General features: G+C 36.4%; 1 protein-coding gene across 1 annotated transcript; it reads left to right on the forward strand.

Moving 5' to 3' along the window:
• Positions 1 to 38,545: 38,545 nt before the first annotated feature.
• rgs18.S (regulator of G-protein signaling 18 S homeolog) lies at positions 38,546 to 72,811 on the forward strand. The gene is made up of 5 exons (XM_041561594.1): positions 38,546 to 38,841; positions 41,299 to 41,397; positions 60,414 to 60,475; positions 69,700 to 69,866; positions 72,181 to 72,811. The coding sequence occupies exons 1-5, from the start codon at positions 38,723 to 38,725 to the stop codon at positions 72,442 to 72,444; spliced, it is 711 nt and encodes a 236-aa protein (XP_041417528.1). The 5' UTR covers positions 38,546 to 38,722; the 3' UTR covers positions 72,445 to 72,811.
• Positions 72,812 to 144,179: the final 71,368 nt, after the last annotated feature.

The raw sequence follows: 144,179 nt of genomic DNA on the forward strand, positions 1-144,179 counted from the left end.
TCTATTACAACTCAACATTTTTAGTAAATATATTAGGATACCCAAATTCAGACAAATTTTTGTCTAGCAGTATGTAAATAAAAATAACTTTGAGAGAATGATTTGAAATATATCTTTTTGGATTTTGACTCATGGTTATCCTTCCCAACCCTATGCACTTTATCTGTAGCCATGTATTTGAGCTGTGTAGGGGCCCAAGCTGATTGACCATTGGGAAAGCTAAATGCTGGTGTGTGACTTTGTTTCAGGTCCTCTCTGCCATCCCTGGCCCTTTTAGGCGATCTGTCGGGTGAAGCATGATCTGAGTCCGTGCCACCATCTTGGATCTTCCAGAGCCTCTTAGATGTCGCTGATTTATGTAGGAACGGCGTTAGGGTGCCTGTCGGCTCACGGGTTCTCTTTTTCCCCATACTGGCGGGCTGCAGCTGTGGAAACCCCTGATCATAAGTTTGCGGAATAAGGCTAAAATTCAGGGGTTTATGGCCTCCGACTGCGGAGCAACAGATATGTGCATCCTCACTCAATTATGTTGCGCATGGACCCCCGGATTAAAAGTTTTTAAGGTATTTCATATTGCTTTTTTATGTTGTTTTCATGTCTTTTGTGCACACTGGGTATAAGTTGGGTATGAAGTACTCTTAAATTGTTATTATTATTGTTGTGCTAAAAAAGATAAATGGTTCTTCATAATTTTTTTAGCTGCTTCTAGATTATTACTAATAATTTGTAACATCACTTTACTACAACTCAAAGAATATTTGGAACCATACTGTATGTCACCTTGTAAAATTGCCTTTTTAAAATTACATGATTTTAGTTGTGGGTCATCAAGTGGGGTCATGTTGTGATAGTTGCTTCACTTATGTCTAGTGATGGATGAATACATTTGCCAGACACTAATTGCTGAAAATTTCCGCGTTTTGGCGCAAGAAAAACTGCAGCAAGAATTCACCGCAGAAAAATCTGCTGCATCAAAAAAAAGCATAAAATTTGTTGCTCAACAAAATGATTCAGACGCCCATTGACTTTAATGTATTTGGACCAAATACTTGCACGTATAAAAATTGACGTTTACGTCAAAATTGACGCGCGTCAAAATTATTTTGATGCCCATTGACTTTAATGTTATTTATATATTTATCTATGTTGTTGTTTGAAATATATTAACTAACATATATGAATGATCTTGGCCACCTCTCCAATAGTGGGTGTTTATTAATTCTTTTATTAATTAAGCACATAAGAGGCACCGAAAAAAACAATAAATCCATTGAATATCCATTTAATCAGTCAGAAGGTTATAGCAAATTCTTTAAAACAGATAAACACAATGACTGGATGAAAGTTTTTAGAATCATGCATATGTATAAATACTAGAAAAATACAGCCTGTTGAGAATGTCTGTTGAATTCATGAGCACATTATACAATACGAACCAAACACAATTTAAAAAAGGCATTTTTTTATGACTAAAACCATTGCACCCCATATGAGTTTTACTTTGTTCAAGAGTTATTCCTTCAAAAGCGTGTTACCATTTTATGAAAAAATGGCCAGTGGAGGTCACCATTTTCACAGAGATTTTGAATCAAGGTTTATCAAATTAAATCAGTTATGAGCTTATGGTACCCATATGTTTTATCACAATAAAGTATATTATTATTATTATTATTAATGTGTGTGACCGAAAATGGAAGCAATTATTCAAGTCTATTTACATGTGGATGAGATGTCTGATTGTAGAGACATATCTGTTTGCTATTTCTCTGAGCATTTTGAATGCATTGATAGGGATAACATGGCTCATTTACAAAGCAAGTTCCAAAGTGCTATATTGGGCACTATTTACTACTGGCCCCTATAGGCTCCATCAAACTTGCTTGTATCAGTAATACAACAGTTCAACCTGCTCTGAGGACATTGCAAGGTGCAAACATGGTGGCTCTGAAAGGAGCAGTGGAGAGATCAGGAGAGTGCAGGGAAAAAAGTGAGGGGATGTAGTGAAGAGTGTTAGCAGGAGAAGATGCTATACTTTGCTGAACAGGCAATCAAGCTAAAGATATTACCATGATTCAACATGGTAGTGGGAGAGGTGGGAGTCTAGGAGACCAGATACGATGAGGTTGCAGTAGTCGCGAGTGGGAGAGGTTATGTCATGTTGCACTGAGTTCAATGCACCACTAGAGCCTTCTCTTTGATATTTCTTCAATCATTTACAGTGAATGTACAAATACAAATGTTTATAGCAGAGTTTAATTTTGCTCCATTCAATGCATACCATGGATCTTACCCCAAAAGCACAAAGACAGCCCTTGTGCAGTAACAAGTGATGAGCAAATGAAAAAATGTTTGCGCACATAAAAAAAATTTGCATGTAAAAACATTTTTTGACTCCCATTGACTTCCATGCGTTTCCCTAAATTCTCGCTATTTCGTGAATTTTTTTCAGAGTTTTGTGAATTTTTCAGTTAAGTGAAACGGGACAGATTCACTCATCACTAGCAGTAAACCATAGTGATCAGTAAGATGTTTGTTTAAAAACAAAGCTAACCAATAACTTATACCTGCTGATTGGTTGCTGTAGGTGAATAACCCACATAATTTTTGAAACCAATATATAAAATAAGATAAATCATTTATTACAGTGTATTTTTGTGAAAACAAAGAGCCTGGGTCAAACTGGCTATTGTCATCTCCATCTATGTGTTAAATGTCCTAGTATAAAGACTATTGCAGAATGCAGGGATCAACTACAACAATTCAGAAACACCATTATAAATAATTTATGTTCCTTAGAGCATTCTCATGAGACTTTTCTTCCCACACTATAACATTTTGTTTTAACAAAGGATGGAAAATATAGATGCATTTAATCTGGACTAAGCATAGAATTAATTTATCAATATTGTTAACGTTCATTTCTAGGCTGAGCATCTAATTTTTAACTGTAGATGGATAGCTGTTTCTTTTTTTCCCCAGATATTGTTATTCTGAAAATCTGAGATCAGAGAACTTTTCAGTCAAAGAGAATTTTATCCAGGTTCCAAAGAAATCAAAAGTTTCATCTGATTTTACCCACTTTTGAAGGCACACAAGAATGCTAATGCACTCACAGTTTTTTTTAAATGGGTATTAGTGTGCTATTTTATATTTAAGAGCATTTGCAGGAGATGGAAAAACTTCCTATAATGTACTGTAGATCCTTCACTGCTTTTTCTCTGCTTAAATTGAAGGACATTTCCATATTGATTCTGGTAAACAAGCAGGGGTTCTTGGCACCAGCAATCCATCATGAAAAATTCACTGCAGCACTTTTTCAGCATGTTTGTTTTTACATTATATTGTTACAGTGACATTTTTAAGAAAGCTTACTATTTCTTCTGATATGAACTGCCATTCACAATGTTGTAGATCAAAAGAATGATAGCATGTTTTGTGATAAAAAATAAACGTTTTTCACGCCTTTGTAGTAAGCTACCAGGTGTAATTAGCAAAAAACATTTTTTTTAAAACTTTATGATATAAGACACTGAATAATATGATCTCTACATTTAGACCATTTTAAAGTGACAATACATTTTTTTTATAAACTCCCCATGAAGCCTGTCTTGTTTTATAGAATGATCACACCAAAAGAATAGAATCTTGGCAAATAAAGCACCAACAAAGTATCAATTATTAAAAAAGGGGTCATAGAAATTCTATGTAATGGAGAAGGCGTGGTCGAAATCAGGCGAAAGCTTCAAGGCGGGCGGCAGAAAACCAGGAATCCAATATCACAAACAACAGTTTTGCAGGATCAGAAAAACTGGAACCAGTTTGGACAAAGGGGGAAGCAGGAAGCAGCTATTTAAAGGCATAAAGACCAATGGGAGCAGGGAAGCAAGACAGGCAGCAGCGGGAACCAATGGTGAGGGGGATCAATCAGCGTCCAATTTGGACGCAGTCATTTGTTTAATGTTGCACATGCATCAACTGTGGAGGCTGTGAGAGAAGATTCACCTGGCACGCATGCGCAGAAGACAGACGGGTTACATTCTAATGTCATGTCATTGGTGTGTCTTGCTGTGTTCTCTGGTTTTCTGGTCAAGCATTTTTTCCAAAATTTGATAAAATTCAGTGTTCATGTGTTTAGACACAAAACTATAAAAGACTAAGGGGGTTATTCAAAAAGCTCCGAATTCATCTCAGTATTTCTACAATAAAAATCAACTCCGAATTCCTGAATGGACCTTATTTATCATTCAAAAATTAGGTTCGGGCAAAAACCCAAAAACTTCGGAACTTTGGCCAAAAAGTCTGAAGTTCAGATTTTCCACAAAAAACACAAATTTATCTGAGTTGTCGGACTTTTTGGCCCAAAATCCCCTGAAATCATTGGATATCAGTATTGGCAGCAGCCCATACACTGGGACCTTCCCCATTGACTAATACAGGACCCCAAGAGCTTTCAGATGCCGGGATTTTGGATTCAGAGTTTTCATACCATTCAGATTTTTTTTAAGGTCTGAAAAATCAGATTTTTTCGGATTTTGGGTATTTGGAGCTTAATAAATAACCCCCTATGTTTGCTCATCCCTTGTATCATCTGTATTTACAGATAAATAGTTATGGGCAAATTTATTTGGCAGGCGCAAATTCACGGCGAATTTGCCGGTTTCGTCCCAGTGAATAAATTTCCGAATTTTCCACAAAAATTCGCTGCCAAAAATCTGATGCGTCAATTTTGACGCCAACAAATTGTCGCAGGCGTCAAAAGCGCTGTTTCGCAAATTTTTCGCCAGCCAGAAATTTGCGAGATTCGTGGTGAAGCGAAATAGGACAAATTTTCCCATCACTATAGATAAACCATGTTAAAGCTATTTTATTTAAAAATCTCTCACATACTAAACCTGATGATATATTTGATTACCAGAATCCCAATTCTTAAGGCCTTCTGCTTTTTCTCACCCCCAGTTTCTTTGTAACTTTTTATTTGGTTTTGACAGTTATATTTCCAGACATTACAACTTATTTCAAAGAACAAGTATATAAAGTTAAATATAATCAAATATAATTAAAGTTAAATATAATATAGTTGCAATTTTATAGAATAGTCTTGTAATGGAATTGTGAAAGCTTAAACACGCAACATTAAGAGGCAGATTTATCAAAGTTCAAGGTGAATTTTCAAATAAAAAAAATTGAATTTCAAGCTATTTTCTGTGTACTTCACTAGGGAATAGTTCAAATTTAATTTGAAAAAAATTTGAATATCCAAATTTATTATGTACTATCTCTTTAAAAAATTGACTTTGACCATTCGCCATCTAAAACCTGCCGAATTGCTGTTTTAGCCTAAGGGGGGACCTCCTAGAACCTATTTGGAGTCAACTGGTGGATTTTGAAAAATCAAAGTTTTTTTGGGAAAAAACGTTGAATCGAATTCGAACGAATGCTCTATTCATTCGATTCGTACAATTCAAATTTGGTCTAATACAGGCCTATTAGATCAAAAACTGACCAATTCGACCAAAAAAACCTTTGACTTAATTTTGATTGGTCTTTTTGAATTCGAATTTCGAAGTTTTTTGAATTTGAAATTCGACCCTTGATAACTATGCCCCTAACAGTACTAGTATCACACAGAAAAATAAAGAATAGGGTGGTCAAAGAAATAACAGGGAGAAGTTGTCCCCTCAACTGGAATTGTCTACTGGTCTGCTTAGATTGTTCTGAGATAAAAAGTAGTCCCACTTTGACCATATTTTCTCGTGTTAAAGTACAGACCCTTTATGTTTTGCTGTCATCTCCTCCATTAGTTTCATGTCCCGGATGCAAGTGATAGTCTCACCTACTGTTGAGGCGTTGGGTGCTTTCTAATTGAAGATAATTGACAGTCTAGCTGCTGTATAGATAAAGCTTAGGAGTTTCTGTTCAGAGGGGGGGGAATATCTGTATGGGGTAGGCCTAGGAGGGCATTAGAAGCATGAAAAGGCATTTCCCAAAATAAGATCTTAGTGATCAAAGCCCTGTTGCCCATATTGCCAAGGTATTTCAACTAAACTTTACCGGTGTACAATACCGGAAAAATATTGTCTTATAAATGCTTTCTTTCTGCCTCACATATATAACACTCCTCCAAGCATTATCCCAGATATCGTCCCATTGTTCTAGAGTGAGGGCAATTGAGAGCTCCCTCTCCCATTTTAACATATATTTATGTTTAGGGAACGGTTCCTCTGTTTCTGTATTCAGGATAGAATAAGTGCCAGATATTAACGCTTTTTGGGGGAAGCCACACATGCTCTTTTTTTCAAAAGAGGTTAGGGAGCCAGAAGGGGGGTCGTCCTCTGTATATACCTTGGATAAAATGTGAAATTTGGACATATTTTTAGTGCCAACTCTGGGGAATTTGATGATTCTCTTCCCACCAGTTTCAAACACATGAAACCAAAAAGAGCTGTCATATCCTAATACAGATCACAAAGGATTACCCAAACCACTTTAATAATACTACTCCAGGCAATCCTATTCCAGTAGGGTCCATTTCCAACAGCAGCTGCAAGTGTGTTCACCCAAAATTGGATGTAATCATAAGTGTATTGATTTTTCAAAGGTACTTGTCTCTAAACAAACTCATTGCACTTGCTTCACAGTTATTATTTTTTAACTGTATACCATCTATAAATTATGTTTCTCTCCCCTCTTTAATCTCACAAGATAGTAAATAGACACCTATAAAATGCAAAAATCATAGATTTAAGCAGAGTCTTAACTTTAACTTATTTTTTACTGTCCGTTATGTTCAAGTTAGACTCTTGAAATTATTTCTGAATCCAAGAAACCCCATTGGAACAATGGAATTGATATTCCTTGAAAAAGCATTTTCTTTAAGTACTTTATGATTCAATGCTTATATGGGGCATGTACAACATAACATGCTATCACAGATAAGGCTTGCTTTATAATTGAAAGCAATAAACAATCTCCACAGTGTAGGTGCAATAAACATTAACGATGGATGCACTACAGTTGCATTCCATTGAGAGTTATGCTGACTTGTATAGCTAAATGTGACAGTGGGTTCATTTGGAAATATCTGGAAATCTAAAAATGAAGATTATTGTCAACCTACTAACGTACTTGTAATAAAACGGTAAAGAAGTTATATATCATCTTACTGTCAACTTACTGTTAAATCATCTGGTGAGGATAGTTATAAACAAACACATACAAATAAAAACTCTCTTATTCTGAGTAATAGCAATGTTATTGTCATGCTGTTCCAACAACCTTCAGAATTTAGTTCCTGGTGGCTTCAGTTTGGTGATGAGCAAAACTAGCCTGCTAATAATTTTGAGATATGGTGAAATTTCACCACAATGGAGTTGAATAGTATTTTTTTCCAAAAAACTCCCACATTTTCTGACAAAACATATGGATAAATTCTAATAATGCTATTTACATTTTTTACCACCTGGAAAAAAAACCTCTTACAAAAAGTGTCCCAGCAAACAAAATACATGGAAATTTTTTAATGCAACTGGTGTTTTACCCATTTTTTACTGCACAAAAAACAAAAATTCCTCACTGAAACAAAATGCCTGGAGAAAATGTAATGATGTCATTTGTGTATCTTCCTGCATTTTTTTTTTTGGTGTCAAAACAAATACAATAGGATTTATATATCTCTCAGAAGTGAAGCACTAAGAAGCCACTTGCACCAGTCTGTTACTTCTGTTACTGACTCAGAAGTTTAGTCACACTAAAAGGCTATTTAATGAATCATATAAAGGAAGTTCATATTTTAATACCCTTTTAGTATGTTATGCAGTAGATGAGTCTGTAAGACACAGATAGTAGCAAGGCTTGGAGGAGGAGCTGCATGATTCTGCTCTGCCTCTGGGTACGCCTCATGGTAGGGTAGTTTGGGGAAAGGGTTTGGATTGGAGGGTGGAGTTGGGGCCATTTTAGTGTGAGGTTATGAGGAGCTGGTCACCGTTTAAAGTGGTCAGTGCAAAATTAAAGTTCACTCCCACCCTCCCTTTGAACGGGGTGAGGTTTGCTTTGTTTTAGTTTGTTGTCACTTATGTTGCCTTAACAGGTTGGGGTACGCTAGTTTTATTTAGCTAGATGAGATTGAGGAGATTCATTTAAACAGAAAGGTTATGGTTCTCATCACAGCTTCAAGCAGGTCCTTGTCAGTCTGCCAAGGTAATCTTTGGTGCCATGAGAAGGTATGAGTTGGATTAATGGTTTAATCACTAAGGTGGGTGGCCAAAGTTTGTTGGATTGGGGATTACCTATCCATGATATTTGTTTAGAGTTTGGACCCTTGCAAATTAAAGGCGGCTGGTGGAGTCACAGGTTTAATTGGCGGGTCCTCTGAGCTAGGAGGCTTGCTGCTAGAGGCTTAGCCGGGTACTGTGTAAAAGGGCAGACTGACAGAGGCTCTCCACTTCATACTAGGTCCATGTTTAACAACTTGCTGTTATGTGAATATTAATATTGTAAAGTTTACTGAATGTATTTGTTTATATACATGTTTTTTCTTATGTGCTGAATATTAAATTGATTGTACTGTTTATGTTGAATAAAGCTGTGGCAACATCTGCAAAGATTATGACTTATTACATAAATGTCAGTTCATCTTATGTCACATTGTAGCTTGTGTGTTTTTCACAAGCTACAGAAAGAGAAGTGAAAGTGGGATTTCCTTACATAGTTACATAGTTAAATCGGGTTGAAAAAAGACAAAGTCCATCAAGTCCAACCCCTCCAAATAAAAACCCAGCATCCATACACACACCCCTCCCTACTTTCACACAAATTCTATATACCCAAACCTATACTAACTATAGAGTTTATTACCACAATAGCCTTTGATATTCTGTCTGTCCAAAAAATCATCCAAGCCATTCTTAAAGGCATTAACTGAATCAGCCATCACAACATCACCCGGCAGTGCATTCCACAACCTCACTGTCCTGACTGTGAAGAATCCCCTACGTTGCTTCAAATGAAAGTTCTTTTATTCTAGTCTAAAGGGGTGGCCTCTGGTACGGTGATCCACTTTATGGGTAAAAAGGTCCCCTGCTATTTGTCTATAATGTCCTCTAATGTACTTGTACCTAATGATAAAATTAAGACGCCTAATGCTATGCAGCTCTGTTGTGCCTCAAAGAATCGATTTACAAAATGTTACAAAAATGTACAAAGGTTTCATATTGTCCACTCAATTACTGATGAGCGAATCTGTGCAAATTCATGAAATGCATTGGGCGTCAAAATAATTTTGATGTGCGTCAATTTTTATACACGATTATTTTGTCCAAATGCATTAAAACTAATAGGTGTCTGAATAATTTTGAGACTTGTAAATTGTTATGCACGCATCAATTTTGGTGCGCTACAATTGTTTTTGACATTTCATGAATTTATTCGCTGCCAGCGAAACATGAAAATTTGCAGTGAATTTGTGCCTGGTGAATATATTCGACCCTTCACATTATTTTATGGTTGCAAAAGAAATTCCTGCATGATATCAGGCAATAAAGGGTTAGTTTGCACAGAGAGACTGTGTTTGCAATGTTTAAAAATAGAATTCTTCGTTTTTTTTCCTCTGTCGTTTCTGAAGGGATTGTACTTTATCTATAAAGAAACTGGACCCAGGCAAGAAGCTAGTGACATCATTTATTTTTACCGATCTATAACCAACTATCACTAAATCAATGATGTTTATCTTTTATTAGGATGACTTTGTTCTTTCATGTTCTGGGAAGCAAATGAGATCATGATATCTTGAAATTTGCTTATTGCCTTTACATTCGTTTACAAAAAGTACACGGAAGAGCACTAGTCATTCAAATAATTAAAACATATATTATTGATGATTGTCCTTTCAAAGGTCTTCTGTATTTTACAGTAAATTGTGTTGCTCAATTAGCTCTGCTATTAAGGGTACTAATCCAATTACTGTGTTGTTGTGGAAACATTTATTACTGGGAAAATCTGTAGTTTCTCCCCTATAACTGATTTATCTGCCTACAAAAATATAAGTCCATAAACAGGAATGCATTAAGATAAAAAAAATGTACAGTTATATTAAAGGGAACATATATACCTCCTATTTTGACATGAGTGCATTCAGTTGTACTTACATAGACAAGTGCATAAACACTATCTGAACTTCCAAAAATAAATATATTATAAATAAAAGATAAATATTTTTACACCAACATACCTTATTCTGCAAAAGAAACCAATGAAATTGCCTATGATTGTTTGCTTGTGCCCCCCCTCCCCACACAAGTCTCACTGTAACCCCTCCCTCACCTTGTTCCATTGTAAAGTGTTGGATTCTGGAATTTGAAGCCGCTCTGCTTCCAAAGAATCTGTGCACCCCTACTATGGTAAGTAGAAGGATTTCATGTTACAATAGAACAAAGTTAGGAGGGTTGCATTACACTCTCAGGGAAGGGGTTGCATTACATTCTCATAAATGAAACTGGAAATAGCATGTTGGAGTTATCATGGTTTCCTTCAATTTGTGGAATCAGATATGTGTATGTAAAAAATACATTTCTATATATAGTTGGAACTTCAGATGTGTATGTAATTCTTCTACACAAGTGTATGTGGGTGTAACTTAAGGGATATCAACTAGAACATAATGTATGCTTCATTTGACCTTGAATGACTGAACCCATGACAATTAGCCATGGTGTTACTTGTTTACTGTTTGGTTGAACTGACAACAATAGACAGTAATACATGACAAGGGGACTCCTTAATTTGACCCGTTGCCTTGAGCCATCCCACTAAACCCCGTTATTATGAACCTTACTGAAACCAGGAGACAGAGATGGGTGTAAAATGGCCACAGCATTTATTCACATTTTATCAAATAAATAGAACCTTGCCAGCTTAACCCAAGGCAATATTCTAAAGCCAAAATTTAACAAGAGATCGCTACTATGCTCTGCCGCCAACACGAGAGAAGTTCAGCAGCCCTGCTGCTGGACCTGAATCTGAAGTATCTCGATGATAGGAAATCCAAGCAGACTGCCACCTACAGTAGCACTAGCAGTAGTAGCATCTGTATCAATCAATCCACTGTGCAGTCACAGGAGAGAACCTCTTTTCTTCCTCTTCTAAACATACCTGTACAGTACTCTGGCAAGGTTCTACTGCTGCTGTGACAAATAAAACTTAAAATGTAATATCATATGTGCACTGTTTTGATCCAGTGGAAGGCAAAAAAAGACAGCCTGAAGCCAGTGCCAATTATTCTTTAAGATATGCAATGGATACATAGGTTGGATACGATCTGGCCAAGGGGCTTAAATAAAGAATACACTCCAGCGATGTTTATATACCAGTAGGGAGACAGACAATATGATATTGATTTTACTGCTGTGAAACCAACATAAACAATTTATACTAATTTGTTTCCTTTTTTTTCAAGGTTACTAAAGAATGCTTATGTATCGGAACATTCTGAGTGCTGAAATTTACCTTCTGCATAAACCGAGTGGTTACAGAACTGAACCAAGAATGCAGTATGAGTAAGGTAATATGTAAGCGTCTCAGATCCTCTGATTTATGAAGATACACTCAGTTTCCCTTTTGAGAAAAAGATATACTTAGTTTCTTTTTTTGAGTACATTTTCACTTGTGTTTTTGATTTAAAAAAAAAAAAGAAACACTGTATATAATTGAGATTCTTGGACACATTTCAAGTGTGGTGTAAGGAAGCAATGATGTAAACCATTTGGATACAAAAAGATGATTTTTTTTTGGACACTAGGAATCCAGAGGCACTATGCAAATGGACAAATTGATGAAAAAGAATTGGAGTGATTGGGACATAGGATTTATCCAAAACGAAATGGATTGAAGTGGAATTGGGACATTTATAAAACAAATATAACTTACTAATGGACACAGCTGTTCATTTAGCACTTTCCAATTTTCCCCACCCACAAATTTTCCCCACCCACATTTTACCCTATTTAACACAGAACAGCAGTTTGTCTCACGGGCTTGATCAAGGGTCCTGCGAGGCCTGAAACGTTGCCATTTTGTTGTCTGCTCAAAATTGTGAGCCAATAAATTCACTTATCTAAACAATCATTTATTTTACAGTGTGCTGCAGTGTATTGGACTATTGGATATTACAATTATGCTTTAAGAGGGGGAAAAAAGGGAGAAATATTCCCTGTATCAAGCATTTGACATTCATTTAACATAAATTAAAACAATGCAGACTCCCACAATTATACTGTATAAAGATACAGAAACCACAACGTAACAGCACATTCAGAAAAAAATGTCCATATTCAGTTGTTAATAGATAATATGAAAATGTAAAGAAGAAAACTCCTGACATTTTACAAAATGGGCAAAATGGGGGACAGTGGCTGGGATGTTTCCACCTGCTCAGACAATAAGAAATAAAAATGCTTCTTCCCCTGACATCACACACCTCTCTGACTCTGCCCCTGGGCCCAGCCATATCCTGCTTTAATTAATTCCTTCTCGTCTAAACACAGCTACATGTGATTCTGCCCATATCTAACCTAGACCAATGTTATCTGGCTGCTGGTTATTTGGATCCTTTGTTATGCAGTCCCTGCGCTTATAGCTCCAGGGCTTTCTATTTTACTAACTCCCCTCATTAATATTACAAATACATGTTATGGTCACTAGTACAAAAAGATTGTGTCATTGCTCATCCTTAACTGAGATGATTATAGTTGCCTTTAATGCTGTCTGCAGACCCTAATTACTTAAATGGTGTAGGCAAGTAAAATAGTGTTGATTATATTTTAAATATATTGTGATTGTGAAAACATATATTGGCAGAAGAGAGAGACTGAAGAACATTGCAAGGCCTTCAGTGCGGGTGGCTTAAAGAAGTTGGACGATATGTCCATGGCTGGTGAACTTAACTGTTAAATGAACTAAATAGCCACAGGTTGGGCTCCACAGTAGTGTTGGAGAAGTTCATAACACAAATTAAATCTCTAGTGTGGGGCAGGTTTATTTTGATAAGAGGACCTCAGCTGTATTTTGATACCAATTGAATGTTTGTACAGTTATTCTGACTACAATTGCTGTGATAGTTGCTGAGTTTTCCCTGAGACTCTTCTGCCTGGCCTATTTAAAGCTGGTACATCCACTGTGGGCAATCTTTGGCAGATAGCTGAACTCAACAGACACTTGGAATCCACTAAGCTTCTTTATTTGGGGTGGAAGGACAAATGTTGGAGTGGATTTACTAATGCTGGAAGTCTGGAGAAGCTCCTCACACATGGAAGGCAGGAAAAGAAAAACATGATGGGATGAACTGACATCACAAATAAGGAAAGGGAATAGGAGGGTTTTGCAAATAGGGGAATCAATTTGGAGCTTGTCATATAGCTTTGGTCATTAGGTGGCAGTGTAACAATGGGTATGCATATAAACATGAGCAATTAAACATACATTTTAAAAATAATAAATCTGTTATGCCTCCAGCATTGTGTTATTGTTTTTGTTGCATCACCTAGTCATTTAGTTGTATGGTTTCTGCATTGTTATAAAAATGTCCTTTCTAGGCTACCATACCCTTACCATATGACCCTGTGTAATACCAGGAAATGATCACTCTAGCTCAGTGATCCCCAACCAGTAGCTCGCGGGCAACATGTTGCTCTTAGACCCCTTGGATGTTGCTCTCAGTGTCCTCAAAGCAGGTGATTATTTTTGAATTTCTGGCTTGGAGGCAAGTTTTAATTGCATAAAGACTATGTATAGTGCCAAGTATAGCCTCCTGTAGGCTTCCAGTCCACATAGGGGCTACCAAATAGCCAATCACAGCCTTTATTTGGCTTTTACATGCTTGTGTTGCTCCCCAACTGTTTTTACATTTGCATGTGGCTAACGGGTAAAAAAGGTTGGGACCCCTGGAGTCTAGCTGTTCACAGCTAGCACATCACCATCCACAGTAATCCTACCCTATCCATCCTCGTGGTAGCATCATTAGTAAGTATTACTTGAACCCCAATTCTGGTCTATGAATGCAGATCATTATCTATCTGTTTTTATCTTTATGCAAGTTTTATAACATGTTATGCGCAGTCACCTCATGGCACTGTTATACAGTATATGTTGTTTCCCACAGTGTTTATGTACGTTCTATGCTCTGCTATATTGTACAGCCTTACTAAGCACTGTCATTTAGTCTTTCCCTAGTTATACACCTTCTCCTTTGTTAATAAAACTGTCAGTGGATTAATGAAGGAAGGAGTTTAGCTACATGTCAAGCTACACACTACCCCAGGGTAACACGTAGTGAGGACAGAACAATTAACTGCTGGGGCAGCACAACAGTTACATATTTTAACTTAACGGAGAAATAATTCTATATGTAATAAGTTCCATAGGTTAAAAACAGAAGATGGATTTACAAAGTACATGATCTGACCTCAAACTTGTAAATGTTGCACCTGTTCTATACTTGTATGTATAAGCTGCCATTGTAACTTGGTAATATAATATATTACAAAGTTTGTATCAAGTGCCAAACTGAAAATATCAACTTTTACACAGTCCACCCAATTTTAACAAGAACATTGCCAATACATTCTTGCAATATAATTCATCAGTTCGTTGTGATTTATATTATTTGTAGACAATTTCATTTAGCTGTGAATTATTGATTCAGCACCTGTGTGTTATTAAAATTACTCTGAAATTGGCTTTGTCTGTAATTTGTTTTGTAGAAAATATAAAAAATCACAAGGAGACCTATAAAGGTGGATATGGAAGCACTGGGGGTTTCCATATACATAAAAGTATATTATTTTATAGATTACAATCTATATTATAATTTTTTTGAAGGGGTAGTTTAATAAGTTAACTTTTAGTATGTTATCAAATGTTTTATTCTTAGCAAAGTTTCAAGTGGTCTTTATGATTTTATTTCTTATAGTTTAAGAATAACCTACCTTTTTCTTTGTCTCCTCCAGTAAATGGGGGGGGGGGGTTACTGGCACCACCGCCATAAAACTTTTGTTACATGAAGCTACAATTGTAATGTTAATATTACTGTTTATTACTTATCTTAGGTCTAATGTTTTAAAAAATCCCAGTCTCTCTTTTGAACCACAGCCTTATTTATTGAGGAAATTGGGCCGTAGCAACCAGATAACTGCTGGCCATAGGTTACATCATACTAAAAGTTAATTTAAGGGTAGACTACACCTTTAAACATATGGACGAGTTATTTTGCACTGTATTTATTCATGATACACCTTTATACATATCACTACAAAAAGAAGACCCTAAATTATGAATAATGAATAAATATGAATAATGGATAACGGTAAGATTAACTGTAACTAATGCTGTTACTCTAAGAAGTGTTATAATGCTGCTCTTAAAAAATTATATTTTGGTAGGCATAGTATAAACATTACCATGTGTTATGATGTCTCCTGTTAATTGTGTTTTTTTGTTTTAGCAGGTATGAGTCCACTTCCTACACCAAGGCACATTTTAGTCACTCCATTTGGACTTTTCCGCCTCACTTATTGTTTATTTATGGACTAATCCTTTCTTTTGAAACTTGCTGCAATAGTTTGGACAATTTGAATACTAATTACTTGAGAAAGGGTATGTTACTCTTGAGAAAGGGCAACAAAGGGCCGGAAATATGTTGTGGCTAGCGGTCTCCAATAAACACTAATCACAGCAGTTAATCAGCTTTTCTTAGTGCTCTCCTCTTTCTCAGTTTTTTTTACATATATCTGGGCTAAAAGGCTAAAATTGGTGCAGATATACATAGCAGTCATTGAGATATTTGCTTTATTCTTTAACTAGCAGTAGACTGCTGAAAACAAAAGTATTATTGGTTGCTATGGACATATGCATTTCTATTTATCACTTACTGTATGTTTGAAAATTATTCCTACCTGATTACAAAAATACTGAAAGGTTTGTGTCAAACTAGCGTGCCAGGGGCCCTCTAGAAAACTTAAACTTAAAGTTAAACTCCTTCTTGCTTTCTCCTCTTTGTTCTCACATAGAAATGGGGAATGGCCACGGTATAGGCATAAGAGGTGAATGGCTGGATGAGCAGGATGGCCCATTGACACCTTGGCCCACTGAGAGCATTGCTGGAACCCCAGTAGGCCAGTACAACACTGGGCAAGGTGCAATGTCTAAATGTCCCATTATCTGTAATTTGCACTTTGGCCAATCCAAATTTTGTACAATTGTCTTATGTGCTACAAGGAAGTACCAAGCATTGAACCTCACTCTAAATGTAGTGCTGCCAGTGTTGGTAAACTCTTCATATGGTCATCCCTGAATTGCTCCTATCTTGCATGTTGTTTTGTTGTTTTGGGACAGATATCGTTTAGAAAAATGGCAATTAGCAAGGATAGCATTTTTGCCATTTATGAAAAATGATGGGTGAATACATCTATGCCCCATACTAAACATTATTGTGTGTAAACAAGCATGTTTTGTACTTTATTTTGTTTTAAGAAGGAAATAAACCGAGAAACATTTCCTCTTTCATCTCTAAAAATAAAGATGTACAAAATGTTTTTATATATTGTTCCGCTGATCAAAACTTTGTAAAGCTGAATTACTGCATTCCCTTCTGGACCCCATGAAAGAAGCAATGTTTTATGGTCATTAGGATGCCGTAGTATAGAATAATAGATTAATAGAAGCCAGAAAGAGTCTTCTCTCCATCTCTGAACACATTTTGTAGTGGACAGTAGCAGATAGTGAAGAGACATTCACTACAAAGAGTAGCTCAGTCCCTTTTATCTGCTACATGTAGAAATTACAAGACAAGATGTGGTTCACATTCTTTACCTCATCCTACTTTTGCTACATTATTGTTTATACAACATGACTATAACTCTAATTTGGTTCTGTATCTTTAAATAGCAATTAACACTTGGCAATCCAGGGCCCTGAGTCCCTTTTGCATATGAAAAGTACTGGGAACTGGGATTTACAGCGCAGTGCCTCCACCTAGGGAACACTGAGAAGCACATCTCAGGGGATTTCCACTAGGAAAAATAAAACACACAGAGTTTGCAATATAACATATATACACTTTATGTAAAACTGTATTTAGTAACTGTAAATGCAATAAACACAATATCACTTTACTCTGGGGAACCTCTGGCACAGTCTCTCAATGAGTAGTAGCTGCTCCCACATGGCAGATACACGAGCAAGACCTGTCCTCACCCTGAGGAAACACACAATGGCCAAAGTAGGCAGGAGTTAGAAAATGGCTCTCCCTGATGCTCAAATACTTTCTCAAGCAGAGCAAAATGCAGCCCTTCCTTTTCATTCTTCCTGGAAACTCATTTCAAGTAGCATAGTCACACTCCACAGATCTAAATCTCTCTGGCTGGTGCAGCAAGGATCCCTTTATAAACTCTGTAGGAAACCCTGTACATTTGGCTCCAAAGTCAGGCAGTCCCTCTCTCCCAAGGATGCACTGGAGCGCCCAGTCAATCTAATGGCTCCCCAGCCTCTAACTGGTTTGGATGATAATACAGACAGAAAAACAGGGGAAAGATTTGTCTGATCCCCTACATTACCATGCAGGGTATATGAGTAGGGAGGTGTAAAATATGGTACCTACATTTTTAAAATATGTAAGGATATGGACAGATTGCTGAATCAGCTGTGAACTTTGTAAAATTCACAAGCAATGAATTATAAGGAATGACCTGTGGGGTTGATAGACAAGAAGATGTACCTTTCAATTACAACCAACAAAAAATTATTAAAAGGGTATCTCCACCCCTAACAATTTTTTGCAGGATAAAATAAAAATGTAATAAGCAAATGCTTACTATTTCATTCCAAATTTTCAATAATTTTAAAGTTATTTGTAAATGTTGTTGCTATTGATCAGTGTTCCACAATATGTTGGCACTCTAAACATACATGGTAGTAATAATAATAATAATAATAATAATAATAATAGAAAGCAATACAATAAACCAAATGACACTGACAAGATGCTGCTTTCCATAGCAATTAAATTTACATTTAATTGTATTTTGGAAAATTGCTCAAATTATGTTTCCTTTCATTATGTACAAAAACTGTTTTGGGAGGAGACCCCACAGCAGCACTGGGGAAATATTAACTAGCATAAAAACAACATTGTAAACATTGGTAGCTCAATAGTCCTTCTACTTAATGGAATAATAACTCATTCTACTCTTTTACCCAAATAACCACCACATCCCACTATAGCTATTATGTTTGAGTGTTTGTACAATTATGTTAAACTATCTTGGCTAGAAAAGATTTTGGGGCAAATTCACAAAAGTGCAAATTTTTGCCTTTTGACTTTGTGCCACTTCATCAGGAGCAAATTCGCTACTACTTTGATAATTCACTAATATGTAGGGATGTAGCGAACTGCCGATTTGGTGTTCGCGAACTTCGAACACCCGCTAAAATCGTTCGATTCGAACGATCAAAGGATTTTAATCATTCGATCGAAGGATTTTCATTCGAATCGAACGATCGAAGCCATTCGATCGAATGCTTTTCATTGAATCGAATGCTTACAATCGTTCGAACGAATGGAAATCGTTCGATTTTAGCGGTCGAAGGAATTCGAATGGTCGAATGGTCGAACGACTTGTATTCGAATCGAACGCGAACTCAAAGTGCGAACGTTCCCAAACGTTCGCGAACATTCGGCGGACGCGAACGGTCGAAGTTCGCGCGAACTAGTTCGCAGCAGAACAGTTCGCTACATCCCTACTAATATGCATAGTTACCTCTCTGCAGCCGAATGCTGGTGTAAATTTGTCAGTGCGAGCATTTCATAGCAAACTTTCGATAACATTAGTTTCTGCCTAGCAAAACTTTGTTAGTACACTTGTACTTAGGTCAATTTGAATAGTGTGGGTACATATAGATTGTATATACAGTATGTCTTTATTAGAGATGTTAGTGCGAATGCTTGAAGTAGCTACTGTCCAAGGAAGCAAAATAAAGACAAAAGAGATCCTCCTATGCCCTAGACATGAGCCAACCCTAAAACAAATGTGGCATGCCCCTGAAATGGTTTAAAACTTTTTTTAATAGTTACAACTTTTAAAGACAATCCCGCTTTAAAATATAAAAAAAATGCCAGCGGAGAATGTAGCTTCATCTGATCAGTTTGCCAGGTCTAAGCTGGTAAAGGAAACTGGTGAAAGAGGTAACGTTCTGTAAAATTCCCACTTTAGTGAATTTGCTGCAGAGTGATCGTTCGTCTGAGCAAAAATTCAACTGGCCATAGGGCATGAAAATTCTAGTGACGACCACTTCGCCCTTTAGTAAATTTGCCCCTTTGTCCAGCTAGTTAAAAGAACAATAATACAAACATGTTTTTTTAAAGGAAAGCCAATATAATGTAGTGGTGCCCTGCACTGGCAAAATTGGTGTGTTTACTTCTCAAAAACAAACATTATTTGTGGTGTTACTGTTCCTTTAAGATAGATCACAGGTTTCATTGGGCTATCTCACCCAGAATGGGCATTTGCTAAGTGGAAGAGTGAATTGAGGGTGTTGTAAAACTACACCTCTCTTGCTGTTGTATAAAATAAAATAGAGGATGCCACCGTTTTTTTGCAAACAAAAGAGAACAGGCTTTATTGTCAAAGAGCCACAGGGTTATGCTCACAGTACTTGAAGTAGATAATAATGGATGTCAGTTACATTCAAAACAGATACAGGATCTGTGACACTGCTGTGGAGACCACTTGGTAGGTTTAATGCTCACCTTCTAGGATTTCTGTCCAGTGTGGTCTGGACTCCATACAGCAGAAAAGGATCAGGGAGAATAATATAGCCTATATTCCTCTTTAGTACTGCCATATCATTTGCTTAGGCTAGCAGAGCCAAGGGAAGAGCTACCTCCAGCAATCAATCCTTGATGGACCACAGGTTGCTCTTTCTAGTTATTCTTGACTAATGCACATTTCTAGAAAGTGCTGTAACAGTAACTAGTTTTGTATCTGACTAAACCTCATTCACGTGGTATCTGTTGCCCAACTTTCACTAGAAGGGTTGTCCCTCTAGGACATAACGGCTTTACTGGGCCTTGCTGATCCCAGGTTTCAAAATATATCCACTCAGTTCCACAGGATTCAGGAAGACAGTGGTCTGTCTGGAGTCTTGGGTTCTTATTGGCTGCCTGGCAGATTGCATAGTAGAGGAATTCCGACTTGAATTTAGAGCTTTTAAAGTAAGTTATGAGTGTTTATTTTCCCTGTCTCAGTGGATTCAGGATAGTACTGGAATGGACAGCAGCACATGCCTCCTTTGTTGCTTGCTTGCTGTCTGCAGCCAAATTTACTGTGAAAAGGTAGTGAGCTGCTGGCCATAAATCTTCTTTGGCTGTGCACACCGCTGACACTGCTGTCCATCGACTGGCTTGTAAGTGCATATATCATTTACCTGTTCACACACTGCTAAGTATTATTGATTGCATGGGCATGGATCTGAAACAGATATATTTTAGTTACAGAGCAAAAACAGTTTACACCTTGTGCAAATATGTCACACTGAATGCGCAAATACAAAGGGATTCCACCCCTAAAAATTACAGAAAAGTCAGATTTGAATGCGCTTCCTTTTTAAATAAATTGCACCAACTTTGCGTTTCCCTTGATATCCCAAGGGGCACGATTAACTCTAGGTTAAGTAGGGATCCAGGGTATATCTATCTGTTTTTTGCAAAAAAAAAAAAAAAAAAAAAAAAACAATATATTGGGAGAACAAGTAGGAAACTGAAATTAAGAATAGCAGAACATATAAGGAACATTAAGAAAGGTCTAAAAACACATGGAGGCCCATTTACTAAGGGTCGAATATCGAGGGTTAATTAACCCTCGATATTCGACCATCAAAGTAAAATCCATTCGACTTTGAATATCGAAGTCGAAGGATTTACCGCAAATACTTAGATCGAACGATCAAAGGAACGATTCGAAGGATTTTAATCCATCGATCGAATGATTTTCCTTCGATCAAAAAAAGCTTAGAAAGCTTATGGGGAAGGTCCCCATAGGCTAACGTTGGTGCTCGGTAGGTTTAAAGTGCCGAAGTAGGTAGTCAAAGTTTTTTTTAAAAAAAAACAGTACTTCGACTATCGAATGGTCGAATAGTCGAACGATTTTTAGTTTGAATAGTTTGATTCAAAGCCGAAGTCATAGTTGAAGGTCGAAGTAGCCTATTCGATGGTTGAAGTACCCAAAAAAAACCTTTGAAATTCGAACTTTTTTCAGTTCGACTCCTTCACTCAAGCTTAGTAAATGTGCCCCATAGTGTCTCAGAACACTTCTCCTTGTACCATAATAGTGACCCAAGTGGGTTCAAATTCGTTGGAATTTCACATAAAATAAAGAAATGGAGAGATGGCAATAGTTTCTTAGGAAGAGACCCGATGGATAATATTCTTAAAAACGATGCAACCAATGGGTCTAAATATGGATTTAGATATAAACTGTTTTATCTAATTTATAAAAAATGTATATATATAAAATTAATCATGTGCAATGAATTTCTGTATATTCTGGTTCAACTGTAATTTCAAGTTTTTCTTTTTAGTATTTTTATATTGGTTTTTTAAATTATTCCGACTGTTGAACATTTATGTTCATTCTGTTGCCAATTGAGATCATTGATCTAATTATGCCAATTAGGCTAATTATAAAGAAAGGAAGTCAGTGATGTGGACTGATTAAGTGAATTTCTTCACAAAACGCGTTAGGCAGAGTATTCCAATCGTAAGTGTAAGTGCATACTATTTTAAATAATAAAGCTATCCAATTATTTGAATTTTCCCTCTGTTGCACGCATGATTTCCCAGCTGCAGTGTCTCCATCATACTGACTGACCTCGAGTGAATTCAGCACGGACAAGCCAGGAAGTAAACTGAAAGACGCTGAAGCTGTGGAACACGAGGCAATGAATTAAACCACAAGCAGGACCATAAGGAGAGCGGGGGCTGTGTATGCAGAGGAGACTGCCTGCTACATTGCGATCCAATCCAGGAGATCCTGTAAGTACAATCTAAGAAGGGATTGGGTGCTGTAGTCATAATAGCGCACGTTGGTGTGCCTTTTTTTCTTGTCTTCCAAGTTAGGAGACAGCAGTTGGAATTAAGGATCAGCGCACAGATAGATATACCTTGGATCCCTACTTAACCTAGAGTTAATCGTGCCGCTTGGGATATCAAGGGAAACGCAAAGTTGGTGTAATATATTTTAGCTACACTAAGTTGGCTTTACAGTTGAGGTGCACAAAAAAAGAAGAGAAAACCCAGTGAGCCCTCTAGAAGTAGCCTAAATAGAATGTATTAGGGACGAAATGTGCTGTCCCTGCCAAACTGTATTTGTGTGAAAAAAGTCAATGAGTAGTAAACTTCAACACACAGTATGTTTGAGGTGACCTCAAGCTGTTCAAGAGGAAGTTCTATGAGTTACTTTTCAACAACCACATTGCCTTTGCATCGTACTCTAATGCTTGCTGTTTATTTACCCCACCCCAACTTTACTAATATTAATCTCTTCCTCTGCCTTACTGAATATGCAAGAGAAATACATTGTCAATAATAGAGAAATATTCTAACATGGTAAGTGCTGTATAAAATGTGTAAGGGTCTTATAGAGAGTGTTCTTTGTGTGTGCCTCACATTGCCCTTTTTTCCATGTTTAGGTCAGGAGGTTTGTTTTAGAAAATTAGAACTTCTGTTGCTCAGCTTTGTGTATTGAATGCAAATTCATACAACTTTACAAAGGGAACACATCCAATCTGTTATCCTGCCAACTAAAGAGACTAATAGAACCACTGAAAACCAATGAAAACACGTTTAAGGATAAATATTCCAAATGCATATTATTATAATCACTTTATAAAAAAAAGTTTTCTATTTGTAATTGTTCCCCTTTGATAATTAAAACCATGTTCAGTTACCATAAATTCATTGATTGTCAGTGATTCAGACTGGGAAAGTGTCACGGTCGGCACCCAACACCAGAACAAATGCCAAGCACCCTGGTCTCGGCTCGTGCTTCACCTGTAGTGTGACCACCTTTGGCCTCGGGAGGAGCCCTCAGCTACTTGGATGCCACCAAGACATAAACGAGAGGTGCAAGGCTAGAGGTTCTGGATAGGCAGAGGGGCACGACTGTTAGCGAGAGTCTTTGAGCAGAAGGTCGTAGTACAGCCGGGTCGGAGCAGGCAGAGAATAAACGTAGGCAGGCAAGGGTCAAAGCAGGAAGTCAATCAGAAGGGTTAAGCAGAAGAGGTAGTCTGTAGGCAGGGGTCAGGATCCAGAAGTCAAAAGCCAGGCAGGGGTCAAAACAGGAATCAAAACAGGTTCAAAAACAGGATAGCAAATGCACAGAAGCACCAGGAACAAACTCCTATCACGGGCAAGGTCCTGTGGCTTTAATAGGCTTTTTATACTTTTCAAATTTCGCACCAGACACGGAGCGGCACCACTGGACCACCATGGTAAGGATTCACTACAGAAAATTTTTAGTATTCCTAGCTGACTATAGAGATAAAGATTACACTATTTTATTTTATCTGTATTATATTCCCCACATTACTGGAAATATAAACCAGCAGTTTAATAGTTATTGCCTGAAAATGTCTTGAGTAAAGAATAAAGTGTAAAAATAAAGTTCATGAATGATGGAAAATTCTGTATAGATCCCAAGGTAAGGTGAAATGTAGACAAATGAAATTACTTACTGAAGTATGAAGAGGTTATAATTGCAGAAGAGGTTGCAGCAGTCAAGTTGACAGATGACAACAACTTGTGTTTAAATTATAACCATAGAATGGATGAATTAAATTACGCAGACAATTTTTCTCCCAAGATCTGACATGTTTTAGTAGACTTTTGGATTAGGGAAATGCATTCAAATATGGCATCTTAGAGTTACATTATATATATATATATAATAATATGTATGATACGAATGGATATCTACCATGCATGCAAACCCCGTTATAATATAGAGTGAATGTAGCCAATAACCAATATGGCGTGAGTCACTTCAATGGGTGGACGCTTGTGTGCTCGCTTCTGTGACGCACTGACGCTGTGGCGTCTTTGCGTCGGAGTGACCGGGCACGCAGCCTCCGCTACATCAATGGTGACGACCGACTTCCGGGTCTTTCTCTTATTCCATGCGAGATACTATGGGGACACGCTTGAGAAAGGGGGCAGGGGACCCCTGAAACGTCGCGTGATGTCTCCCATGTAGATGAGTATATCTCTATTGAACATGTTTTTATGATGGAACAATAAATGCTACGTTTTAACATTTTTGGAGTGCGACTCTGCTGGAACATATATATGTTATACATGGATTCACTCACCATGATCTAGGACGCACCCTACATGCTAAGGGAGTGCATTACGAGATGGTTGGACTACTTGTATATATATATATATATATATATATATATATATATATATATATATATATATATATATATATATATATATATATATATATATATATATATATATATATATATCTCAAAAGAATGCTTAGAGTAACATCTATAGGTATGAACCACTATGTGGGAAAATAAAATTCAGGTATGGGATCCTTTATGTAGAAAGCTCAGAATAGAGTTAAAAGGCCATCTCTGGTAGACTCCATTTTAATTATATACAGTATTTCAAATGTTTAAAAACAATTTCCTTTTCCCCTATAATAAGAAGATACCTGTAGTACCTTGTACTTGATCCAAACACAGATATAATTAATCCTTAAGAGAGTCAAAAAACCCAGGTCCCAGGCAGTATAATTTTGCAGTAACCACAAATTACGTTTGACCCTGTAGATGCTATGTCTAATAATGCTATACCTATCATCTTTATGTTCAACTTAATTAAAGTAATAGAGTAAATTAGCTGTGGCTAAACAAGACAACCCTGTACAGTTATTTTTAAGGCTCTTGCCCCTCAGACCAGACAAACTTGTTATGACGAAAAATGAATTTCTTGTAACACAGCAGTTGACAAAATCAAATGAAATTGTAGTAGACATGTTTATTGATAGGGCACAGTAAATTGCAAATCAATTTTGTTTTTGCAACTTAAACAATGTTTAGTTTTATATATGTTTCCTGATAATTTTTATGTCAACAAAATCAAAAAAATTGAAGTGCATGCAACTGTCTATACCGGGAAGGAGAAGAAATTCATACAAACAGCTGCCAAAAGCAAACAGTTTAGGCACATGCCTTTCTTGTGGGGAGAAGTACTTGTCTTATTTAGTTTCCCACCATGGTTCTTAGTTTGGTGTTATCCAGGTGTGCTAAGAAATGATGATCAGTTACACACCTGTCAGATATTCAGAAAACTCAAGGGAACCCCGTTGGCATAAGGTTTTTTTCTGCTAATCTGAATTTGTCATCCTGTATTTGAGACAGAACCAAAGGGGTAATTTACCAAATGGAAGGTAGTGTGCAAAATACACTTGACGCACTGCCTTCCTTCTCTAAGGTATTGCTGCAGTTCTCTATCAAGTATTGCTGCACTCTATGGTGGAGACCTACAGACACCCCCATTAATACAGGACTGTCTGCATTTGGCAGCAATGTATTTAGGAGGGGCAGTTGGGAGGCATGTTGGTGTCTCAAGATCCCAGTGGGGCCCTGTCCTTCCTATGGAAACTCTATACTCTGAACTCAATTTTCTAACTAGTGCAAGGTGCAGAGCACAGCCAGACCCTGGGCATAAGTGCACAAAGGGGTATGCTCTAATGCACAAAACCCCATATATAATAAATGGCACTAATTTTTCCCAGTAGCAGTAACAGTAGAAACCAATAAGGTGTTTGCTTTTAAACAGGTGGCCAGTACACGCAGCCTGCTGATTGGTAGCTATGGGTTACTGCTCCTGGGCAAACTAAGTGCCTTTTATTACATAGCCCCAAAAGTGCTCTTGCACTTGTATCCAGGGTCTACGTAAATAATGCTTCAAGTCCTTTCTAGCTTGTATAGTAAGTATAGACAAAAAACTTTATAGGATATGGCTTTCTCATAATTTGGAGCTTTCTGGACATTGGGTTTCCAGGTAACAGATCCCATCCCTTTATTATATTGTATCTTTCTGTATTGTGATTTGAAAGTAAGATAACGTTTTAACATGTGAATAAAAGAGTTTACCATTTGACAACTAATAATTTAATTTAATTACATGTTTCTGGACTTTAAGCTCATTCTGTAGGCACTAAAACTAATACAGTCACTGGTAACATCCTAGATCTGTCATCTAGCAGAGAACTGGAATATATGTTTGCTTATTGCCAGCAATACTATGTATAGATATTTGCAGCTTGTTAACTGTAAAGAGTATCCTCATTATGTATACTGCAATGCAAAGTTAGGCTGCTGGTTATTAATATTTGTCATAAGCATCTTATGTATTCTACCTGATTAATTGAATACAACTGATTAGGTCTTCATGAAAATGCTGCTGTCTGGAAAGTTACTCTTTAGAATGAAGCATCAGCCCTGAAGTCCAGGAGTAGGTAGACTTTATTCGTGAACTAATCAGACTCTGAGACTCGTTAGTTAATGAGGTGCGGCATGTACCGGAAAACCATGACTGCTACATTTTTGTAGTTTTGTGGGTAGGTTAATAATGCAAAGTCAATTAAGACCTCTTGTTTCTCACTTTATTTTCCTGTACTTGTGTGATCTGCCTTTGCACCTTTGCAAAACTGTAAACAGTGCAGACAGCAGCAGCACCTCCTTAATATGCCATGATACTGTAACCTCTGCTGTTCTATGTAAAAACAGCACCATGTGGAATCAACTATTTATGAGTTATTTTCATTAATTAATTTTTATATTGATACAGGAGATTATATTGTATAAAGTTTTGCAAAATGTTTTGACAAACAAGCGTAAACTCAAAAACTCCCTGTCATTATTAGGTATCACTGTAATAAAAACAACCTTAAAAGTTAGCCTAGCCATTTAATCATTTCAGGCCATTAAGAAGTCTTTATTACTTTTCTGCTTTTACTAAGTAATGATGTGTGAATTCAAATAAACACAGAACTGATGGTGCATGAGAACACAGGAAATATTACAAAGTCAGCAGCAAAAGATCATCTGTCACAAGGAGGCAAATTCAGATCATAATTTTCAACAGTGGCTAAATGGCAACAGCAAACACTTTGGACTCTGGCACAGAAGACGCAAGGAAACATTTAATATGAGTGACGAAAGGTCAGAAGTTACTCAATATAAGAAAAGAAACACTCATTTCAAGTCTTGTTTCTTTTGCTGCTGATATTTTGTTTGTTTTGTTTTTTTAACATTTCCTTCTCTTTTTTGATTGCATGATTGCAACACTTTTTATAAGGGAGAAGCCTGTAGTACATCATTCTAATGCTGCCCTCATCCCAGCCTCATAAGCTCTTAGTTCCATTACCCCAGTAAGAGTATTTTGGGACACAGTTCTATTCTTTTATACATTTTTTTATACATTTTTGATAGATTTTTATATGTTTATTGAGGCGGCGTTTACCACTTTAATGGCATAGTGGAATACAAGCAGCAAAGCCTTTGATAAAAAAGAGTCCCTAGGTAGAAAAAGGTGCCTAAGAAGGGAGAAAATACCCAAATACCAGTATACAGATGAAGCCACTTGGATTTGTGAGATAAATGCGTCATGACTCATGGTTAATTGAAGAAACTGCGTTATCTAAAGTCATCTTAACTCATTTAATGCATTTAACCTTTCCATTAGCATACCAAAGCACCATTGTGAACAATGGTGAATGCTTTAATTAGATGGGATGTTGTGACGCAGTTTAGGGAAGGTTTAGAGGAGAGTTCATTGTGATAGATAATTGTTAAATAAGTCATTCTGTAAGCTGCTACTATAAGAACCATCTTTATGTACCATACAAGCACTATTTTTGTTTCCAGACAATCAAAACAAATGTTTGTAGGCCTCATGTACAAAGAAGCTCTGTCACTGATCTGTTAATACTGTACTTGTACAGTAGATTTCACTCTAAAATTTATAATAATAAATAATAATAGGGAAATAGACCCAGTCTTTTTGAAATGGCAATGTAACTAATGACATTGCATTACTTAGCATGCATCTTAACTCTGCTACCTCTCTCTTTTACCATGGAAAAGCTGCCAGATCTTGGTCAAGTTTGCTATATTATATCTGTCGGGTTTCTCCTGTTATGGACCTTTGCCCGTCCTTAATTACGATTCTGGCTGCCTGCCCTTTGGCCTGACATCAACTACAATTTTGTCTCATCCTTTTTTGTTACCCACTAGCAGTTGTCTGATATCAAAAGTGAAGGGTATTCATGGGATAGGTAAAACTGCAGCTAGTGGTTTACCTGGTTTTAGCTTTCTACAGAATCGTGTCAAATATGTTGCCAAGACAAACATAGTTTATGGTATAACTATAATATTAAACATTTAAGTAAACAGTGTAAAAAACTGTATCATATAAATGAAATTTCATGACATGTGCCACTGGAGTTCCAATGAGTCACTGTGCCAGGATTGTCACCTATTCATTTTTGACCTGGACACCTGGCTTTTGGAAGTCCTGTCCAGGTAAAAACTGGTTTTGAGGAAAACCGAGCAGGATTCTCTTAGATTGGCAATTGGTAATTGCAGATCACCTCATCCCAGCCCTGTCTATGGCATTGACTGGTCCACCCCACCACTACAGCGCATCCCCCATTATGTCACCAGCATGCCCACTGCCAAGTCCGCACAGAACCAAAAAGGTGGCAACCATATACTGTGCTCACACACAGGTGGGTCTGTTTTTCTTCATGGTACAGTCAGAAGATGCAATATTTCCTAAAATATATCAGGTGATCAGTGAGTGACACACATAACTTGCCAAAATGATGGATCAAGGTAACATATGTAATAGGGGAACATGTATTTATTTGCATGTCATTGATAGGATTTATTTATAGATTACCAATTGGGATTTAAATTATCTGTTGGTAAAGTTTTGATTCAGAATGTATAGTTTCTAGATGGAGAACTGAAAATCAGACTATAGTCTGTATAATTATAAAGTAAAGTGAATGTATTCTTTTATTTTGGAATCTTAAACCTTAACTCTACTTTATGAACAAAAAAAAAGGAAATGTTTAAAGTCAGTTGTGCTGTAGCTTTTCAGCTATTTGATAAAAACATTGACAGATATGTTTGGTGACTATTCTTAAAAACATATATAACCATAACTTGGTTACTGTCTCTTTAAATAGCAATTAACCCGTGACAATCCAGGACCCTGAGTCCCTTTTGCGTATGAAAATTACTGAGAACTGGGATTTACAGTGCAGTGCCTCCACCTAGGGAACACTGAGGAGCACACCTCAGGGGATTTCCACTAGGAAAAATAAAACACACACAGTTTGCAATAAAACAAATATAAACTTTATGTAAACTGTACTTAGTAACTGTAAATGCTAATCACACAATATCACTTTACTCTGGGGAATCTGTGTGGACCATCAACCCCTGGCACAGTCTCTCAATGCCACAGTCCCACACTCCACATAGGGTGGATAAATGTAGAATAAATCCGGTCAGTTCAATGTCCCTTCCCCAAGAGCTCGTATGTCCCCAGGTAGCACTACCTGCTGCAAGGTACCTTTCCCTTTGAAAGTAGTAGCTGCTCCCACGTGGCAGGTACACGAGCAAGACCTGTCCTCACCCTGGGGAAACACACAGTGGCCAAATTATCCACAGGCAGGAGTTAAAAACTGTCTCTCCCCGAATATTTTCTCAAGCACAGCAAAATACAGCCTTTCCTTAAATCTCTGCAGCTGCCCAATTTGAAATATTTTCTTAGGACACTGATTTGTTTTTTACAGTTGGATTAATCCTTTAAATTAAGGACATACCAACTACAGGATGGCATTTATATTTGCACTGGCACGAGCAAATTGGCTTTGTGTTTAATATACAGTATTCTTCACTTTATTATATAAACTGTGTTTACTGTAACATTCTTCAAAGTGAAAAATATTCCTCCTTGCAATATCATTTATAGTCCCAAAGTGATATAGCATTCAGCATTGTGCATCCATAGCCCTAGAGTTTTTGCCAGACATGTTTAAATTGTAACCTTAGTTACAGCCTGCTGCATGTCGGAACTGCTGACTTGCTTGCTAGCGAATCTATCACTGCTTGTATTTCTGTGATGGGGTGTAAAGGCTATATTAGTCCTGCAGCAAGTGATATGCCTGATAGCTGATGATATTAACAGACAAACAAAGTAATTTAGAACTTTAAAAATGCAACAGATGTCTTTCTTTAGGGGTTATTAAGGTGTATCTTACAAGACTGTGTGATGCCTACCATGCTCTCTAAAGAACTTGCTCACTTCCAATTTAGTTTTTATTATTTGATGAATTTGCTTGATGATGTTTAGTTATCTGCGCCAATAACATCAGATTTATCACTAGGGTGCTGATTACTCATTACACAACTACAAATGTAAAAGTATCAAGATATTTGGTTCAAATGGCTCAGCATATTCCACCACACCACATAAATAGTCAGAAAAAATATTTTTTCCATTGAAAATAGTGTGTTGTATCATTTTGTGCTTTGTGAGCCATATGATAACAAGCACATGTTTCTCCATTGGTATGTGCTGTAGGTTGAACTGCAAATTATTGCGTTCAAAATATTTATTTTTTCCATGTTTTTATTTCTTTATATCAGAAAGCTTACATAGTGATTGCACCCTCAGAAAAAGTATAATAAAGAAAAACAAACTAGTTTAAACATCTATGCTGATCTGTTAGCTTTAAAAGGAGAGAGATGGTCTGAAAGATATTTATGCAGGCCAATAAGCTGGAATTTAACAGATAAATAGATTAAATTGGGAAAGGGCAATTGCAGCACAGACTTAAAAAGGTTGATCTTTGGTCTTATCTCAGGCCAAGGAAAACTTGGAAAAAGGCAGAGCAAAGAGGCCTATTTACTGAGGGGTTTATTTACTAAAATCTGAATTTTCCTCATTATTTTATTAAAACAACTTCAGCCAAACTCCCATCCACAATTTTACCAATAACTTTATTAATAAATTAACTAAAATAAAATCTGGTGCAGGACACAATATCATGTAAAAACTTGCCATTGACTTCTACATGACCTCTGCAGTTTTGATATGGAGTAATTCTGATTCAGACTTTTAGCAGCCTCGGGTGTTTTCTCAGATAAAAAAAAATTTGGCCAAACTCCTAAACCAGAATCCCCTTAACATGTTGCTCACCATCCCCTTGAAAATTGCTCCCAGTGGCCTCCAAGCAGTTTCTTATTTTTGAATTCCTGGTTTAGAGACACAGTTTGGTTGCATAAAAAAACATATGTACTGCCAAACAGAGCCTCCTGTAGGCTGCCAGTATACATAGGGACTACCAAATCGGCCACCAGCACTTATTTTGCACCACGAGAAACATTTGTCATGCTTGTGTTGCTCCCCAACTCTTTTTAGACCTGAATGTTGCTCACCGGTAAAAAAAAGTTGGGGACCCATGGTATAAAGGATGGGTGTGCCTTACCCTCTTCCCTGCTGGATTCATGGAGTGCTGGTGGAGCTGCCCACTCACCCTCCCATATGTCCTGGTTGTCAATATTCAATATGTTAATTTGTATGTATGTATTTTAAAAAAAAATATATATAAAATATATATATATATATATTTTCACGGTCTGTTCATACGTGGTTTTGCATTGCCACAGCTGGCGGGGTAAAAAACTGTGTTCTTGCCATCTGTTATAGATGCTGTATTGACTTAACCTACATGCCCACTGCAGCCACGGTTGCTGGCATTTGGATAACTGATGTTTGGTGATGTAATGGCAAGTTTTGTTATGGTTAACAGGAAGAATAATAACATGTTCAAAATAAAAGCTGTGGCCGACACTCTTTGTCTCTGTGTGGTTCTTTATGCTATAGAATGGTTAAGAGTAGTAGGTTGCCGTGCATGACTCCTCATGTCTTCCTATAAGGGTGTTGTGACTGTTGCAAGAAATGGTTTGAAAAATGCTTCATTATGGCACACTGCACTAGATTCATAAATCCAACCTTTTGTCTGTTTTTCTGAAGAGCTTACCACTTTGATTTTATTTTTTATTCATTTTTATTTTAATACCACTACAGAATCATAATTCTATTTTAGACTGTAAGCAAGTGATCGGCAAATTTGCTAATCACATTGAAGTCAATGGGCGTCAAAATGATTTTGACGCTCATCAATTTTGACACCCTTGACAAATGTTATAGGCATGATTATTTTGGCCAAATGCACTAAAGTCAATAATCCTGAATATTTTTGATGCGCAACAATGTTTATGTGTGCAACTATTCTGATGTATTTTTTTAAAAACGTAATAACTTGCATAAAATGAAGATGGCCGTTCCGTAATTCGGAACTTTCTGGATAACAGGTTTGAGGATAATGGATCCCATACCTGTTCTACTATTTATTGCTTTTAAAACCATATGTACATACAGAAGTGTTACTTTAAAATATACATATATATTTATATTTTTTTCTTCAGTTTATGGTGGTACTGGCTTTAGTTTATAGGTTTATGATGTAACTAGATTCTGCCATGCAGAAAATCTTGGAATAACTTTTTGTTTTTGTGCAACACATCTTTTGAATAATATAATATTGTTTGTCGGAAATTAAACCTTTTACAAACATTTTACATACTGAGTTATGTCACATGCACTAATGTGATTTACCTAACTAGTAAGAATCAGAATTGCTTAGTCCACTGGAATATATTAGCCAAATATTCGAAGTCCAACAAATGTTTGTAGTTTCAATGAATACACATATAGTAACCCTTTAAGAAACAACTAATAATAAGTAAGGCTAAAAAAATTGCAGATGAGCTTACACTACTACATTGTTACGGCCATCTCCCATAGACTCCATTTTATGTTTATTCCTTGTACTTGATTGAAGATATAATTAATTATTATTGGAGGAAAAAAACTATTGTTTTTTTTTAATGTTTAAATATTTTTTTTAGCAGATAAAGTATAGAATCCCATATTATGGATAGAAAGTCCCAAGCATTCTGGATAACAGGTCCCATACCAAATCCAGGGGATAAATACATTAGCAAGGCACTGTTGCTACTTATTTTGTTCTATTTTTTTATCTATAAATTTCCTCTGGGACACATGGGTGTAAAAAGGTACTTGAGCATTTGATACAGCAAGTCATCAGAGATTCACAATTTGAAGAGTCTGACCCAATGTCTTAATGAAGAAAAGAAAGTAGAGATAGATGGTGCTCATTCAGCACATAAATGTACTTTATTCATGATAAAATGCGGGATCACAAAAATAGTGCAAAAATGACATTACATGGCAGCCCCTCTTAAATAAAGCAAAACTCGAAATTCTCAAAGGCATATGCATTAAAGGCATAAGTATTAGAGGTACTGTATAAGTGTCAAGGGCATGTGTATTAAGAACATTACTGTTACACGTACATGTTGAAATAATGTGTAAATGGTTTTAGGAAACAGATTGCTCACTGGTTCTTTGTACTGTTCTAAACCAAGCTGGCTTTTAAGCAGTAGGAACTCCCTGCAATTCACAGTAGGCACATATTACATGTGACTCTACACACTCCGGAGGGCCCTCGAGTAACTATTGGAGGAATGGTTAACCATAAGGCATATTCCAAATTCTTAAAATAAACTTAGCACCAGTGGTTCTTTTAAAACAAGTGAGTTCTTTATTAACAGATGGTACACTTTAGCAATGATGGGCACTGACTTGAGATTGCAAAATCAATCAGTTACTTTCAACAATAACCATCTTGAATTTTTCTAGTGCATATTTTCACAACACCCCAGAGGTTTTATTTTCTGGATTGGTGCACAATGCCCATTTTAGGTAACTCTAACAGTGGTCCCACACTCCCAGAACCTCTTGAGTCCCTAACCTGGCAGCCTTGTCATCCCAGGCCTTATGGAGCAATTCTAAGGGGGCCACTACCACTCCCAACTGTCATTAGTACACAACCTAGCTGGCTAAAACAAGTCTGAACACTGCTGGCTCTTTCCATCTCACAGACATGATCAATCCCCCTCAGTGGTTGCACTGCAGCACTAATTAGGACAAAATGAATAATGTGTTGCTAATGATTACTACACTGGTGAAATTTAGTTTACATATAAGTACATATAAGTCACTGCTACATCCTTGGTATTATTTCATTTTAATGTTTTTTTCTTTATTCACTTGATATTGGCACTGCCATATACTGTATGCTATCTTGCCCTAGTAGTGAACACAATACCTACCACAAAAGCTAAGGTAAACATTTTGTGGTATGGTGATAAAAAGGTCCCCAGTTTCTTGGGGAAAAGTGATTGATAACGTTGGGCCACGGATTCTCAGGCTTTTTTATTGAGGTGAGACCAGTAGTGTTGTTAACAGAGAAACATTTTGGGGCAAATTCACTAAGATGGAAAGTTGCGCCAGGCGCAACTTCGCCGCACTTCGCCAGGCGTAGTTTCGCCAGCGCTCCGCAAATTCACTAAAATCCGAAGTTGCGCTCAGGGGTAGCGTAAGGTTGCGAAGTTGCGCTAGCGTTGATTCGCTATGTAAAGCGAATCATTCGCTATGTAATTTGCATACGGCGCAAAATTCAATTTTCAATGGAGGAATACGTATTAGCACTACAAATGCCTAGAAAACCTTCAAATCAACAAATAAAAATTGTATTTTGCCTTACACATGTGCCCACTGTCTACGTAAGTTGCCATGAGTCAGGAAATTTAGGGGGAAAGGAGGGGAGCCCCAAAAAAAATTTCGATCTTTTTCAGCCTATCACCCATAATGTAGAAAACACGCCAGCGTTTTTTGGGACTTTTTTAGACTTTTTAGACTTTTTTTGAAACAATCCCTATCTACTCTATTGCGCTTCGCCAGGTCTGAGGTGGCGAAGGAAGTCTAGCGTAAAAGGTAGCGTTCAGTACACTGCGCAAGTTAGTGAATTTGCGTAGTTACGTCGCTAGCGAAAATTCGCCTGGCGTAAGGGTGCGAAGTAACACTAGCGAAACTACGCCAGCGTTCGTTAGTGAATTTGCGCAGTAACGAAAATGCCAAACGCTAGCGAATTAACGCTAGCGTTTGGCGCTTCGGCGCTTAGTGAATTTGCCCCTGATTCTCTCTGCGGGTTTTTTGTAATTAGTGATCTGTAGGGTGGGACGGATTACCAAATCCATAGAACAGGTTTTCAGGAGGCCCTAGGCCTATTTAGTAGACCTGATGCTGAGCAGCAGGTGTTGTTGTGTTTTGAATGAGACAGACTGCTGGAGTGTTCAGTGTCAGAAGGAAAAAAAAGCATTTATTTTGCATTAGCCAGGATGCTGAATTTTTCTGTTGAACTGTTATTTCTTCTTCGATTACATTCCCCCTGCGAGGGGAAATTCTGCAGCCGCTGGAATAAATACAGGCAGGAAGCCCTAAAACCGATCCTGGTGTGTGGAGTCACCTCATTTGCCGCCTACCATCAAGTGAAACCCTACAATTTGTAAATACATCTCTTAATATATGAACATTTTCTATCTTGGCAAGTCAAGAAGTAACAACAAAGAAAAGAGAAAAAATAACATTTCATGCATTTATCATCAACACTTGAGAAAGTAAAAAAACAGCGATTTAGCAATCCAGTTACTAAGATAGATGGAAGAGAGCCAAGACACAGATGGAGAACATTTGATAAACCATCTAAATAGAAATAACTTGTGACCTTTTTCCTTCCTAACTGGTCGCATGTTGAGCTGACTGTTTTGCAACAGTGTACTGATTTTATTTATCTTGCATTTGAACCCAGTGAGTGAGACCTAGTTAGTTGCCTCACATTTTCTCCTATTTTCTATGTAATTACATTTACATTAACATTAACTGCTCCTTAATTCAAAAAGTCAATTCAGTGTTGTTAGCCACTAGTATGTTGTTTTAACCATGCACATTCACTGCTGTCTCTGGCCTTAAACTTACCTTACAGTTTTCTGGAATTCTTTGCTTAATAGAATTTAGCTCCTACCTTTTGGAGCTCTAAAACATATGTTGTCTAGTCCAGTCCAGTCCAGTTCAGGCACTTATGGGCCAGTGCCTGTGTACACTTTTCCCTTCCATTTGTGTCTGTATGTTATCCACCCACTTATAGTATAATCTCTAAGGGGCAGGACATCCTACTACTTATTACTATGCTTGTTACTTAGTGATCAGTCTTTGATGTGGGATTTCATGCTAGAGACCCTGGTTCAGTTCCCTATGGCAACTCTTTGTGAACTTGGACAAGTCAAAAATCTCCTCGTGTCCCAGCTACTTAGTGTGCTATAATGGCTGCCTTCCTTGCTATAAAAGCACTTTGAGTCCCATAGGAGAAAAGCATTAAATAAAAATGATTGATCCATTTCACCTATTATGTTTGTCCTCCCTGTGTGTACTTTTCTACTTTGTAAAATTGTACCGTGCTGTGTATTAACACATGCATGATGCACTACCAAAGTTATGTTTTATTCCATCATAACTGATCTTAATGTTATTCAATGTGGATTTCAGATATTTTTGAGTAAGCTTATTACAGACAGTGATGCTTAACTGTTGGGTAAAGACAGTTTTCCTTTAACAAAATTACATGGATAAAAAGCTGAAGAAAATTACAAGAAATATCAGAATTATGTCAGTTCATGATACAATATTTCTATTTGAATCTTTGTAGTGTAGAGAAAGAACGAAATCACCATTTTGTGGTGCTCACCAATAGGTCAAGGGAACAGGGTCTTGGCAAAGTTAAGAAAGACCTAGTAAAGTTTTCTGAGATTCTGAGAAATTTTGTTAGCTTTTTTCGATTCTGTACCGCATTACTGATTGGTTTGACCAAGGCCTGTTTATCCTGACTTAATATTGGGTTCCTGATTTTGTCCCTGATTTCTGTTTGGCATTAACTTCGTCCTGTGACCCCGACTACACTTCTGGTCCCTGACTTTGCACCTCTCGGCCTCTCTGGTACCGACCTGGCCTGTTCCATTACTATGCTTCCTGTTCCCCGTCCTTCAAATACACATTGGGTTTCCTTGTCTGCCGTGAACTCTCCCTCTCACTTTAAGACCTGTGGCATCTCTAGAAGCAAAAGGCAGAAGCATAAGCCATGACTGGGTCAGATAGCCTCTCCTGTATTTTTCACAAGCAGCAGTGTCTGGGATGTAAAGAAGATAATACTAGTAGTGACAGAAGTATTAGGAGCGGCATAAGTAAAATCATCGAAAAGAAGTTCAGGATCTGGGTTGACTTATAGTATAGTATGCAGGACCAAATAGTCAGGCAAAGATCAATGTCCAGTTGGGCAGGGGTCATGACAAGCACAACATGGAGTACCCCTCATCCAACCACACACTCAATCCAATAGTTTACTACTACGGTCACCACAATTGGGTAGTAAAGGCTGCGTTTGCTTAACCATAAAGAACCATAACTTATTTTAACAGAAACATTCCTACTACAAATATTAACAGCAGTAAAACAATGACATATCATTCAAGAAGATCTGGAACTGTCTCCTATTCCATCAATGTCTGTCAACCTCCCCCCAAGGATTACAGGCCTAACCAGGCAGTTACTATCTTTCTTAACCAACTACAAATTTAAATCACCCCTGGAGCTCAAGCCTCCGCCTCCAAACATCACCTCCTACACTTCAATGCAGGGAGGTCAGGACAATGCTCCACTCCTGGTAGCCCTGTCTATTGGGAAAGGAGTGGTTAGCCAGCTTCTGGGCCTGCCCCTAGATTTGTTAACTTAGGAACTCCTAACCAATTACATCTGAAAGAAAGGAAGGTGGGGTTCTGTCCTACTAGCCATGTCATTCCCTTCCACCACTAGACATGGTGGAATTGGTCTATCAGGACCAGCATCCCAGAAGGCAAACAAGCAATCAGACCAGGTCAGCAAACAGGATGTGTTAGTGTACACAGATCAAGTACAAAAAAACTACAATGTACTACCCAGCCCTAGACATGCCCCCTCTCCTGCCAAACTGGCATATGCACAATACAAATAAAGAAGTGTCTAAAAAGGGTTAATGTGGGGGATGCCACAATAATAGCAGTTATCTGTGCCATTTTGTGTCATTTATTTATGTAATGATCACGTGCATTTGGAAACACAGAGCTCAGAGCACTAATTCTAACTTGTATTAAAGTGTTTAACTTTTAATATGTTTGGAAGAAAATGTGAGTTTTATAATACATATAATTTACTTTAACTTAAACTTCAATAGACAGAAGCACCCACTATAAGCCTCAAAGTGGTCTGCTTATCATCATCATCAACAACATGCTGGAAATGACTTTCAGAAAAAAGCATCTCAACTTCCCCAAATATTTAAATAAGAGCTGTGTCTCACATCCTCTTTGTGAAATAGAAAAAGTGCCTCTCAGCTCACAGCTCACAGCGTCACTGTGGCTTTTTTCAACCAAGCTTTTGATGTAAAAAAAAATACAGTTTCTAAAGCGTTGCATTCTACCACAGCTCCAGTTAAGACTCTCACTAAACAAGAGCGTTATGTTGAGTTTTCGCAAGGATTAGTGAAGAAATCACATTGTTCAACTCAATATGGAAAACGTTCTGCATTTATTTCCACAATTTAGTGTTACGGCTTCGTCTGGTGAGTCGCACTTCAAGGTGTTCAAAGAGTTTCAAAAACATCGGGCAAAAAAAGATTCAAGAAATGGGTATGTGACCAGCACAACAGTGTCAAATCTGTCCTGGCTTCTGTCAGTGATATATTCAGATGTTTTTTTTATTTATTTAAAGTAAAGTAAATAGGGTAAGAATTCAAATACTATAAACTGGTATAAACGCTTTATACTTAAACATATAAAAAAAACCTTCACTATGATCTGTGAGGGAATTAAAGGCAAACACATGAGGTAAACACAAAATCTATGTCTAAATAGGAGAAGAAGAAATGGTATTGTCATATATCAGAGCTCTATGAATAATATGTTACTGGCTAACAGATCCTATAAACTGAATATATTGTCTGCTCAGTAACATTTCCTGGCCCTTTTTTGTTTAAGGAAGGTTTTATAATACAGATGTGTAGATAGTTATGCATATTTTTTGACCTCTGCTTATCTTCATTGTGTTCTAATTTGCCTATCTATTATCTGCTATGCAAAGTGATACCAACATCCTTTTTTAATGTATATGAACCCGGTTTATTTTCTGGTGCTACTGTTAACCTACGTGTATATTGGATATTTAGTATGGCACACAATACATGTATCACAGAATGTACTGCTTTAGTAATCTGAATAATTATGTCTATAATTTCTTGCTCTTTTATAGCATGAAAATGTTATAAGTGTGTAGATTATGTTATCAATAAAACTTTAGCAAACCTGACTCCAATTTTCCAGCAGAATTCTGAATAATACAGAGCAGTTGTCCCTGCTATAAAGAAGACTATTAATGATTCTCATTGGCCAAGTCAATAGTTATACTATGATCCCCTTACTGATCCCCCATCTTGCTTCTTAGGATTCATGGTGATGAGCCTTAGGCCAGTGGCTCATGGTGGGTCTCCTCTGCATCTACATCAATACGTCAGCAGAGAAAATCGATATTCTGCCATCCTTTCCATGTTTTTAAATGCATTGATAGCCATGACATCAGCACACACAGGGACAGAAACCCAAAAATATGCAGTTTCCCCCAAAATTAGGCTAGCTAAGGCTGCCCAACTTAGCACTGTGAAGCCAATGTAGCCAGATGGGGGAGTTCATTGAGTAGTATTGAAATTAAAAAACAGTAATCACCTCTTTGTATTTATATTGGAGTAACATAAATTAATATCAGATACTCTGGCCATTTAACAGCAAGTTATACTTTAGAAAACAATACATTTTTTAAAGGTCATCCATCCTGGGTAAAACAGAAATGTGCATGCTTGTGATGAAAAGCTAAGTTTGTTTTTTATTTATTTATTTCAATGTTCAACTACATAGATATAGGTTTCCTCGGCTTCTTGTGCAGAATATATTTTGCCAATCTGTTTGACTTATCATTTGTTGAAAATATTAAGAATGCACATATTACATACAAATAGTTTATTATTTTCATGTTAAAGGTGTCACTGTAATATTAATTTGCTATGTTCATTAAACGAAGAGGTATAAAATACAGGATTAACATTACCAAGCTTTATTTTACTTCGGTCTAATAACAATACCTTCATTATAGTTCAAAGACTACAAATGAAGCAGACTTTATTGATATCCAGTACATGGTTTATATAGGGGAATGCCATTATTTTAACCTGGAATAATAATGTAGCTACATGGGTCTGGGACTTCAGTAATGGTAAACCTGCAGTGCTGTTCAAACAGGAAATTTGGGAACCTTTGAGTATTTTTTCTTTCAAATATTTTTATTTGTTTTTTAAAACATATGACAATATTTAAATATTTTAAATGTACTTGCCGGGTATAAGTTATTTTGGTACAATCGTTGTCCATACACAAATAACAACAAGTGAATCAGTATTGTGCTTAAGTAAAGTTCTTTGAGTATTTTTTAAGGTCAAATTAATAACTGGATGCATTACAGTTTTTCTTACTCTTCAATTTTGATGCACTTACGTCTGCTGATCATTTGCATCAGTTTCTGCTGCCTACGAAGTCTCTCCTTATGCTAATACGCTCACACATACAACATATTTTGGCTGTGAGATACAATAATACTGATAGAAAACCCCGCACATACAAGGGTATATCATTCAAACATCACACATACAATATATGAATGTTGACAGAATCAACTCGGTACTGAAAGGCAACAGTGCTAACCACTGCACTACCATTGCCTCACATAAAATCCTGCATACCATACAGATGTGGTGCTTGCACTGAGTAATAGTGTACCATGTTTCATAGAATGGTACACTATTACTCAGGTGGCCAACAAAAGGATTTCACATTGTGCATGTGAAACCAAAAAAAAAACAATTTCTACTACAAACTCATTATATACATATGCATCTAGGTTTTCCACAAATAAGAATGCTTAGGCTTCCTTGAAGGTCACAGTAGAGTCCTATATAATGCACTCTGATGATGCTGCCAAAATATTCTGATCTGTCTGTGCATTGTAATGAAAATATTCATTCGAAATCCAATGTCTTTCAGCCTGACAGACAGAAGAAATAGAGATAGTCGCCTTCAAAAAGCAGAATCTCATGAAAATATCTTTTCAGATAAATCTGAGAATTTCACCTGTATTACAAGGTAAGTGCTTTATAAATCAATTCTAGAGGTGTGTTCTTTTCTTTCTTCTTAGCAGTAGTGCATACAAAGGAGAATTCTTCGTTTTATCTGTAATATGATAGTTTCTTTTGTCCAACAAATTGATGGCCAAACCTGTTTATCTTGAAATAACAGTGTTATAAATGTGTGTGAACCGTAAAAATAGTCTTTCTGCAAGCGCCAAGATCCAGTGGACAGAAGTGTAAACTCAAAAAAGTCTGTTTATTTCAGAAGTGATTGCACTTTATCCAGTGTCATTGAAAACAAAAAAATTCAGTTTTATATAATATAATCTAATGTTTTTACTTTGTCCTTGTAATCTACAGTATAACGAAAGAGTAATAAGGCCATGTTATATTATCATATACTGAGACAGTGACAGACTAGGATGCCAGGGGCCCACCAGAAAAACTTAGACCACTTTCCAAACTATTATTCCTCCTTTTCTCACTGAACCTCTGTATTCTCCTAGTCTTTTATATCTACTACCTATATTCTTCCATTATTATGGATTTTTTTCCCATAACGAAATAGGGAATGACCATAAAATAGGCTTTTCTGGTATCTCGGTGGGCCAGTCCTACACTGCAGTCTTCAGGACTCACTGGCTCCTGTGAAAAGAAAACTGTTGATGCAAAAAAGACTTTAAAGAAATACTGGATAGATGGTGGTCTCTGAAGTCATTAACAACAAATTATTATCACCCATAATAATATGAGTAGATCTCTATAACAAACACCATGTATCACACCAGATGAGATAACCGGTTATTTGTATTGTGTTGAGGTCAATAATTAAAAATTAATGCTAAAAACTGATGACTAGTGATGGGCGAATTTGTTCAGTTTCAGTTCGCCAAAAAATGTGAGAATTTCCCATGAAATCCGCGAAATGGCAAAAAAAATTTACAAAACGCTAATTTTGACGCCCGCGTCCAAATTATTTTGAAATGCAAGTTTTTATGCATGCGACTGTTTTGACGCGCGTCCAATTTTTTTTTTGACACGCCAAATCTTCACCCTCGAATATTTGCCAAAAGTTTTGGAAATGTATTTACCGGTGTCGAAATGCAGAAATTTGCCGTGAATTTGCACCTGCCCTATTTATTCGCCCATCACTACTGATGACAACCATCAGGATGAGAGAAGAAATATGGCAGAAGTACAAAGGTAAAGGTAATGCAGTTGCTGCACCCTTCATGCCACTTTGTTTCCTCAGTGCTTTCTACATAGTAAACATGGTAAAAGCAAGTTAAAGACCTTGTTTACCCTTGCAGCTGCTAACTGGCATTGCTTGCTACATCCAAGTTAATTTTTAAGATAGTGTTAAGTAGATATTAGGGATTTGTTCAAGCTGTTTGTGGCAGTCCAAAGGAAACATGGACACCAAATTGCAGTTTAAAGCTGTTAACAGCAGAGCAAGTCAAACAGAAATGTATGTATGAAAGAACTATTTCGCCAAAATCTCTGGATAAATGGATCAAGGGCCCTTACTCCTCTGGGACTACATGGGTTTCTCCTACTTAACAAAATAAGGCACAGTACATTAGAGCCTTATTACTTTGTTTTCAGAAAAATACAAACATGGGATACACAGCAACAGAGATATTGAGTTTTACGTGGATACTGTCATGACAATTCTATCTTGACAGTTGCATAGTAGGAAAAATGACAATTAATGGTCAACATGCACAATATATAAAAGTGATCACCTAAGTTATCATCTAGGAATTTTCTACTGAAAAGATGCAAAAAACATTCTTATATATAATAAACATAATACAAGTATCACTAACTTCTGCCCCACGTTTCATTCCACCATCTCGTCTTAGCTTATAAACTCTTGAATAGAACCCTGTTTACCTTTTGTCTTGGTTATCAGTTGTATTTTATATGAAATTTTCATGTTTCATATAAGAACATTAATTTAAATCAAGTATTTAGGAGAAACCCACACAACACATGTGTGAATACTGTCGTAGACCCTGAAGAACAATATAGTAATGCAAGTATTAGGCAGTCTCCCACATGAAATGCCTCTAATGAAGCCTCTGATAATACAAAATCCATTGGGAGGAAAAGCAAATGTGAACTGGAAGCACTGTCCTTTTGGTCCGGTTAATTTTATTTTGAATACATTTATGATTGTGTAGGGACCCATAGGGTTAATGTGTCCCTATGGCTTTAAATCCATACACTTCCTGATCTCCATAGTTGCTGGGCAGATGCCCATGTAGCTAGTTGTAATTTGCATAGTTGTGCTATTGGCTGAGAGGTGTTATGTCACACTTTGGTATAGTGAGTGAGAAGGGGTGGATGTTCCTCTTTAGCTTCTGGTTGCTGATCTAGCTGGATGTTTCCAGAGAGCCTGGGTGCACCAAGGCTTAATAAAGCCAAGATGCCCTAGAGGGATCTGAAACCTCTAGAGTGGAAGTCGCGGAGCAGGTACCCCATGAATGAGGCTAGTCAGTGGCAGGAATATAATTGTTATAGACTCTCTAGGAGAGTAAGATAGTTAGGGAAGATAGAAGGGGAAGCTTTGTGACTAGAGTGAAGGGACCACAGTGGATAGGGTGTCAGGCTTTAAGTTCTCCTCCCTGATCACTCCCCTGGGTTAGATCCACACCATGTGTGAGGTATTTCTGCCTAGAGGGAAGTTGTACTGCCTTGACTACATCTTCAGAGAATGTCCCCACATCTACCTCTGATATACTGTCTAAGCTGCGTACCTATATATTCTGCAAATACCTCTTTACTGATGTACATTAACCTATGGGTCATTTTTCTCTGACAAATAAAATTTTGTTTTGTTTGACTTCAAGAACCTGCTGGCACCCATTTCTTTATTTGTTTATACACAGTAGCCTGTGGGAGTTGTAGTTGCACTTCATCACACCTTCAATACTTCCTTTTGCGAAGGCCCTGCCTTAAGTGTTAGAGTCCAGTGTAACCCATGCTCTAGTATAATAGCTGGATGTTAATCCTGTTGGCCTGGATAGTCCAAAAACGTGTTACAATTGTTTTGTGCATCAAATAAACATTTCATGTGAGAGAATGCCTACTACTTGTGTTACTATATAATCTGTTTACACCCATCTATTGTACAGTTCTACAGAATATGTTGGTGCTTTATAAATGTGTTATTATTATTAGTAGTAGTAGTGGTAGTAGTAGTAGTAATAATAATAATAAGAATATTCTTTTTACTTTGTAATTAAAATATCCTTTAAATAGGATAGCAAAAAAGTTCCTTATTATTTGTCTGCCTAAAGGTGTTAGTATATGTTGCACCTTATTGAATTTATTGTATTTTGTAACTCTGGGTTGTTTTCCTAAATGAACAGCTTCATATATGTACTCCTAATTAAAATTTAGATGGTGATAAGCTTTGTGAATGTCAGATGGGATATTTTAATAGTAAAGAAATCTATTTTTTTTTTTTTTACAAAAATCTGTATAGCTTAAGATAAGAATTATTTTGTGAGAAAGATATACTATAGATGTGTAATAAAAGTAAATTGTGTTTTAGGCTATTTACACCTTATACAGAAGCATTCACTCTGTTAAACTGATGTATATATGGTATTATCAGGCATGCCTGAGCTGATACTAACATAAATGAATGTCTTTATGTTTGAGCATTGAACAAATATTATACAAAGGAGCCTTATGTTATGGGACACGTCTGTGAAAATTACTTTCTGCTCAGAGCAAGCCCATACAGAGAATACTTTAAACAGTTCATTATTTCTGCATACAATTCAATCATTTATTTTGTCAAATTTCATACAGAAATGCTGGACTTTGTGATAATGGATAATTAGAGCAATGCTGACTGTTTATTTTATAACACATTATTACCCTCTTCTGGGCTAAAACCTTTAACAAATAGGCCCCATAGTGTCATTTAGAAATAAGCTTATCATCCTCAGTTACACACTGTATATTTTCACTTTGCATAGACAAACTGGAGAACTGAAAAGCAAACTTGCAAACGTTCAGCGTGGATGAATGCAAAGTTATGTACTTATAATTGTATTGAGGAATTATGCAGTTATTATGAGGACCTCCTTGAATAAGAAAGACTTAGAGATTAATGTGGGTAAATGAAATTGCAAATTTCAATATGAAAAAATAAGATAAATTATATTTTGTCTCCAAAGTTTTGTTGCCATTGTGGGAATCACTGCAGAAGAAGTATTCAAATTGAATAAGCATGCACAAATAAGTACAGCCAGCAGAAAACAAGCAGGGAACAGAAAGGCAGCAGCATCTCTTCCACCCGACCAGTGAATTTTGTGTTGCTGGATGAGCTGTTTTGTCAAATGTGAAACATTTTGTGTGGCATAGCACAATTTAAAATGAAGGAAGCATAAACAAGATAATATTTTAGAATTGAACAGTAGATTATTTCCTAGAAACAGTGCTCTTAAAAGTGTATTTGAATAATTAAATGCATTCAGTAAGAAACAAATGAATCAGGAAACCATATGTACTTGTAACAAACTTCAGGCCAGATATAAATCAGTTAGAAAGCATTATTTTATTCTATTTACCGTACAAATATGGGAAATTCAGTTTGAATCAAAAAAAACCTTTTTTTCCTAATTCAGTTCCTCTATAGGAAAATCTTGAATTGAATTAGAAGATAAGCTTTTCTGATGGCATTGCAAGAAGCCTATTGTTACTAATAAAGTGTGGAGACAGCTTTCTCATTCTATAAGTGTTTCTGTACATCATATAGAACATACAGAAGAAATGACAATAAAATAACATTGTCATCATATCATTTATTCTTCCATGGTAGGTAAGCTTTTATATAATTTCCAATATTATGTCAATGTGAAAAAGAGGGTGTGTGAGTGAACACAACAATATCCAAAAGCACTAAAAGAGAGTGTCTCATAGGAGGCAAACCGCAGTATTTACATATTAGCAATTGAAAGACTTTAAACCCCTCCGGGCCCTTTATCAAGGCTTGATAAAGGGCCTGGAGGGTTCTAAAATGTTGCCTTTTTTGTGATGTATATATGGGCTTAAATAAATGGGCTTAAATAAATCACTTTTGAACACAACTTCAACAAACAGTAGTGCATCTGAATTTTTTGCTAATACAGATGAATTTTGTGCAAATTGCGCTGAATTGTAGAATGATGTACAGATACACCATCTGCAGCAATATGTTCTTGCAGGTCTTTGGGATGATCTTTGGGTTGTCTGTAACATTTCTCAAAATCCACCACATATGCCGCTCCTGTATTTTTGGCCTGCCAGACCTGGGTTTTAACCTTTTTGTAGCCCCTAAAACATGATTTGTTTTAGGTTGTTTTGAGGATCCCATGTGTCCATTACTCATGATTGGACACACCTGCCTGAAGTTCAAGTCTTAATCTAATACAACCAGTCTGGTGTTGCCAGTAATCAGTATTGAACAGTTACATGCATTCAAATGAACAAAACTACAAGGGTAGTACAACTGAATACTGCTTCACTAAAAATCTTTGTTCAGAAAACACCCCAGTACTCAGATGTTCCTAGGAAATTAAAGACTTGCCACTGTTATCTTTTTTTGTTGAAAGTGGAATAAATTATTATGCAGTCTGAGAGGGGTTCCCAAACTTTTTAATATGACTTGTATATAAGAACCTGTTGTTCTTTACCATGAACAATATATTTATTGAACATCAAATTCAGAATAAGAAGTGTCATTTTTCCTGTGCAACCTCATTCTTTTATTCTTAAAATGTGACACAGTGATTGATGAAAGATGGTTATCATTATTATAATTTCATATTCATAAATCTGTTTTCCCTACTGAAACAATTAGGTTACCCTGGTAGGGCACACTAGTAGAGCACTGTGCTGAAAACTTGTGAAACTAAGGAAATTCACAAAACAGCTGAAGTTTGCAGAAATGGGAAGGTGAAATTTCATTGCAGTTAAGGGATATTAATTCTGAAAAAGCCTATGCATTGTCCTACCTTGTTAAACTAATTTGAGTTGAGGTGCAGTGCTGCGTCCGCCGTATGGAGGCCCTTCTGGACGGCAGTCTAGCGTGCTAAGTGGAGGACTGTGGCAGAGATGCCGTGCGGCTAATTCAATTCACTGTTGCAACCACCTGCGAGCGCTACCCAATATACGGTCGGTATAAATCTTATTCCATTTGACTGTTGCATGTCCGCTATAGATAGCGGCGTTGAGGATACATCACTTGCAAACCGGCTGTAACTAATTGGAAGCATATGTTGCGATAGCTATATCGCCAATGGAGATTATTTGGACTGTTTAGTCATTATTGTTAGCGATGGGCGAATTTGCGCCGTTTCCCTGAAAAATTCAAAAATTTCGCGAAATGGTGAAAAATTTGCGAAACGGCGCCGGTGTCTCGTTTTTGACGCCAGCACCCGTTTTTTTTACACCAGCGCCCGTTTTTTTTTGGACACCGGCGAATTTTACGGGCGTTTCACGAATTTATTTGCTGGCGGCAAATCGCGCAAATTCGCCGCGAATTTGCGCCAGGCGAATAAATTCGCCCATCACTAATTATTGTGCATCGCAGGTGCAGCCAGCGCACTCTTAGCACTATACAGACTCCAGCTCGCATAGAAAGCAATAATCCTCAATATTGGAGCTATCTTTGAACTGAATATCGGCCCGTGGGCATTTTGCAACCCCTTCATCTTCACATTATATGATATTGGGGAATGTATACATGCTGTTTTGTTTCTAAGTTTTGGAATTTTTCTATCAGGACCAACATGGATTCACTCAATTGAACATAATTAACCTAAGGAATCTATAACTACAATTTTGTATCTATTGTTCCAAAGCCTTTTTATCCTGTAACACTAACGGATTACTAAATTTCTTACACAATAGCATGCCAATTTTCCCATATCTGATTAATACAATCAGCCTTTGGGGTTATGTCCTTAGAGAAAAGATCCCTTCAGCTTCATATGCAACGCTACTTAGTTTTTAAGTGGTTTTAACTCTATGTGATAAAAAGGCATGGTGGTGAATAATTATTCTAATGTGTATTTACTTGCATTATCTCTAGATCGATTCTGACACTTGCATTGTGGAGTTAAAAGTCCCTTGTGGTTTTTCGTTTTTATAATTTACATTATGTTACAAATTATTATGTTACAAATGCTCCCATATTGACAATTTCTTCCAAACTTGGCACCAATTCCATTGGTTGATATGGAAGACAACAGGCAGATAATGATGATGCCTACATTTATTTCTTTTGGCACAAGTGCATTACTAAGAATGATATTTTAATTACTTTAAAACACTTATATTTTGGTGTAATTGTTCCTTTAAGTCTTCCCCATATAATTCAACATAGTAAAGGGTTCAGAAGACTGAAGAGACAGCATGTACTTTTATATCTAAAAGAGTAATAAATCAAGTGGACCATATTGTTGCAATGTAGAACGATAATCATGCAAAAGTTGAATGAGTGCAAAATATTCTTTAGAAAAAGCTCTGACTGATCTTTTTGAGATATGGACTGATAAAAATACATAATCATATCCTTGTCTTCTTTTTTTAATGTGGAGTGTGTATAAAAAGACATGACTTGGGGGTGACAGATCATTATTTTTCAATACACTGATTAATGTTTAATAAATTCTCCAATCCTAAAATGTGCACATGCTAATTTGATATTGTCTATAAGAAACTCGGCTGATAAAGCATAGCCACTGAATACCTTTCATACTAATGTGAAAGATTTTTTCCTTTACATCTTTTCATATAGACAAGTAAGTGATCTATTACCCAGAAAAACATACTCCAGAAATCTCCAAAATATGGCAGTTACATCTCCAGTAGGGTCATATTTAAACAATTCTTTGGTTGATTTGCTTTTCCTTTTCCATCTTATGATGCTGTAATTTTTTGTCATCTTTAAATGTTTTTGTTGCCTCATGACTTGGTGCTCCTTATTATTTCTAATGTAGAAAAAACCCAAGCCTAGCCAATCATTCCTGATAATAGAGTTAATACCAGAATATGAAGACTGTGAAAGAGAGAAGACATAATTGTCCATTGTAGAGAAGTCAACATGAAAATCAAAGAGTGGAGAAATCTCCTGTGAATAATGCTGTTACACTGGAAAGGGTCATGTACAGTAAGTTTCTGGGACCGATCTTTGTAGAGAACTCTTTAATTAGATGGGATGCTGCGACACAATTTTCCATGTTAAATGGGATAAGTTAAATGTGTTATTCTGTGTTAAACATATGAACCAAAGTGGCCTCATCTGTATATGCTGAGTCATTTTTCATGTAGACCATTACCCAGTTGGCTGAACCACTGACATAGCAGCAAATAATTATTCCCAGTTCCCAGCTCTGTCTTAAGATATATCCCATAGGTTGCTTTATATATTGTAAATTGAGAGACAAGCTTGTTAACAAGATATATATACTGCACTGACATACTGAAATCATAAAAGAAAAATGTTTTGGCAGCTTTATGGTTAAAGTTTATTTCTACAATGAGCACAGGTGCATAGTTATATAGTTACATAGTTAAATTGGGTTGAAAAAAGACAAAGTCCATCAAGTTAAACCCCTCCAAATGAAAACCCAGCATCCATACATACACCCCTCCCTACTTTTAATTAAATTCTATATACCCATACCTATACTAACTATAGAGCTTAGTATCACAATAGCCTTTGAAATTATGTCTGTCCAAAAAATCATCCAAGCCATTCTTAAAGGCATTAACTGAATCAGCCATCACAACATCACCCGGCAGTGCATTCCACAACCTCACTGTCCTGACTGTGAAGAACCCTCTACGTTGCTTCAAATGAAAGTTCTTTTCTTCTAGTCTAAAGGGGTGGCCTCTGGTACGGTGATCCACTTTATGGGAAAAAGGTCCCCTGCTATTTATAATGTCCTCTAATGTACTTGTAAAGTGTAATCATGTCCCCCCGCAAGCGCCTTTTTTCCAGTGAAAACAACCCCAACCTTGACAGTCTACCCTCATAATTTAAGTCTTCCGTCCTTCTAACCAATTTAGTTGCACGTCTCTGCACTCTCTCCAGCTCATTTATATCCCTCTTAAGGACTGGAGTCCAAAACTGCACTGCATACTCCAGATGAGGCCTTACCAGGGACCTATAAAGAGGCATAATTATGTTTTCATCCCTTGAGTTAATGCCCTTTTTTATGCAAGACAGAACTTTATTTGCTTTAGTAGCCAAGAATGACACTGCCCAGAATTAGACAACGTGTTATCTACAAAGACCCCTAGATCCTTCTCATTTAAGGAAACTCCCAACACACTGCCATTTAGTGTATAACTTGCATTTATATTATTTTTGCCAAAGTGCATAACCTTGCATTTATCAACATTGAACCTCATTTTCCAGTTTGCTGCCCAGTTTTCCAGTTTAGACAAATCACTCTGCAAAGTGGCAGCATCCTTGGAACCTATAGTTCTGCACAATTTAGTATCATCTGCAAAAATAGAAACAGTACTTTCAATGCACACCTACAGGTCATTAATAAACAAGTTGAAAAGCAAGGGACCTAGTACAGAGCCCTGCGGTACTCCACTAACAACACTGGTCCAATTAGAAAATGTTCCATTTACCACCACTCTTTGTAGTCTATCTTTTAGCCAGTTCTCTATCCAGGTACAAATACTATGTTCCAGGCCAACATTCCTTAATTTAACCAGTAACCTTTTGTGTGGCACTGTATCAAATGCTTTAGCAAAGTCTAAGTAAATCACATCCACTGCCATCCCAGAATCGAGGTCTCTACTTACATTCTCATAAAAAGAAATTAAGTTAGTCTGGCAAGATCTATTACGCATAAAACCATGCTGGCACAAACTCATAGTATTATGATTTGCTATGAAGTCCAGTATCTTATCCTTTATTAACCCTTCGAAAAGCTTTCCTACCACTGACGTCAGACTAACTGGCTTATAGTTTTGAGGCTGAGAACGGGATCCTTTTTTGAATAGAGGCACCACATTAGCAATTCGCCAGTCTCTCTGCACTATGCCAGATCTCAATGAATCCTGAAAAATTAAGTAAAGAGGTTTGGCAATAACAGAGCTAAGCTTGCTAATTACCCTGGGACGAATACCATCTGTCCCTGGACCTTTGTTAATCATAACATGTTCTAGTCTCTTTTGAATTTCTTCATGTGTGAACCATGCATCATTAGTTGTATTACTAGAATTGGGACTGTTAAGAAGGAAACCTTCACTTACTGGTTCCTCATTTGTGTAGACAGATGAAAAATATGAGTTCAGAATCTGCGCTTTTATTTTGTTTTCATCAACCAGCTGACCCCCCTCTGATAGCATGCTCTGTGATACTATTTTTCCAAACTGTATAATGAACAACTCTTAAGCATATGGATGGAATATTAAAGCATTTTATAGCATAACCATGATAACCATTTGTTTAATGTATTTACAGTCATTTTTGCACAGAATTGTTTGTTGCTATGGGCTCTACATTATAATGGGTCAAACAATTCGACATCAGAAAGTGTTACAAGCCAGCAAAGACATTGTTTGATAATCGTGTTTATTTACTGCATGCTATTAGACATGAATAAGGATGAGAATCTGGTTTTCTGGAAAGAATATTAATTTTTATATGCCAGCAAAGCAAATTATCTTCCAAACAGTTTAAGGATAATTTGTATGTTACAGAATCATTGAAAGTGATATACCACAGTCACAAGTCAGACTGCTGATACTGTACCCTCTCATATTCAACAGCTATTCACGACTATTTCATCCTATTAATTAAATTCTGAGGCCTCAGGGATGAAAGAGTGGTCTTACATCCTTTCCCCCACCTTGGTCACTGGCATTTATGTTGATCCCCCAATATGCTAGGAAATCGCTTCAACAATGAAGTGTAGCATATTACTTTACTTTGTAGCATATTAACCTCAATGTAATTTCGCCTTTCCATTGACTCCAATGCATTTCGGTCAGTTTTCACAGTTTTGCTATTTTTTTCACAGCTTCACAAATTTTTCAGGGAGGCAAAATGCCTGAAATTAGCTCATCAATACAAACTAGTTTAACCCTTTACTCTCTTAAACCTAATTACTCATTGTGCTGTATGTAGGGTTTATATATATTTATATATCATTTATAAAATAAGAAAACCAAGTAGCTGATTATAAATTGCAGACTTCACCTTTTTTACAATATACCTTATATTTGATTTGTGCTTATGTTGGCTGTTCAAATCATGACTCAAATTTAGCATTTTCACAGTCAACAACTAGTAAATAATATGCATGATTGCTTACAACATTTGTTATGTTCTATGTTGCCTTCAGATTCACTGTTTAAATTAGAATTAGTAAACAGATCCTCATATAAAATGTTGTAATCATCTCTCTAATGACGAAAACTAATGTTTCTGTGTATCTGGTGTATGGGCTTGAAAATTAAACACTTGACTGCTAACAGTGTTGGATAAATTATATTGTAAATAGTAGATAGCACTCTGGAGAACCAATTTGTTGCTATCTACTTTTTGTGAATATTTGGAAGGCCTGGAGGTGCCTTACTCTGAAGGTGAACCCACTGAACGATTCAGGATCAATTCATCCACAAAGTGTGCATAAATTATATTGTATCACATAAATGGCTAAAGTTATTTAACTATTGCATTTTTGTTCTGTTTTTGTTTCGATATAAACAATATTATTTGTTTTAACCAGAGCATTGTTTTCTGCTAGATTTAATACTCTTATTTAGAATGGTTAGCAGTTCATTACCCATGTTAATTACTTTTAGGATATAGCAAAGATTAAATGCAGTAACATTAATAATAGCAACACTAACAATAAAGATGAAAAAGAAAAAAACTGCATTTATTTAAAATGTTGTTTCAGATCATCTCACTGCTAAAATGTCATACAATGATGTTATTTATGGAAAAACTCTTTTCACACAAGTGACCAGTAAGTCCCCACTGCATTTGCATTGTACTCCTACCCAGGTGCAGTAACTAGTGATGAGAGAATTGTTTTGCCAGGGATGGATTCTTGGCAAATTCAGCATAAGTAAAAACGCCCATTGACTTTAATGCATTTTGATTGAAAAACAAGCCATATTCGTAAAAAAATTGTCTTCTATTGACTTCAATGTGTTTTGAAAATTTTCCAGGCAAAGCTAAATGGGACAGATACACTTATCACTAGCAGTAACCTATAGCAACCAGAGAGTTTTTTGCTTTTAAAGGGATGACTGGTAAAAGATACCTGCTGATTGTTGACTATATGTAATAAGACATGCTACTGTAGCAAAATTAGATGCATCTGATTAACAAAGTTTTACCTTACTGCATTTTTTTTAAATTTTGCAAACTAATTTAATTGCGTCATAGAATGTAAATGTAAGAGACAGAGCTTTCCGTATACTAATTAGAGTACCATCCCTTTTAAGTGCAATACAGCTGAATGTAAAACCACATGAAAAATAAATATTTTTATAGACGCTATTTATAAATAAATGTTAATGTTTGTTATAAAGTAGAAACAACCTAAATTGGCAACATTAAAATTCAAGGTTTTGATTTTACAATAACTTGAGAAAATCACAGTCAAAAAATGTGAATCTCGAATATATTCAAGTTTACATTTTTTTAAAAATGAAACTCATCAGATTTATTAAAATTAAAGATTTTAAGAAGTCAAACTAAAAACCATCCAGGACTCTATAGCAGTAAATGTCACCAGCATTCCATTTGCATTCTAACAGATAGAACAATGCAATTTTAATTTGCAACTTTTTTCAGTGACTTTACATAATCATTAATAACTCAATGAAATATCATAGTGATCGGACAGAAAGCAGGATTGTAGAAAAACAAATTTGAATCAAATAATTACATTTTTTAAAAACTATTTCCTTTTTCTCTATAACAATGATACCTTGTACTTAATATCAACTAGGATATCATTAATTGGAGGCAAAACAATCTTGGGGTTATTTCATATTTAAATGTTTATTTTTTAGTAGACTTTAGATATGAAGATCCAGGACCCAAGCATTCTGGATAACAGGTCCCAGGACTGTATTTGTATTATTACTTCCAGTACAGCATATCCTTAAATAAGTTTTTTAATAATAACCAGTAGCAAATATCTGTATGTCATATTTAACTGGAAAGAGAGCAAGACTAACACTTCTCCGAAATTGTAAAAAAACATTTTTCAAGGAAGATACTTTATGGGCCTTATTTATTAAAGTCTGATTTTTTTCTGGATGGACTTTTAAGGGGGATATAACCATTTTTTCATAGAAAAAAATAAAAGCTCATGCTCTCATAGACGTCTGGAGGGTAGAACACTCTACTTTACTACGAGAGAGCAAATTGCTCACATACATTACTAGCAAGAAGTCTATGCCAATGAAAGACAATTAACACACCTAGGGTGCTCCATACTCCTACAGGCCTCACCTCCAACCCTCATAGAATCATGGAGGAGTTCTCCAAATATTATTACAATCTATATAACTTAGACTTGACAGGCCCGCAGGAGGCTCACCACATTAACAAGATTCAACCCTATCTGCAAGACATACACCTACCGATAATATCAAAGGCGGACGTAAACACCCTTAATTCAGACATAACAGAGGATAAATTACAAGAGGTGCTGAGGCAATGCACACCTCAAAGACCCCAGGCCCAAATGGTCTTCCATATACAGTAGTTACGATAGGGCCTATAACCAAATTTTTTCCCCACCTATGCTACATATGTTCAATGGTTTTCTGGAAGGAGAACTGATCCCCACCACGTTTAAAGAATTTTATATCACACTCATACCTAAGGAATTCAAGGATTTGACCAGATGTAGTAATTACCGCCCAATCTCCTTGCTTAACTTGGACTATACAAATTTTAACAAAGATCTTAAAACAACAGCCAAATCTCCCCCTACCTATACATCCAACTGAGGCACTATGCACTAACCATATACCCAAAGGCATGTCTCCCACAGAATCACCCTCTCATCGACCTGTGCAAACAAACCCTCACACAACTGGGTATGACTTTGAGGTGGTACAAAACCATTAATGAGATTGATGTTACAAACCATCGCCATAAGTATATGGTCTATTGGGAGGGTAAAAAGATTCAAACTCCCGCATGGGAGAGGATTCGGGGGATAGTAAGGACAACATCTATATGTGTGACCATTAAAGAGAATATATATATATAAGGTCATAATGGGATGGTACCACACAGCCCAACTCTTACATACATTTTTTCCAGATACTGCAGACTCCTGGTGCTGAGGATGTGGAGAACAGAAGGGATCACTTTTGCATATGTTCTGAAGCTGCTACAAATTGAAAAGGTTCTGGGAAATGGTTAAAAGGTGGATAGAGAGGGTGACCATGATTACGATAAATCTAGACCCATTGGTATATGTGTTAGCTAATAGGATCCCCAAACTAAAAAACCCTACACAAAAAATGGTTAATTGTACATTCACAGCGGCAAGGGGGTTAATAGCAAAGAACTGGAAAGCATTGACCCCCCTCCCCCCCCCCCATAGAAAAGGAACTATTGGAGAGAATTAGATATTTACGTAGAATGGACTATTTAAAAGTGCTTAAAAATGATAAGGTAGACCTGTTTGACAAGATCTGGGGTAACTGAGATGCAGTGGAAGCCATGATACATACCTAAAACATAATGGTGCAATGGGGAGTCAGATTATATGGGCATATATAACATACAGAAGGAATATAGGTAAAAGACTTATTGAAGGTCTCCGATATAGCTTACTTATACCATGAGGGGGCATAGATATTGTGACTGGCCAGTACCAGAGAAGAGAACCAATGAAAAGTAAATCCTGATGTCATGCATAAGTTCAGTTCATATAGTAGCGGAGTAGTTTTCAGAAAATAGTGAAAACTTTCCATTTCAGACATGATGACCGTAGACAATGTATTTCCATTGTAAACCAAAGCCATTGTATGCATTTGAAATAGGTCTGCGAAAGGTTGTACATGAGTTGTATTTTATGGCCAATGTGTGGCCAAAGCTTAATAATTTTCTTGGGCAAGCATAAAACAGAGTGTAGTCACGGAAAAACAATGTTTAACTACAATGGATCCCCTTGACTATATTTCTTTTTTAAATTAAGTTTAAAAAGTTTGCTTTGCCATTTAGTACAGCTTTTAAATTTGGTAGTATTTCACTTGGCCATTTAATGAACTTTATGTGTTGCTTGGAATTGCTAATGCTTATATTTTTGCTAAAGGGAAACTAATCCTGAACAATTAATTATCTTATGCTGTAGTGTTTCAGCACCAGAGGGTAACTACTAATTTAGTGCTAAATGCTATTAGGCATTTTAAGAGATCAAGAACTGATAGTCTTATGCTCTCAATGCTCCTGGGAGCTCCAAATTCTAATTTATGTTTTATGAAGACAGATGGCAAAACTTCAGCATTAGAAATGTATTAACTTTTCCAGGAAGTTAGTTTAATCTATCGGAAGGAAGATATACACTATTATTCTCTCATAAAGCAACACTGAAGCCAAGAAAGTTGTATATAAATTCTTACCTAATAGGTACCTTCTATTTTTTAAATATGGTAATAACTTGATTTATATCCCGTTGTTTTCCTTTTGGGTACAAAATTCCACTTAACAATCTTATTTCCTTGAAGCCAGATATATCATTCATAGTATACCTTTTGTAATTAGTTGTTAAAAATACATCATTCTTTGTCTCAAGAATAAACATTATACTTACAAAGGCTTGTTTTTTTTTAAAAAAAAATCAGATTTGCTTTTTTTTATGTATAGAGTGTCTTGGAATAGGTCCATACATGGCCCAATAAGCTGTCAACTTCATCTGGCAGGACCAAGTAGGCAGGGTTTATTGGCATGTTTATTTCCAGCTTTAAATCTTTCAGAAAAATAGAATTCCAAAATATATTCTAATCTAATAAATCAGTTAAGTCAAACATGCAGTAGTATACTTGAGTAGCTACCACTTTTGTAGCATTTTGAAAATGGAAATAGTCAAGGTTTATTAAAGTAAAGCAAAGGTAACTTAAATAATCTAATTTTGGTTTTCTAGAAAATCAAGAGATACTGAGGCTCATTTATAAACTTGCATGGTTACATTTATAAAGCTGAATAAGAGCGTGCAAACAGAATTGCAATTTTTTTTTACAATGTGACTGTCTACAGAGCTTTTTAAATATGTTAAAAATTTCAAATTGCGAACACTCAGGGGCCAATTCACCAAGCTCGAGTGAAGGATTCAAAGTAAAAAAACTTTGAATTTCGAAGTGTTTTTTGGGCTACTTCGACCATCGAATGGGCTACTTCGACCTTCAACTACGACTTCGAAACGAAGGATTCAAACTAAAAATCGTTCGACTATTCGATAGTCAAAGTACTGTCTCTTTAAGAAAAAACTTCGACCCCCTAGTTCGCCATCTAAAAGCTACCAAACTCAATGTTAGCCTATGGGGAAGGTCCCCATAGGCTTTCCTAAGTTTTTTTGGTCGATATTCGAAGTCGAAGGACTTTAATTCCCAGTCGAATATCGAGGGTTAATTAACCCTCGATATTCGACCCTTGGTGAATCGGCCCCTCAGCGTTTGAATTACCCCATAACTTTGGTGGCGGAAAAAATATTCACAAAACAGTTTTGCAAATTGTGAATTTAAGTTACTGTCAACGATATTTTTGCACACAACAACCTCGCACCATGGACGCACTCACGCAAACACCCGTCTCATTTGCGAGACATTTGCGCTAATGTATTCACAATGAAAATTCACAAAAACAGATAGACGGGCAGAGCAGTGCAATATATTAGATTCAGGAAAAAACATGGGCAATACAACCATTTGTGAATAAATATGAGATGCGCAAACTTTTTAAATGAACCCCACTATCTTGCACCACATGAATTGGACTCTTATGTTGTTATTGCCATTAATGCTGCACCCAAAGTCCTACCATATCAAAACGATGTGTGTGTGTGGGGGGGGGGGGGTAAATATGTGCCTCAACTTGATTGACCATGATTTACTAAAAACAGGCACTACCTGAGCTGGGCTCTCTGTACATATTGTATAGGTTATATTTTTGTATGTAATCTTTATGTTTAGTGTATAGTCTCAAAATATGTAGGTGCTTTAAAAAGATGTGTTAATATTAAGAATGATAATTTGTGTCCATATTGTCACATGCAAGTTGAGTTGGAGGCAATTTAGCATGCACTAGTAATTATGCAAGAATTCTGAAGAAGAAAATTCTGTACTGTTTGTATGACAATTTGCATCAGAATGATGCATTTTGCACCTTGAGAATTTTCATTGAATTTGTATGTTTTTATATTCCTTCAGGAGAGGACTGACTACCATCTCTCTTGGACATTTTACAAACTATGATTTTAAATTATTTCTGGTCCTGAGCTGTCTACTGATTGGCTTGTCTGCCCCCTGCATTAAAATGCCCCAGGGTTGTTTTTTAGCTAAAAATGAAAATTGCATGCACACAATTGTTACTTTTCACAAATATATATATATACAGTATTCTGAAAATACAGTAAATAGATTTTGGTATTTGGAAAAAAACATACTTTTAGGGGCAGATATATTAAGGGGCCCATTCATTAAGTTCGAGTGAAGGAATAGAAGAAAAAATGCTTCGAAATCCGAAGTGTTTTTTTGGCTACTTCAACCATCGAATGGGCTACTTCGACCTTCGACTACGACTTCGACTTTGAATCGAATGATTCGAACTGAAAATCGTTCGACTATTCGACCATTCAATAGTCGAAGTACTGTCTCTTTAAGAAAAAACTTCGACCCCCTAGTTCGCCACCTAAAAGCTACCGAACTTAATGTTAGCCTATGGGGAAGGTCCCCATAGGCTTGGCTAACTTTTTTTGGTCGTAGGATAATCCTTTGATCGTTGGATTAAAATCCTTCGAATCGTTCGATACAAAGTATTTGCGCAAAATCCTTCGACTGCGATATTCAAAGTCGAAGGATTTTCATTCCCCAGTCGAATATCGAGGGTTGATTAACCCTTGATATTCGACCCTTGATGCATCTGCCCCATGAGTTGAATTGAAAATTCAAATTCGAATTTTTGAATTTTTTTATGGTCAAAAAAAAATGTCAGGTTCGACTAGGGAATTATCCAAACTCGATTAGAGTTTTTTTTTTTTTTTTAATTGTATTAGATTTTCGAGATTTATCATAATTTGGCCCTTTAAGAACTCAAATTTGACTATTTGCCACATAAAACCTGCCACATTGCTGTATACGTCCATGAGTGAGGTCCAGCGAGCAATTTGGAGATGTTTGCAGCCTTCTTGACATTCAAGTTTTTTTCAGAGAAAAAACTCTAATTGAGTTTAATCTAATTTGATTTGAATTTGATTCAAGTTTTCGACTAAGTAAAATTAGTCAGAGATTAAGATATATAATTTTTATAATAAATAATGGAATATTTGATTTTCAAGTAACATCTTATCTAAACTTAGAGCCATTACATTATTATATATGAAGTATTTAAACTTCATAAAACTTCAGTTCTTGCATAAAACATGTTATCGATCCTTAGTGGAAGAATTTGTATGACAAAATGCCTCTCATATGCAAGCTACTTAACATGAACAAAACCTTATTTCTTCGAGCATTTGTCAGCAATCAAGGATTGATGTGGACACTGGGACAAGAGTGAATTATAGTTATTCTCCAAAGTCCCTAGCTTAGGGAGCTTTGCACTGGCCAATGAAGCAAATGTCTGAAATGATGAAAAAATGTGATTTTGAAGATTCGAGTGATAGAAAAGAAATCTGCTATAACATAATCTAATTAGACATATTGTGAAATATGGTTGAAGCTGAACACAGGTAACATATGTTCCATCATTCTCAAAAATACACCAGACACTTTATCATAGAACATCTTTTGTTTCTTGTACAGCGTGTCCCCTGAAGAGGCAGTGAAATGGGGCGAATCCTTTGACAAACTGCTTTCTCATAAAGGTTAGTAGTACTTTCCTTTCCCCATGGACCATTTTAACTTAATACAAAATGACAAAATGGAGCCCTGCAATTAAGCAGCCATGACTAATTTCAACATGATGGGTCCCTTTCAAGTGTATGGGTTTCTCCTGAAGCTAAGGGCAGTAAAGCAGTTCTGCACTGTCACGTATTGAAAATGAAGAATTGATTTGTAACTTTCAGGCTTATGCTTTCATAGTTTAAAAGTAATGTGGTGGCAGCAGCTAGTGTGAAGCATTCTTCTAATAACCACTGAAAAAGGTGACATATGGTAATTGGAGGATAGTTTTAGAAATGAAAAATGAGTTGTTACTCTGTAGAAAGGCAAAGCAATGAATAATAGCAGGGAAAGAGCATACTCTTCAACTGTTGAATAAATGTTATTTTATATAGGTATAGGTACATTTTACAAATATATATATATATATATATATATATATATATATATATATATATCTATATATATATATATATATATATATATATATATATATATATATATATTGATATATATATCCCAAATAAAGCATGCATTCACAAGCCTTATCCAAGTGAAAAAATGGTGTTTATGCAGCAAAAAACTGCTAATGTTTCAGCTAGCCCTCTAGCCTTTCTCAAAGTGCATATCATAAGCAAAAACCAACATTTAAACACAGTGTTGTTGTAGGTTAGAGTGTTAATAAAGTTGCAACTTTATTAACACTCTAACCTACAACGACACTCTATGATGTCATGACCTTCATTTTCACGCCATTTTGTGTTTAAATGTTGGTTTTTGATTGTGATATGCACTTGAGAAATATATACAAATTTATATATATATATATATATATATATATACACACACACACACGAGGTCCTCTGCATTCAGTCTGAATTCTATTACTTTATTATACATATATATATATATATATATATATATATATATATATATATATATATATATATATATATATACAGTACATAACAAACTGTATATATATATATATATATATATATATATATATATATATATATATATATATATATATATATATATATATATATATATATATATATATATATATAATAGATATAATAGATAGATAGATAAATAGATTCTATGCAGTTTATGCCATCTGCATGAGTGAATGTGTTAATAACTGAAATAGTAAGTGATGTCATAGAATAGTAAATGGATTTGAAATTGGTGTCTTGTCTCATAGCTCATTTTAGCATTAATACAATGAATAGGGCATTTGTTAAATACATCTTTTTTTCTATTGTTACAATGAGGAAATACAGTATGTATGTATTGTTTTAGGGGTTTTTTTTGTAATTAACAAGGCAAAGATGAAAGTGAAGTCACATTCTTTTTCCTACTCCCTATAAATTCAATCTAAACAAATTCCCATTCCCAAACATATTAAAGTGGACCTGTCATCCAGACATTAAAAGTTCTTGTCAAATTAAACATGAAACCCAAATTCATTATTTTATTAAAGCATCCATTCCTGTTATAAATGCATTTAAAATTTTCAGCTGACAATCATTTATTGCTTGTTCCAACTCTATGCCACATTCCCACTCCTTCCTTACCATCTAACTTTGTAACCAGCAAATGTGCAGCAGGTCCCCCATTCTGGCACATAAACAAGATTTTGGTATAATGAGAAGCTTGCCTTAATAACAGTTTACAAAATGGCACCTGCCTTGTTTAAAAAAGGCACCTGCTTGCTGTGATTGTTCATTTCCAGACTAAAGGGAAAAAGACTGAAATTATTTATGTAGCTCAAGTAAACGTTATCTTGCTTGACTAAAATGATAATAGAGGATTTGGAATTATTCTTAGGGTGACCGGACCCCTTTAACTTAGCAGGAAAAAGACAGAGTCCATTGAGTTCAACCATTTATTTCTATATAGAGCTTGCCTAACTGTTTGTTGATACAGAGAAAAGCAAAAGGCAGACCCCAATCTTTAGCCTCCTTAACTTGCCTCAGAGAAAACTCCAAGATAGCAATTAGACCTGTCCCTGGACCAACTTTGTACTAAGAGCTACAGTATTTTCAATAACTCTGTACTTTCTCACTTGCTAAATAGCCATCAGATATGATAAATATGATAAGATAAACAATTCGTTTCAGAGGTTTCATTTGGTCCAGCCCATTGGGGTAATGGGGATTCACCCCTGGTTTTGGCACACCTCTGTTGCCATATCTTTTGCAAAGGGATATTTAGTTGGAGCCTGAGGCTTATAGCCTCCCTTTTTCTTTTTCCCATAAGCTGGGATATACTTTTCTTTTATGGAGTATTTTAAGTTCAGAGCCCATTGCCTCTTTCCAAAGTAATTCCCAGGGTTGAGGTAATTTTTTTTAAAAAAGCCCCTTTTTTCCTTTAATCTGCTAGCTCAGAGAGAGTTCTCAAACTTGGTGTGTAAACTTGATTTCCAGGGTATCTTAATTCTTAATATGAATTGGTTAGTTTGGTTATCCAGTAAGCAGGACAGTTTCATTGCTTTCTGTATATTCTTTGAGTAGTGCAGCTTCAATGTTGTCTGTGAGCAGTGCAAGTTCAACACTGGTCTATGCAGACACCAGCTGTAGGTAATCAGAAAATTACTCTGGATGGCAGTATTCAGGTGTAGGTAATGAATAGGTAAGTTCCCTCCCACACTGTAGCAGCTCACAGGGAACTCTCTGTGCTCATGTTAGATGCCTATATGTCTGCCTATAGGTTTGTGCATGGTGATATATATAGTAGAGGTCTGTTCCCTTATAACAATAGGTGGGTATCTTGTATTCCTACCTAAATTTAACATTTTCAGTTATCTTGAATGCTTGTTAAAGAATAATCTTTATCTAGTGGATAGTATCTGCTGATCAGAGCTGGAGCCTGAAGTCAATTTGTAATTTTCCTGTAGTTTATTGTCAGAATTTAATCTTTAGTAGTTTGGTATAAATTAGTTTTACTACTCGATGTCAGTGTTTTACTGCCAGTTTGGTGGACTCAATTTTGGAATCTGGTTCTTGGCTGAATCTGTATTGTATGAAACTTCATTCTGACAGGTCATGTCCTCATAGGTTCAAGAGGACTGAATTCCTTAGAATGCTAGGTGTGACACAATGAAGTTAAGTTACCCATACCAAATGGCATTCAAATCCCTTAAATCCCCAAACTATTTTTGGCTGGGGAACCAGTTGCAGTACTGAAACTTGTTTAAGCTGCTTGTACTGCTGGATGCTTTGCAGGGCAATAATTGTAGGCTTGCAGTGGCTGCAGACTCTCTCTGTGAGATGCCTGAACCATTCATTGATGGTGAATATCTGACTGGGTGAATATCTGACTGGGCACCTTGCAGCTTTTGTGTGCTGGGCACCATTTTGGGATTAGCATGAGCATATAGGAATCACTGGCTGTATGGTTGGTCCAGATGTTATACTCCATTGGTCTGTACCAGTTGTCCTGGTGTCTATTTCAGGTTATTGCCAAGTAGGTCCTTTAATTCGGATTCCAAACCATGCTGTTTGGAGGTCCAGCAAGGGTTTCCTCTATGTGGTTAATCTTAAATTTCTCTGAGGTTTTCTTGTTTAGACTCCTGAGTTGGAGGTATTTGTGAATTATGTTCTGTTGTTTCCCTTCTCAGCTAGGGGTAGGGTTGCCACCTTTTCTAGAAAAAAATATGGGCCTTCCTATTTATTTATGCTTTTTTTCCTATTAATAACATTGGGATCAACCATAATTTTTACCGGCCAGGCCGGTAAAATACCAGTCAGGTGGCAACCCTAGCTAGGGGTGCAAGGATTATGGTACAGGATAAGTGCAGGTTCGTTGGGTGTTCTGTAGACTTTCAAAGACATTTATCTATCCTAGGGTGATCAATATGTGTATGCATATGGGAGTAAGAGGACTAGCAGCAATACCTTGTACTAACAGTTGGTAACATTCTATGTGTTTTCTTTCCCAGCTAAGTCTTCTCTTGCAGATGTGTCTCTATTTTTAGTTGTGCTCTTTTGGTGGACACACATTTAATACATGTATGCTGGTATGTAGTGGGAGTGAGAAGTGTATTCTCTGTTTTACTATCTTCTTTTCTTTTGTTAGAAGTTATTTGTTCTAAACCCTTCAGATGAGAGTGGTTTTCATTCTGGGTTACTTTGGAGTGAGATTTGCCTCTAATAAGGCCTATTTCATTTTCTGAATTTGCCACTTTTTCTTTCTTCTTCAGGCTTCCCTTATATCTTCACCTGTGGAGGTTTTATTTTCTTGGGATTATATAGAATTCTGGTTCTATTCTATTTTATAAACTGTAGTGATGGGTGAAATGCGAAAAAAAACGTGAAATGGCAAAAAATAGTGAAACGCATTGAAGTCAATGGGCAACAAAATAATTTTTTCTCAATCAAATTTTCGCAACAGTTTCTCAAAACAATTTGCAGGTGGCGAAATGCAAAATTCACCACAATACCTGGCACATACATTCGCCCATAATTAATGAACTGTTACCCTCCCATCTGGGATTGTTAGCTTGCTATGTCCCAGTATGTTTATGATATGGGGTTGGTCAGGGAAAGTTATATCATACTTACCATAATGTTTCTTTCCTGGATACTCCATGTCATAGTTTCCCATTCCTTTTTCAATAGTTGCTAGAAGCTTGGGATGAGATACAATATTGGGGGTGGGGTTGTGCTCTTCAAGCTTTGGGGAGGGTCTTTCTGATGGGAGCAGTGAGGCAGGGCTATACCCAGTACGTTTATGACATGGAGGTGTCCAGGAAAAGAAAATCACTGTAAGAATGATACAATTTTCCCTTTACACAGTATGATAAATAGACCCCCTAATAAATTGGCCAGTATAACTGATACAGGGAGAGAATTCCAAAAATTAATCTCTCTTGCTAAAAATCCCTTTCTGAATATTAAGATGGAGTCTCCTCTCTTCTACCAGAAATGGATGTCCTTATGTCTGCTGTAAAGACATACAGTACATGTAAACAAAGCATTGCACTGTATTATATCTTAAATAAAGTTTTTTTTTAAGAAACTGGACTTCGTTTAAGGGTTAATAGGGAGGATAACAGTTCTATAAAAATACTTTTCTCCATTACTGGGGCCTATAGTCCATTTGCTCCCAGCAGCATCCAACCCAGGGGATTTCTAGAACATAGCAAAATTAACCCTATGGACCCCTGCAGCAATTTAAAGTCTGACTTGCTTTAACTCATGGTTTTGAAAAACAGTCTGGACCACAGTCAATAATTGCTGCTCAACAATGTATTATTTTTATTTAAATTATTTTAATACATTTTTGAGCAGCAATTATTGATTGTGGTCCAGTCTGTGCCAGCCTGTCCCTGCAAGTTCCTGAGCTAAAGTCTATTTTAAACTATCCTAGTTCCTCTTTCCTCAAGTTGTGTGGGTAAGAGTGAAGTTAAATATTGCTGCATACAATATGTTTAGCATATAAGCAGCATGTGTATGGATGTGGGCTCCAGGGAATGCAAAGCAACTTGCTAGAAGAAACACTGGAATTGTTTTCAAATAATAATCTCAAGATACATATTCTATTTAGTTTCAATAACCATTTGAATGTACAGCTTAAAAATAAGCTAAAAACACTAATTAGGGCTGGTTTTGGTCCTATAACATTATACAAAGCTAGTGAAATTATATTCTAAAACTGTAAAGTGTTGTGAGGATTGGCTATCGTAATGCTTGACAGCCTTAAAGTAGAACAAAGCTTAACTAAAGAAGTAGCAAAAATGTTGTACATTACGTTTTGTGCTTCTGTGCCAGCCCAGGCAACCACAGGCCTTTACCAGGGAAGATCTGTGTCTCTGAATATGCCCCAGTAGCTCCCCATCTTCTTTTCTGCTGATTCACTGCACATGCTCTGTGCTGCTGTCACTTACTGAGCTTAGGGACCCACTCACAATATACAGTACACATAGAATAGAAATTTCTGATTAGTAATTAATACAGATAATAACTACATGACAGCTCAGAAACCAGTACAACTAGCATCAGAATTTAATAATCAGCCCTATAGCATTAGCTTATATTACAGACAAACCTCATTTTCTGCTTGATAATTTGCTTGACCCCTAAGATTAGTTGTTCACAAGTTACCGATCGTTTGCAAAGTTGCGCTAGCGATGTTACGATCAGCGGTTCAAAGTTACGCTAGTGATCAGAAATTTGCATGCGGCGTGCAGTTAAAGTACAATGGCCATATATGCAGCAGAATATGTATTCTAATGCCCTACACCCATAGTTTAGGTGCCATATGTTATCAAATGTTGGGGGGAAGGAGGGTACCCTAAAAAAATGTTTTGCTCTTTTTCAGCCTATCCCCCTATAAAAATTAAAAGATGCCAGTGTTTTTTTGGGACTTAGAAAAAATGTTAACTTTTTTTGAACCATCCCTATCTACTCTATTGCAATTAGCCTGGTCTGAGGAGGCGAAGTAAAGTCTGGCGCAAGAGGTAACGTTCATGAAAATCCGCAAGTTAGTGAATTAGTGTAGTTACGTCCCTTCACCATAGCACAACTTCGCCTGGCGTAAGGGTACAAAGTAGCACTTGAGTAGGTCCACTTTGTAGCGAATTTATGCCAGCAACCGTTAGTAAATCGGTGAAGTAACAAAATGAGGTCACGCTGGCGAATTTTCACAAGCGTTAGCCACTTCGCCCTTTAGAAAATTTGCCCCAAAGGGTCTGTAGGATTACCAGTAGTTCAAAATCTTTTATATTAATTCAGGGCCTGTCTGGGGTGTCTGCCCCCCCCCCCTGGGGCTGCCCTTTAAGGGCCTTCCTTGTTAACTCAATAAGCTCACGAAGGCCGGGTCCAGCGAGTTTTTTCCCACATGTCACTGGCCCAGTCTGAAAATGCATCTACACTTTTTTGACTGTCAATAAAGATTTAATATATTGATATACCTGTAGTTATAAGAGTGGATGAACATATTCATTCAACAGAATGTGTTTGACTGAGCTGAGCAGTTGAACAACATTTTGTTCTGCAAGATACTAGAGGTCAGTGGCAGCCTCTAACATTCCTCCAAATCTTTAATACAAGATACAGTTTAATGGGGGATTAACTAATCATTCCAGTTCAGAGTAGAACTTATTGTATTTCAAAGCATTTATATTTATTTTAGTTTAGCTGTAATCATCCTTATCACATTGTAAAAATACACAAATTGTTTATTAACCAACTCCAGTGCATTCAAACCCTGGTTCTAAGCAGAGATCAGAAATGCAATTTAATTTGCCTCTTCATTCAGATATGTTAAAGGGATTCTCACCCACCCTTGTTTTCATGATGAAAGAAAATATTGTCATTTGCAGTTTATCAACATGCATTTATGAACTATTTTGAATAGTATATATATAATTGCTATAGAAACACCATTTGTTTATTCCTTCTGTTGTCAGGGTCTGACTATTTAAGCAATAGTAGTGAGATCTGCTCTTGGTGTTATAATCAGCTGGATTTCAACATTGTTTTAAATCCGCAGTGACGAAAAAAATGTCACGTGTCAGAATAGTCACGCGCATAAATATTGTCATGCTCGAAATTATTCGGACTCCCATTTACTTTAATGCATTTGGACAAAATATTCGTGCATATTAAAATTGTCCCTCGCGTCAAAATTGTCACGCATCAAATAATGTGTTTCACAAATTTTTTGGTACATTCCCAAATTTAATATCAATGTTATTAGCAGGGAAGAAATATAAGGATACTGTATGCAAAAGGCTGGTATTTTTTTCCTCTCTACCTGCTCATCCTTCCAGCACTTCCTCCGCAGGCCTTGCTTCCTGGCAGCTCACAGAGGTGGGGACTCCTCCCCTTCTTGTACAGAAACAGAGCAGAGAAATGCTCCAGTGCTGAGTGACAAAGAATGGGCTATGTATCCTCTGCTCCCTACACCTATGAATTAACACCATCCATTGCACTTGAAGAAAGGGCAGTATTTATAAATATGTGTTTTCTTAACTTGTGTGAGATAACCCATTGAAGATAATGTGGCATTTAAGCATGAAAAGTAGTGTTGGACAAATCGGAAAATGCATTGAAGTCAATGGTCGTCAAAGTAATTTTGATGCGTGCCAATTTTCGCAGGTGAGCTCTGACAGTAGTTCTGCGAAAACATTTGCGGGCGGCAAAGCGCGGAAATTCATCATGAATCAATGCCTGGCCCATCACTACTGAAAACTAGTGTAAAAGGCTGTGTAAATGTTTGAACAGGACAGCGTCAAGGCATGCAGTTGTCAAGATTCCCTTTACTGAACCATCACCACTTACCTTTCCCTGTACTCCCCAAGAAACTACACACAACAGTTCAGGATGGATGTGAAATATCCACAGCTTTATTAACACTGTAAACAAGCTAAACCGGTTACATAAAAATTGAATAAACAGCATTACCACACAGGAATGCTTGCCTACTCCACTAGAGGGAACAGGCCCCCTGCCATTCTGGCCACTGTGCTAAGGTGGGCAAGTGAAGTCATAAGTAGGCCTCACTCCGAGCCCATTCCAACTCTGGCACTCATTCCCCTGCCAAACCCCTACGCTGTGACTTAACCAGAACCCTATCATGAGAAGCCGAAGTTTTCAGACATCACCAAATTCCTTAAACTATCCTTTAAACCAAATAATTTTACGGTGAGTAGGTTGGATGTTGCTCACTACTGACCATGTGGACTGGTGTTATCATGCTGCGGTCTCCTGGTAACCAAGGTACTCATTCCCTCCTCCTCACCCTATGACATTAGTCTGACCCTTCCACCTCCCTGCCATCCTAGCCCTATCAAGGCTCCCCTCCTTACCCTAAGGACAGTAACCCTTTTTATACATCATATCAGATTTTCTAAACCTGGTAGGATTCCGTCTCCCAGACTAGCATATCTAGACTCCTATGGCATTCCAAAAGACCTGATGTGTTAGTCACTGTGGAGGACCCATTAGTTTAGTTGTAGGGGGCTTTCTGGTGCTTTGAGATTGGATTTTGGGCACTGTGGTCTGAATTTCTTTCATTATGATAACTAGAATCTAAGGTTTAAATTAGAACTGTTTTGTACTAGAAAGGAAGGAGTTTGATTGCATCTCTTTGTTTGCCATGGAAGTGAGTGGCCATTATACTTTTTTTTATTAATTTGATGATTGTGTTTATGATTCCTATTAAACTGTAACATATGTTAATTATATTTACAATTTAGATGGGATAGAAGCATTTAAAAAGTTCCTGAAAATGGAGTTTAGTGATGAAAACCTAGAGTTTTGGTTGGAATGTGAGGAATACAAAAAAATCCAAACAAGTAGACCGATGAATGACAAAGCAAAGTGTCTTTATGAAAAATACATTCAAATGGACTCGCCTAGAGAGGTAAGGAAAAAAATATGGATGAAGTGTATTCTCCAACATGTTTAAGGTAAAAAAACTAATCATGTAACCATCTGGGCTATTTTTTAAAAAAGATTTCTCTCTATATAAAAGGGAACTAAACTCAAACCAAAATGAATGTAAACTTATTCAGAATGTTTTTCCAAGTTTTAATTTTAGTGGTCTCAGAGATGTTAACAGATAGGAGACTGTGACCCTAACTGTCAGGTTTCCCTAAAGGTAATAAAAAGCAAACCTCACGTTAGTCCTGCTTCTTTTGGTTTTCTCACTTGCTGGAGGAAGTGAGGTGTGCTCCAGAGGGCCTGGGTGGTAGTAGCAGATACGAGTGCCAGGTCAGATAATGTAATCGCTCTGTTTTGAATTGAAAGATAAGTTCAAGAGGAGTTAGTGAGCAGCCCGGAGCTCCACTAAGGAGATTAGTATGGGTTAGTATAGTATGGGTCAATGCTGCCAATATAGGGGCTCAAGAGGCTAGGTTCAGGATAAGGTAGATTTCTAGAGTAATACACCTCTGTGAGCTTTGCTTAGTGATGGAGATTGGTCACCAAGGGGCAGTCTTTACTATCTCAGGGTTTGCATTGGCTATGTGAAATTTGTGTAAAACCAACAAGCACTTGCTGTTACATTCTGCAGTATGGTAAAGGAACCCCATTAGTCATATATATAATGGCAAAAAGCACAGTACATATTTCAACATAAAGAACTGTGCTTCTGAAGTGTTGTGAAGTCTCCATGTATGGCTCACGAGCACAACATAGCCAACCACACACCATCTTTAGCTGAAATGTCCCCTGTGCCTATGACCACGAGGCACTTTTAAAAATATTCCTTGCTATTTGCTAACATGTATAACTTAAAGTACATAGTGAAGCTTTATATGTAATGATGTACAGTATATTCACTCCCACGGTCTGTCCAACTTTCTCCCAACCTGCTTTCAAAAGATCTCCTAAAATACACTTCTTTAGAGAAGTCTATCCTCACTCTGCTTAACTACCAATTGCAATACCCATACAGAACGACATCGCTCAATACCTTAATTCTGATCTTGCCCACTCCCACGCCTTGAGTCTTATTCCCTTCCCTTTAGATTGTAAGCTCTTTTGCACAGTGCCTTCCTCACCTTTTGTACAGTATTGGTTGTGATGTATGTAACTCCATATGTGATTTAGTTGTATAAACACATTTACTTTTCTTCGCTGCAAAATATGCTGGCACTATATAAATAAATCACAAACAAAAATATAGTTCACTTGTAATTAATGTTCACTCACTTGTATTACCCAATTTCAGGCTGTGTAGAGGTATATAAACCAGAATAGGGATACTAAAAACAAGAAAAAACAGTAAAACCCCACACTACCTTACTAAAATTAATTGAGATCTAATTATATAAGTGCTTAGTGCTATTATAATCATATGCTTAGTTTTCAGTCAATTTAGCACCAACATACAATTAATGGTATTTCAATCTATTATGTTATATATAAATAATTAAAATGATTAAAGTGCTCAAGTGCTATAAGTCAGGTGATTTGATCCTCAATAAAATGTATCTACACACAATTGATGAATAATCTAAAAGTTCATGGTTCTTATATGAATTCAATAAGGTGCCAGTGCTGTAGTTATAATTCTAAAATTATAAAATTCATGCGTGAGCAATTCATGAATAAAAGTTTGAAATTAGAAAATAGTATAGAGGTGGAGTTGTCCCGAAGAAACTAGCTGCGTTGTTCTAAGCCCTGGGACACCACAAGTGGGAGAAAGGCAGAACACTGAGGACTGTGGTTTCGTTACTATGTTTAACTGTCTTGTAAGGAGAGCTAACTTTGCTATAAAACCAACAAATCCTCAGTGCCTTAAGGATAAAAGAGAATAAAAGGAATGAATGCTGTGCTAGTGGTGCTACAATTCCATTAAATTTCTCTAGATCTGAGATTCCATTTAAGTTTAAAAAGGTAAGATTTCAATAATAAGCTTTTTTTTAAAAAAAAAAAGGTTTGAAGGCTCACCGACGCACGTTTTGCTTACGCTTTATCAAGGCAAATGGTATATGCTATATAAATAAGTGTTAATAATAATAATATTAAAAATAATAATAATAATAATAATAATAATAATGTATTTGATTCTAATTCTTAGTCAGTGAAATCAATTTTTTTCATCTCCATGTTTAAAGTAGGGGACATAAGCAGAATACATTTCCAAGTAACCAAGTAATTACCCGAATTTTCTGTCTAATTCAATCTTTTAGTTTGTGTCACCTACTCATAAAAATATTTTTTTTCCTTAGGTCAATCTTGACTTTGCCACAAAGGAAATGACCAAGAAGAGTATAGAACAGCCAGCACACACCAGCTTTGATCTTGCACAGAATAAAATTTATACTCTTATGGAGAAGGACAGTTATCCAAGGTTCCTGAAATCAAATATCTACTCTGATATACTAAATGGGAAACAACTTCTTGCTTCATTTCCTGCTGTGCGTAGGCGATCTCGATCTTTTACAGTTAATGACTTCCAACAATTTGATTCTGACTCTAGTATATGGTTGTGAATCCTCATTCAATTTACACGTATTAAGTCGGTGTTCCTGTATTATAATTTATATCTTGACGAGCTTATGTCTATTTTAGTCTAAATTTAGTCTAGATTACTAATGCTTTGTATGAGTATAGAACAAACAGCTTACTAGCTAGTTAGAGTTTTAACAACACTAACTGGAAGTGTGAAACTTGTTCCAGTATGATTTTTTGCTGTTACTGACATTTTCCATTAAAATATGAAAGTTAACCTAGTTCTGTAAATAATCGCTAATGAATGTTTATAGATTTCAAACCATTGTTTCTAAAGCTATGTAAATTTTTCACATCTGCATTGAGGAAATAGAGGATGCAATTAAAAAATAATTTTTTTAATTATGATTAATGGTGCCCATTCCAAAGTTCACAAGCATTGAAGGCACGGCACAGAGTTGATGATGCCTTCCAATTATTCTTGTCCTTTTTCTTATTACTATATGGTCTTATGTCATTTTAGGTAAACAACAGATAAAATATTATAGCAGCTTACTGATGAAAACTATAGAGAACAGAAATGTGATGAAACAAGCATTTGGAATAAATATTTGACTAATATGTAAACATTTTGGTAATGCATGACATATATATATATATATATATATATATATATATATATATATATATATATATATATATATATATATATATATATATATATATATATATATATATATATATATATACAGCAATCAAGATGCCGGCACTCAGGAAAATTCGGTCCAAGTGCCTGGGTGCAGGGTCTGCCAACTTTCAAAATAACTCGATAAAGATCTGCACTCACAGGTCTTTTATAAAAGTATAAAGAATTTTTATTACAAACACAAACTGGCATTTTCGGCTTTGGAAAGGCTGAAACATCAGTTTGTGTTTGCAATAAAAATTCTTTATACGTTTTATAAAAGACCTTTGAGTGCGGATCTCTATTGAGTATATATATATATATATATATATATATATATATATATATATATATATATATATATATATATATATATATATATAGATATATAGATATATAGATATATAGATAGATAGATAGATATATAGATATATAGATACATACATATATATATATATATATATATATATATATATATATATATAAAACCAACCTAGAAATAAATGCACACACAGGCCTTGTGAGTTGTGCAACTCACAATATATATATATATATATATGTGTGTGTATACATACTAGTTTGCATTTAAGTAATTACTTTTTTAATCATCTAAACTGATTTCAGAACCCATGCACAATAAGGGGCAAATTTACTTAAGGTCGAATATCGAGGGTTAATTAACCCTCGATATTCGACTGCCGAATTGAAATCCTTCAACTTCGAATATCGATTTTAATCCATCGATCGAACGATTTTTCTTCGACCAAAAAAAGATAGCAAAGCCTATGGGGACCTTCCCCATAGGCTAACATTGACTTTGGTAGGTATTAGGTGGCGAACTAGGTGGTCGAAGTTTTTTTTTAAAGAGACAGTACTTCGACTATCGAATGGTCGAATAGTCGAACGATTTTTAGTTCGAATCGTTCGATTCAAAGTCGTAGTCGTAGGTCGAAGTAGCCCATTCGATGGTCGAAGTAGCCAAAAAACCATTCGAAATTCGAAGTTTTTTTTCCTCTATTCCTTCACTTAAGTAAATGGGCCCCTAAATGTTCGCCCACCTGTGATACTATAGAATACTATTTATTATTATTTTCTGATCTCACCCAGACATGGCGGTTGTAGATAAAATGCTTCTCAGTTTAACAGATAAAATGTGTGAACTGAAATGGGATTTTCTGTAAATAAACCGTGTTGAAAACACCTATAAGAAAATATTCATAAATATGTAATTAGCTAGCAGCAGTCTCTGGCTGTATTATACAACTAATAATAATAATAAAAAATATAGATAAATACACAAATAAAAAGTTGAAGAGTGACTTTCTCTTGAGATACTGATTCTAGAGGGTGTAAGATGTTCAATTGTCAATACCTTATTTTGGGCACAGCAAAAAGCAGGAAGATACAAGCCCCAAGTGGTGGTAGCCAAAAAGCATTTTCCAATAGATAAAGGGGTATTTGTTGACTGTTGTAAAGCAAAATCTTAAATTTGAGTTTTGGTTTATCAATCAAAAAAAACCCACTATGAATGAAAATTGTCAGAATTTAAACTCGGCAAGGTGTATTTTCAATGTCCAAGATATTTTTGTATTTTTTTAACTTTTAAATTGTAAACTCGTATAAACTACAAACTTGAATGGAACAATTTGCTTTGCATTTTTTCTGGTTCAAGTTTTTTTGAACATATACTAGCAATCAAGTGAAAAAAATGATGATTGTGGACTTAACTGATAAATAGGCCTCCCCAATTTACGCTGCACCTTTATCAATATGTCACTTTTTATTTTGTAGGAGGATTATGCAAAGGAAATTTAGAAGGCAAGTTAATTCCAGCTGTAAAGATGTTTTGTGTGTTTGCTGCCATTTTTTTTGACACATGATAAATAGAACACTATAGCAAACTATTTAACACCAGATGCTAAACTTTTTAGGAAGGTAGACTAATTTACACAGCTTTATAAATACAGCAATATTTGTCAATGCTTTCATGGCACTTTTATCTTTTGGGCAACAGATGACACAAAGAAAAATGTTTGTTAAAGATTTAAATGGAATAAACTGGTGGCATGTGGTTAAGCCACATGACCCAGATGTCTCATGGGGTCATATAAAATGACCCATGCAGTGTGCAAAAATGGCATCTATTGGATTTTATTTGCACTTTGGCCACTGACCTATGCAGTTTGTCTTGAATCGCTCACTGCCTGCATTAGGCATCACTGGATTTTAGAGATGTGGGCAGAAGTAAACACTCCCCTCCAGCCCCCCTACCTTGCACATCATTCAGGTGCAAGGTACAGAGTGGCTGGAGGTGCAGCCAACATTTGCTCTAGGCAGGTTGAAGGACAGGCCTGGGAGCACCTCCTAATGCTGCTCTTTGCATGGAGCACCTAATATTTGATCCAGTCCTCCATGCAAAGAGCAGCAACATATGTGAACAGAAGTTTTATTAAATAATTATAACTCCAGTGTTATGAAGTCCTTGAACAATCGGTTACGAATGGCACCCTAAACCCCGAACTAAAATCAAGCTCCCAGGCTAGGCTCACTCTCACGCTTTTATCAGCCACCTTTGGCTTTGGGAGGAGCCCTCAGCTACTCAGATACCGCCAGGACATGAGAGGAACAGGAAAGAAGTTCTGAGCAAACAAAGGGGCTGATCATAGCGGATTTGGAACTTTGGGAAAACACTATAAAGTTCAATGGCAACTTCAAAAGAAGGGTGGTCAGAACAATCGGGGATTGGTTATACAGGCAAAGATCAGTCCATGCAGAGTTCAGGCAAAGTCGTTTATGCAAGCAAGGGCCAGTCCAGGCAGAGTTCAGGCAATAGTCGGTAAGGAAACAGGAATCAGGACAGAAAATGCACCCAGATACTCTGTAACATTGACCTAATAAAAGGTAATGAGTTTTGCCCTGATGCCCCTTTAAATATTTAAACTTGATGATGTCATACGAAGGGCGCGTCAAACCAAGAATTGTGCGCAAGAGAAGGACTAGGGATTCGGGCATCCCCACCAGCCTCTAGTCCCCACTAGACCACCAGGGTGAGTCTTTACACAACTGCCCTTTATGTCTATTATTGCCTCAGCTACTGTGAATCAAGAATATGTTTGCATGCTCACTTTGTTCTTAGCTGCTCATGAGCTTTACACTGTTTTAACTAAAATAACCCAAATCAAAATGCATGGGAAATATTTTGTTTTCAGGGCTCGCACTACTTCTAGCTTTACCCACTATGGAGCCATTTACTTGGGGCAAATTAAATCTTGGAGGGATGATACTTTGGCTACACCAAGCTTGACACAACCATGGTGGGAGACTTCAGATTACTTTTAGCAGCTGACTTTGGAGCACAATCAATGCAAAAAATTATTCATCATCATTGACACAACACTTGCAAACAATATTATTTGCTATGTCTTGAAAGAGACTGTAATTATTCTCCAGCAATATCCACAGTTATGCCCTTTATCAGTGGCAAAACTACGGGGGGTGTGATCACACCTGGACCCACACCCCCTTAGGGCCTGCTGAACACTTTCACCAATGTGAATCCAGTTTAAAAAATGCATCTTGGGGGCCCGCTCAACGGCCCATTCACCTGGGCCCCGAGATGGCTAGTTATGTTTCTGCCATTTATTCATAAGTCAAACAGAAATTTTTTCACCACTAGTGCCTGCTGTCACTGTCAGAACAGCATGTAATTTTTATGTACATCTCAACATTATTTTGCTGGAATTCTGTTTGCCGACAAAGAATCACCATTGCTGGTAGGGGTTACATTTGCAGAAATCTGTAAATTCACCATAGAAAATGACCCTTGAGACCAGTTAAACAATAAAATATGGCTAATAATTTGAAATCTTACATTTACCAGCCATGCTCTATAATTTCCATTTGTGTAAAAAAAGGAGAAGATGCATGCAGCCTTAGTAAACTGAGATAAATTGAGGGCCCAAAACAGAAAAAACCCATGATACTAACAGTAGCCTGACTGTTTAACCTCAATTAAGCAACTGTGTCAGCACTCGGCTGCAAAGGAAAGATTCAGCAACTGGTTCAGTAATGGAAATAAAATAGGTAATCTCAGTATCTGTTTCAAAAGAACAAATAATAATCAAAAATAAAATGTTCAGCCACGATTGAATCAAAATGGTGATTTGTCAGCACCTAAAATAGGCACAGCATGTGGTAAGTGCTAGGAAGAAGAATATATTATAAGTAAGACAAGGCATCCACAATCTGTAACAATATACGAACACTGTAGAGGAATGATGCTTTATTACAAGAAGGAATAAACAAATACATGCTAGCAGCATTGTTTCCCTTCCTAAAAAGCTGAATTACTGTACAGGTATGGGATATGTTATCTAGAATGCATGGGTTTTCTGGATAAGGGATCTTTCCATAATTTGGAGCTTCATACCTTAAGTTTACTAGAAAATAATGTAAACATTAAAAAAAAAACAACAGGCTGGTTTTGCTTCCATTAAGGATTGTCTTATTATTATTAGGATATCTTGGTTCGGATCAAGTTCAAATAACTGTTTTATTATTACAGAGAAAAAGAAAATAGTTTTTTTTAAAATGTGGTACAAAATGGGTCCATGAGAAATGGCCTTTCCTATTAGAAGTTTTCTCGATAATGAGTTTCTGGATAACGGATTTCTGTATAATATATGCCATACCTGTACATTAAACAGACTAGTAAATTGGTTATGGGGATGTACACACTTCTGTGAATCCTGCCTCGATGCAGCATAGGAATAAAGCAGGGGGATGTGGGGATGCAAAGACTGTGATTATTGCTAAATAGAAATGCACTGGTAAAATTGAAAACATTAAAAGGATTCTCTCATGATGTTTATGATGTAGCTTTTATTTTGTAAATGACACTATTTACATTAAAAATAATTCACTCTACCATATAAAATCTTATTATTGAATCGATAAATGTTTTTTTAGTTGTAATTTTGGTGTTTTGGCAGCCACTAAGGTCTGATCCTCTACTTTCAGAAAGAGCCAGAACTTCACTATGGAACGTCTTTTAGATAAACTATAGTTTCTCCTACTCAATGTAACTGGAGTTGCTGCAGTGAGACTTGGATTTCTATTGAGTGCTATTCCACCTTCTACCACTAGGTAGAGCATAGGATAATGTAGGTGTCAGGGAGCTGTTATCTTGTTACTTCTCATTGTTCAATCATCAATGCAGCAGTAAAGAGTCACTGAAGATTATCAGAGCACAAGTCACATCACTGAGGGCACCTAAGAAACTAACAACATATCTAGTCCTATGTCAGATTTCAAAATTAAATATAAAAAATCTGTTTGCTCTTTTGAAAAATGGATTTCTGCTGGAGAAGTTTTGAAAAAAAAATAAATACATTTTCCTGTTTCAGAATCCCTTTAAAATATACAGCCTTAAAAAATTACATTGTTCTTCCTGATTAGCCTAACAGAATCAAAACTATGGAAATAACTAAAATGAAAAAATAAAGTAGAAAGTGTTGCTGAAAGTGTTATAAATACATTTTATATATTTAAATACAATATAAAGAATAAGGGTTGTTATACAAACCAGTTATGGACAGGGAACAATTTGTGTTTTGTAGAAGTATTCAATTTCTGTAAAAAAAGAACAGAAAGTGTTCTGGCTCTCTTCTTGGAATATACACCAATATGATTTACAGAAAATACTGTATATAGGAAAATTAATAGAATCTAACCATTTTATAGAAGATGGGTAGTTTTCCCTTTAATTAATGATGGTTTTTATTTTTACAGACAAGTTTTTTATTCACCTAAAAGCCATGATCTATACAAAAAGTAAAGAAAAAAGCCTTAGCCAACAAAACTGGAGAAGGACAGTTAACTGCACTAAAATTATGTTAAAAGATTAAGAAATATGATTTACCCTACCGGTGGAAAGAAAATGCTAGGAGCTGCATGATTTGACACAAGTTGACTAAATGAAGACGACAACAAAGATAATAAATCAATTTCCAAAAAACCCCTGGGAAATAGAAAACTTGGCTATAATTCCAAATTGGACCTAAACTAAATCTAAAAAGAGTTCTTATAAGGTTTGCAGAGTTTAAAATTTAGTGCCTTTATGAAATATGCTAATGGTATATAATTGTATTTTGTTTGAAAGTATTTCTCTAATTCTGAAGAGAAGGAATTAGAAGAGCTCAGTACACCGCAGCGTGTTCCCTATTTGTATTACTTTGTACCTGGTTTATGTTTATAACACAAGGATTATGAGGTACACAAAACGGGACACTAGATACCATTAAGCATCTATGTTGTCTTCACTTTCAAAACTTTATGATTTTCTTCTTTTGTTTTCACTTTTTTTTTTATGTATAAATGAAAACTATGTTATGAAAATAAAGAACATATTAAAAATAAAATTAAAATTGCTCAGGATTCTTTTCTAGGCACTTTTGCAATTTACATGAATTATTATTTCAGTTTCAGTGCTATCTAAGATTTTATAATCTGCCAATATCATGAATTTTGTAAAAACATTCCCACCTGTTGGCCAGTTCATGTAACTGTACAGTCAGAGAGATATACCTTCAGAAAACAGAGAAGTATTCAGATGTTGCTCTGCTTAGGTAGGATATGGGAAAGGACAGCTGAGGCTTCTGTTATCTTTCTTGAGCAGAGCAAAAGATATATGTTTCCTTCTGAAGGTATATCTCACTGACAGTACAGTTATAGGAACTGACCAAGGGGTGGCAATGTTCTTACATAAATTATTATATTAGCAGTTAATAAAAACATAAATAGCTCCAAAACTTTAAAAACATGATAAATGTAAACTGCAAAAGTGCTTATAGAAGCAGGGAAATATTAGAGAGAGGCATTAATGTCGGAGCTCACCCGCACACAGAGCCCCACCTCGTCCGTCGCAGCTATCGCGGGATGTCGGTAACTTCGTCAGATACTTTGTGTGCACAGAAATATTACCCCCTCGCAGTTGTCACAGTCGGCACCCTACACCAGAACAGATGCCAAGCACCCTGGTCTCGGCTCAACTTCACCAGTTAAGTGACCGCCTTTGGCCTCGGGAGGAGCCCTCGGCGTACTCAGATGCCACCTGGACTTAACGAGAGGTGCAGGGCATAAGTTCTGGCAGGCAATGGGGCACGACTGTTTTACAAGGATGCTGGAAGACAGCAGGAACAGGCAGGCCGGGCCAGCCCAAGCAGTTAGAATAGTCAGACAGGCCAGAATCAGGATTAGAGATCGTAGAATAGTCGAAGAACAGGCAAGGTTTCAGGATTGGAGAGAACAACGTAGTTTCAGGCAGGCAAGGTCAGGATTGGAGAGGTCAGAATAGTAGCAGGCAGGCAAGGGTCAAACACAGTAGATCTAGTCAGGAATCACAATAAACACCCAGGAACAAGCTCATTGAACCTAACAACGGGCAAGGTCCTGTTATCTAAATGGGCTTTAAATACCTTTGAATTTCGCGGCAATTGCATGCTGGCATGATGACGCCAGCGCGACTGCGCCTATAAATAACGAGCGTGCGCGCGGCGCGTGCCCTAAAGGAAGCTGGCACAGGAGAAGGAGGCAGCACAGCGGGCGTCCACGCCGAGGACGCGGCGTGGACCCCGCTGCTGCTAGACCACCAGGGTAAGTTCCTTATAGCAGTGCTGACAGCAGTAACGGAACTAGGTGGGGCCGGGTCCTGGTGCGGGCCGTGCAGCCGGGCCCACCCCCACCCTCGTCCGTGTGATTTTTCTCTGCCGCTGCAGCCGACTCCAGCCGGCTGCAGTACATGCGATCTGCCGGGGGGCTTTGCGGGGGTGCGGACCCTGGCCCAGTTGCACCCCCTGCTCTCCCGGTAGTTATGCCCCTGGCTGACAGACTTATCCACGGGAGGCCAATGTGATGATATCAAACTTCGGCTTTATTGAAACAATACACGGTGGTGAAGTTGTGATGGGTGTCCAGCAAACTAGCGCGCCTGTCAGCACTGCGAGCAGGTAACATTTCTGTGCTTATAGAAGCACCCTGAACATTATTGCATTCGATTTTTTTTATGGTGAACTTATTTTAAGCATATCGATGTACGTATATATTAGGAATGTTTACAGCACAATCACCAACTTAGTTTACAATACAGCATGGCATATTGTGCAATAAACATAAGGTAGCAATATGCTCAAACTAAGAAACTAACAAAAAATAAAAAATTGTAAATAATTACAATTACTTACAGGACACAGAAATATTTCCATTGGAATATACAGTAATTGCACACACACACACAATTAATTTCATTGAAAAGAAAAATTGCTCTGGAATGTAAAAATGGTCACATTAGAAATGCTTCCATATAGGCAGAGAATAAAAAAAATCTAAGAAGAATTTACCATATATATATATATATATTTTTTTTTTTTTCTTTATATATACTGGAGAACTTATGCTCATATACTGTATATATGTACCAATATACAATATGTACCTGCATATTATTATTATACCTGTATATTATAATATAAGATATGCAACACACTGAGACAAAAAAAAATGGTACACCCAAAGGATCCAACACCAAAAGAAAAACGAAGCAATGTGGAGTACACTATCCGGTGTAGTGAGGAGTGCACAGATCTATACATTGGGGAGACAAAATTGCTCACCAAGCGAATGGCTCAGCATAGGAGGGTGAACTATACAGGGCAAGACTGTCTTTCTACACCTAAAAGACAAGGCACACTCCTTTGAAGATAACAATGTCCAAATCTTGGAGAAAGAAGATCACTGGTTTGAATGAGGCGATTCATGTCAAGGTGGAGAAACCATCCCTGAACAGGGGCCTTCAACACCACCTGTCTGCTACATACAATGCTGTTCGCATATCTGTATCTGGGCAGTTTCAGAACACTTCACACATCCATTCATGCAACTCTCACAAGTAAAACCTGTTTCTAGGAGTTGCATGATACCTTGGTAATCCTATCACAGTAACCCCACAGAATCACAGCTCTGTGAGTTTCAGATGTCACCTCTCTGAAGAGTAAAACTTGCCACTGTGATTGGATTAGTTGAAGAGTTTATATGCCAAGAATTTCCCACACCAGTTGGTTGAACTGAAGAAGCTGCTTGGATGAGAAGTGATTCAATCAATGATTACACAGTAAGTCCAGTTGTTTTAGAATTACTTTTTCTAGATAATCCATGACCTGGATGAAAGAAAATCTTCATAGTCATGCATGCCCTACTTATTTGCTCAAATGTGTTCGCTGCCTTTAATGAACAAACTTGCCCTTATGTACTGTACTAGATTCTGTACTAAGTATGTACTTAGATTCAAATTCCACATTGATATTGCTACAATACACTTTTTCAGATGAACCAACATAAAATGTTTCCACTAGATTGTTTCTATTAATTGTTTCATAAAAAATACTTTTAATTATTAATAGTTTGTATAGTTGGCCATGCACATAAAAGGTCTTTTTTGTACCATGAAAAATATTTTAAAATTGTTTAAACATGAAACAGTGGGTCCAAATGCATATGCCCAAGACCTTCAGCTAGAGGAAACATTAATGGATCTTTTTGGGGGAAATCAGACTGGCACAACAAAAAAATGCTGCTTAAAAATCTTTATTTAAACAATTTTGACATCTTTTTCATGGTGCAAAAGGACTTTTTGTGCAATAACCTAAAGGTCATTATACTAATTCATAACTATTTTTATTATACTTATCCTTAACTATTTTTATCTAATTATATTCTTCAACTTAAAGACCTGGATATTTCAGTATAATGGGCAGCTGCTAACATCTTTTAGTCCATCTCCAGCCAATTAAATACTGCATTTTCGTTAATAAATGTTGTATAAAGCCTGCTGCATACAATACAGAGTTGAAAATATACAGATGTGTGTTCTGTGTGTATCCTAGTAGTGTTTAAGCTATATAACCTGTGGCTGTGGTGTAATTTTTGACCTCTAGCCACAGATAAAAAACAGCAGTCTTCTAATATTGAATGGCAGAACTCCCGATGAGGATTAAGCCAGTGTCTCTATAGTGGATGCATTTTCTGAGAAATGAGAAAAATTGGAAAGTTTGCTTTTATACAAGACTTTCATTTAATCATTTTTCGCACCATGAAAAAATATGTAAAAATTCTTTCAATAAAAAATTTTTAAGCAGCATTTTTGACTCTGGTTTGTGCCAGTCTGTTTTCTCCCAACAAGATCCATTCATTTCTCCTTTAGCTGAAGTTCTGGGACATATGCACCTGGACCCACCATTCCTTGTTTCAAAATTTTAACATATTTTTCATGGTACAAAGATTTATAGAAAATTAAAAATTCAAAAATACAATTATATACTGTGATTTTGACATCACTAAGCATAATTTATAACAATATAATATTTAATTATATAATTTAAATATTTATTGCTCGCGCTCTCTCTCTCAAGCAGATCCATAAAATGTGTGGGCATTCTTGAGGACAACTGTAGCTCCATGACGAAAATTGAGAGAGTTTAATATATTTGCCTTTGAACAAAAACTTTCAAGCCTAGGGTTTTTTTTATATCCAAATCCTATTTTTTCTGATGTTTTAAACAAAAAAAATCTGACCAAACTAGAATTCACTATTTACCCTTTTTTATCATAAAAAAAGAACATGAAAAAAATCTGATCAGGAAAAAATGCGACTTTTTCAGATTGTCGTGAAAAATCAGATTTCTCTGTATTTGACGCCCAAAAGTCTGAATTTTGGGTGAAATCCATAAACATCTAGAACTTAAAGACTACATCTCAGCTGAGCCTTTTCTTGGACTGTACAAATTCATTGCTAAAGGTTTAGTAAATACCATTTCTCTATAACAAACTAGTGCTTGTGTCAGTATTCATCTTTTTAAAGTGCTGCTTTTTAAAATAGCCTTATAAGCATTCTGTGCATTAAGCATCCTGTGCATTATAAGCTTTATTTCCCTACTGAAATTCTAATATCATTAGGGTACAAAACTGTACAGGAAAAAAATGAAAACTTTCATTGTTATTCCACAACATCAGCAGAAACAATATACCTGTTTTATTTTTTAAGATTTATTTATGTATTTGTGTGGCTATGTCAAACAAGTTTTTACAGGTACCTTTTTCCCATTATTAGCGCCTCATTAGAGCCTCTACAGGAAGACACCACTGACCTTAGAACGTTGTGAAGCCTTATAATGGCATGGTATGCTTGTCATTGCTGGATGTGCTTTTTCATTACTGGAATATTGTTAAGAAACAGCAGCCTGATCATATTCTCATTCAGCTACAAAGTCAGACTGCTGCAAAAAGAAATTAGATGAAACCATGGCTCTGAAATGCAAAGGCAATAAAAAGATACCATAGAACAAACAGGGAAAATGCTGGGTCCCCAACCCTCCCCATGCCACCCAGACTGTTGTAACTGGCTCCTACAAATATCCTATCCTAATCATTATTGGGCGTTTTTTTTTTATCAAAAATAGAATTTGTGAGTTTTTTCTATTTTGAATAAACTCACAATTTAAAAAAAATTGAATGTTTGCTTATTTACGAAAGAATTTGAATGTAAAAAACTTTCAATTTTTATTTTTAAAAAATGGCTCACCAGCTTTTAGATGCCAATTCTAGTTTTCTATATTTTTTTATTGCTTAATAAATACCAGACATTCAAGATTTGGAAAAACAATTCAAACTTGTGAGGTTTTTATGCAAAATTTTTTTTGAAATGTTGCAAAAAGTCAAATTCAAATCGTAACAATTCACCCCCTATATGTCAAAGAAGCCCAGGCAATCAATAATACCAACTCAAAGAATAATACCAAAAGTAAAACAAAAGCTAATGTTGGGCATCACTTATTTTTATTTGAGTGACGTTTGCTTCAAAACATTTAAAGGGGCACATTTACTAAGGGTCGAATATCGAGGGTTAATTAACCCTCGATATTCGACCAGGAACTAAAATCGTTCGACTTCGAATATCGAAGTCGAACGATTTAGCGCTAATACTTCGATCGAACGATTAAATCCTTCGAATCGAACGAATATCCTTCGATCCAAAAAACATAGGCAAGCCTATGGGGACCTTCCCCATAGGCTAACATTGAGTTCGGTAGCTTTTAGCTGCCGAACTAGGGGGTCGAAGTTTTTCTTAAAGAGACAGTACTTAGATTATCGAACGATCGAATAGTCGAACGATTTTTAGTTCGAATCGTTCGATTCGAAGTCGAAGTCATAGTCGAAGGTCGAACTAGCCCATTCGATGGTCGAAGTAGCCAAAAAAACACTTCGAAATTCGAAGTTTTTTTTATTCGAATCCTTCACTCGAGCTTTGTAAATGTGCCCCTAAGTTATTGTTATGGAATGCTATATCTTCATTTGTTGCATTTATGAATAAAACAGACAAGGTTACGAATTCAGAACTGATTTTATATTCAGGGGGATGAAACAGAAGAGAAGTAATCTACTAGCGCTAGAGCACTTATGGGCACACAATGCAACCCTTATTTTGCCAGTACTTTCATCAGGAGCATTGCTACACTCTGCAAGGTGCTCAGCACATAACTTTTATGACTTAATTATAAAAAGCGTGTAGAGGCAGATATTTTAGTCCATAAGAAGCAGGTACTGGCAGATATTTTAATCCATAAGAAGAAAGGTTTTCCAATATCATATAGCAAAACAAAATTATCTACTCACTGCTATGTGTATATTCCAGATGTGCATCATAAACTCAAAACCCAGCAAACTTATTCTGTACATAAAGTAACTATAGTTGTTGAGCAGAAGAGAAAGAACTGTAATGATATTAATCTTTAATTAAAACAAAAACTTATTTAAAATTGGATAGAGCTGGATACTTACCCATTATGATTTTCTTTAAAGCACAAATTTTGGCCACCCCCTAGAAAACAGAAAGTGATTAATTGCCACATATCAGAATATGGGGAGGATGTGGCTCATTCTACGTGAAATAGTATGCCACATGTTAAGAGGATTTATTGTCCCTAAAGGAAGTACTAATTGCAGATCTAAGAGCATCTATGTCATTTGTTGATGATATTCATTTATCCATGTGGGACAGTCCATGGGGAGATGTAATTAAACAGATAACAGAAGAAGTTGTTCAAGTGATATATGACTTAACCTTGATTCTTATTCCTGTTTGCAATGTAAGAAGCTGTCACTGTGGGACATGTACCTACATGATATACTGTGTGGGCACTGAAAATATGCCTTGGCACACAAATTTTACACTAATTCATAATGAAAAACATCATAGGTCAAAATAAACTGAGGCATCATTAATGGTTTGGCAGCTGCTCTGGGGTCCTAGGTTTGATTCCAGCCAGGTCACTATATAAAGAAGTTTTGGTTTCAGTATACAAACTGGGTAAATAGATAGGCTGTGCAAAATAAAAAATGTTTTCAATATAGTTAGTTAGCCAGAAATGTCATCTATGAAGACTTCAGTGAACAGATGTCTAACATAATAGTCAGAACACTACTACTACTCTCTAGGTTTCTTGAAGACAGGCCACATGGGTCATAACTGTTGCTTTTAAATCTAAGTTGCATGCTGAGGATCGATTGCAAACTCACTGAATAGTTATGTCCCATGTGGCCCCTCTTAAAGTTGGTGACTAACTCACAGTTAGAGAGCTGAAAAGAAGAAAGTAGTGTTCTGGCTATTATGTTAGACATCCAGTAACTAGCGATGGGCGAATTTATTCGCCAGGCGCGAATTCGCGGCGAATTTGCGCGTTTCGCCATAAATTCGCGAAACGCCCGTGAAAATTCGCTGCAAAAATTCGGTGCGAATTTTTCGCCGTTTCGCGAATTTCGCTAATTTTACGGCGAAGCGAAACAGCCCAAATTCGCCCATCACTACCAGTAACTCCAGCCTTTATACAGTAGATTACATTTTTAGCTAATTAACTATATCAGAAACATTCTTTTTATTTTGCACAGCCTATATATTTACCCAGTTTTTATTTTTATACCTAACCTTTTCTTTAAATCTCCGCATGTGCCTTTTCATTCGAGAAAGGAAAAGTGTTCTAAGAAAATGGCAGCCTTTAATTAGTGGATGTTTCATTACAAATTTGGAACATTTTAATGGTGCAGCTACAGAGCTTTTTTGCCATGAGTTTGTTTAAACAACATTTGCAGACACATTTATCAAGGGTTGAATTTGAAATTTTTATGCATTTTTTTAAAACTCCCATAAACTCCCATGAATTTAAAATTGGACCATCATCTATTTATGGAGATGTAACAGATGCACAGTGTACCTTTTGTTATTTGTCACAGATTGTAAAATTTGGGTTCATTTTTGTATCCTTTGCATTATGTTCTTGAGGTATGTTTTGTCTTATGCTGTCATGTATTGTGATTTAAAACCAATAAAAAAATATGGTTAAAAAAAAAAAAATTGGACCATCAAAATGTATTAATAAAATAGAATTTTCTCAGCTTTGGCGAATTGAATCAACCCGAAAACTCCAATCTAATTTTATTAAAATTAGAAAAACTCGATTCAAGTTTTTTTCTCTGAAAAAACTTGAAAATCAAGAAGGCTGCAAACATCACCAAACTGATCCTTGGACCTCTCACATTGAGTTATATAGCAATTTGATTTACGGCGGTGAACAGTCAAATTTGCGTTCTTAAAAGGCCAGAGTATAATAAATCTAGAAATTCGAATTAAATCTGTAAACAAGTTTGGATAATTCAACTTTCGATTTTGAGAGTTTTGACCAAAAAAAAGCAAAAATTTAAATTTGAATTTTCACTTTGACCCTTGTAGTTACACATAACAGCAACAGAATTTGATCTGTTCTATTCATAAATTTATTTGTTTTTCATTGAATGAATAATGTGACACCTTTTGGGTTTGTTTCTGCTTATTTTTGCTATACTTCACTGTATGACAGCTAATTCTAATTAGTACGTAGCTCTAGCCCACCGGAACTGAACGAAGGCAAATAAAATTAATTATGTACAAAGTTACTATTTTTTGGCAGTAGTGGTAAATAACATTTATAAATAACTCTGTGAGCACTAAACATAAAATCATCGCATCTAGCACTGTGACTTTTAGTGGTTTGTTTCCAAGGAAATATGCAAATGATACATTTCACTGCAGATTAACATTCAGAGAAGTGGACGTAGAAGGGTCAAGTTTGAGTTTTTCATTTATTCATGAGAAACCCTCATGTTCAAAATGATGGACATACAGCATTCATTCTTGTTATTTGTAGTATTTCCTAAATGATATCTCTTTGTCGTGTTAATCAGTGTTTTTGCCTACATTAATATTATTACAATCAATAACAAGTCCAAAAGCTAAGCTTGGGAGAGAGGGTAATGGAGATAATAGGGTTAAAATGTAACACTAATCATATATCAGCTCAGCTCATTCTAGATAGAATCTGAATATATTGTTTTATTAAGAGATCCATCTCATATATAGGCTCTGTTAAACAGGAAACTGAACATTGTCTTTCTATTTTATTAAATGTGGCCATTTTAAAGCTCTCATGTAGGTTGAAGAAAGGATGCATAACCAGATGATTGTTGTTACATCTAAAGCACATGATGCAGCATTTACTAGCAAAATATGTTTTAGATGAAATGATGGCTATTTGCACATAAACTGATGGTGCCAACCCAGTCACCTCCCCACCCCCAAATAAAAATCTTGTTGCTCCCACATCTGCCCCTTTTCTCTACAAATACAGGTTATCTGTATCCACACACCCATTATACAGAAAGCTCTGAATTATGGGAAGGCCATTACCCATAAACTCAATTTTAAACAAATAATTCAGATTTGTTTTAAAAAATATACTGTAATTCTCTTTTTTCTCTGTAACAATATAACAATACATTGTACTAATGTGTAACTAAGATAGAATTAATCATTATTGGAGGCTACACAATTCTTTTAAGTTTATTTAGTGCTTTCATTACTTTTTTAGATTAAGTGATTTATTTTATGTCTGATTTTAGTGGTTTTAGAGGATTTTATAGCCATTACTAAACTCACAAACCCTAAAACCCTGAATTTAAAAAAGCTCTTTACTATGTGCTAAAAAATAAAAAAAAACCTCCATAAAAGTTTTTCAGACAATTCCTACCAAAGAAAAATCCAAAAACATCTAAAAGTCCAAATGGACTAAAAGTGGTCCAATAAGGTCAGTGAAGTTTCCATTTACTTCTGTAGCACCTTGACAACTTTTACTTGGCAAAGTTTTGTCCTTATTTATCAAAATCTGAATTTTTCTGACGATTTTATTTAAAAAAGTCAGAGCAAACTAGAATCTATGATTTGACCTTATTTATTATTAAAAAAGCATGGTTTAATTGGATTGGAGGGAAAACTCAATACAATTGAGCAAAAATCTGAATCTAAGAATTTTTTTGAATTTTTTTTCCTGAATCTCTTTACTTTATCGCATTTTTGCCTGAAAAGTCAGAAACAGTCAGATTTTTGGGCTAACTCTAGCACAGACCACACAAACTTCCATATAGGCTGGGAACCTCTCCCATTGGTTTTTATACAACCTTGACAGGTCTGATATGCTGGATTCTGACTTTTTACATCCTCAGGGTATAATTAAAAAAATTGTTTTTCCACTAAAAATTCGGATTTTATAGTAAAAAACATTTTTTTCAGTTTTTGACATCTGAACTTTAATAAATAACCCCCTTAATGAATTTTCAATTTTTAGAGCTTTTTAGAAATATTGGAAAACCACAAGTTTTGTTATGTGTAACAGGGAAATGTTATACATAACAAAGCCAGTTTTTGGCGCATTTTTAAATGGTGCATTCTTAAATGAGTCCATGACAGGGGCAGCGTCAATTTTGAGGGGCCCCTCCCAACAACACCAAGCTCCTCCCATCTTCCTTACGATAAATACCAGGCCAAATGAGATATTTTGGGTGAAAAAGGCCACAGCTTGTTTATGAACACATTCACATAAATAAAGACTAACATGTATCAACATCAGCTAAGTGTAGGGCAATCTAAAAATTTAAATGTGTATATTAATTAATCATTAACTTTCTTATGACCTCTGACATCTACTGATTTCAAGCAATTGTACCCAAGAATGAGGGGCCCGCCTGTTGTCCCTCCTAGACATGCCTTTCCTACTTAATTCACACCCCTTCCACTGGGCAACTTCCATTACTTTTGCCACAGGCCTAACCCCAGTTACACCCTACACTCCCTAGGCTTGATACGACGATCACCAACTCCCCTTCCCCAAGGGTGCCCCTCTTGCTGAGACAATACAGTTGTATTGTTGCCCTACACCGATACCCCCTTTGCTCTGGGGAGGGAAGATGCTGTTTAATGTAAAAAATAATGACCCTTAATTTCCTTCCTCCTTTAATTCTTCGTGTCATCACCCATCCTTACAGCAACCCATCTAACACCTTCCTCTGGTTCCCTACTTCCTAGCCCTATCATGGCCCTGTCATTCCCAGTTCTTGGCTCATTCCCCAAGGACATTCTTTAATGCTCTATTTTTCCCCTCCTTGTCACTCCTGCCCCTTCCCAGTTGTGACTGGGCATGCACCTGAATGGCTTGTCCCAGCACTGGATAATTCAAATATATTTGGAAATATAGAAATTGTATCATATCTGGCAGTGTTTCCTTAATTTACTCTGTATTCCATGTTGCTTTAAGGTAGATATAAAACATTTAAATAATATTACCACTATGTTTGTTAACCAGAAAGTTTCAATATTTACACAAAACCAAAGCAGCTGGAAATAGTTTTTGGAATAGAAGCCTTTGGACCAGTAATGCATTAATTAACGTGCCATGTAATATTTTATAATGAATTTGTTTTGCCCAAAATACCTTCTGCTTTTTACACTCTCTGTGCTGCAGAAATAATTTAGCAATAACCAGAACACAGCTTTAAAATACTATTGAAGTCAGAACTAAGAACTGTATATGGTGAGACTAGATTAGAAAATATTCATTTTAAGTGAATAACAGAAGACAACCAGTGAGATTTGTAAAATACATCAGTTCACATTTAATAAGAAAAAAAGAGATCCCAGGTAGGTTATTTCCATTGAATAATTAGTTGGCACTGGTATATTATATTTCTACTGAAGTCTTTGATAATTAAAGAGGATATTTCTATCTTTCTCTTTGAATTTTATTTCCGCAGGTGTTAATCTAGGAAAAGCAAAAGACGGAAAGAACCTACATCTCCCTCAGAGGCTCATAACAGTATATTTTCTGAAAAATGATGATGACAGAACAGGACCATTGTGTTCTAAAAAAGTCAACCACTCTGTTATCATATTTGTCTGTTAATGCTGAAGAACTGTTAACACCAATGGCCTGGATGTTAGATATCCGTTCATGAAAGGTGCATCTTAATATTTCTACCAGATGATACCATTAAGATAAAAAATAATTTTTTAGCAAAATATGTGCAAGAAATTTGGAAGTTATTGAAATTCTCCACTGAAACAAAAGCCTCTGGCTTTGCTTTTCCCAAAACATAAAAGACTCAACCCTTGTACCAATGGGGTTTTCACATTGTGCAGAGCCTTCATTTAACATGCATACAGAGAACACATGAATAGTGATGTTCTACTCCAGGCTAACAACTAAAGGCTCATGCTGTGTTTGGAAAAGAATATCAACAGTATTAGAAGCAGAGACAGTAATGGTAGGATTAGCTATAGCGGCTAAATCAGAATCTTCCATATTCTCTGGGGTCTCTATTAGAAAATAGTAAATCTTGAAGAAAAGTGCATCTCTTGATTTTACTTTTGAAAAGTGTGTGTTGGTTTCCCTCAAAGTTTTAGTATACAAATAAATATTAGGAATATAGGAAAATTTTATTAAACCTTTACTTCCAAGAAGTGTTTATATAATAATGTATTTTGACTTCAGAACATTAGGTGTTTGGAATCAAGGCCTAGAGCAACAGGTTTTAAACCCAAATACCTATTTATCCTACTAGGTCTGAAGCAGGGTGTAACAATCTTGTAAATAGGAACCTTGTGTAACAGTACCTTTGGATGCACAGAAGAACCCTGTGGTTCCGGTGTTCACCGACCCCCTTTTGGGGCCCCAGGCTTTCTGCTGTGGAAGCCAACTGTGTAGTGAACAGTACCTTTGGATGCACAGAAGAACCCTGTGGTTCCGGTGTTCACCGACCCCCTTTTGGGGCCCCGGGCTTTCTGCTGTGGAAGCCAACAAGGAAGTGTGTAGCCAAAAACGTAAACGAGGTACCGGCAGGGATCAAGAGGAAGCGTAGTCAGAGTCAGGCAAAAAGTTCAAGTCAGGCGGCAGAAATCATAGCCAAAAGATAAGGCAAAGGTCAAAACCAAAGATATCAAAGGACAGAATAACGCTTTAGCAGGAACAGATAAACTGAAGTCAGCTTGGGCACTTCTAAAATGGTGGACTCGGCGCTCCTTGGTGACAAGGACTCTCTGTTTCACTAGGGCTAGGAACCCAGAAGTGCACGCCTACGCACCGACATTCGAGGAGAGATGCGCCGGGATGTAAGAGACATCAGTAGTGATGGGCGAATTTGCGCCGTTTCGCTTCGCCGAAAAATTCGCGAATTTCGCACGAAATTCGCGAAATGGCGAAAAATTCGCGAAACGGCGCCGGCGTCTCGTTTTTGACGCCGGCGCCCGTTTTTTCGACGCCGGCGCCCGTTTTTGACGCCGGCGTCCGTTTTTTTCGGCGAATTTTCGCGGGCGTTTCGCGAATTAATTCGCTGGACGCGAATCGCGCAAATTCGCCGCGAATTCGCGCCTGGCGAATAAATTCGCCCATCACTAGACATCAGCAATCTCCTGGCGCATCTTACACAGGGGATAGCCTGAGGATGCTCCCCTTACTTAGTTTTTTTGCAGATGAGGGGGCTGAGGGAGGATACATCACTAGTGCAGAGAGCAACTTTTTGCCATTTGTGTTGGTCTATGTGCCTTTAACCAGTGAAAGAGGCTCAATGTAATACAGGGGTGCCATGTTTGAGCTATTATACAGTGGCATTATGTTGCAGGCCCTCTCTATTTTTTCTGATCTTTTACTTTTGTTTTATATCAACTGCCTATAACAATAAAACAAAATATAAAAATGGTTTGTAACATCTGAGGGTCAATTAAACAAAATGATTATTTTGAGTGAAAATTTTCAAAACGTGCCACATTTTTTAAACTCTTCAACAATATGTGTACTATCCATTATAGTCTGGGTATTTCTTCTTGGAGAAACAAGGCAAAATATTTACTCATTCCTAAAAATGATATCTAACTGAACTAAAACGGAAATGACATGGAGTGACAAACTCTCATTAACCTTGTGTGACTACCAGAACATTTACAGTAATATAATTTTTCCCCTTAGGCCAGGGGTCCCAAACCATTTTTACCCGTGAGCCACATTCAAATGTAAAAAATTCCTTGGGTGCCAAATAAGGGGCCGTAATGGGTTATTTGATAGCCCCTATGTGGACTAGCAGCCTACAGGAGGCTCTACTTGCCACTATACTTAGTTTTTATGTAAATAAAACTTGCTGCCAAGCCTGGAATTCAAAAATAAGTACCTGCTTTGAAGACACTGAGTGCAACATTCAAGGGGTTGAAGAGTGACATGTTGCTCAAGAGCTACTGGTTGGGGATCACTGCCTTAAGCTATATAATGATTTTAATTTCTCTTGGATTCTTTGAGTATCCCAAGTCTCCAGCTGTATTTATTCTGTATTTATTTAACTCGTTATTAATCTCTGAAATTAGGACCCGATTTGGAATTAAGATGCCAGTAAGGTTCTTTATTGTTAGGAAGAGCCTCCTTTTGTAGCAATAACAACTTAAAGCCTTTCAGAGTATACTGTATTTACCAGCTGTTCACGTTGCATCAGGAAGGTTTTCAATCTATTTTTTCGAGGCAGATTGACACTAGGTAATTCAGGTTCATCTGATGGCTGTTTTACACTTTACCGCACAAGCTTGTGCTTCTCACAGTTGGACTGAGATCATGTTTAGATTGGGTCATTATAGGGCATTCAACGCTTTGTTCTTGAGCCACTCCAGTGTTACTTTGCCCCTATGGCTTAAATCATTGTCATGAACTTTCATTGCAAAAAATAAATAAAATCACCATAAGAGAATCTAATTAGATTAGTTAGCTGAGTCATATTTCCCATTTAATAATGGCAGAGTATGAATTGGTTCACTACTATTGACTGACTGAAATAACTTTTAAATCTTCAGACTTGTTCAACAAAGAAAGAAGTTTGCTGAAGCTAGCAGGGAACACATTTAAACTGATATATAAAACATTTTCATTTTCAAATATTGGATTTGCTATGCTTGGGCCTCCAGCCTCAGAGAGGAATGCTGGACTTAATACTTCACTGTGTAACGGATGCTAGATATTGCTTGTCTTTTTATCAGACAGCACGTCTGCTGTACATGACCTAATGTATGACTTATAGAGTCTTTTTTCCTGTGTTGAAGATCCAAGACTTCTGCCTTACCTCAAATATGATCATGTTAGTCAAAATATTATGCAAATTAGTTTGACATTTTTCTTTTTTAGAATGCAGAATGAGAATTGAAAATTTTTACTTTTAACTTCTCAATAACCTGAAGGCACAGGGATCAGAGAGGGTTAGTTATTACAGACCTACAAGTCAGCCGTTGCTGCGGTACCAGGCCACAAACAATATATGTCAATCAATAAATAATAAAAACAAGATCATCAAATAAATGCAGCAAGCCATGAAATCTGTCAGTTGTGTAGATTTATTTTGGACAAAACTGTAAGCAAGACAAGTAGAGCACACAAGTGAATTAATAACGCAGGTCAGTTACATTCCTATATATTTATTATTAATAACTACAGGTATGGGATCTGTTATCTGTAAACTCATTATCCAGAAAGCTCGGCATTATGGAAAGGCCATCTCCCATAGACTATATTATAATCAAAGAATCCACATTTTATATATATATATATATATATATATATATATATATATATATATATATATATATACATATATATATGTGTTCCAGCAGAGTCGCACTCCAATAGGTTAAAACATAACGTTTATTGTCCCATCATAAAAGCATGATACAAAGAGATATACTCATCTATATGGAGACATCACGCGACGTTTCGGGGGTCCCCTGCCCCCTTTCTCAAGCGTGTCCCCAATGTGTATCGCATTGAATCAGTGAAAGGACCCGGAAGTCCGTCGCTACCATTGAAATAGCGGAGGCTGCGTGTCCGATCATTCTGACGCAACCACGTCAGAGCGTGGGTGCGTCACAAGAGCGAACACACGCCCATCCGCCCATTGAGTTTAACCACGCCATATTTGTAATTGGCAGCAATCCAACTGTAGCAATCGGGGATACAAATACATGGTAACATTCATTGATAGTATACAAGATAATAAAATATAATTCTCCTTACAGTGCATGCATATTTGCCCTTACACCTGGCCAATGAATGCTCCAGTCTCTATCATATATTAACTCAACAAATCAAGGTTATGACCATTAAATAAAGAGATGTAAGTCAAAATCCCTATTTAACCCATTAGGGCTTAGTGATTTTAGTCGGTGAATCCATTGTACCTCTATCCTTTTTAACAACATAATTCTGTCGCCCCCTCTCCTGGGTTGTGGTACATGTTGTATCACCCTAAACTTCAGATCATCTGCACTATGCCCCTTCTCCAAGCAATGTTTGGAGACAGGGAGAATGGAATTTTTGGTATTCACAGTAGATCTATGTTGGGAAAATCTATCCCTAATTTTCTGAATGGTTTCCCCTATATAGATTAAATTACAGGGACAAACCAACATATAAACGACATAATTTGTGTCGCATGAATAATGTCCCCTAATATTATAGCTCCTGTTCGTAACTGGACTAAAAAATGAGTTACCTGTAAGGACAAACCGGCACTGAGCGCAACCTTTACAACGAAACATGCCCTCTTTGGGGGGGCCCAAAAATGTAAATTGTCTAGGTGGAGGTCGCATATCAGCGCGTACCAACCTCCTCCATATAGTGGAACCTTTTTTAAAAGACATCATAGGTGGTTGTTTTGAATTCAGTTACTGTCGGATATGCATCTTTTAACAGATGCCAATGTTTACATAGGATCTGTCTAAACTTTTCACTACGGGAATGATATTGTCCCACAAAGGTAAGTCTTTTGTCTCTATTGTCAACCTTCTGTCTATTGTGTATATATATATATATATATATATATATATATACAATAAATCCTTGAGAAAGGTCCCTGATGGGTCCAAAACGTCACGTCAGCTGTACATGCACCTTTTAATACAGTTGTCTTGAATAAGAAAACCCGGTGTTGCTGGTCTAATTTATTGCATATGGAATGATTTTACCTTGCACCCGGGGATACACAAGAAGAAGCGGTGTGCTGCCCTACTGAAAAAAAGATATATATATATATATATATATATATATATATATATATATATATATATAAATAATTTCCCTTTTCTCTATAACAATAAAACAGCACCTTGTACTTGATCCAAACTAAGATATACATTGGAAGCAAAACCAACTTATTGGGTTTATTTAATGATTACATGATTTTCTAGTTGAATTAAGGTATCCAGAAAACCCCAGGTCATTGGATAACTGGTCCAATGACTCTACAACACAGTTATTTCCAATATTATTGCCTTTTAAAGAATAACTAATGTCTATAAAACATGCCTATTATAGTGCATTTTATGTATAGAACCTACTGTATTAGCCCAGAGGCCCGGCATCCTCATAATAATAATGATGTGTGCCTCCAGAGTTGTCAGCAGCTCCCCATGTTCCAATCTTGTTAGGCCATGTTTTGCGTGTCAGTGGCACTGCACATGCTCATTGTGCACTGGGATGTTACTAAGAAGCTAAGCTTAGGAGTCCTCATAAATTATTAAAATTTTAGGAGTCAGTAAGGTTACAGCTGTCATAGAGGGTTATCCTACAGGGCTGATTATTATTCAATTTTAATTCAGAATGCACTAGTTTCTATACTACCATGTAATATGAAATTGAATGAATTACTAATCAGACCTGTAGCTATCAATTTATTGAAATACACGATGTACAGTATGTTATTTTGTCCATAGAGTATGTGCTGTGAATCAGTAGAAAAGAAGATGGAGACCTACTGGGAGAATCTTATAATGTACTGATCTTCATTTCTAAAAATCTGTCATAGTCACTGCTATAACTTTTGTTGGTACAAAAGCTAAAAATGGGTCATCTACAAAGATCGATAAGGGGCACTAGACCATGCCCTTAATTGTTCATTCAGAAAGCACTTCTGACCTGGACTAGCTGTGCTCTGCACCCTGTGCCTGATTTTGCACTTTGCACTCTGCCTCAAAGCTAATAAATTACCCCTAAAGTGCTGCAGCCTTCCCAGAAGAAAAAAAATGTAAGCTCCTGGGACATTTTGGAAGCATGACTATTTGTTTAGAAAACTGAATTGTAGGATTACATTGCTGTAATATATTTAAATAACAAGGCTCTGGTACTAGCATGAAAGTTTTGTACTTGCTAAATGAAAGGCGTCAGCAGAATAACCCAATTATTTGAATAAGACCTTTCCATTTTAACTATGTAAAAATTGTCAAAATTGTAAATATTCAAACAAACAGATGACAGTGCTTTTTGTGAGTTTATTCAAAGATGGACTTGTACCAGCAGAATTGCAACAATTATTTATGGAGCTCTGCAATCCGTTCTTCAGGCATAAGGAAAATTAGAAATTCATATTGTTTATAAATTGCAAAAAATGTATATAATTTTTATGGTAACATACATTCTTACATACAGTAGTTCAAAGCAAAGAATTCATAAAACTTATATGGCTCTTCATATTGGGATATGAAGTGACCCCAATAGCAGGATGACCAATAAAATCTGTACAGTTAGGAAAGAGCATGAAACCAAGCTCTAGGCTGAAGTGAGGCAGAAGAAGGCTGCAAGCAAGGAAAATGGAGGCTAAAGTTCAGCCTGAACTGACCCACGGACTGAAAACGTACTGCGGGCCTGCACATCACTAGATCCCACTTCTTCAATACCGCATCAGGGTGAAGGTACCTATGATAGTTTAATCCTGTTATTTGAGGGAATATGTATTTCACCTAAATATAAGATATAAGCATATGTCTCACATCTTCAGACTTCAGAAACTGTCACAGAGGGAATAGGGACATGGCAGCTTGTGTTCAACTATGTAAATACTGTAAATGTAAATTTAGTAAACAGGCTGTAGTAAAAAAAAAGAATGCTAGATATATATGTAGTTAATTAAATTTTAAATGTTTGAAAAAAAAAAACAATTCTATATAAATTGTTGGCTAGAACATACTTGTCTGCAAAACATCATGGACAAAACTAAAAGACAAATAACAGTAACAGGCAAATCAATACATGAATTAACCTATAAAGACAGTATAGACCACTAATGCTTGGTTTATGGATCTGAGGTTACTTTACGTACAGTAGTTGTGGATCCCACTTACATACTCTTTCCTATTTATTTATATGTTGGGGCAGATATTTACATGTGCCTTAGTATTATGAGGATGCACAAAAACAAGTATAAAATAATTTATTAAATGGATGTTTTAGCGATAGAATTGTGTATGGTAGAATTTAATCAATAATAAATGTGAGGTTCTCAGTAAGGTGCTGCAACTCACTTTTCATATACAGCTAGAACACCAGAGTTATTCATCAAAGCCCAAGGGTTTTCATCTAGATATACTTATTATCATGATCGAGTACTTTTGGAGCTGGCAGAGTAAGGTGATATGTTACCGTATACATACAAGTCTATTTCAGCTCCGTGAGTCTAGAATCAAGCCTTTTTATAGGTCAATCACTTTCTTCCTTTGGAACTACACGTCCTTCACAAACATGCAGTGCACTTTTCTTGTATTTCCCAGGGGTTTGATGCATACCATCCTGCTAAAAAAGACTTCCACAGCAATATGACGTTTATTTGTCTTTAAATACCAGTCCAAGGTTTTAGCGGATAAGGTACTCCCTGTAATTCCTGGAAGAATACAATAAACATAAATCAGAGCCTTATGATTTATTTTTCAGAGTTTGTTAGTGTTGGTCCATAGCAACATTGAGTGAGCTAAACATTGTGCAGGCTTGATCAGAGAGGTGCAAAATACCATCAGTCAATAAAACATTAAATTAACGGTCTAATCTTTATTTACCAATAGACAAGGAGAACAAGAGGTACAGATCAGAAGGATCATGAATGGTTTGAGCAAGATAATTTTAGTAAAAAATATAAGAATGACTGAACTGCACTGAGGCTATGTGCACGGACAAAGCTGTTTTTCAAGAAAGCTTTCATTTTTGGGAAAAAGAGAAATCCAAGTACAATTAAATGTACATTAATAGATAGGATTCTAGCTGTTTCCCTTTCGTTATGTGTACTTACAGGGTTGCAGTGCCATCTACTGAAAAGGCAGGTGATTTAACTCCTTGTATAGCAAGCCATAAATCCTGCTGGGCTTTCAGAAAGCAGGCCTATCAAGCAGTTTTTACATACTGTATAAGGCAGATAGTAAAATTGACTGCTGTCTGGATGTAATGAGTGTTTGCTATTTTATAGTATATTTTCATTGCTCTGTTAGATTGCAAGTCGGTCAGAATATTGAGTCCAGGTATGGCTTCTTTTTCATTGATTTCATTGATATTTCAAGAGCTTTAGGAAAAGGATTTATAAGAATTTGGAAACTGCTACGAATGCTACGAATGTATTAAATGAATAGGCAAGTACCAGCTTATTTCTGTCAATAAATTGGTTGCTTGCACAATCTCTTTCAGAGATCCCATGTGTTTAGAAGGCAGGAATTCCAAACATAACACCAAAAATAACTTCTCAAACTACTCATATTCAAAGCTTTGTTTTAGCAACCCTTAAGAAACCCATAGCACATATTTTTTTGCTAACCCTTCACAAGTATTTAGATACATAAATATGGATTCACAGAAATCAGTGGAGCCTGCAGCACGCATAGAAATTGATTATTCCCACCTCACAATGCTTAAGGATGCTTTTAAAATAATAATGTCATCCTTACTCAAAATTGAATATTCTATCATCTTAATAATGCTAATACAGGTGTGCAATATATTATTCAGAAAAGCAGTTAGTGGCCGATATAAACAGCCTGTTCCCAAATTTTTTTTATAGATTATCTTTTCCTCTGTAATATTTAGACAGTACCTTGTGATGGTAATTAAGGCAGCATCAATCCATACTAATTGATATTCGATCCCATACCTGCAAAAATCCAGCTATACAAATACAGATATGATCATTTTCAGATGCAATTATTCGTGCAAACATATACACATAAGAGGTCATTTACAAACACAGTCACAAAGTGCAAAGTGCAATTTTAGATTTAAATTGACAGGATATTTACAGCTTTTCCAGTGAAATTAAGGCCATGCATAGATTGCACCAATGTGCTAAAAAGTCCATTTGTGGTTGGGAATTTCTTTGAATATGATGCAACTGTGCACAGCAGTGCATGAGTGCTCTGCATTAAAATTGCATTTGTACAGTATGCGAAGCTTAAGGCACAAATCTGCTTTGCCTACTTATACAGCATGCAGTGGGACATTGGGATTGCTGCCATGTTCAGGGTGGCAGTAGCCCTAGTATTCTCTGGTGTCAATAGGTGCATTGGTGCTTGATATATTAGAACAGTTGCAAAGTGCATTATTCAACTATTAGGAAGTGCAAGGAGTGTGTTTAAGCACAAGTTCCTTTAATGAGTGTATACAGGTGCACTGATTGTGTCCTTTTTTCATACTAGCACACTGGCACGACTGTGATTGTTATGTGCCCTGTATATGTGTTATGTGCCCTGTATATGTGTTTTGTGCCCTGTATATTTGTTTCATAAAGGCTAAAACTTGCTGGGCAAGTTCTTAAGTGGGTTCACTGTAACTTATTTGCTTTTTCTACTTTTTTTTTGCTTACACACACACATGTTTTTCCCCAAATTTCAAGATAAAACTGCCCATGAACATTAGGATCTGTACTAGTAATGCAAAACATTGTAACTAATAGAGATAAGGGAATTGACTGCTTATTGATCTACATCTCTTTGCCATTTCAAATTACACAAGTTGGATGTATTCCCATCTGAAATAAAATGCGCAAATTGTTTCTATGCATGCAAAGTGATTCATGCATTGCTAGTAATTGCTACATAAATAGTTCACATATGAAATATGTCTCTATTCTAACAGATTTTTCTTTAAGGAAAAGTAAGACCAAAACTGTGGTGAAGATTCTTTATATACATTATAGATTATTTTTCCCTCTCCTACCACTGCAAGGAAAATATTTCATGGCTAGTGGTGGGCGAATTTGTCCTGAAAAATTTGTAAACCACATTGAAGCCAATGGCCGTCCAAATAATTTTGACATGCAGCAACTTTTATGTGCGCGACTACATTTACATTAATTACTCAGCACTGTGCTACAATTATGTATTATACAAATAGGGGTAGCACCTTCCATTGGATGTAATACAGAAAAACAAGGTAGTGGTATGCAGGGTCAAGAGACAGTAATTCAAAGCCAAATGGAGAGAAAGCATAACCCATAAGGTTGCACCACCCCAAAGTAAATGTCAAAGGTTCCCACCAAGCAACGTAGGGGGTTCTTCACAGTCAGGACAGTGAGGTTGTGGAATGCACTGCCGGGTGATGTTGTGATGGCTGATTCAGTTAATGCCTTTAAGAATGGCTTGGATGATTTTTTGGACAGACATAATATCAAAGGCTATTGTGATACTAAGCTCTATAGTTAGTATAGGTATGGGTATATAGAATTTAATTAAAAGTAGGGAGGGGTGTGTGTATGGATGCTGGGTTTTCATTTGGAGGGGTTGAACTTGATGGACTTTGTCTTTTTTTCAACCCAAGTTAACTATGTAACTATGTAACCATATGCGTGTAGTTAAAACTTAACCTTTAATACATTATAGTAAAATGTATGCCCAGAGATTGCCAAAGTTAAAATAAAATTAGGAGCGGAAGCTAAATCGACTCAAGGCCACTAGCTCATGGATGGAATGCAGAGGATTAAATAGATAAATGACTTAATCAATTTCCCCTTTAAATAATGTTTGGTGAACGGAAGGGTTAAGGGATGTTGCTGAAATAGGATCACAGTATTTTGTATGCTTTTTAATAAGGCCTATGACAATGTACACACTGTGATCATGGGAGCAAGTGACACACAAAAAAAGTGTTGGAAGGGTTATTAGTGTACTTTTAATTTTGGCTGTAAGGTAGCTTTGCATGTGTTTTTTTACATGTATTTATACAAACATAATAAGTACTAATGAGCAAAACTTTCCTGTTTCGCCGAAAAATTCACGAAGCGGCAAAAAAATTGCACAATTTTTTTTCTCATTCCAAATGCATAATAATAGTGACATCAGTGTTTTTTTCCAGGTAAAAGAGAACTTTCCAGGTAAAAGAGAACTTTTTATCTGCAAAACAAAACACATAAAATTCTAGCATGGAATCATGAATATTTTTGCTGCTGGCAAAAACCACCATAAAACTGTAAAGGGCTTAAATGTTTTATTTTAGTTTCTCATTGTTTTCTCAAAGATACACTCAGTAGAGTATTTAGTGTTACAGTGTGACTTTTATAAACTGGTACCAAAATAAATACATGTTGTTTTTACCTTAAAATTGTATTATTACATTCTTTTAAGTTTGCCTAGCTATTAGCTATAAAGCACGATTCTGCCAGATATTTTTTGGAATATATTCTTATTATGATTTCAGAAGAAAAGTATTTAAAGCTGTATAAAAAAGACAAAACATTCTCAGAAATATTCAGCTTTATATTTTTGTATAGGTTAGTCAGAAATAGGATGATGGGATGCATCATCCTATTTCTGTTAAATGGTTCCAGGTTTAGAGGTACTTGCACCCAAGGCAAGTTCCCCCATCTGGCTGCTCGCCTCTCTCCACAACAGCTCCCACCTTTTTGCTTAAGTGCTCCTTCTCGTCCTAAGTCAAGACTAGAGCAGAAGCGAAGTATTTGGTCATTTTTTTAATTGCACTCCCACCCGCAATTGCTTTCTTTACTGCTCCCTCTTCTGCCAACCCTTAGTTCCCGCAAGCCCTGGCTTAAGGGACAATTTTAAAATACTTATTTGAATGACTATATATCTATTAATAAACTGTTCAGCAAAATAAAGATAATACAAATAAAATTGGAGGAAGCAGAGGGGCAGAACTATGCTGCAAACTTCATTTAATTAGTAATGCACCAACACTACATGTTTTGGGCCAGCATGCCCTTTGTCAAGTGTACATCACATTCCCCAAACCAGTGTTTAAATATTTATAAATTAGGCATTTAGTCCATGCCACATATCCCAGTGAGTTCATTGGTAGTGATGGGCGAATCTCTCCCATTTTGCTTTGCCGATAATTTGTGAATTTCCCGGAAAATTTGCGAAAATTTGTGAAATTCGGCCGTTTTCACGAAAAAATCATAAAATTCGGATTCGTGAAATTTGAACGTTTTTACACAAAATCAAGCAATTCGAACCATTTCACGAAAAAATCGAGCATTTTGAAAGTTATCACGAAAAAATCGTGAAAATAGGAAATTGCTGCGAATTTTCGAATGGGAATTCACCGCAAATTCGTGCCTGGCGAATTTATTCGCCCATCACTATTCATTGGTCCAATTATATCAGTCCAGTTCGTTTGAATTCCAAACACTAACCAACAGCACCCCACAGTTCAGTTCAGATCTGAAGTTGGGGGGGAAAAGCATTAACTTTCTTGATATAGAACTAAATATTGTAGGCGATAGAATAACCACTGATCAATATATAAAACCTACCGACAGAAATAATATCCTAGATGCGCGTAGCATCCATAATCCTGGGATTATAAACCATCCCTAAAGGCTCGTAGGATTGCCTCTAGTGACATTGTGTACAAATACTGAAATATTTTTCATTGGAAAAAAGATTCCTAGAAAAAGGATATAATGCACATTATCTTGCAGAGGTGAATGATGACTTTTCTAAAATTCCCAGGGAACAACTTTTAACTGAAAAAAACAAAATGAACGGTAGAAATCAAACTAATCACCCAGTGTTTGTAAGTCAATATGGTGTTTTCAGCAAAAAAGTAGAAAATATGGTCAAACAATATTGGTTGATTTTACAAAGTGATAAAGACTATGGAAAACATTTTTCAATCCCTCCTATGTTTAGCTATAAAAAAAGAAGAACTCTCAAAGGTGATCTATGCCCTGCAGAACAAAAAAAGAGACAGGGGTCACAAATGTTCTTGGGGAAACCCAAGTTTGGTACAGCACCATGTTTAAACTGTGGGTGATTAAAGGGGAAACAATTACTCATCCCACTAAGGGCTATAAAATAGCACTTATATGTTTTGCTACCTATGATACAAAGCAAGTGACCTATTTGCTGAAATGCCCATGTGACCTTGCATATGCAGGCCAAACTAGGAGATCTGTAAAAAAATAGGATTAAGGAACACAAGGGTGATATTCATGATTTTAGAGAAAAAAACAGGTACAGTTACAGTGGTTTCCCACCATTTCCATGATGCTAGACACAATAAGGCCCAATTACATTGGCAAGTTTTAGAAGTTGCTAAATATCCAGCAAGGGAGGGGACTTACAGAAACTGCTACTACAACGTGAAGCAATCTGGATAAAAAAATCTAATAATTTAGCACCATTGGGTATGAATGACTCATGAGCATAAAATGTTTTTTGCAGTAGGGCAACTTGGTGTTTGATATATAATATCTAATCTGCTGTTTTTCATCCAGATAATCTTATGTTGCTCTAGTTTAAATGAAATCAACACGTGGTAAGATAAATAACTTTTACTGATATGAAAGCAGCTGATTTTTGAAATAGTGGATGAGAGAAAACCTATGGGTGTAACATGTTACTTATATTAAGTGAATCTTGTATCTATGGGTAAGACCCAGGTAGTTCCAAAAGAAAAAACTTTGGACTAATTAGTTTGGAATTCAAACCAACTGGACTGATGTAATTGGACCAATGAACTCACTGAGAGGTGTGGCATGGACTAAGGGGCAGATTTACTAACCAGCGGAAATTTGCCAGCATCCACTTCGCACCCAGTGCAACACTTCGCTAGGCAAAAATTAGCTCAGACAATGCTAATTCACTAAAATTTTGACTTTGGCAATGCGAGCATTTGAAGATGCGCTAGCGCTCATTTTTGCCTAGCGAAACTTCGCTAGGGATCTTGCGCTCAGGTAAATTTGCATAGGGCAGGAAATTTAAAGTTGTAGACGTCTTTATGTTAAATGTTGGTGCATATACTTACAAATTACACTTTTTTAAACACATGTCCAGGGAACCTTAATAAAGACAATAGAGTTGTTATAATGCCCTACACATGAGCCCACTAGTTAATGTTCCATATGTTAGAAAATGTATGGAGAAACCGGTTACCAAAAAATTTTTTTGAGGACTTTTGCAGCCTATAACTCTAAAATAAGGAAAAGACGCCAGTGTTTTTTGAACTTTGATGCATTTTCCACTCACAGAATATGATGTAAGTGACGGAAGATTTAGGAAGATCTATTTACTCCATTGCACTTCACCTGGTCTGAGCTGGCGAAAGCCAGTCTAGCAACAGAGGCTAGGTTCAGTAAAATCCGCATTTTAGTGGATTTGCGAATTGCAAAGTGTCGCCTGGCGATAGAGTGCGAATGACCGCTAGTCTGTCTCGCTAGTGAATTGTTGCCTGCAACCGTTAGTAAATTGGCAATGTCCCTGCGGGCAGTAACGCTAGCAAATTGGCGCTAGCATTAGACACTTCAGTCTTTAGTAAATCTGGCCCTTACATAGATTTAAACAATCATTTGGGGATGTGATGTACACTTGACATAGGGCATGTTGGCCCGAAAACATGTAGGGGCCGATTCACAAAGGGTCGAATATCGAGGGTTAATTAACCCTCGATATTCGACTGGGAATTAAAATCCTTCGACTTCGAATATCGAAGTCGAAGGATTTTAGCGCAAATAGTGCGATCGAACGATCGAAGGATTATTCCTTCGATCGAACGATAAAATCCTTCGATTCGAAGGATTTTAATCCAACGATCAAAGGAATATCCTTCAATCAAAAAAAGTTAGCCAAGCCTATGGGGACCTTCCCCATAGGCTAACATTGCGTTCGGTAGCTTTTAGATGGCGAACTAGGGGGTCGAAGTTTTTTCTTAAAGAGACAGTACTTCGACTATCGAATGGTCGAATAGTCGAACGATTTTTAGTTCGAATAGTTCAATTCGAAGTCGTAGTTGTAGTCGTAGTAGCCCATTCGATGGTCGAAGTAGCCCAAAAAACACTTCGAAATTTGAAGTTTTTTTACTTCGAATCCTTCACTCGAAGTTAGTGAATCGGCCCCGTAGTGTTAGTGCATTACAAATTAAATGACGTTTGCAGCATAGCTCTGCCCCTCTGCTTCCTCCAATTTTATTTTTAGTTTGCTAAACAGAAACAGTTGGTGTTTCGACAGGAGCACAGGAGGATTACTATAAGAGGACCACATTTATTTGCCACGTCTGCGATAGTTGTACAATTCGGGGCCGATTCATCAATAGTCGAATATCGAGGGTTAATTAACCCTCGATATTCGACTGGGAACTAAAATCGTTCGACTTCGAATATCGAAGTCGAACGATTTTGCGCAAATCCTGCGATCGATCGATCGAAGGATTTTTTGTTCGATCGAACGATTAAATCCTTCGAATCGTACGATTCGAAGGATTTTAATCCAACGATCGAAGGAAAATCCTTCGATCAAAAAATCACAGGCAAGCCTATGGGGACCTTCCCCATAGGCTAACATTGACTTCAGTAGGTTTTATCTACCGAAGTAGGTGGTCGAAGTATTTTTTAAAGAGACAGTACTTCGATTATCGAATGGTCGAATAGTCGAACGATTTTTACTTCGAATCGTTCGAATCGTTCGAATTTAACCAATTCGATGGTCGAAGTACCCAAAAAATACTTCGAAATTCGAAGTTTTTTACATTCGAATTCTTCACTCGAATTTTGTAAATCTGCCCCTTCAAATTAGGTCTATTTAACTGTCAAAGTTTTCCCTCACATTTAACATCATGTAAAACTTACCTGATTTGAGAATGAATTGAACTAAACTGCATGGAGGAAAAAATCCACATAATTTTATTAGGTAAACTGCTCTAGTTACTACTAACCTTCATAAACTGCTGCTGTTTGATCATCCGATAGCTTAATAGGCTAAAACGCTATCATGGGAATAACCACAGTTGCACTTACAAATGATTGACACATTGCTTTGAAATGTGAGGGGAATCCGTAGGGTAAAACCATTTAACTGAAATAGATTATGCACTGGAAGCTGTGGTGTCTGTCTATCTTTCTTTTTGTACAAGCACTAGGTGAAATTATCAAAAGACTAAAACACAGGTGCAGTTGTGTAGAACACGTCAAGTTAACTACATCTTAATTATTTGAATATGTCAAGTTATATTTTAAATATATAATTGACTATATGCAGGTTTTTTATTCACAAAGTCTATCCAATTAAAGGTAACCAAAATAAAAGTATTTTTTTACAAGTTTGCAAGTTTAGTTATACTATAACATTTGGGTGAATTCATGATGGGTGAATAGGTTTATGTATGTGTGGTGATTGGTGTTTCAAATAAATGTTATGATTTACCCTGGAGAAGCAATATACAGCTAACATATGGGGGTTACTTATCAAATTTTGGATTTCAGGGTTTTTTTCAACCTCAAACTCACATTTTATAAACCACAAACGTTTACCTCCTCACAAACCTCTAAAAGCTTGAAGATTTTATAGTTTGAAACGGACAGCTCCCCCTGACTTCTACATGAGCTTGCTAGCTTTTAGATAGCAAAGTTTTTGTGGTTTTACACTATTAATACATTAAAAAAAAATTTTAGTTTAGAATAATAAGTCTAATACATGACTTTAGTGCTGAAATTTTCAATTTGGGGAAATATGAATCAGCCAATAATTATTACATTGTATTGGAAGAATTTCTGCTCATTCCCCTATACAACATTTACTGCAAATCATCACCCCTACACCACTGTGCTTGATGTTACTATGAAGTTCTTGTGATGATATGCTTGGTTTTCCTCAATATGAATGTTATACATTCATATCAAATCCTCTTGGTCTCATCTGTTCAGAGGATAATTCTAGATGTCCTGTAGCTCCTTCAAATGCAGCTTTGCAAACTTTGCTCCGGCTCAAACTGCAAAGGGTCTAGTTTTTATATATAGGTAGCATGAAGACCACAAATTGAACACTTGATACTCAGTGCTGTAGATCCTACATTGAAACCAGGACCAGTAAAGTACAAAGCAGAAATATTTTCGATTGTTTTTCTGTTTGAGTAAAAACTAGGGACGGGTGAATTTATTTGACAGTCATGGATTTGCAGCGACTTTCTGCACTTCACTGCCCACTAATGTTTTCGCGAAATTACTATGAAAATTCACTATAGAAAACTTTGCAGCGACAAAAAAATTGTTGACCCTTGGACTTTAATGCACCTGGACAAAGGACTTGCCCATATAAAAATTGTTGCTCATGTAAAAAAAATTTGCCTCAAAATTATTTTGACGCCCATTGACTGCATTACATTTTGCTAATTTTTAGCCATTTTGCTAATTTTTTCTGAACCCTCTGCTTCATAATTTATCGAAGAGTGAAGTTAGACATCACCACAGTCCACTAGAGTGAAATTCAGCCACTCTCCATTCATTTCTATGGGATTTTTCAAGGCATATTTATCAAAGGGTGAATTTTCATTCATTGATAAATACTCTTTTAAAAATCCTGTAAAAATGCATGGAGAGTGGGGGAATTTCACTAAAGACAACTGTGGTAATCTCTAACGTCACTCTTTGATAAATAGAGTCCATTTTTAAGAAAAATATTCAGATTCCTTTTTTCAACACTACATTGTCTTGATGGTCACTAAGCTACATAAAACCATATTGGTAGCAAAACTATTTTATGTAATGATTTTTAGCAGACTTAAGGTATAGAGAAAGACTTAAATTATAGAAAGACCCCTTATCTGGAATATCCCAAGGCCCAAGAATTAGCAATTATATTATAGCAATTAGTAAGGAACAGATGTTAGTTACGTCCTGATATAAAAGACCACTGATTTGACAAAGAGAGTGCTTTCTTTTTTTCCACAATTGTACATGAGCTGCATCCAAGGTTACATTTCTGTAAGTGGAATATAACTTTCAATCTGTATTTACATTGTTAGGACAAACAGATTAAAAGAAATGCCAAAAGATAAACTTTCCTTGTCAGGTAAATGTAATTGAATACATTTTTACTGAATGAAAAAAAATACATCTAGGAAAACAGTTTCCATAAAATAACTTTAACTCAAACATATGACCAATGCAAGGTTACAGCTCATCAATATGAAGTGCACAAATGCCTCAGCAAGAAAGTCCCTTAGTATATTGGACTTTAAAATTGATATGGCATCTCACATTGCTATTTAATCTCAGTAAATAGCTTTTAGATGTGGTGGGAATTCATTTAGTGAATACAATTAATATACATGAGAGAAATATAAAGCAAATAATTATTATAAATAATACATACTAGGGCTTTAATGGGCATTCAACATTGATTGGTTATTTTCTGATATCCAATCCTATAACCTGTATTCTATGATTGTATATACTGTAAGTTTATTGGCCCACTACACAAAGAAAGTGGGAGAGATCTAGTCTACATTAAAACAATGAATTTTCAGTTTTACCATTTATTTCACAGCTCGCCATCACATATGGGTGTTAGGATTTCTAATTAACATGATAAGACAATGAACACTTCTTCCTTTATATCCTCAAGGAAATACTTTTTTTGTTAGTTTTCCAATAAAACCAAAAGGTTGGGGAAATAAAAGTTTAAAATGTATAGTGCAAATTCATAGCACAATTGCACACAAAATATAAACAAATACGATTTATATTGCCTCTAAGGCTTTACAAATTCAACAACATTCATAAACATTTTAAGTTTTAAATACAAATGCAGAACAATTTCCCACTAGCACTCACAAAATAAACCTTTACAGTGTCTAAGGTAGGAAAACACTTGTGATCTGACAGATTTGGGCAGAATAAAAGCTTTATTTTAATAACTGTGAGTTATCCAGTGTGGCCCCAAGCTTATCAGGGCTGAATACAGATGAGAATATCAGGAGAGCCAAGATATCAAACTGTGATCAAAGTCAAGTTTAGGGATGGCAGAAATAGTGCAGGAATAAAGGATGGGTCAAAATGAGTAATATAAAGCAACTGAACCTAATTAACAGCTTGAAACCCTATAAACCTTTTAACCTGAGTGTACAAGTCACTGTGGCAATACAGTATGGGGCCGATTCACAAAGGGTCGAATATCGAGGGTTAATTAACCCTCGATATTCGACTGGGAATTAAAATCCTTCGACTTCGAATATCGAAGTTGAAGGATTTTAGCGCAAATAGTGCGATCGAACGATCGAAGGATTATTCCTTCGATCGAACGATAAAATTCTTCGAATCGAACAATTCGAAGGATTTTAATCCAACGATCAAAGGAATATCCTTCGATCAAAAAAACTTAGGAAAGCCTATGGGGACCTTCCCCATAGGCTAACATTGAGTTCGGTAGCTTTTAGATGGCGAACTAGGGGGTCGAAGTTTTTTCTTCAAGAGACAGTACTTCGACTATCGAATGGTCGAATAGTCGAACGATTTTTAGTTCGAATTGTTCGATTCGTAGTCGTAGTCGAAGTTTTTTTACTTCGAATCCTTTACTCCAAGTTAGTGAATCGGCCCCTATGTGTCTTGGTGACAAAATAAATACATGCTAATAATGCTACCAAAGAGATCAATGCAGTTATATGTAGTAAAACAAAATTAATGTATGATACAGTTGTATTCTAGACACTTCCAGCCCTTCCCTATAACTCATTATGTTCTGTCAGCATATAGTTAATAGGCAGTACAGGTCTTTGGAATATTTTTTCTTATATGAATTTTCAGAATATCTGGAAAAAAAGAGATATAGTATGCTCCTTAACTAGCAATTACAATTTCTTTACAGTTTAGGCTAAAGTTATATAATCTAAGTCATATACAATGGTTCCATTTAACTTATCATTCTTTTTCATTTTATTGAATGCTATGGTTTAATTTTATCTTAAATGCAGTAATTTATAGGTAAGTCCATAAAACATGACAATAACATTCTTCTATATTATGAAGGGGCCATGTGGGAAAATGCCAACAATCCTTAGAGACCGAATTATCGGTGTGCTAATTTTTTATTGCTGAATTTTTTTAAACTTGGTTCGAGAAAAAATAATTGCAATTCAACTCAAAATATTTTTTTCCAAAATTACTAGCAAGCAGCTATTATTGGCGCATTTAGTATGTTGGGAAATACTTGTCTTGGGGTCATAAAGATTTGAACCAGGGTCTCTAGCATGAGATCCTACATCAAAGGTTGATCACAACCTCTGGGGCTAATCCTCATTTTTGAATGTGGAAAACATACCTCCCATTGACTTCTAAAGCAACTTGCTAGGTTTTAGTTACCAAATCTTTTCATTCATATTTTTGAGATTAATATATTGATTTCAAAATTTGAACTCAATTTATAAATCTTACACTTTTTTGGTTAAACAAACACACAAATTAATGGTTTTTACAAACACTGTCAGGTGACTGCCAAAAACCTCCCAAACAACATAAGAAAATAGTGTATATCAACATTAAATCATATTCTCTAAACCTAATTTGACCCATTAGTTGAAGAATTCTATACCATGTGAAGTTAGGATATGGATATAAGCAAGTGCTCTTTAAAATTAGACCCAAAACATGTTTAAAATCAGCATAGATTTAACTTATTTTCATTTGATGATTTATGTTAAATAATACACATCAAAATTGCCCCTTTCCACTTTTTGCTGAAATATTTGCGAAATCACCAAATGAATTGCAAAATGGTGAAATATTGCCAAAACAGTAGGAGTCAATGGGGATTTTTTTCTCATGTCAAATGCCCTGGAGTCAATGTTTTTTTCTCACATGCTGAAAAAACTCAGATTCTAGGAAATTGTTGCCATTTATGAAAACATGAATCTGTATAAGGTGGAAAAAAACACTCATCCCTACACATCACTAACAGGTCTAAGTAAAAGAGAATAGGTTCTTCCAACCTTTCATTGTGAGGACAAAACTACAGTAAGTAAAATAAATTGCCTGGCAATGATTTATACTTACAGCATAAATCATTATTTTTCAGACCTGCTTACTTCATCCAAGTAGCTGTCCAATATATTCCATTAGCAGTTGTGCTTGGCAGATTTACAATTTGGCCAACAAGATTTTGTGGATTATTATGTCAAAGCAAAATCTGCTAAGATTGTTTTCCCATCAGAGACTGCTGTAGGCTTTGTAGTATCCCAAAATAGATGAGATAACACACTCAGATTGTCAGGCAGAATCGCTGATAAAATGAATTATAAGAATTTTTTTTTTAAAAAAAAAACACAATTTATGAAAATGGACTTGTATGGGAATTTGCTGATACTGATGATAATGGAATACTATCATAGCAAAATATCATATAATTTTCAATATCTCCATATTGTTATTATGCAAAGTAGAATAGTTCTGTAGTATGACCACACTGTTTTACAGAGAAAAGGGAAATCATTTTGACATTTTAAATTTTAATTATTTGATTATAATGAAGTATATGGGAGATAGTCTATAATTCTGAGCTTTCTGGATAATGGGTTTCTGGATAACGAATCCCATAACTGTATATACTGAAACATTATTAAGGTGCTTACTGTCATTATCCTCTTTAAAATCATGGCAAAACTTAGTAGTTGTTGAAATTTCTGTTTGCTGTAGACTGAAGTTCATCTGACAGATTTAAACTGCCAGATGAATAGATATTTTTTGCATATGTTTCACATTCTGGTTTGAAAGTTGCTGTTGTTTTGTGTAGTAAACACAAGCTGGCCAGCATTGTTTGCAAATTATTCATTGATTGCTCTTTTCTCAATTTAACAATTTCCTTTGTTTTTGATTGCAAATGCCAACTTATACCGTATGTGCATACAGAGCTACAGAAATGCATGAAGCTTCAAGAAGGAGCAAACTAAGCTGAAATACATCTTTACTTCACTAAATACTATCAATATGGATAAAAAAATATCAGCTTATGACTTTTACCAAACCTACAGTTAAGCCACTTGGATTTATGTGTTAATTGCATTGTGACTCAAGATAAACTAAAGGAACTGTGTTATCTAAAATCATCTTAACTCATTTAACGTTTTCATTAGCATACCAAAGCACCATTGTTCAAAAATGGTGAACTCTTTAACTAGATGGGATGCTGTGACGCAATTGTTGTGTTAAATGGCATAAGTGGGTTAAAGGACAAGGAAAGTCTAAAATAGAATAAGGCTAGAAATGCTGTATTTTGTATACTAAACATAAGCATGAACTTACTGCACCACAAGCCTAATCAAACAAATAATTTATTCTTTCAAAGTTGGCCACAGGGGGCTGTCATCTTGTAACTTTGTTAAACATCTTTCCTGACCCTGCACATGCTCAGTGTGGACTGGGCTGCTTAGGGATCGTCATAAACAAAGCTGCTTGAGTTCTGCATGGCTGAGAAGTAAGGCTCCCCCTGCTGTTTATAAGTATGATTGTTTCCATCCTCAGCAGTTAGGGACCATCTGACAATTCCTATCCGCAGCAGTAAATGAAGGGAGAATTTCACTGCATACAGTCAGGTTTTTTGTAAAAACCGTACACATTTTTTAATTAAAGTATATTGAAGATAGGTTTCTTTTTCATTAAAGAAAGTAAAAATGGGGTTTTATTTTTTTGCCTTTCCTTGTCCTTTAAATGTGTTTAGATATTGTAGTTTGGTTTTGAATTATATGAGATTGCCAAATTTCCCTTCAAAGCTTGCCCGGTGCTTGATTTGCATTTGTCTTCCAAGTCACTATTTTGAAAAACCCGAAATGTACACAACAGTATGGCCTTTCAAAAAAAGCAATGATGGGACACCAGAAATCCAAGTCTAAAAAAATGTGTCCCTTGCTCATAAGATGTTATTTGTAACTGCCTTATGGTATTCATAACGAAAGGTAACATGGAGGTATAATTATTTTACCAAATATATCAGAGCTTTGCAAGAAAGTTTGAGCATATGCCTATGTTAACCCTAACAGAGCTAATATTGTTGTAAAGGAGGACAAATCTGCTATTGCAGAAACCTTATTCCCTGAAACTACAACAGCAACCCAAGCAGTGAGCAAGTAGCTATAATATAGTGAATAAAGTACCCCCTCTTGTAAAATATAAGGATATTATAAGTCACCGAGGAGTTTCATGACCATATAAAAACACGAGGCTGAAGGCCGAGTGTTTTTATACAGGTCACGGAACTCCGAGGTAACTTCTAATATACTCATATTTTACAATTGGGGGTACTTTATTTATTATAATACACAAATTTCAGTAAGTCATGTGACAGAAATGACATCAGGACTCACCGTTTATAACTGATGACATCAGAACTCACCATTTATAAGGATATAATTTACAAGATATTGATAGCTTTTGTGTATTAAATGGTGATTATTATATACACCATCCTATTCTACCATTTTACTGCTGAGTTTCTATAAAATAATACTGAAATTATCAGCTGGAGCATATGCTATTAATCGGAGGCTATTTATTACTTGTGAACAAGAGAAGCCATTTTTCTGCCAAACCATGAAGTTAGGTATTTTGTATCCAAAGCACAGTAGGTAACTGCCATAAAGTAGTATGAGGCAGGTCTAAGTATAGTGTTATGGATAACGCAAAGAAATTAGTATATAAGTATGAGACCTGTTTGTAAGGAAGGCTTACCCTGGTGGCCTAGTGGGCAGTGGGGTCCACCGCCGCGTTCTGGCGTCATCACGCCAGCGCGCAATTGGCACGAAATTCAATGTACATAAAGCCCATTTAGATTACAGGACCTTGCCCATTGTTAGGTTCAATTAGCTTGTTCCTGGGTGTTGATTACCTGTGATTCCTGTTTGATCTACTGTGTTTGACCCTTGCCTGCCTGCTTACTACTCTGACCACTCCAATCCTGACCGTGCCTGCCTGAAACTACTCTGACCTCTCCAATCCTGAGCTTCCCTGCCTGAAACTACGTTGTTCTCTCCAATCCTGAAACCTTGCCTATCCTCCGACTATTCTACGATCTCTAATCTTGATTCTGGCCTGTCTGACTATTCTAACTGCTTGTGCTGGCCCGGCCTGCCTGTTCCTGGTGGCTTCCTATCTTCCAGCATCCTTGTAAACAGCCCCCCCCCATTGCCTGCCAGAACTTACGCCTTGCACCTCTCGTTAAGTCCAGGTGGCATCTGAGTAAGCCGAGGGCTCCTCCTGAGGCCAAAAGCGTCACTTAACTGGTTGAAGTACGAGCCGAGACCAGGCTGCTTGGCATCTGTTCTGGTGTTGGGTGCCGACCGTGACACTGTTTTTCAGAATGTTTGGGTTGTGGGTTAGTGATGAGCAATGTTTTTTGCCAAGTTTCGCCGCAAAAATGACACCCATAGATGCTAATGGGTGAAAAAAAATTTGCACAGCAAAAATTTATTGTGCAATTTGTCACGCATCAAAAAAAATGTTGCCCGTAGACTTCAGTGCAATTTGGCGAATTTCACTGTATCATAAATTTCACCCATCACTAATCTCCATACCTTAATTCTGCAAAAAAAATATTTTTGACAATAAATAAATCCAAAAGGATTGTTTGTTTTGGCACTAATATGCAGTGATGGGTGAATTTCTCCCGTTTTGCGAAACTCAAATAGTGCTGACACATGACGGTTTTGACACAAGCTACTTTTCCGTTGTGCGTCCAAATTTTTTTGACGCTGACGAATGTTCGCGTGAGTTTTGCAAATTTATTTGCTGCCATTGAAACACGGAAATTTGCCACCAGTTCTCGTCTGGCAAATTTATTTGCCCATCACTACCAATATGGATTCATGCAGCTTTATTACCATCAGTTGCATGACATTGAATTAGAAAATCATTGGAAAAAAAAATAGAATCATTTGCATGAAATGGAGTCTATGGCAGATGGCCTTCCTGTAATTCAGAGCTTTCTGGATATTGGGTTACTGAATAAGGGTATCCATACCTCTCTTATTTTTTTTCTTGTCTTTGATTCCCCAGTAATTCTATGACCTTAGATTGGAAAGTCACAATAATGACTTTTAATAAGTGTAATCTTAAGCCTTATGTTCTGAAAGTAGACATTCTGAAATGCACATAAATTAATGTTTTCCTAGGAGCTTTACTCAAATACATAAATCATGGCAAAAAGCAAATATTTGCATTGTAAAAATGCAAATAATGTATTACTTTTGCCAGCTTGTAATATGTGAAAACAGATTAACACACATTCTGGCTTCTTTTTCAACCCATTTTATTTTTTGTTCAGTTCTCTAAACAGCAATATCCATTAACAGTTTTAAATCCATTCCCTTAATTGACTATATTAATGGTTAATGGATATCAACGTTAAGTCCCTCTGTGTGAAAATAACCCAAGCAAATGTCAAATGATATATTAATCTCCTTTCCACCGAAAAGCAGCACATTTAACCTGTATCATTTGATACAGCAGTACAAGAGGTTGGGTTCTTTCTTAGTTTGTAATCCTTTAATGGGAATTTGTATTTTACATTTAAGATATGGTACTTTTAAGAACAATGGAAAGATCAAGGGGCTGATTCACTAAGGGTCAAATATCGAGGGTTAATTAACCCTCGATATTCGACTGGGAATTGAAATCCGATATTCGAAGTCGAAGGATTTAGCGCAGATAGTACGTAGTATCATGAGTGATAGTACGTAGTATCATGAGTGATTTTTTTTTTGCCATGCATGGATTGACAGTGAAATACCGCACTCTGCAATTTTTTGCACTAAACTGCTGCAAAATGTTTTGCTGCAACAAAATTGTCACAGAGACAAAGAATCGCCATAACAAAAAACACCCATTTACTTTAATGCATTGGGACAAGAAAGTTTCTATAAGAAAAAAATGGGCATTAACTTTAATGCATTTGGACAAAAAACTCGGCAAGATGAAATTGTCGCTGAGACAAAAATCTTGCTGAGACAAAAAAGTCTCCATAAAAAAACACCCATTGACTTTAATGCATTTACAGTGAGAAAAAATTCTCGCACATAAATTTTTTTTGAAGTCTGTTATGTTTTGGGTAACTGAGGATGAGTAGAGTATAACAGAGCTTTATTAGCAGAGACTCATGCAGGCATTACACAACAGTAAGCTTTCACTTACTTTTCACTCGGAGCAATCACAACATTTCACCAGGCGTAAATTCTCTAGGTCAGCGATAATTCACTAAAATGCGAAGTTGCATCCAGGGCGCCGAACGCTGGCAAAGTTTCACTAGCGTTACTTTGGCAATCAAAGTGAAGTTGCATTAGCGTCGGCTAATTTGCATATGATGGGAAGTCATAAAGCTGCATTGACGTATATGTTGCAGCAAATACATTACATTACACAAGTCCAGGGAACATAAATAAAGAAATTAGAGTTGTTATAATGCCCTACATATGATCCCACTGTATAGTTTATGTTCCATATGTTAGGAAATGTATGGGGGAAGCCGGTTACCAAAAACATTTTTTATGGACTTTTGCAGGCTATCACTCTGAAAAAAGGAAAAGACACCAGCATTTTTTGAGACTTAGAAAATGTTTCCACTAAAAATTGAGGCACTCCATTGTACTTTGTCTGGTCTGAGTCTGGCAAGTCTGGCGAAAGAAGTAACGTTCAGTAAAATCTGCATCTTAGTGAATTTGCGGAGTTATGTCCATTAGCCAGAGCAAAAATTCACCTGGAGATAGAGTGCAAATGACTGCTAGCGTCTGCTTCTTTCACTAGCAAAGTTATGCCTGCGCCCGTTAGTAAACCGGCAAAGTGCCTGAATGATGTCACGCGGTATAACAACAGAACAATGGGAAGGTAACCAGATAGCAGCTCCCTAACACAAGATAACAGCTGTTGGGTAGATCTAAGATCCAAGTCCCACTGCAACGCAATCATTTACATTGAGTAGGAGAAACAACAGCCTGCCACAAAGCAGTTCCATCCTAAAGTGCTGGCTTTTTCTGAAAGCACATGACCAGGCAAAATGACCTGAGGTGGCACCTACACACCAATATTACAACTAAAAAAAATACACTTGCTGGTTCAGGAATACAATTATACATGGTAGAGTAAATTATTTGCAGTGTAAATAGTGTAATTTGGAAATAAAAATGTCAGAAAATCTGCACAATGATTGTTGAGTGGGCAAAGGTGCACGGAAGCAGATAGGAAGTAGGGATGGGAGGAGGGGCAGATCAAAGATTTGTGGGGAGCCCGATTAAGCATTGTTCTGCTGTTGTTTGAAGTAGATGACTTGCTTACCTTCAAAACAGGTTTATGTATTGTTGATCATCTTGACAACTTATTGTATGGTTATCAGGCTAATCTGGCAACTCTACAATTCAGTAAATAAGTAAAACTTCAAAGTAGCTGCAATTTAAGGTCTGAATTTTTCTTTTTTTCTTTGCCTTTGCATAACCCTAAATAGAAAAACTTCCATTTTGAATACTAAGGGCTACCCCTCAAACACTGTGCTCACACATAAACCAAGGACATGTATGCAGCTAGGTTAAATTAGCCAGTGAATGGACAGGACTCTTACCTTACCTTACTGGTAGGGTAAACGATGTAAAAAGGGCAATAGTTACTGGTGTTTATATATGTCAAAGAGGTCATGTTAATAGGTCATATTACAATATAAATTATTTATTGGCAATATGCATTCTAAAGGTATCATTTTCTTTTAAGGTCCAACCTAAACCTTTGAAGCATGTTTCCAGATTTTTCCTTAATAGAGACCGTTTTCCTCCAGGCATACTGAAAATATACAGATTTAATTTGTTTTTCATTTATGTAAAGAATGAAAACTTCCCCCACCTAAAGACATATTTTCAGAGCCATATCAATATTATTGGTCTAATACTGGAACACCCAGAGCGTGTATGAGAAATGTAAGCACTAGATATCCTGAAGATATCACCAACTTTGTACTCCAAATGCACAATAGCTTTTGTCCCTGGTAGAGAATTCTTGAAAATGTCGAGCAAAGCAACCATGAGCCAACCTAAAATTTTGATCATATTTGGTTATATCTGACCTGCTTCTAAAATTATTGTTGATGTCATGTTGATGCCTTTTTAATCACTGTAAATAGAATCATATTTGTAGTTTTATTGTTACTTTAAGTCAGATCTCCTCACTGGACCTGGTAACATCTGTTCTGTGAAGCTTGACATTTTTACTATGTTATTTGACTGAGAAAATAAAATAAATAAATAAAATATCACCTGCTCTAATTAATGGAGAGCACACCTTGTGCTGAATCTGTTAATAAAATGACTAAAATACTTTTCCCAAATGGAAAAACGATATCTTAGCTTGTTTTTGACCTTAATTGTCAGATACAATAATGTAACTTAAGATCCTTAAAAAAACTTTTAGCCTTGCTTAATTCACTTAAATGTTAGAGGCTAAAAGCTATTGCTGGTGGGTTTGTTGGCATTTTTTTCTCAATTAAAATAAGTGAATTCTTTCCTTACCAAAATAATTCCTTAGCAAGCTAAATTCACATGAATTATACTTCTGATTAATCACTGCTCTTAAAATCAGGGGGCAGATTTATCAAGGGCCGAATTTCGAAGTAATGGGAGTTTTTTTGAATAAAAAAAGACCAACCGAAATTTATAGGTTTTTTTTTTGCGGGTGAATAGGCTGTATTTGACTTCAGGTTGTATTTGACTTCAAATTGAAGTATGATGGAATTCGATCAATTCGACTCGAAGTATTTAAAAAAAAAAAGATTTTTCAAAGTCCACCAATTGATTCCAAATACGTGATCCACATAGGCTAAAACAGCCATTCAGCAGGTTTCAGATGGCGAGTGGTCAAAGTCGAAGTTTTAAAAAGACAGTACATGATACATTCTGGGGCCGATTCACTAAGGGTCGAATTTCAAAGTTAAAAATACTTCGAAATTCGACCCTCGAATTGAAATCCTTCGACTTCGAATATCGAAGTCGAACGATTTAGCGCTAATCCTACGATTGAACGATTAAATCCTTCGAATCGAACGATTCTAAGGATTTTAATCCAACGATCGAAGGAAAATCCTTCGATCAAAAAATCACAGGCAAGCCTATGGGGACCTTCCCCATAGGCTAACATTGACTTCGGTAGCTTTTAGCTGCCGAAGTAGGGGGTCGAAGTTTTTTTTAAAGGGGAAGTACTTCGACCATCGAATGGTCGAATAGTCGAACGATTTTTCGTTCGATTCGTTCGATTTCGTTCGAATTCGAACGAATTTAACCAATTCGATGGTCGAAGTACCCAAAAAATACTTCGAAATTCGAAGTTTTTTCATTCGAATCCTTCACTCGAGCTTAGTGAATCGGCCCCCCAGAATTTTTACATTTTTTCAAATTTGAATCGAATTTGGACTATTCCCTAGTCGAAGTACACAAAAATAGCTCAAAATTCGAATTGTTTTACTTCGAATTTTCAATATGACCCTTGATAAATCTGCCCCTAGGTGTAGTGTATGTGATTCATTTGCATAGGTAGGAAAATGTAAATTTATTACTTTGGTCATACTCAAGAGATTAAACAGATATTATCTTCCACTGTCAACATGAAGCCATTTTGATTTGAAGGGGGCAAAAGAATCATTTTTTTATACCTGGAGAATCAGGTAAATTCCCAGTGGAAATTAATTCACTTAAAATGTTTTTCATATATATGTAGATTTTTCTTTTGAGCTACAAATGTATAGTAGATAATAAGGGAACAATTGCATTTTCAACATACACTTGTGGATGAAAATGTATATATTTTTGGAAAGTAGCCATTCTTCTCTATTCAAATTGGGTAAATGTTTCTTTCTACTCCACACTACCAACCTGCAAAGCTATGCTAAACTGGTTTTAAGAAATTTCTGAAAATTTTAAATTGTCTCTTTTTACAGCATTTTACAGCATCACATGTCCAACAAGTACCAACGTTAAAAATAAGCTCAAATATGAAAGATTTCTCTACGTGCTTTGATGTCCAGATTAGTTATGGGCGAATTTGTCCCGTTTTGATTCGCCATGAAAAATTAGCAAAATGGCAATTTTGACGCCGGTGTCAAAGTTGCCATTTTGCAATTTAAAAAGTCAGTGGGCGTCCTTTTATCGTCGCCGGCATCTAAATTGGCCCTGGTGCCAAAACTGTTGCTTTCATCGAAAATACTTTGACGCCGGCAAATTTTCTATGCAAATTCACAAATTTATTCGCCGGCAGTGAAACAGGCAAATTTGCTGCAAATTCGCGACTGGCGAATAAATTCGCCCATCACTAGTCCAGATACCCAGTACTTATGGAGATAACAAAATTTGTGCCATGTAGAGACCCTAAATGAAAAGAGTTTATATGAATTTTTTTATACAATAAAAAATATGTAAGAACCATATAAAGCGGTTTCTATTAAATAGAATATGCCCCACATGTCCTATCATACAGTAACAACATAAAACATTCCAAATTCTGATGCACAATATGCATATATTTACAAATATTAAAAAGGAACAAAAATTAATATATTGCATGAAGGGGGGGGGGCAAGCCATAGACTACAGAACCCCCTCAGCTTAATTCACCAAAATTGTATTCCAGTCATCAAAATTCACCATTTTAGATTTGGTAGACATATATTTCTGTGTTTTTAGCCCACAACAAATGCAGTCAATGTGTTGATTTTTCATTAGCTGAAGTTACCCAGAGGACTATTTGTTTACGCTAACTTCATTTTGGGGCCTCTAAATGCGAGATACTTTGGTAATCCTATGCACAATGGGCACCAAACTGTTTGGAGGAACCCTGACAATCCTATTTAGAGTGCTTTTTCTTGGTACGTAATTATACATGGGTGATATGATGTGTAAAGTTGAAACTTTGAGGCAATTTTCGCCAAAAGTGACAATTTTGGGAAAGCCTTGCCACTCAGTAGTTTGGAGCAGAAAGGCATGGGTACCCATTTTCGATATGGTAGACTGTGTGATTTCCAAAAATATATGCTTTTGGGGGGTGAACATATATTTCTGTGTTTTTATCCCACAAAAAAATGGAGTCAATGAAATGATTTTTCATTAGCCGGTACAGGTCTAAATACCAGATACTCTGGAAAACCTATGCACAATGGGCATCAAGCTATTTTTAGGACCCCTGGCAATCATATTTAGGGTACTTTGTCTTGGTATGTAATGATACATGGGCGATATGATGCTTGAAAGTTGAATCTTTGGGGCAATTTAGAGGTATTTCACCAAAACCGACAAATTTGGGTAAGGCTTGCACCTCAGTAGTTTGGAGCAGAAAGGCATGGGTACCCATTTTAGATTCGGTAGTATGTGTACTTTACAAAAATACATGGTTTTGGGGGGTAAACATGTTTTTTGTGTTTTTACCCCACAAAAAATGCAGTAATTGGTAGGGATGGGTGAATTTGACCCGTTTCGTTTCGCCAAAAATTCGCAGCTGGCAAAATGTCGCTGACGCCCATTAAAGTATATGGGCGTCAAAAAAAAAAGTTGGTTGCGCGGCTTTTTATTTTGAAGCACAATGCAAGTCTATGGGCGTAATTTTTTCGGCGAAACAAGGCAAAAAAATTCATTGATTTTTCAGTAGCTGAAGTAAAGTCCTGGACAATTTGGATGCGCTAACTTCATATTGGGATCTCTACATGCCAGATACTTTGGTAAGCCTATGCACACTGGGCATCAAACTGTTCAGTGGACCCCTGGCAGTCATATTCAGGGGGCCTTTTCTTGATACCTAATACAGTGTGGGGTATGTGGAGAAGTAAAATAAAAACCTTTGAAGTGATTTTTCTGAATTTTGATACATTTTTATTAAAACCGCTATGTTCAGACATGCTTTGATGTTTGGTAGTTATGAGTAGAGAAACATAGTTAGCCATTTTGGAATCAGCAGAATGTGTAATTTTCAAAAATATATGATTTTCTGGGGTAAACCTACTATTTATGGATTTCTACCTTAGTGCTTTCAAAATTCGGTAATATACTGCCAGGAATTTTAGCTATACAGAAGTCCTAAATCTCCCTAAAACTATACATATCTGGTATTGGCACGTTTGACATGAGACTTTCCAAATCAGTTGGATTTTCATGCGTAAAATGAAATATTCTTTCTGGTATAAATTCATATATTATGAAAAATAGGATTTTTTTCTTTTTGATATTTAGTGCTATAAATCTTTTTGCAGAAGTGGAAATACATGAAAACTCAAAAATACAAGAAAACAGATTTAGAAAGCTCAGGTTCTCCCCACAAAAAAAAAAAAACAATGTATAGTTTTCCTAGGTAAACTAAAGGTTTCCCCTCAGAAAATGACCCTAAAGTGAGAGAGCACAAAATGTATCAAAAACATCTGGCATTTCGTGTAACCAAAATGTTAAATTCTGCTGGCACTTAAAGGGTTAATCATTATTGGAAGCAAAGCCTTTTGGGCTTATTTAATGATTACATGATTTTCTAGTAGACTTAAGGTATGAAGATCCGAATTACAGAAACATCCATTATCCATAAAGCCTCAGGTCCCAAGCATTCAGGATAAAAGGTCCCATACCTGTATAGGCATAATATACCCATAACTGGAACAAGCTATATGTCAGTGTAGTACTTATTTTAAATGGGATATTTTATTATTCTTCTTCTCTCTTTTCAAAACAAAATTTATATATTGTTTCCAGCACTACAAAAACTGTAATAAGGTCAAATATATTCTATAGCATCTTAAATAATAAAAAAAAACTTTTAACGGCTGTAATACTTTTAAAAATATTTGTAACCAATATGTTTGGCAGTAACAGAACTGGTGCAGTTTTGTAGGACATTGCATTAAACCAAGGGTATTGTCTCTGTTTATTTAGAAGTATAATAGATATTCAGACTGGCTATATTGCTATTGTTGATGAAAAAATCAAGTTGCCTTCCCCACAATACTGAAGTATTGACTTGTTTCAGATACAGGAATGAGTGAACATCATATAAAACAGCAGTAATCTCCTTTGTGCCATTCTGTTTTATTGTGCCACTTCTGCTTTGTGAAAATATGTACTTAAATTGAATAAGAAGGTTAAATGCATTTAAATCCAATTCGAAAGGTTTGGGTAACTCACTTATATAAAGAAACACTAACAATTTGATGACTGCAGCATATTCCCTATAGGACTTAGCACTGTATACTTAAGACAGAAAAACTGTTATATACAGTATCGTATCTATTTTACTTTATTAATTTTGTCAGATAGATAAAGCCAGACCAGCAGTTCTTGGGTAGAATTTGGATTTCTTTAGCACTGTTTATATGCCTGTAGCCATTTTTCGTATTTGTTTTGATTTTCCTCAAAAACAACAGCTTTTGGCAAGCTGTAGTTAATCGATGTTTATATAGAAAACTTTTGCCTACAACTTATTTGTTATTATTAAGTTTATTCTTGTTTACTAAAAAAACACTAGTGATCTGTATCATTCTTACCTACACTATAAGTTTAGAAATGTAATCATAATTCACTTGCTCCTTTCTAACCTGGTCATAGAAATCATAAAAATGATCAAGGAACCCAGCCAAGGTAGCAAATGCACCTCAAGCCCCTTGAACCACCAATAATTGTTTGGGTTCAAAGCAGTGTCTGACTGGCCTATAGGGATACCAGGAAAACTCCTGGTGGGCCCAAGTGTCAATGGGCCTCTTGCTTCTAACTATTTAGCCTATTTCATGGTCATTACCTATTTCTTTAAGGGGAAAAATGCTTAATAATGGAAGAATATAGTATGTAGATCTAAGAAGAATATAGTAGCCTCTGCACACTACTATGGGGGAACATGCCCATAAAATCTCGGAGTTACAATTTAAGTCTGATGACCTGGAAAACCGCCTGAGGCGAAACAACATTCGCATTGTCGGTATCCCAGAAAGGGCTGAGGGCAAACATGTGGAGAGTTTCCTGGAACACTGGCTTTTGCACACATTTGGTAAAGAGGCATTCTCTATCTGCTTCATTATTGAACGGGCCCACAGGGTCCCCAGCAAGCCCCCGCCTCCAGGGAATCCCCCGAGACCACTTATTGCTCGTCTCCTTAACTATAAGGATCGTGATGCAGTTCTCCAAGAGGCGAGGCTGAAAGGTTCCCTGCACTATGAAAACCACAGAGTCTCTATATTCCCCGACTTTTCTATGGCTGTCCGCAACCAGAGGCTCAAATTCAATGCTGTCAAGGAAAAGCTCCGCACATTGCAGCTTAAATACTCTATGATCTTTCCTGCCCGTTTGCGGGTTATCAAAGACGACAGGGCTTATTTTTTCAACGCGCCCGCCGATGCGCTTCAGTGGATAGAATCAGCGGCTATTCCTCCCCAGCCACAACGCCCACCAAGGGAGCGGAATTCCCCACCACCGGTATGAGCTGCAGCTCCGTATCTGACGGCATGGGCTACGGAATCCTCTCATTCCCGGTATCTCCTGGGACTAGCTGGAATCAACACACACCAGCACAGACTGTAATCTGCAGTTGGTAAGGTACTGAACTAAGGAACTGTACTACACCTACCTTAGTTCTACCCTCTCTCACAAATGTTTTCTGTTTTGGGACTAAGACCTGCTCAAGTTGGGGTGCAGCGGGTAGGGAGGGACGGGCATCATTACACCTTTGGATATTCTACCTTTTTCCTGGCTGCTTTTTCCCCTATTTTTCCCCCTTCATTTATACCACCCCCCACCGATTATGGCTGAGCTGCGTTTGCTGTCATGGAACGTCCGGGGCCTAGGCACCCCAATAAAAAGGGGTCTGGTCTTCAAGACACTTCAAAGATTGAAACCTCATATCACCATGCTTCAAGAAACCCACTTAGACGGAACTAAGCTACTGGCTCTTAGACGACCATGGATAGCGTCTTCTTATCATTCCACCCACTCGACCTACTCTAGAGGAGTGTCCATACTGGTGTCCAAGGGCTGCTCTTTTAGTCTTAAAGCGCTCATTACGGACTCTGAGGGCCGCTTCCTTATTCTACATTGCTCGGCTAATGGAGGGACTTACATCTTGGTGAATATTTATCTTCCACCCCCCTTTGAGGTGACTCTGTTGTCCACTATAATGAGCAAAATTGCTACCCTTCCTCTGGCCCCCACTATTATAATGGGAGACTTCAATGCAGTAGTGTTGGACTCCATGGACAGGCTCTATCCCTCCTCCCGACCCTCCAACAGTTTACAAACTTGGATTTCTACCTTTAACTTCGCTGATTTGTGGCGGGAAAAACACCCTGTGGACAGGAAATTTACATGTTTCTCGGCAACTCATAACACTATGTCCAGGATAGACCTGGCCCTTGGCACCCCTGCAATTTTATCTCACACTTTACGGGCGGATATTTTACCAGGCGGGATATCGGACCATTCCCCACTCTCCATAACCCTGTTAACTGGTTCACCCCCACTGGACAGGATTTGGAGACTAAGCAGCTTTTGGTTACATCAAGACAAGATCACGGAACCGATTGACACAGAGTTCAGTAACTTCATTGAGACGAACACCAACACTGCTTCACCCCAAGTTGTCTGGGACTCCCTGAAGGCCTTTGCCAGAGGTCAATATATACATCGAATTAAAACATTCAACAAGCACACCCAACAAGAACTCACTGAGCTGGAAACAGAAGTTGCTCTAACCCAACAACAATTTACCCTGAACCCGTCTCCACAGACACAACAGACTTGGCTCTCGAGCCAAACAGCTTTGCAGACAGTTCGAGTCAACCAGGTCAAAAAAGCCCAACTGCGGCAATCCGCCACTATCCTGGCTACAGGAGATAAAAATGGTAAACTCCTGGCATTGCTCTCCCGGGACTTATCTCCTCAAACTTCTATACCTGCGATTCGTGACACTTTGGATGTTATAATAACTGACCCCTTGGGAATTAACCAGGTGTTGACGCAGTACTATTCCTCCTTATACACTTCCAGGATGGCCCTTACGCTAGAACAACTAGAGGACTACTTGGAAGAAATCCCACTCCCCCGCTTGGATCGTACTGACAGGGACTCTCTGGACGCCCTCATTACAGAATCGGAATTAGTGGAAGCTCTTTCTTCACTTGCCCCTGGGAAAACGCCTGGTTTAGATGGTCTCCCGACTGACTTTTATACCAAGCATGCTAAACATTTATCTCCACTGTTAACCTCTTTGTTTAACAATGTACTAGAGGGGGCGGGCCTGCCTGAGTCCATGAGCGAAACATTGATAACTTTAATTCTAAAACCTGACAAGGACCCACTGAATTGCGCCTCTTACAGGCCGATATCGCTAATTAACGTTGACGCCAAGATTTTAGCAAAAATAATGGCCCGTAGGCTCAACCAATATATTACAAAATTGATATCCCCTGATCAAACGGGTTTTGTACCGGGCCGCACCACAGACATTAATGTCAGGCGTGTTTTCACAAATATAGCAGTCCAACATGACAACTCGGGGCATAGAGTGTTAGCCGCTCTTGACAACGAGAAGGCTTTCGACTCTATTGAGTGGAGCTTTCTCAGGGTCACCATGGCAAAAATGGGTATAGGACCCAATTTCAGAAAGTGGGTTGATGCCTTATATCATGCTCCTAAAGCCCGTATAAAAACCAATCACAACGTATCTGCATCGGTTTCGCTCGGTAGGGGTACAAGGCAGGGTTGCCCCCTCTCCCCACTACTCTTTGCACTGGCAATGGAGCCCTTGGCTTGGTTACTAAAAACTACGGTGGGTGTCAAGGGGCTGAGACTGGGCCCTATCACTGAAACAGTGGCGATGTATGCGGATGACACCATCCTATTTCTAGAGAACCCTTATGAAGCCCTTACGTCTGCCCTAACGGTGATAGACTGGCATACCGCATACTCCGGATTGAAAATAAACTGGGCAAAATCAGTTATCTTTCCCATAGACTCCTTCCGAGTTGATCACCAGAGAGTGCAAGTGAGACTACAATGGGTTGATACATTTAAATATTTGGGGGTGCACATACATCGCCAATTGGATAAATTTATTAAGTTGAACTTAACCCCCCTACTGCTAACACTGGAAAACAAATCCAAAGTTTGGAACGCTCTCCCCTTAACTCTATTAGGTAGGGTGAATCTATTTAAAATGGTCATGCTCCCAAAGTTCACATACCTTTTTCGGCAGGCCCCTATAGTAATTCCTAAGAGCTTCTTTCGCAAATTGACCTCCTTAACTACTTCCTTGTACTGGGCAGCAGCGACTCCTAGAATCGCAATGCACTCTTTGCAACTCCCAGTGGCCTCGGGAGGACTGGCAGCACCCAACCTATATTTCTACTACCTTGCCACCAAACTGGTTACTGCCTGGTGGTGGATAGTCCCCTCCACTCAAAACGCCACTACTAATCTAGAAGCCCAAATAGCTGGCTCTTATGAAGCTCTTAAAAATATGTTGTACCGGGGCACCAAAGACTACGAGTCTCCCACTCCACTAATGACAGCCACGGTCAGAACTTGGAAAATTGCCTTACAACTTTGTCCGAAGCATGAAAATCAATTCTCACCTAACCAGCCTCTTTGGTTTAACCCCCAACTCCCACAATTACGGACTATACCGGACCCTACAATCTGGGCCCGGTATAACATAAAATACCTAGGGCAAGTCATGGCACAGGGCGAATTGCTTACTTTTGACGAGTTGAAACTTACTTTCAGTATGCCTAATAAGATGTTTTTTCCGTTTTTTGCAACTGCGCCAGGCCATTACTACACAGTTCGGACCAGTCCGCCCAGACACTTCACCCCAAAAACTGGAGGTCCTGGCATTTACTCCAGATCTTGCCAAGCCAGTCTCCCAATTTTATGCTCTTTTGAATACCCCTAAGGACCCTATACTAAGTAACTTATACCACAAATGGCTACAGGATGTTCCGCAGCTCACCACTGATATGTGGAAAACTATTCTGGAATCGCATACTGTAGTTCAAAACTTGTTAGCTCTAAAGATAAAATGATTCAGTTTCGGTTCCTTCATAGGTCCTATTTGACGCCCCATAGGCTCCATGTCATACACCCTAATGTACCAGACGTTTGTCCTAAATGCTCTCACTCCCCAGCGAATTTCATACATATGGTGTGGCTTTGCCCAAAAATAAGGAGATTTTGGGGAAAAGTGATAGAGGAAATAGGTCTTGTCCTAGCGCTTATTGTCCCTTTCAACCCTGAAACGGTTCTGTTAAACCAAGTTGAGGACACTACCCCTGCCACTGCAGAGCAGACTCTCCTTAATTTCCTGTTTATACAGGCAAAACGACTCATTGCTATGAGGTGGAAATCGGCTCTCCCCCCTCAAAAACTCCATTGGATACAGATCGTCAATGATGCTGTCCCTCCATACCAACTATTATATTTGCAGAGAGGTTGCCCAAACAAATTTAAGAAAATCTGGTCACCCTGGATCTCTGAGCACCTGCCTGCTCTAGACTGTCATTTAACTAATCCCCAGGGAACCCACAACCCCCTTTCCCCTTGATTTACCCCCCCCCCCCCAAGTTAGCCAGGGAAGTAATGGTGGAATAATATCTTCAACAATGCTGATGGGTATTACGTTCTTTTATTTGTTTGTAGGATAGTTGACATCCAGTTATTCTGACGTTTTCCATTCTATGCAAAGGCTTATGATTCAATTTGTGTCCATGGTATATTTCTGACATATGCGTTGAACTAGCTATTCTTTGTCATATTTGCATACTAGATAACGAATGGACATTGTAAAATCTGATGCACTTGTGATGTGGATGTATGTTTGTTTGAAAAGCAATAAAAAAAGAAATTTGAAAAAAAAAAGAATATAGTAAGTAGACTAGGAGAATAAAGAGGTTAAGGAAAGGAGGAATAATAGTTTGGAAAGTGGGCCCATAGTCATTTGTAGTAGTAGTTTTCTGGTGGGCCCCTGGCATCCCAGTCTGACACTGGTTCAAAGAAATCAATTGTAAAAACTGTGAATTACTGAATTTACTTGGTTTTTCTGCAATCAATTGCTCTGGCTTATTGTCAATTTGATTTGCTTTTTATATATACGTAGTGAATATTTTCTCCATGGGTTATTTTTTGCCATAAAGCTCACCACCTTAAACCTGGAGATTTTTTATTTTTCTCAAAAACCCACCTGTGGAAAAAAACAATTGTTTAAAAAAAAAAACATCCAACAACAACTAGTTAAAAAAAATCCAGCAGCAAGCCAGAACAATGGACTATAGAAAAACCAAGTGAGTTCAGGAACTAAGAAAGTGGTGTTATAAAATACCTTGATATCAGAAAAGTATGCATACATTAAAAGAGGTCACATGCAATTACTCTGGGCAGCCAATAATATAAAACAATAAGTTAACAACATAAACAACCAGTTAAATACAATTTATCTAAAAAGAGACTGGATATTTTATTAAAGTCTGTCTGCATAAAAATTCATGAAATAAAAATCCTCAATCCACAGTGTCCTTAAAGGATAAACATGCAATTTAAAAATAGGTATAGCTCCCTTATCTTGAAACTGATTAACCAAAAAACTTCTAATTGCAGGAAGGCCATCCCCATAGACTTTTCAACAAATAATTCTAATAAAAATGTTTTCTTTTTTCTCATTAATCATACAATAGAAGCTTAACTTTAACATAAATAAGCTGTATGCATCCATGTTCTAATGCAAAATTACATATTACAAATGAAAGCTTTTGCACCTGAGAAATTCAGTATTGTTTAAGGGTATTACCAGCTTTAGCAAGCTAGAAGATATAATATATTTGTACTCTAAGAGCAATACAGTGCTACTTTTTACAGCTACAAAGTGTGAGACATCTCCCTGCCGTTGACAATAGTGAGAACTGTTTCTGCTCTACTCAATTTTTTTCAAGCAGCTATGCATTTTGTTTTTTTTTAGCAGAGACAATTCTCACTTTTGTCTGTCTTATCTCTTATTACCCCTTCCAAACTCTTTCTGATGTCAGACTAACAGGCCAATAGTTTTCAAGCTGAGAAAAGGATCCTGAAAAATTAAGCAAAGAGGTTTGGCAATCACAGAGCTAAGTTTGTTTAGTACCCTGGTATGAATACCATCTGGCCCCAGACTCCCAGACCTTTGTTTGCCTTTACATGCTTAAGTCTCTTGAATTTTCTCCTGAGTTACCCATAGATGGTTTAGAAGTATCTAAATGTATTCCAAAGAAGAAACATCTTATCAGAACCTTCTTACCTTGTTTAACCTATAATAAAGTTTTCATTCTTCATTGAAAATGACTTAATTGTTTTAGTTGATCAGATATCACACCATAAATAAAGAAGAAAGGAAGTATCTCTTAATAGATCGAAAATACCTTATTTTTTAATCTTAAGACCTAACAACTTGCTTCTTTATGTTAATGTTTTTTTTTATTTATGTTCTTTTAAGTTTGGGAGTTTTTAATCAACCAATTAAATGATAAAATATGATTTAAAAACTGCAGTACAAAGCCTCAGCAGAAACCTAATGCTGCTGTCTTCAATGATAAATATAGTTATATTTCTGCAATATAATTCTGCCTAAATAATACATCCAGAGAATTAAATACCAATGGGAACAACTCATTAGGAAAGATGGTCATTTAAAAAAAAAAAAAAATCTGCACACTGTGACAAATTATTCACCTTTAAAGACTATTTTGAGTTATAACAAGGTAGAGCTAGCCCTAAAACTAAAGAAACTTTACTCAACATATTTTACTTTCCTGATTCATAAAATGTTAATTAGAAAGCTAGAGTAAGGAGTCAAAATGCCTACAGCTATTCCTTTTGGTCATGCCCAGATATGCTATGAACATGGCTGCTAGACACCAGGGCTAATAAATTAAACAATTTTGCAATAGGACAAAACATTTTATTTCAAGTATTTTATTTCATTGACGTTACTTCACAAAGTAAAGACAAAATAATACTGATAGAAAAAAAAAGTGAGTTTTAAGTGCTTTGGGGTAGTTAGTGGTTTAATATTTACTAGTGAATACAGAGTGGGTTTTAGTCTTAAATAACATTATGAAAAAGTGTCAGATTTAGTGATGGGTGAATTTATTCGCCAGGCACGAATTTGCGGCGATTTGCCGCCAGCGAATAAAAAAAAGGACGCCGGCGTCAAAAACGGGCGCCGGCATCAAAAACGAGACGCCAGCGCCGTTTCGCGAATTTTTCGCTGTTTCACGAATTATACGCAAAATTCACGAATTTTACGCAAAATTCACGAATTTTTCGGCGAAGCGAAACGGCGCAAATTTGCCCATCACTAGTCAGATTGAACTACAGACATCAAGGGGCCGATTCACTAAGCTCGAGTGAAGGATTCGAATGAAAAATACTTCGAATTTCGAAGTATTTTTTGGGTACTTCGACCATCGAATGGGCTACTTCGACCTTCGACTACGACCTTCGACTTCGATTCGAACGATTCGAACTACAAATCGTTCGACCATTCCATAGTCGAAGTACTTGCCCTTTAAAAAAAAACTTCGACCCCCTACTTCGGCAGCTAAAAGCTACCGAAGTCAATGTTAGCCTATGGGGAAAGTCCCCATAGGCTTGCTAACCTTTTTTTGATCGAAGGATTTTCGTTCGATCGTTGGATTAAAATCCTTCGAATCGTTCGATTCGAAGGATTTAATCGTTCGATCGAACGAAAAATACTTCGATCGTTCGATCGCAGGATTAGCGCTAAATCCTTCGACTTCGATATTCGAAGTCGAAGGATTTCAATTCGAGGGTCGAATTTCGAAGTATTTTTTACTTCGAAATTCGACCCTTAGTTAATCTGCCCCCAAATGTACAACCACAGTAGTCACAAACCAATTTAGTAGTTTTTCACATTGTAGCTGGTTTTCCTCATATACTGCAAACCTTTTTCTTATTCAGTTGCTGGATTAAAAAAAAAAATAATTTAATGAACACATTCTTTTTTAAATCTTTCTACAATTTCTGATCAATTAGGACATTTACTAAACATAGCCTAGAGCAATTATTATCATTGCTGTAATAAAAAATGTTAGGTGAGACTCAAGGTCAGTTAATTTTTCTGGGAATTAAGATGTTTTACAGGAATTTACTGCTAAATGCTTGTCATATTTTCTAATGCAAAATTTCATACAGCAAATTAAAGCGTTTGCACTAGTGATGGGCGAATTTATTCGCCAGGCGCGAATTCGCGGCGAATTTGCGCGATTCGCGGCAGGCGAATAAATTCGCGAAACGCCCGCGAAAATTCGCCGAAAAAATTCGGGCGCCGGCAAATTCGCCCATCACTAGTTTGTTATTGTTTTTAGTAGTTATTGTTTAAGGATATTGCAAGCTAGAAGATAGAATATATTTGTACTCTAAGGGTAATGACATACTGTGCTACACAGCTACAAAGTGCCAGAAATCTTCCTGCCATTGACAATATTGAGAGCTGTCTCTGCTAAAACACTCAAATCACGTAATCACTCGTGATAAGTATAAAAAATATACAATCACATTTTTTGAGGGATTGTGCATTTTGGGTGTTTTAGCAGAGACAATTCTCAGTATTGTCTATAGCTGGGTATTTTCTGTTTTTTTGTAGCACCATGTTTCAATTTCCTAACAAACGGTATCCATATAATTAATTAGCAGATAATCTCATGCACAATATGCAAGCCCTGAATCAAGAGATGATGGCCTACAGTGAACCAATAGGTAGGGAATATTACACAAATAATTAACAGCAAGAATCTAAAGCTTTAGCAAGGACTGATAACGGCAAAGAACAGAATCATAGTATAGGTTTAAATAGCTAAACTATGGAACCAGTTCCTGAGTGTCATATACACTTAGATATACCTTTGTTCAACTATAAACAGGTTAATTTGTTTAAATGTACACAAATAACTCTGCATAAATAAACCCCTTGCTTCCCTGTGATGGAGCCTTTGTTAGGTTTAGCAATAAGAAGAAGCTCATTATACAGAGGGCCTGTGGACTTGTTATTGGATTTGCTACTCAAAGGAACACAGAAAAGCTCACTCACTTTCTATTTATTCCTATGGGATTTTTTATTATCATATTTATCAGTGAAGTTCATCATTTGATAAATATGCTTTTAATAGTTACATAGAAATAAATAGAACATGGGTGAGTTTTTCTGTGGTGAGTTCTAAATTCACACTTTGATAAAATTCACACTTTGGTAAAAACCACAAAAACCTCTAATGCAACCACCAAGTAAAAGTTGCTGAGGTCCTTTAGAAGTCAATAGACTGCTTTACATCAAATCGGACTTGTAGAGGTTTTTGGAATTTTTTTCCACTAGGAAAAAACTTTGAATTTTTAGAGGTCTTCAAGTGATTCATATTTTTAAGTACATTCTTTTGCACTTATTTTTTTTTCACTTTTTATACTGATCTTTGAATAAACTTTTTTGCACTTTTTATACTGATCTTTGAATAAAATCAGTGACAATTGTCGTTTTTAGAGTTTGTGAGTTTAGTTGTGGTTTCAAAAACCTCTAAAACACAACCTCTAAAACACTACAATCCAACCTTTAATAAATAAGCCTCCACCTAAGCATTTTGTTTAAATGCATAATCATTACTTCTTCTGTAAGAAACTAGTGATGAGTATAACTAGTGTGCTTTGCTTTGCCAAAAATGTACAAAAACATGGAAACATTTGAAAAATAATGGCATTTCTCAGAAATGCATTCAATGCATCAAATCAGGGTCGGACCATATTCATGTCAAGATTCAGCTGAATTCAAACTCTTCTTTGCATGCTTCAGATATGGCCAAACAAAATCTGGACCCTAATTATTACATTACCTTTATAATTATTGAGTGACTTTACATTGACAGTGAAAGTGTTGTATTTGCAAACTAGATCTTACGATTTGGTTCTGGATTCCGCTAAATCTTTTGTGGTTAATTCAGTATTAAGTCTAATCCTAAAGTTTTGGATTCAACGAACATTTGTGTGTGATAAATTCGACTTACCCTGGTGGTCCAGTGGTTCGGCGGGGACGCCTGATGTGCCATCGGTGGGGACGCCCACCACGCTGCTCCGTGTCAAGAGCCCTCTTGGTTCCCTAAGGACGTGTGCGCTCACCTCCTCGCTATTTAAAGGTGCAGGCGTGCAGGCGTGCAGGCGTGCAGGTGCGCAATGGTGCCAAATTTGAAAACTATAAAAGGCTTATTAAAGCCACAGGACCTTGCCTGTGATAGTATCTTGTTCCTGGTGCTTTGTGAGCTTCTGTATTTAGTATTCTGATTCTGGTTTTGACCCCTGCCTGGCTATCCACTATTCTGACCTCTATATTTGACCCTTGCCTGAATATCGACTACCCCTTCTGCTGAACTCTCCTGTCTGATTGATTACCCGGTTTTGACCCTTGCCTGCCTGATTACAATTTACTTCTGCCTGCCTCGACCCGGCCTGTTCTGATGATGATTCTGGTTTCTTGTTTTGTACCGTGACACTCAGCCTAAAGACTCTAGCTTACAGTCGTGCCCCTCTGTCTATTCAGAACCTCTAGCCTTGCACCTCTCGTATAAGTCCTGGTGGCATCCAAGTAGCTGAGGGCTCCTCCTGAGGCCAAAGGCGGTCATACTACAGGTGAAGCACGAGCCAAGACCAGGGTGCTTGGCATTTGTGAAAACTATAAAGTGGATATTTTTTTCCATTCCTGAACAGGAAACTAATTGTTTTCACTGGTTCCCACGGTTTATATTAAAATGTATAAAAAATATTAAAACTATATTAAATATTTTAAAAAATGTATGATGTGGTACCTGAAAAATAGTTGAAAGGGAGATATATATTCCCTAGATTTATCTTTTACTCCCATATGTAAAGCAGTCCTGAGTGGTTTAAGAAAGTCTCACCTGGATATAATAATTATAATAATTAGCAAGCTAGATCTGCTATATGTTACATTACACAAGCCCTGGGAACCTTACAAAAATAAAATAGAGTTGTTATAATGCCCTACACATGAGCCCAGTGTATAGTTTATGTGCCATATGTTAGGAAATGTAGGGGGGAATCCGAGTACCCCAAAAAAAAATTACGGACTTTTGCAGCTTAGCACCCTGTTTTTTGGGACTAAGTAATTTTTTCAACAAAAAAATTGAGGAAGTCCTATACACTCCGTTGCACTTCACCTGGTCTGAGCTGGCGAAGTAACATCGCTAGTGAAGTAACGTCTGCGCCTGTTAGTAAATCTGAGAAGTACCGAAATCACGCGTTAGTCACTTTGCCATTTATTAAATTTGCCCCAAAATCTTTAGGTATCTTATGTATCTTCTGTATATTTCTTAAGGGAAACTATTCCCATGACTATGTTATCTTTTCTTATGAATACTTGTAGTTGTCTTAAAACATCATCAGCTATCTTAAGTTTCTTCATATCCTGTTGCTGTTATAATCAATGCTCTACGAACCCCCACTGGATGCTAACTTTAAACCTTTAAACAAACAATAATAATACACAATGTAAGTGTAGTCATTACTATGATTAGTAAAAGTATAATATAATTAATTAATTAATTAATTAATTAATTAAATGAAAACATTTCTTACATAAATAGGAATTTAAAGTGGCTTCCAAGCAAATATGTGATTAATATTTATGTTAGGAAAAAAATCAAATACAGCATTAGCCTTTTGACAGAAAAAAAATTAAAATGTAAAAAAATTGGTGTGAGAAAAAATCACAACAAAATCAAGCACCAATTCAAATTGTGCATCTCTGAAAACTCAACTTTATTGAATTGTCTACCCAAAAACACAAAAACCAGCAGAAACAACCCGGAACTATCAAGAATCCTGAAGGTTAAAAAAAAGGTTCCAATTGAGACCATCTGGTATTGATTAAAATTTTTAGCAGCTCCAGAGCATAATAAATCTTTAAAATTTTGAGGTTTTCCCCTTTAAAAACTCAACCAGAAACATTTTGAGGTTTAATAAATAGGCCCCTTAAACTTTGAAGATGGTGGGAAAAGGTTGAGAATCCCTGCTCCCATCAACATATTTGTTCTAGTCAATTTCAATTCTTGGATATGCTTGTGTTTATGATTTTGGTGTATACTGTATATCTCAAAATTGTACCATGTCCATGACAGTCTTTTTTCTTTATGAATGTACAGTGTATGTGCTATTTCATATTTACATTGACCTTAGATTAAACAATGCAAAAAATTGTGAATGTTCCACATCTTTACATCGAGGGCATATAATGGGCATGTTTGATTCAAAGTTAACTGTTTTTGTTTGTATTGTTATTATTGTTTATTGAAAATAGAGAAAACGAATCTCCAGCACTGATCTTACTTAGGTGTAGTGGTGCATATGGAAATGTAAATATCATCACCTCATCCTAAAGGATTCTACATTCCATCAAATATCCTTTTTCTTATATCTATTCATGTACTATTTATGTTGGAAAAAATTAACCTTCAAGATTTTTGTATAAAACAGTATTTTATTGAAAATGTACACATATATACCTCTTAATAACATGAATGACTTATTGCAAAAGTGAAATCATCTGTTTATTTATGCTGGACTTGTAATAAAAAAAACACATTAAAAAAACTAATGCAACAAAATTACAGTTAACATGGTAGATACTGTAGGTCTATACACTCAAATAACGTAATTGGTAACCAGCATGTGTTATATAGCAACATACACATACAGTATATAATTGTGTCTGTATATAGATATAGAAACTGTGAATAAAATTTAAAACGTGACTAGAGATATTAATCTGTTTTAGATGCTGCACTATTATGATCCCCCTGGCTTTTCTACAATATTGTGGATATTCTTCAGTGTTAAAGAAACCAAATCTAACATTAAAAAATATATACATTTTTCATTACAAACATCAATATGTCAGGATTTAGCAAATGGGGCATTTAAAATGAGAAACGAGGCACTATATTCAACACTCAAAATTCAAATGTTCCACCACAGTTACCGATTTTTCAGCATATGCAAAGTAATTTGGCCTCACAAAGTGTAAAATGAAGGGACTGATCTGATGATGCTTCTTTTTTTTCTCATTATGAATGCAGACAAACCATTTCCTTTTGTGGTAAATTATGCAATCAAAAAGTTCTAAAAAGAAGTAATTAGGCATTAAATTAATGTTTGGTCTAGACACTGGAAAATAACAAGAATTATTTAGGTATTGCAGATGACAAATTATTATCAATATTATGTATTCATTTTAATTATGTTTAACTTAACAAATTTTTTTTTTGATCATGTTTTTATTCACAATACCAATCCTTTTATTTTTTTGCTGAAAATATCTTAAACATGGATATATCTTTTGATGTATTTTTATTTTACAATATATACAAAGGCAACAAAGCATGTTTGCAAAAATGCTATTTTAGTAAAGTTCTCATGCACTTTAATGTTTTAATAGCATTCTTAACCTATAATTGCAGGAACAAAATAATTGTATGTAATTTTAAAGTTCCAATCAATTTACATGCTTCCAAAATAAATTGGTAAGTAATAAGGAGTATATAAACTGAAGCTGTAGGAGGAGAATCGATTTTTCAAGCTTATAAAAACGACAGCATGTGCAGAAGTTATGCTGTAATTTTAAGAAATTGAAAGAATTCACAGGCTTCATTGAACAGACATATTTTCTAGTCATTTTCTATTTAGAGCAGTAAGTGATTTGGCCAAGAGAGTATTGCTGACCTTGGCAATAATAACAAGATAGCATAACATATTCAGATTTGTTGAATACTTTCAGGGCTTTTCGTCCTGCTAATTTGCATTTCAAACACATTTTGTCGGAATGATGCTAACTATCTGGATAAAAAATGAGCTATTTTTGTATGCAGTCATTCAGGAGTAAAAATTGATTTTTCTGCTTTAACATTTGAATCCCTAAAAAAATAAAGTTTGCATAAACAATGACAGTTGATAGTTTTCCACATAGGCAGCCAAATTGCACTTACCCATGTCAACGTGACTTTAAAGGGCAACTAGAGAAGGTAGACATACACTTTTTCTTGTCTCATCTCTTCTCATTACCACTCAACTCCATATAATTAGAAATGAAGTCTGTAGATCATTAATACTTACCCAGTAACTTTACACAAGTTCAAGCTCCAAGAAGAACACGTTAACTAATAACCTAGAATATTCTAAACGTTTCAGTGGATACTCATATCTCTGTAAGTAGCATATCTTTTTCTATATTACTGTAACTTGTAGCCTTAACTGTTGAGAAGGACATTATATTATCATAAATTAATTTCTACTATTTTTCTATTTGAAATTAATGGAAAATTCTGCTTAAGGCCTAAATTCCTCCCTTAATGTAGTACAATCCAGTATGAGGCTTCATTTACTTGAAGCATTTTTCAGTCACTAATCAAAATAAGTGAACTTTAGATTCCCTGTTCAAAACGGTAAAACTGCTCATATAAAAATATTCCATCCAGTATAATTAAATTTCCAAGTCATATTACACATTTGAAACCTTTCTTTATGATTTTCTACATAATAGTCTATACTTTACATATATATCTAATCAAGGACCCTTAAATCTACAAAAAATTGTTGTATATTTTTACTGCATTTTTAAATATTGCTTTGGATTGGAATAATGTATCAATATTATTTTTACTTTGCTCAAAATATAAACAGAATAAATCTAATAATTCAGTAATTTATGTGTGCAAAAAGCTTTCCACCTATTTATAAATGACACAGTTGATATTTTGAATAGCATTTGCCATTGCAATTAATACATTATCAACTTTTGACTTGTTTAACTTTCTCAAACATGTTTGCTTAAGATTGTTAAAAGAAAAACTCATTCCACAATTAAGTATATTATACAGTAGGTAATGACATTATAAGACAATTAGCAGCTGATTATTAATTTTTTGCTAGTGTTTGTTTAGCTGCTAAACTTGTACTGGGCTCAGTTAGCAAGTTAATACACTAGGGCAAGATTTCCCAATAGTAAATTGTCACGGTATAACAATACAGTCTAACCTTTCAATGGATCTTCTTCCTGGATGTTGCATCACCTTGACACACTTTGAAAGTTTTCAGCAAAAATAAAAGACTGTCTAATAAAAAATTATACTAAAATAGATTGATATGTTACTGTGTTTCTCTCATGAACCTCTGCAGGCTCATGACATATAGACAGCTTGTTGAGTCCAGAGCATTTTATACTACACATGGGTTGATTTAATAATGTTTGAATTAAATTTTGTTACATCAATTCAAAAAACACTTTTTCTTCTAAAACTGCCAAAACCTGAATTTGAATGATTTATTAAGAGCAAAAAAATGGAAAACTCTAATGTAAATATTTGTCATCTAAAAGCTTACAAATTCATATAGAATATTACATAATCTAAACTTTTTTTTTTAGATTAAGTAGACCCATTGAAATTGATGCTTAAATATACATTTGCAGCATGAGTTTTTTGTTCATGTTTTTCTCCAATCAAGCTTTTTGTATCTTATATTTTTAATAAATAAGCACACATTCAAGTTTGATTTGAATTTAAAAATGCTCTATTATTCATAAATGTGTACCATGATAAACTATCCTCATATGATTAGCCCATTTGGCCCTTTGTTTTTCATTCCATAACTTAGATAACTATACCTTCATTTTAAGGAGCCTATTTAATGGCATTAGGATTTACTTTTTTCCCAAATAGTATTTTTTCTTTGAAAATGTGAGTTTTTAAAAATGTCTCTATAATGTTGAGATTTATGAGAAAATGCACCAAAATGGATTGAAGTCTATGGGCATCAATGGTTTTTTGTTTTGTAAAATTCATTTTGTCGCACAATAATTTTTTTCCCCCCCATTGGAGTCTAAGGGCATCATTATTTCAGCGACACGTTCATTACTATTATTAAGGGGCACATTTACAAAGCTCGAGTGAAGGATTCGAATTAAAAAAACTTCGAATTTCGAAGTGTTTTTTGGGCTACTACGACCATCGAATGGGCTACTTCGACCTTCGACTACGACTACGAATCGAACAATTCGAACTAAAAATCGTTCGACTATTCGACCATTCGATAATCGAAGTACTGTCTCTTTAAGAAAAACTTCGCCCCCCTACTTCGGCAGCTAAAAGCTACCGAAGTCAATGTTAGCCTATGGGGAAGGTCCCCATAGGCTTGCCTGAGTTTTTTTGATCGAAGGATATTCCTTCGATCGTTGTATTAAAATCCTTCGAATCGTTCGATTCGAAGGATTTAATCGTTCAATCGTAGGATTAGCGCTAAATCGTTCGACTTCGATATTCGATATTCGAAGTCGAACGATTTTAGTTCCTAGTCGAATATCGAGGGTTAATTAACCCTCGATATTCGACCCTTAGTAAATCTACCCCTAAGTGTATAAACCACTAAACACTCTAAAACAAAACTTCTCCAAGTAAAAGCAGTCGAGATCTCATAAAAGTCAATGGGAGCTACACTAAGGGGCACATTTACTATTGGTAGAATATAGAGGGTTAACTAACCCTCGATATTCGACCATCGAAGTAAAATCCTTCGACTGCGAATATCAAAGTTGAAGGATTTATCGCATTTAGTTTGATCGAATGGTCGAAGGAACGATTAAATCCTTCTAATCGAACGATTCGAAGGAATTTAATCCATCGATCGAATGATTTTCCTTCGATCAGAAATAGGTTAGAAAGATTATGGGGAAGGTCCCCATAGGCTAACATTGATGCTCGGTAGGTTTTAGTTGGCGAAGTAGGTAGTCAAAGTTTTTTTTAAAGAGACAGTACTTTAACTATCGAATAGTCGAATAGTCAAACGATTTTTAGTTTGAATTGTTCGATTCGAAGTCAAAGTCATAGTCGAAGGTCGAAGTAGCCAATTCGATGGTCGAAGTAGCCAAAGAAAAAACTTTAAAATTCAAAGTATTTTTCATTCAAAGCCTTCACTCGAGCTTAGTTAATGTGACCCTAATCCTACTGAATTTTTTAGCAATTCAAACGGATCTTGGCCTGTGGAAAAATGCAAGCAGAGAATCCACTGCCCCGCTGCTCCTCTTCTGCATGGGTGCAGGCAGATGCAGCTGATTGCAATGCCAAAACACAAGATTTTACATTTTGAACCAAAATCCACCACACCTGCAGCTCAGTAGAAGAAGAGAAGAGGAGCAGTGGGTCTGCAGATTCTATGCCATAGATATATATCAAAGAGAAAACCAAAGAGAATCTATGATGCAGTCAGTCAGATACAGTCAGATCTGCACCAGATTGTATGATTTATGGTGGGTCAGCAGTTGAAACATCTGGAAATAATAATTATTTAAAAAAAAATAACAAACATGATGATAAGATATTAAGACTTTATTTGCAAACTTGGTATGCTGGAGTATTTAGTAGCCTGACTACCAGAAAAGTTGAAAATTAAAAGACAAAATATTTTAAATATACCTTGGATATATACAGTACCTAGTGATGGGTGAAAATTTGCCGGCGTCAAAGTTTCCACAGGCTATGGAAAAACACAAATAACAGAACGTAGTGCAATACTGTTAATATTTAGTGCAATCACCAAAGTGTTACAACACTAATCTTTGTGTGTCTTGAACCATAGAAAGTCTATGCACAGATTTTTTTTGTGTGTGTTTTATATTGCTGTAGTGATTTCTACAAAGTGCTATCTCCAAAATGAAATTACAATTAGGTCAAACAAAACACTTTGCTTACTGCGGCAAAACACGAAAGTTTGCAGCAAATTTGTTCATGGCGAAATGTTGCACTCATCAACTAAAAAGCTGTTAAGAACAGGATATTCAAAACATGAATTCACCTTTCAGTTAACTTTTAGTATATTAGAGAGTGGCTAATTCTAAGAAACTTTCAGTTGCCCTTAATTTTTTATAGTTGAATTATTTGTCTTCTTCTAAATCTTTCTAGCTTTCAGATGAAGGTCACTGACCCCATCTAAAAAACAAATGCTCTGTAAGACTGCTTTTTCTGCTATAATGTTAAGCCAAGGAGGAGGGCCTAGCTTGTACAACTCCTTATATAGGCACCTATAAGGAAATTCCCCTACAGGCCAACCTTAAAAGAGAAGTCAACCCCTTCGGCGCTAAAATCGGACAAAGCGATCAGATGAAGATGGCGTCCCGTGAAGTTGGCAAGAGAGGACTTGCATGGAGGCGTGTCTAACAAGTTAGGAGCATTTGCCCGAAGGGGTTGACTTCTCCTTTAAGAGTTGACCCCCTCCTGACTGCACTGAATATTGCCAACTATCTACATTTCAGAATAAAACTAATTTTACCTCCTTACATGTAGGAGTCATTATCTCTTTATTAATCACAGGCATTTTAATATCCTAGCTATCTCTTCTTGGATTATTTAACACTACCTCAATCTGAACCTCAATCATAAACAGAGCTCATTGTCTTCCTACCCTAACCTGGCCCTTCCACTCCTTATGCATATAGCTACATCTGCTGGTTTATGCAATGCAACTGTAAGTGGTGACTAAAGCCTGGAACATAAAAAATGCCATAATAGAACATAATTGT

The sequence above is a fragment of the Xenopus laevis genome, chromosome 4S (genome assembly GCF_017654675.1).
Source record: "Xenopus laevis strain J_2021 chromosome 4S, Xenopus_laevis_v10.1, whole genome shotgun sequence".
Taxonomy (NCBI): Eukaryota; Metazoa; Chordata; class Amphibia; order Anura; family Pipidae; genus Xenopus; species Xenopus laevis.

Coding starts and splice junctions, on each gene's coding strand:
- rgs18.S (XM_041561594.1), top strand. CDS start 38,723: ATGGAAAACGTTCTGCATTTATTTCCACAATTTAGTGTTACGGCTTCG. Junction 41,398..60,413: donor AATTTCACCTGTATTACAAG/GTAAGTGCTTTA, acceptor TTTCTTGTACAG/CGTGTCCCCTGAAGAGGCAG. Junction 69,867..72,180: donor AAATGGACTCGCCTAGAGAG/GTAAGGAAAAAA, acceptor TTTTTTCCTTAG/GTCAATCTTGACTTTGCCAC.